Source organism: Ceratotherium simum, chromosome 26 (assembly GCF_057802395.1).
Source record: "Ceratotherium simum simum isolate JZ-2026a chromosome 26, ASM5780239v1, whole genome shotgun sequence".
Taxonomy (NCBI): Eukaryota; Metazoa; Chordata; class Mammalia; order Perissodactyla; family Rhinocerotidae; genus Ceratotherium; species Ceratotherium simum.
The window spans coordinates 26,791,666-26,908,140 of record NC_141925.1 but is presented as its reverse complement, the minus strand read 5'-3'; the positions used below and the strand labels follow the sequence as shown (position 1 = coordinate 26,908,140).

The following is a 116,475-nucleotide window of genomic DNA, read 5'->3' as shown; positions in this document are numbered from 1 at the left end:
CACATCTGCACAAGTAGACCTAATAATGTGTATTGCACCACTCTTTGTACTCGCTAAGAATTGATGACAAAAACAAATGCCCATACAGTCAAATGTAAAAATAGATTTTGGTGTATTCATATGTAATCAAATACAAAAAAGCAGTGAAAATTATTGAAAACAGCAGACACAACAATGAGGATCAACCTCAGGATATAATGTGCTGGGGAAGCAAATCACAAAATGATACATTGCAGCATAATTCCGTTACATAAAATTCTAAAGCATGCTAATCTAATCAACATATTGTTTAGAGATGCATACATAATTGGCAGAACTCTGAGAAAAAGCATGAGAGTGTTAAGAGGATGGAATAGGGAAGGAGCACACAGGGTACTTCAAAGGTAATGGAAATGTTCTGTATCTTGAAAAGAGTGATGGTTACAGTTATTTATTGAATTGTTATTGTTTATATTTTATACATAACTTACAAATATTATTTTGTATCTACTAAATAGTTAATAAAAACGAAAAATACACTATGATTTACCGTTGAACTAGACAGTTGCTGAGTGTGCAGAAGATGACAAAAGCAGTAGAAGTTGCTAAGTATCTTAAAATAGGTCAAGCCTAGGGGCCCGGACTGGTGGCGCAAGCGCACTGCGGTTCAGTGCGCGCGCTCCGCTGCGGCGGCCCGGGGTTCGCTGGTTCGGATCCGGGCGCGCACCCACTCACCGCTTGGCAAGCCATGCTGTGGCGGCGTCCAGTATAAAGATTGGCAGGTATTAGCGCAGGGCTGATCTCCTCACACGCACGCACACACACACACATACAAAATCTAATAGGATGCATCAATAAACTAAAAAAAAAGAAAAAAGATTTATAATAGGTCAAACCTAGAAGATGTTGATGTGAGTCATTCATGAGTCATGATGGAGAATGACCCGGAACATATATTTAACAAAGGTATCAACAGCTTTCAGCTGGATTTCGAAAGAAGCTGCTTAATTTCTGTAGAAAGTACTTACACTGACACTAAAACTTCTATCCTCAAGATCATACACCCTCAATCTTAAAGTTGTTAAAGGAATCCAAATTATAAGTGGAGGCTTTGACAAGCTTGCCAATGCAAGCAGTGAACACTGTCAATGACCAAGGGTAATTTAAATGCATATTTATAGTTTGGTGAATATGGATTAAACTTAAACTTGGATTGAGAAGGTGAGGAGCAACATGGTGGGTCATTGTGTCGGGATAAATATATTCTATCATAAGTTAAAAATAAATTTTGTCAGTTCTGTGCATCAAAGTCCAAATAGGAAAAAAATTAACTCCACTGTTTTCATATACACAATGTAATATTTTTCTGAAAAGCTGTTATTGAATCAATGACCATCTTACACTCAATGAAATATTAGAATCAATAAATCCTTGTTGAGCGGGCCGGCCCCGTGGCGTAGTGGTTAAGTGCGCGCACTCCACTGCTGGAGGCCCAGGTTCGGATCCCTGGTGCACACTGGCGCACCACTTGTCAGGCTATGCGGTGGCGTCGTCCTACATAAAGTGGAGGAAGATGGGTACGGATGTGCTCAGGGCCAGTCTTCCTCAGCAAAAAGAGGAGGATTAGCATGGATGTTAGCTCAGGGCTGATCTTCCTCTAAGTAAGTAAGTAAATAAATACATAAATTGGGCCGGCCCCGTGGCTTAGCGGTTAAGTGCGTGTGCTCCCATGCTGGCGGCCCGGGTTCGGATCCCGGGCGCGCACCGACGCACTGCTTCTCTGGCCATGCTGAGGCCGCGTCCCACATACAGCAACTAGAAGAATGTGCAACTATGACATACAACTATCTACTGGGGCTTTGGGGGAAAAAAATAAATAAAAAATAAATAAATAAATAAATACATAAATAAATAAAACTTGTTGAATAAGTGAAAGAACAATGAACATTTCTTAAAAGAAGAAATGTGAATTCCGACAGAAAAAGGTGTCATTGGTAGTAATGATGAGGGAGTCACTGAGGATAAGATGGCAGTTTGCTGGGAGGGAGGGTATGCCACAGCAGGAAGGAGAGTGGGAGGCCCTGGTTGGTTGGAAGTGGGATTTGGGGTCCAGTCCTGGCTCTGCTGCTCACTGTCTGGTTCACCTTGGGCAAATCACAAACACTGTGAACCTCATGTTCTTCCTTCTTAAGGTGGAGATGATAATACCAGCTTATTCAAGATGGTGAAACCCTCCAAACACTCTCTAAACTGTAAAGCACAATCCCAAGATAAGTTATGTGCTGTGAGAGTTAGACTGTGATAGGACCAGAGCTAACCTGAGCGGTTTTGTTAAAAGTTCCTGCAGGGTACTGACACTTGTCAGGATGTGACACACACTGATTAAGAGTGTTGCTTTGTAATTCATGGGTTCAGGGAGCTTCAGAGTAGTTTAGGTCAGCTTCTCAGCATTATTATTGATAATAATCAGACTGGTCTCAGTGAGCCTTCCTCACCCCCAAAGGGCTCTGCAATTGAGGCTAGTTATATAGCAGGAATATGCCTATGTGACCAGCACAATATTAAAAAAAAACAATACAGATTCCCATTTTGGGCTCCCTGTTCCAAATGTTGCATGCACATCTTAATGGTTCCTGATCCAAGAGAGAAAATGGGTTCCGTCTGGGCTGTCACAAAAGAAGGGGAATAGGACCTTGCACCTGGCCTTTCCAGACATCTTGCTCTGAGCCAGCCTTTGGCTGTGATGCATATCTTTACCTTAATGTTGTGCTATATTGTATTTTTCTTCCTGTAATAAACTGTAGATTTGTTAGCATTGTCACTTGGGGTCCTGTGTGTCTTCTTTAGCCCCCGAACCCTGTTACACCCTATTTAATTGCCACCATTCATGCAGTTGGTGTCAGAAGTAGGATTTACTGAAAAACCCCTAACTCATTCTTAACTCAAAATATGGCTAAGGCATTATTTAGAAAGAAAATGGATGATTCTGATAAAGAGAATGAAAATGAACAAGTTACTCTTGGTTTGAAGTAGTACAGACTTTGAAATTAGATATTAATAATAAAAGTTTCCAGTGAAATCTGGAAATGAAAGAATCTGCACCTCAGGAGCTAGAAAAACGGGTCAGAGGGAACTGCAAACTGATGTCGAGTCAGCTAAAAATTCAGTTCTGTGGTTGCTGCTTTGAATTAGCGAAATGAAAGTAAGTTCAGAATCTCCTTGGGTGGAGCTGTGCCCTCTCTGGCTGGCACTATAATTTGTGATGAATCGGCTAAGCCTGTGAGACACATGACAACTCAGAAGATAATTCAAGTGGGGCAAGATGACAATGGAGGGCAAGAAACCATGGGAATAAGGAGTTATTCAGTGAAGAAATTGAGTCATTTTGTAGATCATTACAGACATCATCATGATAAACCTTTGTTAAAATGAGTCCTGAGAATTTTAGAACAAGGGGCAATGACTCTGCCTTGAACACTACTGACTAGAGGGGAATATTGGGGCCCACTCCACATCCTCTGTTGGCTAATACCTTGTGGGATGGTTCATGGGGAAGCCCCTCTATATAATGACTGAACCAAGCTCCCTAATGGGATGCCCCTCATCCAGGCTATGACCAATACTATAATTAAAGGAGTCCCACCAGCATTGGCACAATATATGACTTTGCTATTGAGACCATAGGAGAATGTAAAAGACGCAGCCTCGAACCTTTTATCCCAGCTACCACATATGGGATTTCAAAATTAAAAAAAAGAAAAAGTTAGTGGTACAGCCACTTTGGAAAACAAACTGGCAGTTCCTCAAAAAGTTAAGCATAGAGTTAACATTGGACCCAGCAATTCCAGTCCTAGAGACCCAAGAGAATTGAAAACATGTTAACACAAAAATTTGTACACAAATGTTCATTATAGCCAAAAAGTGGAAACAGCCCAAATGTTCATCAAATGATGACTAGATAAACAAAATGTGGTATATCCATAAAATGGAACATTATTCACCCATAAAGAGGAAGGAAGTACTGATGCATGCTATAACATGGATGAACCTTGACAATATGCTAAATGAAAGAAGCCAGTCACAAAAGGCCACATATTATATGATTCCATTGATATGAAATGTCCAGAATTGGCAAATCTATAGAGACAGAAAGTAAATTAGTGGTTGCCAAAGGTGGAAGGCAATTGGAGGTGATAACTAAAGGGAGCAGGATTTCTTTTGGGGGCAATGAAAATGTTTGAAAATTTATTGTGGTGATGGTTGCACAACTCTGTGAATATACTGCAAACCATTGAATTATAGACTTTAATTGGGTGAATTGTATGGTATGCAAATTATGTCTTACTAAAGCTGTTTAAAAATAGGTTAGGACTTTACAAAAGAAAGAAGATCAATACAAGAAAGGGAGTAACAATTCAGGCTTTAATTATGTGAAAATCTTTAGACAGTTAATTTTAAAACATCACGAGAAAAGAGGAAATTGACAGAGTGTCACCAAAACCTTGATAGAATTTTATGGGAATCTGGGATTCCCACAACTAAATCTCCTCAAAGTGCCTAGGATGTAAAATCCCAAGACTTAGAGAAATTTCAGAAAAGCAAAGGTTCCAATGAGCCTATGGCATCAGATTCCAAAATACCCATGTTTAATATAAAGGCAGTAGTTCTTTGTCCCATACTTGCAAATTTTCTTAAGATTGAAATTATTTCAAAATTTAAAAATAATTGATATTCCTTATTTTAGAAAAAAATCAAGGCCATAATGGAGGAAGAAGGTTGGCATACAGGCTGGGGTCTTTGAGGGGGGAACCCAGTGGGGTTCCCAAGGCCTTTTGCCAATGTGTGGGTGAAATGGCCAGGGGTGGAGAAGTAACTCTTCTGCGTCTACTGGATACAGGAGCACAGTTAGAGCATTGCCCAGGCCTGCTAATGAGCCCCTAGGGGCAGTAGAATTAATCCAGGGGGCTATGGGGAAGCTACTGTGAAAGGGACCAAAATTAAAGTCTAGTTAAAAGTTGGAATACGTGATTTTTTTAAAATGTGTACTGTGGTGGGGTCTCCCTCACCTGCTATGCTTTTGTGGTAGAATTGGGGTAGAGAAGAGGGGTGATAATGGAGGAAGTTACATAGAGTCTTCCCTGCTTCCCTGCTATACTCCTTTTCTTTTTCAATACTGGACAGTCTCTGCAGTCTCTGCACTGGAACTACAGTTAAGGGCCAGAGGCTAGAAATATTCCACCACAAGATACCATGTCCATTAATTTGGACCTAACTGCAAGAATTCCAAAGGGATTGGTGGGACCGATAGTCCCCTCCCCACACCCTCCCATGTTGGAGCTGACTCTTGAAAATATTTTGTTCCTAGTGGATGGGATAGTTGTATTTCTCTGCATTTACCCAGTAAGACTCTCAAGATGAACTGAAGGGGAGGCCCTTCTGTGTCTCAGTTGCTACCAGCAATACAACTTGCCCAGTGGGAACCGGAGGCTCCTGCTTCAGAGGGAAAGGATTGGATTAGAATTAACAATATATGGAAGAAGATGAGATTGCTACTGTGGGGGAGGGAGCCAATAAATTGTTGTTAAAGGGAAAAATAACCTAAGCTGGATGCCTTGTGAGAAGCTTTGAGCAAGAGAATAAATAAGGTCTCTCAGCTTTGACTCAGAAGGTCCTTGGGGCAAGGGACTCTGTTTGCCAAAAACTCCCTCTTTTTTGAAGAGCCAGCAAGTGATCTAACTGCTGTGAAAACGGTTTGGCAGATCCTCAGAAAGTTGAACATAGAATCACCATATGATCCAACAATTCTAGGTATACACCCAAAAGAATTGAAAGCAGGAACTAAAACAGATACTTGTATACCAAGTTCATGGCACTGTTATTTGCAATAGCCAAAAGGTGGAAACAACCCAAATGTCCACCAACAGATGAATAGACAAACAAAATGGTATATACATACAATGGAATATAACCTTAAAAAGGATTGAAATTCTGATACATGCTACAACATAGATGAAACTTGAAAATGTTATGATAAATGAAATAAGCCAGACACGAAAGAACAAATATTATATGATTTCACTTACATGAAGCAGATAGAATAGGCAAATTCATTAAGACAGAAAGTAGAATAGAGGTTACCAGGGGCTGTGGGGAGGGGGGAATGGGGAGTTATTGTTTAATGGTACAGAGTTTCTGTTTGAAATGACAAAAAAGTTCTGGAAATGGATAGTGGTGATGGTTGCACAACATTATGAATGTTCTTAACGTCACTGAATTTTACACTTAAAAATGGTCAATTTTATGTTATGTATATTTCACCACAATAAAAAAACAAATGAGCTGACAACATCCACCCTAGTGAACTTCTGGGCATGGTCTATGTTCTCACAGGTGGGAAGTCTGACTGTATAACCACATGAAATAACACTAATGCAGCTACACCTTTGGATTCACGTTTCATAGGATATGTCTAATGTAGAGGGTCCGTGTTGAGAAGCAACCTGCAGGAACATTTACCTGGTTGAATTTGGAGTATACCAATTAAGAACAATCTGAATGAACGTTATGTGGCCACTCTGTAGGCCTAAAACTGTTCTAGAGAAAAGTTTATTTAAAAAAATTGTGTTGGTATTAATTGTGATGATGAAGGTTTAAGAAAGCTCCCAAAATATAAAGGTAGAAGGTTATGCACTGCAGGTCCCATCTGTAATAATATTATGTGTAAAAATAGCTATTTTCTCTCTTGTTGTGGGTGGAAAGCCATAAGGAAGTGGACAGGCAATTGGGACGCTTGAATCAGAAAAAAAAAAAAAAAAGAATTAGGTATAATTTGGTGGGCCTACATTCCTGAGAATGAAAATCCAGAAGTTCAACACAAATACTTATGAGAAGCACCATGGCATACCCTAACTGAAGTCTATTTCGGAGGGCCTACTACTCAATTGACCTTACCCTGGGGGACTCAACATTTTTGGTTCCATATTTGTTTCCTGAATGTACCAAAGCAGTTAGGACTCAATGGCAAAAACATGTCTGGAGGATCAAAGAGCAGTGACCCACTAGAAATGAAAGAGCCCTAGGAGAATAAGGAACTAGGCTAGGCATAGGTGGCTAAGTAGAAATCACTTTTAATGAGGAAAGATGTACTGATGAAGAAGACATCCTAGTGCACATGAAGTTGCCTTAAAGGCATCCTATTCCAGAAGGAATTTGATAAAAAGGTACGAGCTGCCTAATGGTAACAGGACACTGTCAAATGGGCCTTGCAATTAGAGCAGACGCTAAGATAACACGGCCACACCCACAATGGGAACAGCTGGCATGTCAACACAACTGGGTTAGGTGTCTGGGCGTCCCAGGGGCAATGGCCAGGAATTCTCATAGCAGAAACCCAGGATCTGCACTTACGGGGGACATATCTCAGTGTGTGGGATTTTTACTGGAAAATGCAACCTATCAAAGTGCTTTTAGCACTTTGGTGCCATGACTGAGTCCAACTCGCAGGTATTGGACAGATTTTAAACAGTACCAGAGTGCTTCCCACGGGGGACACGTGGGCCCTATTAAGGGATCCCTCTTACTGGGAACCAATATCTGTCAAACCACATGACCTGAGAAAAGCCGTTTGGCTATGTCCTTAAGATGTTTTGAACCTGAAATAACAGAGACAAGGCTTCTAACCTATACCCCTATGAGAAATAATATATGGTATATGAGAAAAAGTAGATTTTGTTGGGAGGGACATTACATTACATTAATTATGGTTTAATCAGTCAACAGAAGTATGCCATAAAGTACAGATAGTCATGGATCAGAGAGGAAAATAATTATAAAGTACGAAAAAGTTTGTGCTGGTATTATTGGATGGATTGGCTGTCTATTTAAATGAATACCAACCCCTCAAATGACTGCCAACATTTGGAATCTGTGTGTACATTTGGATTCTCTCTATAAACATGGTCCTTGTTCCAAGGTGTTCTGTGCACACGTACGTGGTTTCTGATCCAAGAGTGAAGAATAGGAGCTTGCACCTGGCCTTTCCAGACCCTTGCTGTAAGACAGCCTTTGGCTATGATACTTTTCCTTACTTTTATGCTGTTCCTATTGTGAAATGTGTAAAAAATGGAGTCACTTAGGTCAAAGGGTTTTAAAATGGAGCCAGGAGGCCATTAAAGAAATGAGCCTAAGAGGCAAATGAAAAGATGTTCAACATCACTAATTATTAGGGAAATGCAAATCAAAACTACTAGGGGCTGGCCCTGTGGCCTAGTGGTTAAGTTCAGAGAGCTCCACTTCAGCAGCCTGGGTTCATTTCCTGGGTGCTCACCGGCAGCCATGCTTGGCAGCAACCCGCATACAAAATAGAGGAAGATTGGGGGGCCGGCCCAGTGGCGCAAGCAGTTAAGTGCACACGTTCCGCTTCGGCGGCCCAGGGTTAGCAGGTTTGGATCCCGGGCACGCACGGATGCACCGCTTGTCAAGCCATGCTGTGGCGGCGTCCCATATAAAGTAGAGGAAGATGGCCACGGATGTTAGCTCAGGGCCAATCTTCCTCAAGAAAAAAGGGGAGGATTGGCATCGGATGTTAGCTCAGGGCTAGTCCTCCTCAAAAAAAAAAAATAGAGGAAGATTGGCAATAATGTTAGCTCAGGGCAAATCTTCCTCAAGCAAAAAGAGGAAGATTGGCAATGATGTTAGCTCAGGGGAAATCTTCCTCAGCAAAAAAAAAGAAAAAAAAAAGCTTCTCAAATCAATTTACAAAAGAACTACAATGAGATATTACCTTACACCTGTCAGAATGATTATAATTAACAAGAAAAAAGATAACAAATGTTGGAGAGGATGTGCAGAAAAGGGAACCCTCATATACTGCTGGTGGGAATGCAAACTGGTGTAGCCATTATGCAAAACAGTATGGAGATTTCTCAAAAAATTGAAAATAGAAATGCCATACGATCCTACTACCAGGTATTTATCCAAAGAACTTGAAATCAACAATTCAAAGAGATTTATGCATCTCTATGTTCATTGCAGCATTATTCACAATAGCCAAGACATGGAAGCAACCCAAGTGCCCTTCAACTGATAAATGGATAAAGAAGATGTGGTATATATATACAATGGAACACTACTCGGCCATAAAAAAAGAAAAAATCATCCCATTTGCAACAACACATATGGACCTTGATGGTATGATGTTAAGTGAAATAAGCTAGACAGAGAAAGACAGACACTGCACGATTTCACTCATATGTGAAAGATAAACAAACACACAGAGAAAGAGAACAGCTCAGTGGTTACCAGAGGGGAAGGGGGTTGGGGAAGGGCGAAAGGGGTAAAGAGGCACATATGTATGGTGACGGATAAACAGCAGACTATTGGTGGTGAGTATGATGCAGTCTATACAGAAACTGATATATAATAATGTACACCTGAAATTACGCAGTGTTATAAACCATTATGACCTCAATAAAATAATTGAAAAAAGAAAACGAAATGGGCCTTATGCACATCCTCACTGAATGGAACTGTGAACTTTTGAACTGGACCAAACTGCAAATATTCCAAACATGCTGCAAGTACACCTGCAACTTGTTACAATGGTGGACTTGTGGCTTAGCGATAGTCTCATCAATCAATCATGCTTAGCCATGGTGGCTTTCTGCCACCAGCCCCAATTAAAATTCTTTGTGAGTGACTCAAGCAAGCCTCTCCTCTTTACCTTTAAAAAACTCCTGTCGGGCCGGCCCCGTGGCTTAGCGGTTAAGTGCGCGCGCTCTGCTGCTGGCGGCCCGGGTCGCATCCTGGGCACTGCACCGACGCACCGCTTCTCCGGCCATGCTGAGGCGCGTCCCACATACAGCAACTAGAAGGATGCGCAGCTATGACATACAACTATCTACTGGGGCTTTGGGGGAAAAAATAAATAAATAAAAAACCCCTGTCACTTCTTAGTGGGATATTATTTGGGTTTCTACCTGAACCTGTGCTCCCCGAATTGGAATTCGTTGATCCCAAATAAAAGCTCTCTTGCCTCTCATTTTGACTCTATTTTTACGTTAACACGTCTGGTGTCAGAAGCGGGACCTGAAGTGATCTCACCACCACAAGATCAGTGTCTCCTGGAACCGAGTGCGTACCCACACTAGCCCTTTGGGGCTCACTGCTTCCACAAACCGCCATCTCCTTCAACTGTGAGTACTCTCAGGCTCTGACCTTCCTTCTTTCGGTTGAGGTCGAAGTTGCTGCCTTTCTTTGGGATCAGGTGGGCAGTTGCCCTGGGAGACAATTGTCTCACGGTGCTGGCTTGTGGCTACATGGCTGGAGGTGTTTCCCTACTCTGATTTTATTGCATGCTTCCTTAGTTATGGGATTGTCTTCCTCTAAGTTTCCCCTAGAGGACTATCCTCCCTCAGGAACACCAGCTGGTGTGTGTTGAAAAACTATGGTCCTTCATTTTGTAAATTTCCATCTCGATGGACTGATGACACCAAAGATGATTTAAAATTACAGTGGCCATACTGTATGGGGCTCCTTTGAAGTCCCTAAACTTATTTTTCTGTGCAATAAACTTGAAAACCACAGAACTAAACAGATCGAATGGGATGCTTATTTTAATTGGTATTTAGAAACTTCTACACAAGTCCAGGACTCCAAAATGGCTTCCCTCCACGACACAAATTCTAAACTTTCTGAAAAGTTTTCTTGATTACAAAAGACTCATAACTCTCCTCTATCACCCTCTCCTGCTCCTCAGGCCTGTTCTCCACCCTCCACCTCTCCCTCTTCCCCTAACTCTTCTCTTGCTGAACTCCTTTTCTATCCCCAGGATCCTGAGCCTCCCCTTAACCCCCCCAAATCCTCTGCCCCTCCTGTCTCTTCCTTTCCCTTCCAGTATCAACCTAATCACGATGCCACCCAACTCATCCCTATCTGTACTCCTTGGACCAAAACAGAATTAAGAAACATAGCTAAAGAATTTCCTAAGGTGGCTGGGACCTCCGTAGGTTTGCCAAAGACTCTTATATTCTCATCCAGACTTACTAGCCTGTGTTCTCTGACCTCTGTCAGTTAATTCACCTCCTTGTTGGAGAAGGGCAGGCCCAACATTGGATGTTAAAAGCTGGATGGATCTATCCTCTGGATGATCTCTCAAGGCTCCTACCAACAGCTTTTGAAGTCACTGGGTAAATGGCTGGCGCCCTTCATGAGGCCATCCCTAGGGCTTTTCCCAAAGCCATTGACTGGAATAAGATTTAGGCCTGTACCCAAAAACCCAATGAACTTGTTCATGACTATTACAATTGGCTCCAAACTGTCTTTAAAGAAAATTCAGGTCTTCCTCCAAGTGAAGATTCTACTAAAGTTGCCTTTAATTCAATGCTTGTAAATGGATTAAACCAAGATCTTTTCCTCTTTGTTAAAAGAAGATAAAATGGGAAACATTTTCTACCCCCGACCTAGTTAATTTAGCTAAAAGTTGGCCAGAACTCTTGATGATGCCACAAAGAAAAAGACAACTAAAATTATGAATTTACAGTTTCAACAATGACTGCTTCCTCATAAGCCATGGCAACCTAAATCTAGATCATTGACTTCTCCTAAAAATGTTGGCCATTTTTGCAAAAATCCTGGACATTGGAAAAAGGATTGCCTTAAGCTAAAACACCTTAAACAATCCCCCAGTGTTGAGCCTTCAGCTCCCTCCATGGATTGAGGCTGCTCCAAGGACAAAAAGGGGTTTTTCTGATCCTTCCCCCTACTCACCTGGGCAAAACTTCCCCTGTGATCAGAAATGAGATCCTTACTGTCTTAATTGATACTGGAGCCACACTTTCCATGCTCAACCCCACTAACCTCAAAGAACCCCTTCCTCAGAGTACTTAAAAATTCAAATGGTGGGATTATCTAATAAACTCTTTATAGGTTCTAAATCTCTCCTCTTACCTTCCCGGTTAGCCCTTCTTCAGGATAATCATTCCTTCCTATTGGTCAGTTCTGCTCCTGTTACTTACTGGGAGGAGATCTTCTAGAAAAATATGCTGCCGTCTCTTTTTCTTAAAAGGGGGATATTATCCTTGAAATTGATTCAAACTCACCAACAACTGATGGCATTCTGGACTCTGCTACCCCATTAGCAGTTTTTGCCCTTAAAACAAGCTTAAAAAATAACATAAAAACCTAAAACTCCTCAAAGAAGTCCCTGAGAAACTTTTGGCAAAGTCCACAACTGATATTGGGTGTATTCACTCAGCTCCCCCAGTTAAAATCCAAATTGACACTAGCACGCCTCTTCCTAACATTGAACAATATCCTTTAAATCCTGAGGCTTTAGCAGGAATTAAACCAATTACAGAGGAGTATAAGGCACAAGGCCACATAGTCTCTTGCACTCGCCCTTGTAACACGCCCACTCTTCTTGTTAAGAAACACCATGGATGAGGCTGGAGATTTGTGATTTGAGGGCTATTAATAATGTTGTTATTCCTTCTTATCCAGTTGTGCCTAACTCTCACACCCTTTTAATGGCATTACCCACAGAAAGTAAATTGTTCACCATAATAGATCCCTATGGATCCTGAAAGTCAATTTCCATTCACTTTTATGTGGGAGAGATGACAAAATACCTGGACTGTTATGCTACAAGGCTATACTGAAAGCCTTTCCTACTTTTCACAGATCCTAAAAGCAGATTTAACACGTCATCTTTCCACAAGCGTCCACCCTCTTAGAATATGTTGACCTTCTTCTCTGCTCCTCGTCTAAGGAAGCAAGTGAACAAGACAGCATTCACCTCCTCAAGCTGCTAGCAACTAAAGGTCACAGAGTCTCTAAAGAAAAATTACAATTTGTTCAGACACAGGTCAGATACCTAGGGCACTTGATCTCAAATCGAGGGCTCCTTTTAGACTGTGATAGGATTCAAAGCATGTGTTTTATTTTTTGAGGAAGATTGGCCCTGAGCTAACATCTGTTGCCAATCTGCCTCCTTTTTTATTTTTTTCTCCCCAAAGCCCCAGTAGATAGTTGTATGTCATAGTTGTACATCCTACTAGTTGCTGTATATGGGATGCTACCTCAGCATGGCTTGATGAGCGGTGAGTAGGTCCGTGCCCAGGATCCAGATGGGAGAACCCTGGGCCACTGAAGCAGAGCACATGAACTTAACTGCTACGCCACTGGGCTGGCCCCGGATTCAAAGTATTTTAAGCTTCCCACAGCCACAGGCCAAAAGGCAGCTTTGAGGATTTGGGGATCTAGCTGGATACGGTAGAAGTTGGATAACTAACTTTCCCCGAATTGCCCTACCTCTTTATATATTTCTCAAAACCGAAAGACCAGACCTCTTAAATTGGGAAGAAAACAACTTCACGGCTTCCCAGGACCACCTAAAAAGTGGAGCTTTCAGTCCCTCTCCTTTAGGACATCCTAATTACCAGCTTCCACTTTTTCCTTTTCGCATATAAAAGAAGAGGGTAGGGGCCGGCCCCGTGGCTTAGGGGTTAAGAGCGTGCGCTCCGCTGCTGGCGGTCCGGGTTCGGATCCCGGGCGCGCACCGAGGCGCCACTTCTCTGGCCATGCTGAGGCCGAGTCCCACATACACCAACTAGAAGGATGTGCAGCTATGACATACAACTATCTACTGGGGCTTTGGGGGGAAAAAAATAAATAAAAATCTTAAAAAAAAAAAAGAGGGTAATGCCTTAGGATTGCTTACTCAAAAGCACGAAGGTCAACACCCACCCCTTGGCTATTACAGTCAACAAGTAGACCCTGTAGCCAAGGGTCTCCCTCCAGGTATGAGAGCTATTTCAGCAGCAGCAACCCTTACGAAATCAACTGAGGAAATAGTTATGGGCTCTCACTATCTACGTTCCCCAAGTGGTAGAAGCCTTGCTCAATTCTCACCACACTCAACACCTTTCTGCAAGACGTCTTAGTTCATATGAAATATTGTTGCTAACTTCTCCTCACGTAACCCTTTCCTGCTGCAACAATCTCAACCCTGCAACCCTTCTTTTTCTGGCCAGCTGATGAAACTTCTCATGACTGTCTGACCCTGACTGATCAATTGTTAACCTCCACGGCTAACTAATAGGAAACCCCTATTGCTAATGCAGAGATTTCATGGTTTACTGATGGTTCTTATTTAAGCAATGACGAAGGAAAATGTTGCGCAGTGTATCTGGTCACCTCTTCCCTTGAAGTAATTGAGGAAGCTCTGCTGCTGCCCACTACTTCAGCTCAGCAGGCAGAACTCTGTGCCTAACTAGGGCTTGCACTCCAGCGGAAATATCTATACAGACAGCTGCTATTCTTTTGGGGTAGTTCATGACTTTGGCATGCTTTGGAGGCAGAAAGGATTCTTGACCTCAGGAGGAAACCAGATCAAGAATGGAAATTGGGTGGACAAGTTACTAACGTTGATTCAACTTCCATCTGCCTTAGCCACCATTAAAGTGCCCAGGCATTCAAGGTTAAGTTCAGATGAAACCAAAGGAAATAATTTGGCTGATTGGGCCACAAGGACAGCTGCCTTACAAGCCCCCAAACCTGAAACTGCTTTAGCAAATTCTGACTATGTTTCAAAAGAAGATTTAATGAAAATGATCAAAAACACCCAGTCTAAGTCACCTCATAAAGAAAGACGTTATTGGGCCTAGAGCGGTTGTATTTTTAGCTCAGTAACTAATCTGTGGTAGGGCCCAAACAGAAAACCTGTCTTGCCAGCGTCCATAAAAAGACTCCTGATGGAACTGACTCACCAGATGACTCACTAGGCAACAGATAAACTTGTAAGTTTTATGAAACAATACTGGTGGGGAAATATTTCTAAGGCTGCCAAGGAGGCACAGTTGACCTGTGCCGTGTGTCCTAAATTCAATCCAGGGAAAACTATCCAAACAGCCACAGGGTATTTTGACTCACCTAAAGGTCTTTTCGAGGTATGGCAAATGGATTTTATCCCATTGCCTCCTTCCCACGGCCATAAGTTTGTTCTTGTTATGGTTTGCATATTTTCTCATTGGATTGAAACATTCTGTTGCCCGAGGGCCACCCCTTTGGCAGTTGCAAAAATATTATTAGAAAAAATCATACCTACCTGGGGTGCACCCTCAGAACTGCATAGGGACCAAGGAATGCATTTTACTGGCCATGTTATAAAACAGTGAAGTTTGGCCTATTCTACAGTATTTTTATTGTGCTTATCACCCTCAGTCCTCTGGACTGGTAGAAGGAACAAATGCCATTATTAAAACTCAACTGGCAGGGGCCGGCCCGGTGGCGCAAGCAGTTAAGTGCATGCGCTCCTCTGTGGCAGCCTGGGATCCACCGGTTCAGATCCTGGGCACACACCGACGCACCGCTTGTCAAGCCATGCTGTAGCGGCATCCCATATAAAGTGGAGGAAGATGGGCATGGATGTTAGCCCAGGGCCAGTCTTCCTTGGCAAAAGGAGGAGGATTGGCAGATGTTAGCTCAGGGCCGATCTTCCTCACAAAAATAAATAAATAAATAAAAATAAAACTCGTGGCAGAATTTATGGAGACCTTAAAATTGACTTGGGCTACAGCACTTCCTCTTGTCCTTCTAAATCTGAAAGCTACCCCCTTTAGGAAACAAGCTGTCACCATTTGAAATAATTGCTGGCCCGACCTATGCACTTGGCTCTCTCTGCTCTTGATATTCAGTTAATTAACCGAGACATGCTCCAATACTGTGAAGGAATGATTAGAGCTTTAGGTAAAAACCATACCCTGGTAGAGCAATCTTTCCATTGTGTGCTCCTGGGAGACAAAGACAACAAACATTACGATCTGCAACCAGCTGACTTTGTCTACTGGAAACGACATCTTCAAAAAGATTCATTAGAACCTAGACGGAAGGGACCATATCAGGTACTTTTAACTAATCCTTGTGCTGCAAAACTTAAGGGTGTCGATTCTTGGATTCATGTTTCGCATTGAAAGAAGGCCCTATCGTCCAACTGGACTTGTGAACCGAGTGGAGAACTAAGATTAAAATTAACCAAGAAGTGAGGCCGATGACATGTGATTCTGACAGCTTTCCCAAGATTTGAGACCAGGCCAATACATACACACACACCTCTCTAACCTTATTGCTGACCCTCTCTGTAACAGACTTACTCTGTCACTGATAAGTTTATTGAGCTTCTCAATAATAGTTCAACATTTTTGCTAAGGAAAATACACTTAATTAGCTGGTGATTTTAGAATATCACTTAACAACTTCCCTTATTAGGTCCAAGATGGTGACTTGTCACTGCCTTATAGAAATTTATCTAATCTTAACTGGAGTTTTTACCTCCCTTGAGGGCATTTTTGTTAGCAAATGGAAATACAATATCCTAGTGAATCATTCTCAAACTATAGTGACTGGGGAAACCTCTCTAAATGCTGGATATGCATCCAAAGGCCACAATCATCCAGATCTAGAGACTCCCTAGTTACACCTGTCACCAGTTTCTCCTTGGTTCCCAATGCTATGGTAGATTTTAAGTGTCCAGCCCTTAAAACTGCCTACAGGGGCTGGCCCGGTGGCATAGTGATTAAGTTTGTGTGGTCTGCTTCAGCGGCCCAGGGTTTGCGGGTTCAGATCCCAGGCACAGACCTACACATTGCTCATCAAGCCATGCTGTGGCAGGCGTCCCACATATAAAGTAGAGGAAGATGGGCACAGATGTTAGCCCAGGATCAATCCTCAGCAAAAGAGGAGGATTGGCAACAGACGTTAGCTCAGGGCCAATCTTCCTCACCCAAAAAAAAAAAAAAAAAAGCCCAATTCCCACAACAGTCCAACTGCCTGGACCCTGACACTTTCTCTTTCACCTACAGCATCAAGCAGATGACTGGCTAAAATTGTAAAAAATGTAATCTCACCCATCTGTGTGAAGTTTCTTGTCGCACTGGGGCCAAATGTTTGTCAGCCAGCCCCTTAATAGGCTGTAATGGCCGCACTGATCCTTGGTTGGAATGTCTTCCTAAGCTCATACCTGTCAATGAAAACATAAATAACTGCACTCTTGGCAGTGTGCTATGTGCCCTTCCGGACACACCTTTATATGTGATTACAGCAGGGAACGGTATGGCTTATGAATGTCTAGAGAGTTGGCATATGGCAGGACTATGCCTTTTGGACTACCATAGCCTTCCATTTCAAGTCCTCATTAAAGAAAAAACCCACCTGCAATATCTTAAAATTAGGCAAGACTTGGCAGCCCCTTTCTACATCCTGTCTACTCTCCATTGCTCACCATTGCCAAGGGATTTATTCCTTGGCTTGGGGCAATCCATAATGATCTGTTAATAAAAAATTTATCACTAACCATAGTTAAATTAGCAAATTCAACTGCTCATGCCTTGGCCCAACGACAATGATCCTTGGATTCCCTAGCAAGGGTAATAATTAGATAATCAAATAGCACTCGATTATCTAGCATCTGTGCCATAGCCAACACCTCCTGCTGCTGGTGAATTAGAACTCAAAAAAATTAGAAAAATGGCACAAGGCCTCTCTGGTCCAATGTCTTTTATTAGCATCCTCTCGTTCCCTATTGACATTTTAGCTGGCTCCCTTCAGGAATAGGTGCCTGGTTAAGATCAAGGCATCAAATATTGTTAACGATTATTATTGGAATATTGCTATGTGTATTTGTGTTTAAAATTCTTATGCTACTAGTCACTCAGATATGCTCCAGAACCTCTACAAACACCAAGATTATGGTCATTCAATGGAAAAGAATGATAAAGAAAGTCTTACTCATCTAAGACTTCAAGTACCTTGATGAAATCCCCAGAGGAGGAAATTGCCTAAGAGTCATTTACTGACTGCCTCTTTGTTGCTCAAATGTGGCCTAACCCGTATGACACTGACTCCTTGGAATACCCATCGGAGATTAAAAATTCCCACAGAAGTGGAACATGACTCTCTGGGACAGGTCCATTGCAGCAACGCAGGACAAAGCAAGTGTATGATTGATCAATGACGATTTCAGAGAAAGATCTTGATCAAAAGGGGAAAATGTGAAACAAAATGGAGTCACTTAAGTTAGGGGGTTTTTAAATGGAACCATGAGGCCATTAAGGAAATGGGCCTTATGCATATCCTCACCGAGTGAAACCATGAACTTTTGAACGGAGCCAAACTGCAAATATTCCAAGGGTGCTGCAAAAACACCTGCAAGATGTTACAGTGATGGGCCTTTTGCTTAGTGACAGTCTTATCAATTGATCATGTTTTGCCAATATTAGCTTTCTGCCGCCAGCCCCAATTAAAATTCTTTGTAAGTGACTTAAGCAAAGTTCATCTCTTTACCTTTAAAAACCCCTGACTTTTGCTCCTTAGTGAGACACTATTTGGGCTTCTACCTCAATCTGTGCTCCCTGAATTGCAATTCTTTGATCCCAAATAAATGCTCTTTTGCCTCTTTTTGGTTCTTTATTTTTAGGTTAACACTATCTTGTACCCTCGTCCTGAAATAAACTACAGTCATGTGTCGCTTAATGATAGGGAAATGTTCTGAGAAATGCGTCATTAGGTGATTTCATCATTGTGCGAACATCATAGAGTGTCCTTACACAAACTTAGATAGTATAGCCTACTATACACCTGGGTTATATGGTATAGCCTATTGCTCCTAGGCTACACACCAGTACAACATGTGACTGTACTGAATACTGTAGGGAATTGTAACACAATGGTATTTGTGTATCTAAACATATGTAAACATAGGAAAAGTACAGTAAAAATATGATAAAAGATAAAAACAGTACATCTGTGTAGGGCACTTACCTTGAAGAGTTTGCAGGACTGGGAGTTGCTCTGGGTGAGTCAGTGAGTGAGTGGTGAGTGAATGTGAAGGCCTAGGACGTTACTGTCCACTACTGTAGACTCTGTAAATACTGCACACTTAGGCTATGCTAAATTTATTTAAAAATATTTTTCTTTCTTCAATAATGAATTAACCTTAGCTTACTGTAACTTTTTTATTTGTAAACTTGTTAATTTTTTTTAACTTTTTGACTTGTGTATTAACACTTAGCTTAAAACACAAACACATTGTATAGCTATACAAAAGTATTTTCTTTATATCCTTATTCTATAAGCTTTTTTCTATTTTTAAAATTTTTACTTTTTTTTTACTTTTTAAACTTTTTTGTTAAAAACTAAGACACAAACACATACATTAGCCTAGGTCTACACGGGGTGAGGGTCATCAACATCACTGTCTTCCACCTCCACGTCTTGTCCCACTGCAAGGTCTTCAGGGGCAATAACACGCATGGAGCTGTCATCTCCTATGATAACAATGCCTTCTTCTGGAATACCACCTGATGGACCTGCCTGAGGCTCTTCTTGAGGAGGTGTCACCCTTTTCAGAAATATGTCCATGGTGGTTTGCTTGGTTTGTCTCTTTTTTTCATTAGAGATTTGCTTGTAAGCAGGTAATGCACCGTGATCATTCCTCTCTATTAATGAAAACCTTTTGGTGGTGGGGTCCATGTTTTCAAACTTTTTAAGGAGCTTGTTGGGATCTGCAAAAGGCTCTGCTAAACTGTTCACTGTGAATTTTCTTAGAGGTTCTTCTTCTTTTTCTTCTCCTGCAGTTTCCTTTTCTCGTGCCTCTTCTTCAGCTATGTGTTCCTGTTCCAGTTCCCACAACTCCTCATCAGTCAATTCCTCAGGAACCACCTCTAGGAGCTCCTCAATGTCATCCTCATCCACACCCAGGTTACAGTTGTTTGCCATCTCAACCACAGCCTAGTTGATTTTTGCAACCTCCTCATCCTTGGCAAATCCTCTGAAGTCATGGACAAACCTCTGGAGTGTCTTCTTCCAGATGCCATTCATACACTTCAGGTGACATCACCTGAAGCCCAAGCAAGGTTCTTGATGCAGTCACAGGTGTTGTAATCCTTCCACAATTACGTCAGTGTCTTCTCAGTGTCTTCCTCAGTTGCAGCAATAGCCTGGGCAAAGGTCCTTCTCAGGTAGTAGGTCTTAAAAGCTGCTATAACTCTTTGATCCATTGGTTCAATCAAAGAGGTGGTTTTTGGAGGCAGAAATACTGCTTTGATATTGGGATGAAGACCACCAATAAAAGCAGGATGTCCAAGAGCATTATCAACAATAAGCAAAATCTTGAAAGTTATGTTATTCTCCGAACAGTACTTCTCCATTTTGCTGACATAGCAATTCAGGAGGGCATCTTGGAAGAGAAACTGAGTCATCTATGCCTTCTTATTGGTTCTGTAGTACACTGGCAGTGTGTGCTTATAGATACGCTTGGAGGCCCTGGGTTCTTGCTGTGCCAGATCACAAAGGGTTTCAGTTTGTAGCCTGCAACATTGCTCCCAAGCAAGACTGTTATCCTCTCCTTAAAAGCCTTGAAATCTGGCACTGACTTAGCCTCCTTATGGATTAAAGTCCTTTCAGGCATCCATTTCCAGAATAGGGAAGTTTCATCCATATTGAATATTTGCTTTGGCAAGTAATTTTCCTCCACAATCAGCTTATCTAAAGTTTCTAAACGTTCTTCAGCTGCCTTCACATCAGCACTCACAGACTCACCACTCACATTCACATTATGTAATGAATAACAATTAGCAGTAAATTCAACATCATAGTCAGCATATTCAACATGGTAAACAAACCTTCTGCTTTGGTCATGATTGTCGTGGTGCTGAGAGGGATACACCTCTGTGCCTGGTCTTCAATCCAGATCATTAGACGTTTCCCCAGGTCTGATGTAGGCCCTTCTCAAATTTTCCTTAGTCTCATTGCCTTCAATGAAGCAGATCCTTGAACAGCTTCCATCACTTTGTTCTTCTTCAAGATCATAGCTATGGTGGAAGGGGACATGCCTGACCAGCGAGTGATAACCATCCTGATTTTCCATCTTGTAGTCCTTAATCACTTCAGTTTTGTTTCTGGGTCAATCATTTGATGTGGCCTCTTATTGGCAACATTATCAGTGGATTTTGTATGCTTTGGGGCCATGATGAACAAAACAACATGAGATTAAATCAAGCACAAGAGAAAATGATGCAATCAAGAGACACAGTAGACATGAGATGTGTGAGGCTGCTGCCGGCATTAACATGGCATACTGTTTTACAGTAAACTTTATTTTTCATAAGTAGAAAAGAGTACACTCTAAAATAACAATAAAAATTCTAGTATAGAAAATACATAAATCAGTAGAATAGTCATTTATTATCATTAGCGAGTATTATGCACTGCACATAATTGTATGTGCTGTAGTTTTATACAACTGGCAGTGCAGTAGGTTTGTTTACACCAGCATCACCACCAACACATGAGTAATGTGTTGTGCTACAATGTTACAACAGCTCCGACGTCACTAGGCAACAGGAATTTTTCAGCTCCGTTATCATCTTATGGGACTACCGTCATATATCCAGTCCATCGTTGACCAAAACATTATGTGGTGCATGACTGTATGGACTTATAAGCATTGTCAAAGTATCGTCTTTAGCAATTCAACTGTTTACCACCATTGGCGCAGTTTTCATGTATTAACAATCACCAAATCTTCTGATGAGGAGGACACATTACCTCTTTGGTAATGCTCCAAAAACGTTAAAACCTGAATCTAATCAGCAGGAAACGATCAAACAAATCCAGGATGAGGGATGTTCTGTAAAACATCTAGCCTACACTCTTGAAATATATCAATGTCATGAAAAACAAGAAACAAACACTTTTCACAGTGTATGTGTCCATCAAATTATCATGATGTACGCTTTGAATATCTTACAGTTTTGTCAGTTACAAACAAATAAGGCTGGGCCGTTGTTCTAGATTAAAGGAGACTAAAGAGACATGACCATAAAATGCAATAATTAATCCTGCACAGAACCTGGATTTTTAAAAAATCTATAAAAGACATTATTTGGAAAATTTGGATATGATGTGTTGACTGCATCAATGTTAAATTCTGGTGGTTATGTAAAAGCCTGTCCTTATTCTTAGGAGATACATACTCACGTATTTAGGGGTGTTGAGTTATGATATCTGCACCTAACTCTCAAATACTGCAGCCAGAGAATGATTATGTGTGTGTGTGTGTGTGTGTGTGTGTGTGTGTGTGTGTGTGCATGTGAAGAGAGGGAGAGAGAGGAAGCAAACAAAATGTTAAGTATTGAATCAAGGATAAGGGCATATGGGTGTTCATTATAGTATTCTTGCAATATTTCTGGATTTAACATTTTTCAAAATAAAAATTTAGGAGAAAAAAATACCAATCACTGTAATACATTATGCCAGAGGTCAGCAAACTTTCTGCAAAAAATATTTTAGGCACTATGGGCCACAATGGTCTCTGTTGCAACCATTCATCTCTGCTATGTATTGTGAAAGCAATAAAATGAATGGGCATGGCTGTGTTCTAGGAAAATTTTATTTGGAAAAGCAGGTGGTGGGCCGGATTTGGCTGCAGGCCATATTTCTGAGCCCTTCTTTAGGCTTTGGGAAACTCAGGGCTATCCTGCTGGAACCTACAGTCGACTGGAAATTCAAGGCTGCTCAGGAATTGACAAATTTTGTTAAAACATGAATCAAATACTGTAGCTTGAAATATTATAGTCCTAATCTCCTAATAACTGAGGACCTAAGAGCCACATCTCACTTAAAAGGTCATCTCCCCTTTTTCATTTTTTCTCTAATAAAAACTCTACAAATCTCATTATATCCCTGAAGCCCAAGGTCTAAAATTCCAAAAACAACACCACCAAACCAACACATAGATACAGAGAATAGATTGGTGGTTACTAGATGGGGAGGCGGAGAGGGGAAAGGGATAAAGGGGCACATGTGTACGGTGATGGATGGCAACTAGACTTTTGGTGGTGAACACTACGTAGTCTGTATAGAAGTCAAAATATATTTACATCTAATTTTACACCTAAAATTTGTATGATGTTATAAACCAATGTTACCTCAATTAAAAAAATAAAGAAATAATAAAAAATAAAGCCCAATGGCTACCATTATCTCCTTTCTCAGTTCTCTGAGGTCTTGGGGGGAGTCACTGTAAAATGATACTTAGAAGTGGGGACTCTGTGGAAATGAACAATGGTGCAGCTGCTTTGGAAAACAGTATGGTGGTTCCTCAAAAAATTAAAAATAGAACTACCATATGATCCAGCAATTCCATTTCTGGGTATATATTCAAAAGAATTGAAATCAAAATCAGGATCTTGAAGAGATCTTCACTCTCATGTTCATTGCAACACTATTCACAGTAGCTAAGACGTGGAAATAACCTAAACGTCCATCAACAGATGAATGGATAAAGAAAATGTGTATACATACAATGGAATGCTACTCGGCCTTAAAAAAATAAGGAAATTCTGCAATATGGGAAAACATGGGTGGACCTTAAGGACATTATGCTAAGTGAAATAAGCCAGACGCAGAAAGACAAGTACTTCACGATTTCACTTACATGAGGTATCTAAAATAGCCAAATTCATAAAATCAAAGATAGGAATGGTGGTTACCAGGGGCTGGGGGGAATCAGAAATGGGAATTTAATTAATCAACAGGCATAAAGTTTCAGTTAATGAAGATAAATAAACTCTAGGATCTGTTGTAAAACATTGTACCTAGAGTCAACAATAATCTATTGCACACTTAAAAGTTTGGTAAGAGAATAGATCTTGTTGTGTTCTTATCAAAATAAAAGGTAAAAAAATAAATAAATAAAAAGAATGGGGGTTCTGGAACTAGACTGTCTGGGTTTGCATCCTGGCTAGCCCACTTCAGCTCTGTGATCTTGGGCAAGACACTCGAATCTCTGTGCTCTAGCTTCCTCTTTATGCTTGTGAGGATGATCCTAATTCTTGCCTGCTGGGTACTTGAGAGGATTAAATGTGTGGTTCCACGTGACGCACTTAGCACAACACCTGCCATGTATGAAGCACTTATTAATTAATGCTACCTCTTATTATTCCTGCTAGACTACTTTTGTTAGACATATTAAAGAGGCAATATATTTTAAAGGCTTGCTTAGCATGGTACCTGGTACATAAAGGCTAAATACATGTAAGATACTGTAATTTATTCCACTGGGCAGTTAAGCACGCATTTGGTGCCTTGTCACTTCTGTTGTATCTTACACTCAGTCAAGTCTTGAGCTGTGTAACTTTTTATATTTTTATACCTTCCTGTTGCAACTGGATGGTAAATAAGCTGAAGGCAAAGTCTAGGACATGAGCCTTTTTGCAGCTCATGAATGGTCCCTCCAGCACCATTCTTTATGTGTGGTCCAGGCTGGACATATATTTAGGGCATATAATTAATATGATTTGAAAGGAAGAGCCTTCAGCAGACCACCTAGTCCAGCCCCCCACAGATTGGTTCATCTAAACACACAAAAAGACAGCGCTTTCAGAATGAGTAACTATCATTTACAAAGTGGTGAGACAACGACTCAGCTTGAACTAGCCATCATGTCCATCCACCCCTCTGACTTTTCAAATCAGGAGAAAATGATCAGACGCCACCCACAGCTCGTCTGTGGACCACCCCATAGCAGGAGCTACCAGAATTTCAGATTAATTCTGATAAACTCCCAGTGCTTAGGTGAGATTTCTTCATATTTAAGAATGCTTACCAGTCTTCTGGCTGCCACCCCAAATCCAAGAAACTAGATTTCTTTCAGCTTCATTGACTTTTTATTAAGGGAGTGAGCAATTTTCCTCTGGCAGTGAAACCATTCAGCGGGTGTGCACTTCTGTAGATGGAATTTAAACCAGACACCTACCAGGGCAGGCAACTCATTATTCTTTTACAGAGGGGCAGGCCTCAGAACCTTCCTAGAGGGTGATTCTACCCCTAAAGGTGGCATTCTGTATTGGCAACCAGAGAGAGGTTGCCTGGGAAACGCTGTTCAGAGGCAGCTGTGTCACTTTTAAAACAAACTTCTCCCTTTAAGAGCTAATTCCACTTCTGTTTTGTGTGGTGGTTTGGATAGCTTTTGTTTTCATACTCTCAGAATAATTTTTTCCAGTTTTCTGCTTAGAAAACAACCATGGAATTGTATAAAGTTAGGAAAATTTAGAAAATATTAAAAAGGAAAATTAAAATCCCCTGGAATCCCCAAACCCAGTTGTAACAACTGATAAGATTTTACTGTATTTCTTTTTTTTTCTCTCTAGCGTTGCATGGGATTTTAAAACAAACTTGGAACTATGCTTAACATTATGCTAAGATAGTTTTCTGCATAATTATTCTTTAATTTAAGCACTCTCCTCTATGCAATTGAAACACTAAAAAATTTTAACTTCTGTATTCAATATTTTTATATGAAATTTTTATTGTTTGTAATTATTTTCTCAGCATAGCTTTCTAGAAATCAGATTACTGTGCCAAGAAATAAAAAGATTTTTCAGGCTCTTGACACACTGATTTATTCTCTGGAAATGTTATAATTTGTGCTCCCATCAATGAGATACATTTCTCTGTACATTCATGGCCATAAAATGTTATCACAAACTTTCACCTTTACCAATTTTCATGTATCTTTTGGCCATTTGTATGTCTTCTTTGGAAAAATGTTTATTTGTTTTTTAAAATTGAATTGTTTGAGGTTTTTTCTATTGACTTATATAAGTTCTTTATATATTTTGGATATTAACCACCTTATCAGATATATGATTCGCAAGTATTTTCTCCCATTCTGTAGGGTGCTTTTTCATTTTGTTGATGGTTTCCTTTGCTGTGCAGAAGCTTTTTAGTTTGATGTAGTCCCACTTGTTTATTTTTCTTTTGTTGTGTTGGCTGTTGGTGTCAAATCCAAAAAAATCATCGCAAAGACTGATGTCAAAACATTTACCCCCTTATGTTTTCTCTTAGGAGTTTTGTGGTCTCAGATCTTACATTCAAGTCCTTAATACATTTTTAGTTAATTTTCGTGTATGATGTAAGATAATGGTCTACTTTCATTCTTTTGTATGTGGCTGTCTAGTTTTCCCAGCACCATTTATTGAAGAGACTTTCCTTTTCCCATTGTATAGTCTTGGCTCCTTTGTTGTAAATTAGATTGACCATATGTATTTGGGGTTATTTCTGGGTTTTCTATTCTGCTCCCTTGTTCTATGTGTCTGTTTTTGTGCCAATATCATACTGTTTCGATTACTATAGCTTTGTAATATAGTTTGATATCAGCAATTGTGACGCCTCCAGCTTTTTCTTCTTTTTCAAGATCACTTTGGCTATTCTGAGTCTTTTGTGGTTCCATACAAATTTTAGGATTCCTTGTTCTAATTTTGTGAAAAATGCCATTGGAATTTTGATAGGGATTGCAGTGAATCTGTAGATTGCTTTGGGTAGTACGGACATTTTAACAATATTAATTCTTCCAGTCCACAAGCATGGAATATCTTTTCATTTATTTGTGTCTTCTTCAATTTCTTTCATCAGTGTCTTATAATTTTCAGTGTATAGGTCTTTCATCTTCTTGGCTAAATTTATTCCTAGGTACTTTATTGTCTTTTTTTTCTTGTTTTTTTTTTTTTTTTGGTGAGGAAGATTGTCTCTAAGCTAACATCTGTGCCAACCTTCCTCTATTTTGTATGTGGGTCACCACCACAGCATGGCTTGACGAGTGGTGTAGGTCCGCGCCCGGGATCCGAACCCTCGAACCCCTGCTGCTGAAGTGGAGTGCATGAACTTAACCACTATGCCACCAGGCCAGCCCCAGCACTTTATTGTTTTGGATGCTATTGTAAATGGGACTGCTTTCTCAATTTCTCTTTCCAATAGTTCGTTATTACTGTATAACAATGCAACTGATTTTTGCATATTGATTTGGTATCCTGCAATATTACTGATTTTGTTTATTACTTCTAACAGGTTGTTTCTGTGTGTGGAATCAATAGAGTTTTCTACATATAAGATTATGTCATCTGCAAATAGAGACAGTTTTACTTATTCCTTTCAGATTTGGATGCCTTTTATTTCTTTTTCTTGCCTAATTGCTCTGGCTAGGATTTCCAGTACTATGTTGAATAGGAGTGGTGAGTGTGGACACTGTCGTATTCCCGATCTTAGAGAAAAAGTTTTCAGTTTTTGACCATTGAGTATGATGTTAGCTGTGGGTGTGTCATATGTGGCTTCTTTTATCCTGAAGTGCGTTCTCTCTATATCTACTTTGTTGAGGGTTTTATCAGGAATGGATGTTGAATTTTGTCAGTTACTTTTTCTGCATCTATTGAGATGATCATATGATTTTTATCATTCACTTTGTTAATATGGTGTATCACATTGATTGGTTTGCATGTGGTGAATCATCCTTGCATCCCAGAGTTAAGTCCCACTTGATCACGGTGTATGATCCTTCTAATGTATTGTTGAATTCCATTTGCTAATATTTTGATAAGGATTTTTGCATGTATGTTCACTGGGGAGATTGGCCTGTAATTTTCTTTTCTTGTAGTGTCCTTGTCTGGGTTTGGTATCAGGGTAAGGCTGGCATCATAAAATGGATTTAGAAGTATTATCTTCTCTTCTAATTTTTGGATGTTTGAGGATTAGTATTAATTCTTCTTTAAGTGTTTGATAGAATTCACCAGTGAAGCCATTTTGTCATGGACTTTTGTTTATTGGGAAGTTTTTGATTACTGATTTGATCTTCTTACTAGTAATTTGTCTATTCAGATTTTCTATTTCTTCATGATTTAGTCTTAATAGGCTGTATGTTTCTAGGAATTTATCCATTTCTTCTAGGTTGTCCAATTTGTTGGCATATAATTGTTCATAATAGTCTCTTATGATCCTTTGTATTTCTGTGGTATCAGTTTTACTGTCTCTTCTTTCATTTCTGATTTTATTTATTTGAGTCTTCTCTTTTTGTTGGTGAGTCTAGCTAAAGGTTTTTTTATTTTATTTATCTTTTTAAAAACCTGCTCTTAGTTTCATTGGTCTTTTCTATTGTCTTTTTAGTCTCTATTTCATTTATTTCTGCTTTGGTCTTTGTTATTTCCTTCCTTCTACTAACTTTGGGCTTAGTTTGTTCTTCTTTTTCTAGTTCCTTGAGGTGTAAAGATAGGTTGTTTTATTTGAGAACTTTCTTGTTTCTTGATGTATTTCTTAAGGTTTGTTTCTTAAGGTGTTTATTGGGGGCCAGCCCAGTGGTGTAGTGGTTAAGTTCACACACTGTACTTTGGTAGCCCAGGGTTCATGGGTTCAGATTCCAGGCGTGGACCTATACACCACTCAGCAAGCCATGCTGTGGTGGCGTCCCACATACAAAATGGAGGAAGGTTGGCACAGATGTTAGCTCAGGGACAATCATCCTCACCGGAAAAAAAAAAAAGAGTGTTTATTGGTATGATTTTTCCTCTAAGAACTGCTCTTGCCATCCCATAAGTTTTGGTATGTTGTATGTCCATTTTCATTTGTCTCAAGAAATTTTTTATTTCTCTTTTGATTTCTTTTTTTCCCATTGGTTTTTCAGTAGGTGTTGTTTAATCTCCATGTATTTATGAATTTTTCAGTTTTCTTCTTGTAATTGATATCTAGTTTCATAGTATTGTGTTTAGAAAAGATGCTTGATATGATTTCAATATTCTTAAATTAATAAGACTTGTTTTGTGGCCTAACATTTGATCTATCTGGGACAATTTTCCATGTGCACTTGAGAAGAATATGTATTCTGCTGCTCTTTGATGGAATGATCAATAAATGTCTTTAAGTCTGTCTGGTCTAACATTTCATTTAAGACGAATGTTTCCTTATTGATTCTGTCTGGATGATCTATCCATTTAAGAAAGGGGGATATTGAAGTCCCCTAGTATTATTGTATTACTCTCTATTTCTCCCTTTAGGTCTGTTAATATTTGCTTTACATAGTTAGGTGCTCCTGTGTTGGATGCATAAATATTTACAAATGTTATATCCTCTTGTTGGGTTGACCCCTTTATCATTATATAATCACCTTCTTTGTTGCATATTAGAGTCTTTGTCTTAAAGTCTATTTTGACTGATATAAGTATAGCTAACCCAGCTTCTTTTGGTTTCCATTTTCATGGAATATTTTTTTCCATCTTTTAACTTTCACTCTGTGTGTGTCCTTGAAGCTGAAGTAAGTCTCTTGTAGACAGCATACAGTTGGGTCTTGTTTTTTAATCCGTTCAGCCACTCTGTGTCTTTTGATTGGAGAATTTAGTCCATTTACATTTAAAGTAATTATTGATAGGTATGGTCTTATTGCTGTTTTGTTAATTTTTTTCTGGCTATTTTGTAATTCCTTTGTGCTTTTCATGTTTTGCTCTCTTCCTTTGTGATTTGATGAGTTTCTGTAGTGGTATGCTTAGATTCCTTTCTCTTTATCTTTTGTGTATCTACTATAGGTTTTTGCTTTGTTGTTACCATAAGGCTTACATAAAACATCTTATAACACTCTATTTTAAGTTGATAACAACTTAAGTTCAAACACATTTTAATGCTCTACATTTTTATCTCCCCCCATCAAGTTTTGTTTTTGATGTCAAAATTTACATGTTTTAATCTTGTGTATCCATTAACAAATTATTGTAGTTATAGTTATTTTTTACTACTTTTGTCTTTTAATCTTCATACTAGATTTATGAGTGATTAACCCACCACCACAACAACATCAGATTATTCTGAATTTAGCTATATATTCATCTATACCAGTGATATTTATGCTTTAATATGTTTTCCAGTTACTAATTAGTGCCCTTTAATTTCAGCTTAAAGAAGTCCCTTTAACATTTCTTGTAAGTCCAATAGTGGTACTGAAGTCTGTCAGCTTTTGCTTGTCTGGAAAACTCTTTATCTCTTCTTCAATTCTGAAGGTTAATTTTGCTGGGTAGAGTATTCTTGATTGGCTGCTTTTTCTTTCAGCATTTTGAATATATGGTGCCACTCCCATCTGGCCTGCAAAGTTTCTGCTAAAAAAATCTGCTGATAGTCTTATGGGGGTTCCCTTGTATGTAACAAGGTGTGTTTCTCTTGCTGCTTTTAAGACTCTGTCTTTGTCATTAACTTTTGACAATTTAAATATGATGTGTCTTGGTGTGGGTCTCTTTGGATTCAGCTTATTTGGTACTCTCCAAGCTTTCTGTATCTGAATGTCTGTCTTTCCCCAGTTTAGGGAAGTTTTCAGCTATTATTTCTTCAAATAAGTTTTCTTCCCCCTTTCTCTCTCTCTTCTCCTTCTGAGACCCTTATAATGCAAATGTTGGTCCACCTGATATTGTCCCATAAGTCCCTTAAGCTGTCTTCACTCTTTTCATTCTTTTTTCTTTTTGATGCTCTGATTGAATGAATTCTACTGTCCTGTTTTCAAGTTCACTGATCCTGTCTTCCATTTCATCTAGTCTGCTGTTGAATCCCTTTATTGTATTTTTCACATCAGTTATTGTATTCTTCAGCTCTTTGATTTCTGTTTGGTACTTTCTTATATTTTCTATCTCCTTGTTGAAATTCTAACTGTGTTCATGCATTGTTCTCCTGACCTCAGTGAGCATCTTTATGACCATTATTTTGAATCTTTATCAGGTAAGTCACTTATTCCTGTTTCATTAAGGTCTTTTTCTAAGGTTTTATCTTGTTCTTTCTTTTGGAACATATTCCTGTGTTTCTTCATTTTCCTTGACTCGCTGTGTTGGTTTCTATGCATTAGATGAAACAGCTGCCTCTCCCAGTCTTGAGGGAGTGGAGTTGTATAGGAGATGAAACTTATCATTCAATCCTGCCCTAGCTCTTGGTTGTCTCTCAACCTTTGTGATTGTCCAAGCAGCCTTCTTTGTTCTTAGTGGATCCCAGTAGTTGGGGGTGTTCCAAGACCTGCCGGCGTCCAAAGGGGAGGATCTCAGTCAGCTCCTAGATGCTGGCTGAATGGACACCAGACTCTCAGACAGCAGCTTTTAAAGTATGCAAATAGACCTCTTTCAGGGGAAGACTTAGAGATGGATGTTTCTGTCTGCTCCCTCTGCACTGAGCCCCGGGGTGATAGCCAGTTAAGGACTATTTCTTTGTTTGCTACTGTCCTGTTGAACTTATGCACATAAGCCCTACTGGTCACAAGAGGCAGGCTATCAAAGTATGTGTCCTCTGGGAAGCTGTCACAAAATCCAGGGAGCCAGATGTTTGCACAAGCTCTTTTCTCAGAGGCACTGGCAAACTGGGGTGGGACAGAAGGAGAGTGCAAAGATGGTGCCTGCCAGCCTCTGTCTCTGGAGACAGGCCTTTTGATGTGTGTTAAGTGAGAATCTTACTCCTCAAGGCCAAGCTATTAAGATAAGCAAATAGGCCTCTTTCATGGAAAGACTGGTTTTAATCTGTTGCCTCTGCTGAGCTTAGACAATGGGGTAGTTATCCATGGTGAGTCCATGCAAGCCCTTTAAGAACTGTGTCTTAATTTTCTATAGCCTTGTGAGTTTCATGGATGCAAGCCTCATTGGCTTTTTTGTGTGTGTGTGAGGAAGATCAACCCTGAGCTAACATCCATGCTAATCCTCCTCTTTTTGCTGAGGAAGACCAGCTCTGAGCTAACATCTATTGCCAATCCTCCTCCTTTTTATTTTATTTTTTCCCCCAAAGCCCCAGTAGATAGTTGTATGTCATAGTTGCACATCCTCCTAGTTGCTGTATGTGGTACGCGGCCTCAGCATGGCCAGAGAAGCGGTACATCGGTGCGCACCCGGGATCTGAACCCGGGCCGCCAGTAGCGGAGCCCACGCACTTAATCGCTAAGCCACGAGGCTGGCCCCTCACTGGCTTTTAAAGCTAGATGTTTTGGGAGCCCATTTCTCAGGTGGAAGTCTTAAAAGTTAGTGTGCCAGGTGTGAGGTCCAAACTCTTCACTTCTCAGGGAGAAGCTGAGAGTTTTGAGTTTCCACCTGGTTATGTGTCGCCGTTCCAGGGTTGGGGTTTATGGCAAGATTGTGTCTCAGCCTCTCCTACCCTTTTCAGTGTAGGTTTTTTCCTTGTTCATCCAAAGTATAGGAGTTGCTTAGTTAGCTTCTGGATTTCTTTCAGAGGAAATTGTTCCATATGTAGCTGTAGATTCAGTATTTCCATGGGAGGAAGTGAGTTCAGAAGTCTACTATGTTGCCATCTTGAGCTGGGTTTTTTTCACAGAAATTTTTCAGTTTGATGCAGTCCCATTTGTTTATTTTTGCTTTTGTTGCTTGTGCTTTTGGTATCATGTCCAAAAAATCATTGCCAAGACCAATGTCAAGAAGCTTTTTCCCTCTGTTTCCTTCTATAAGTTTTACAGTTTATGGCCTTAGATTTATGTCTTTAATCCATTTTGAGTTAATTTTTTTGAGTAGTGTAAGAAAGGGGTCCAATTTCATTCTTTTGCATGTGAATATCCAGTTTTCCCAACACCATTTTATTGAAGAAACTATCTTTTCCTCATTGAGTATTCTTGGCTCCCTTGTCAAATATTAGTTGACCAGTATCTGTGGGTTTATTTCTGGGTTTTCAATTATACTCTATTGGTCTGTGTGTTTTTATGCCAGCACCATACTGTTTTGATAATATACACCATACTGTTTTGACTATAGCTTTGTAATATATTTTGAAATCAAGAAGTATTATGCCTCCAGCTTCGCTCTTTCTCAGGATTGCTTTGCCTGTTCAGTTCTTTTGTGGTTCCATACAAATTTTAAGAATTTTTTTTTCTACTTCTGTGGAAAATACCATTGGGATTTTGATAGGGATTGCACTGAATCTTAGATGGCTTTGAGTAGTATGGACATGTTAACAATATTAATTCTTCCAATCCATGAACACAGGATATCTTTCCATTTATTTGTGTTTTCTTCTGTTTCTTTCATCAAAGTCTTATAATTTTCAGTGTACAGATGTTTTACCTCCCTGGTCAAACTTATTACTATTTTATTGTTTTTAATGCTATTGTAAATGGTATTGTTTTCTTCATTTCTTTTCAGATAGTTTGCTGTTAGTGTATATAAATGCAACTGATTTTTGCATGTTGATTTTGTATCCTGTAACTTTACTGAATTCATTTTTTTGTGTGTGTGTGAGGAAGATCAGCCCTGAGCTAACATCCTGCTAATCCTCTTCTTTTTGCTGAGGAAGACGGCTCTGAGCTAACATCTACTGCCAATCCTCCTCCTTTTTATTTTTCCCCAAAGCCCCGGTAGATAGTTATATGTCATAGTTGTGCATCCTTCTAGTTGCTGTATGTGGGACGCGACCTTAGCATGGCTGGAGAAGTGGTGCGTCGGTGTGCGCCCGGGATCTGAACCCGGGCCGCCAGTAGCAGAGCGCGTGCACTTAACCGCTAAGCCACGGGGCCGGCCCCTGAATTCATTTTTTAGTCTACAGTTTTTTAGTAGAGTCTTTAGAATTTTCTCTTTATAAAATCATATCATTAGCAAAGACAATTTTATTTATTCCTTTCCAAATTGGATGCATTTTATTTCCATTTCTTGCCTAATTGCCCTGGCTAGGACCCCAGTACTATATTGAATAGGAGTGGTGAGAATGAGTATCCTTGTCTTGTTCCTGATCTTAGAGAAAAAGCTTTCAACCTTTCATTGAGAATGAAGTTAGCTGGGAGCATGCCATATATGGCCTACATTATGTTAAGTTCCTTCTCCAGCCTTTTTATTGAGAGTTTTTACTATGAAAGGATGTTGAATTTTGTCAAATGTTTTTTCTTTATCTATTGAGATCATATGATTTTTATCTTCATTCTATTATTGTGTTGTGTCACATTTATTGATTTGCACATATTGAACCATTCTTGCATCTCGAGGTTAAATCCCACTTGATCGTGCTGTGTGGTCCTTCTAAAGTGCTGCTGAATTCAGTTTGCTAGTATTTTGTTGAGAATTTTTGCATCTATATTCATCAGGGATATTGGCCTGTAATTTTCTTTTCTTGTAGTGTCCTTATCTGGCTTTGGTACCAGGAAATGCTGGCCTCATAAAATGAGTTTGGGAGTGTTCCCTCCTCTTTCGTTTTCTGGAAGAGTTTGAGAAGAATTGGCACTAATTCTTCCCTAAATCTTTGGTAAAATTCACTACTGAAACCATCTGGTCCTGGACTTTTGTTTTCTGGAAGGTTTTTGATTGCTGATTCAATCTCCTCACTCATTACTGATTGGTTCAGATTTTCTATTTTTTCATCATTCAGTCTTAGTAGGTTTTGTATTTCTAGGAATTTATCTATTCCTTCTAGGTTATCCAACTTGTTGTCGTATAATTGTTCATAGTAGTCTCTTATAATCCTTCGTATTTCTGTAGTATCAATTGTAATGTTTCTTCCATTTCTGATTTTATATATTTGACTCATCTCTCCTTTTTTGTTAGATAGTCTAGCTAAAGATTTGTCAATTTTGTTTATATTTTCAAAAAAACTTCTTTGTTTCACTGATCTTTTCTATTGTTTTTCTGGTCTTTATTTTGTTTATGTCTGCTCTGATCTTTGTTTCTTTCCTTCTGCCAACTTGCTTACTTAGTTCTTTTTCTAGTTCCTTGAGGTGTAAAGATATGTTCTTTATTTGAGATCTTTCTTTTTTAAAAATGTAAGCGTTTATCACTATAAACTTCCCTTTTAGAACTATTTTTTGCTGCATCCCGTAAGTTTTGGTATGTTGTGTTTCCATTTTTATTTGTTTCAAGAAATATTTTGATTTCTCTTTTGACCTGTTGGTTGTTCAGGAATGTGTTGTTTAATTTTCACATATTTGTGAATTTTCCAGATTTCCTTCTGTTACTGATTTCTACTTTCATACCATTATTGTCAGCAAAGTTATTGGTATGATTTCAATCTTCTTAAGTTTGCTAAGGTTTGTTTTGTGGTCTAACACATGATCTCCCCCTGACAATGTTCCATGTACACTTGAGAAGAATGTGTATTCTGCTGCTGTTGGATGAAATGTATTGTATATGTATTGTATATGTCTATTTGGCCTAAAGTGTAGTTCGGGTCCAATGTTTCCTTATTGATGTTCTATCTGGATGATCTATCCCTTGTTGAAAGTGTGGAATTGAAGTTCCCTACTATTGCATTGTTGTCAATTTCTCCCTTCAGATCTGTTGGTATTTGCTTAATATAGTTAGGTGCTCCAATAGTTGGGTGCATATATACTTACAATTATTAACATTCTCTTGAAGAATTGACCCCTTTATCATTATATGATAACCTTCTTTATCCTGTTACAGTTTTTGACTTAAGTCTGATATAAGTATAGCTACCCCTGGTCTCTTTTGGTTGCCATTTGCATGGCGTATCTTTTTCTGTCCTTTCGCTTTGAGCCTGTGTGTGTTCTTGAAACTGAAGTGAGTCTTTTGTGGCAGCAAATATCTGAGTCTTCTTTTTTTAAATATTTTTTGATTGAGGTAACATTGATTTATATATTTGAGTCTTCTTTTTATCCATTAAGCCATTCTATGCCTTAGGTTGGAGAATTTAATCCATTTACAAATAATAGCATTATATTTAATTGGTGTTATACATAGAATGAACTTCCACCAACTTAATCACCTTTATGGAATATGCATTCTACCAATGTAAAAGAAACATTTTAAGTCCAACAAAAGGTAAAAGGAATATTTACATATATTTTACACTAGTTCTTTTACCATATTATGTTTTTACATTTGTCTCTTTAATCCACCTGGAATTGAATTCATGATAGTGTGAGATGAAGTTCTACTTTTGTTATTTACCAAAAATTGGTGCTTTGGTGGTATACAGCTGGGGAATGGGGAGCAATCATTTGTGGTAAGGAGTAGAGTGCAAACAAGCTGGCTGGGAATTGTACATATACCCCTCTCCCAGTCTTTTCTTATCTTGACTTCACTCTACCATGAAAGCATCTTACAGTTGAAGCTGACTCTATCCAAATGTGTCACCCCTGGGAACTTGTCACATTCAAAAGAAGCTTGTAAGCCATTGAAATAATGATATTTAACATGATTTTTTTAAACTTTTAATTTTTAAATCCTGACAGAAAGTTACTAAAAATAGTAGAGTGGTCTCTTGGACATTCCTACCTCCAATGGTAATTGTAGCACAATATCATAACCAGAAAATAGACATTAGTACAATCTACAAACTTTATTCAGATGTCATCATTTTTATACGCACTTATTTGTGTATGCACACATGTGTATATTTCTATGCAATTTTATCACATGTATAGATTTGTGTAACCATCACCAACCTCAAGATACAGAACAAAATCAAGGTTTACCACCACAAAGCAACTCTCTCACGCTAACTTTTACTCTTGTACCTAACCCCCAGCAACCACTAATCTTTCCTTCATTTCTTAATTTTGTCATTTCAACATTATTTGTCATTTCAATGTTATATAAATGGCATTGTACAATATGTAACTTTTTGAGCTTGGGTTTTTTCATTCAGCATAATGTCTTTGAGATCCATCCAAGCTGTTGCATGTATTAAGAGTTCTTCCTTTTTATTACTGAGTAGTGTTCCATTGTATGGATGCACCACGGTTAGTTTAACCCATGAAAGGACATGTGGAATTTTGGCACTTTGGGGCTATTCAAAATAAACACGCTTTTAACATTTGTGTACAGGTTTTTGCATGAACATGTGTTTTCATTTCTCTGGGATAAATGCAGAGGAATACTGGGTTGGAGGGTAAGTATGTTTTCTAAGAAACTACCAAACTGCTTTCCAGAGTGTCTGTAGCATTCTGCATTTCCACCAGCAATGTTTGAGTTATCTAGTTTCTTTGCATCACCAGCAGCAGTTGATATTGTTTGTTTGTTTGTCTTAGCCATTCTAGTTGGTGTATTGGTAGCTCATCATGGTTTTAATTTATTTCTCTAATGGCTAACGATATTGAACACTTTTCCACGTGCTTATTTGACTTCCTTATATCTTCTTTTGCAGAAAATTAGTGTTTTTTATTTTGTACCTATCGTACATTTCCACAGTTATCACAATTGGTTATTACATGTTGATCTTTGGAAAAGCAATTTATTCTCGTAACATTTTTTTCTTTTCTGATTCCCTATTCCTATTTATTTCTTGGATTCGTTTTCCTTTGTGTTTATCAAGACTAATTCCTTTCACTTCTTTATTTTTATTTAAATTTTTCAAAATTGTGGTAAAATATACACAACAACATTTACCATTTTATCCATTTGAAAGTGTACAGTTCAGTGGCATTAATAATATTCATAATGTTATGCCACCATCACCACTACTCAAATCTAGAACTCTTCCATCATCCCAAACAGAAACTCTATACCATTAAACAATAACTCTGCATTCCCCTCTGTCCCCTGCCCTTGGTAAACTCTATTCTACTTTCTGTCTCTCTGAATTTGCCTATACTGGTTATCTCATAAATGGAATCGTACAATATTTGCCCTTTCATCTCTAGTTTATTCCACTTACCATAATGTTTTCAAAGTTTATCTATGTTGTATTACATATCAGAATTTCATTCCTTTTTAAGGCTGAATAGTATTCCATGGTATGGATATACCACATTTTGTTTATCCATTCATCTGTTGTTGGCCATTGAACATTCATCTGTTGTTCATTTGGGTTGTATCTACCTTTTGACTACTGTGAATAATGCTCCTAGGAACATTGGTGTATAAGTGTTATGAGCTGAATTGTGTCCCCACAAAAATTTATACTTTGAAGTCTTAACCCCTAGTACCTCAGAATGTGACTATATTTGAAGATCGAACATTTACAGGTATAATTAAGTTAAAATGAGGTCATTATGGTGGGCCCTAATTCAATATTACTGGTGTGTTTATAAGAGGGAATTTGGACATAGACATATACAGAAGGCAGATGATGTGAAGACAAAGGGAGAAGATGGCTATCTATAAACCAAGGAAAGAGACCTCAAAAGGAACCAACCCTGCTGACACCTTAATCTCACACTGATAGCCTCCAGAACTGTAAAATAAATTTCTATTGTTTAAGCTACCCAGCCTGTGGTACTTTGTTATGGCTGCCCTAGCAAACTAATACAGCAAGTATCTTTTTGAATCCCTACTTTCGATTCTTCTAGGTATTAAATCTAGAAGTGGAATTGCTGGATCATACAGTAATTCGATGTTTAAGTTTTTGAGGAGCCATCAAAATGTTTTGCACAGTGACTGCACCATTTTACATTCTCAGCAGCAATATGCCAGGATTCCAATTTCTCCGTGTCATTGTCAACACTTGTTATTTTCTGCTTTTCTGACAGTAGCCATCCTGATTGGTGTGAAGTGTTATCTCACTGTGGTTTTGATTTGCATTTTTCTAATGATTAGTGATCTTGATCATCTTTTCATGTGCTTGTGGGCATTTGTATATTTTCTTTGGTGAAAAGTCTATTCAAGCTGTTTGTCCATTTTTGAACAGGGTTTTTAAAAATTGTTGTTCAGGTGCAATTGGTTAAGTGCACACGCTCCGCTTCAGCGGCCCAGGGTTCGCAGGTTTGGATCCCGGGCACGCACCGACACGCCGCTTGTCAAGCCATGCTGTTGTGTCATCCCATATAAAGTAGGGGAAGATGGGCATGGATGTTAGCCCAAGAACAATCTTCCTCAGCAAAAAGAGGAGTATTGGCATTGGATGTTAGCTCAGGGCTGGTCTTCCTCACACAAAAAAAAAAAATCTAAAAAAAAAATTGTTGTTCAGTTGTAGGAGTGCTTTATATATTCTGGATATTAAACCCTATCAGATATACGATTTGCAAATATATTCTCCTGTAGAATGGTGATTGCCAGGGCCTGGGGAGGAGGAGGAAATGCGTAGGTGATTGTCAAAGGGTGCAAAGTTTCAGTGATTTATACTGAACTAACAATATTGTATTATATACTTAAATTTTTCTGAGAGGGTAGATCTTATGTTGAGTGTTCTTGATACACACACACACACACACATAATATTAATTTAAGAGGATGGGAGGAAACTTTGGGAGGTTATGGATATGTCTATGGCCTGGGTGGTTTCACAGATGTATACTTATCCTCAAACTCTTAAGAGTTGTATACGCTAAATATGTACAGCTGAAAAAAATTTTCCCTGGGACTGGCCCCGTGGCGGAGTGGTTAAGTGCATACACTCCACTGCTGGCAGCCCGGGTTCGGATCCTGGGTGCACACCGATGCACTACTTGTCAGGCCATGCTGTGGCGGCGTCCCATGTAAAGTGGAGGAAGGTGGACACAGATGTTAGCCCAGGGCCAGTCTTCCTCAGCAAAAAGAGGAGGATTGGCATGGATGTTAGCTCAGGGCTGATCTTCCTCACACACAAAAAAATTTCCCTCCCATTCTGCATGTTGTCTTTTCACTCTCTTGTTACTATCCTTTGATGCACAAGTTTTAAATTTTGATGAAGTCCAATTGATCTATTTTTTCTTTTGTTGTCTGTGTTTTAGGTGTCACATCCAAGATATCACTGCCAAATCCAATGTCATAAAGATTTTCCCCTCTATTTTCTTCTAAGTTTTATAGTTTTAGTTTATGTTTAGGTCTTTAACCCATTGAGTTAATTTTTACTTATGGTGAGAGGTAAGGGTTCAACTTCATTCTTTTGCATGAGGATATCTAGTTTTCCTAACACCATTTATTGAAAAGGCTGTCCTTTCCCCATTGAATGGTCTTGAATACATCTTCTTTGGGTAAGTTTTTTTCAAGTCTTTTGCTCATTTCCTTTATTTATTTATTTATTTTGTTTTTTTTAAGATTTTATTTATTTATTTATTTTTCCCCCCAAAGCCCCAGCAGATTGTTGTATGTTATAGCTGCACATCCTTCTAGTTGCTGTATGTGGGACGCGGCCTCAGCATGGCCGGAGAAGTGGTGCGTCGGTGCACGCCCGGGATCCGAACCCGGGCCGCCAGCAGCGGAGCATGCGCACTTAACCGCTAAGCCACGGGGCCGGCCCTTTTGCTCATTTTCTAATTGAATTCTTTTTTAACTGTTGAGTTCAGAGCATTCTTTATATATTGTGGATGTTTGTTGTATATGTAACTTGCAAACATTTCTTGCAGTCTCTAGCTTGTCCTTTCATTCTTTTAACAGGGTCTTTCATAAAGCAAAAGTTTTAAATTTTGTTAAGTCCAATTTATCAATCTTTTTTCTTTTATGGATCATGCTTCTGGTGTCAAGTCTAAGGACTCTTGACCTAGACCTAAGGTTCCAAAGATTTTCTTCTCTGTTTTCTTCTATAAATATTATAGAAGTTGTGACACATATAGTTAGGTGAAATTTTGGGGGTTTTTTTGCCTATTGATGTCCAGTTGCTACAGCACTACTTGTTGAAAGTCTATCCTTCTTCCATTTAATTGCTTTTACACCTTTATCCAAAATCAGTTGGAAAAAACAACAATTAGTCATACTTGTATGTGTCCACTTAGTATTCTCTATTCTGTTCCGCTGATTTATGTGTCTATCCCTCCACTCATACTGCACTGTCTTGATTACTGAAACTATATAGCAAATCTAAAATTGGATAGAGTGATTCCTTCCACTTTATTCTTCTTTTTCAAATTCGTTTTAGCTGTTCTAATTCCTTTACCTTTTCATATGAATTTTAGAATAAGCTCATCTATGTTTACAAAAAACTTGCTGGGATATTGATAGGAATTGCATTAAACCTATACATCAGTTTGTAGAGAATTGATATCTTTACTATGTTGAGTATTCCAATCTATAAACATAGTATGTCTCCATTTGTTTAGCTCTTTCTTGATTCTCCATTAGCATTTTGCAGTTTTCAGCACAGATGTCCAGAACATGTATTATTATATTTATAGCTTAATATATTGGTTTTTGAGAATTTGTAAGTAATATTGTGTTTTATATTTGGCTTCCACCTGTCATTATTTATGTACAATATATTTTTTGTATATACATAACTTTATTTTTATTTAAGCAAAAGAGGATCAAATGTTTAGCATCATTCACTGCAAAGTGCCTCGTTACTTTCCATTTATATTTGTACTCTTTGATAACATATTTCCTTTTTTGCAAATATTTATTCCTATAACCATCTTAGCAAAATCACCAGGAGAACTTTAAGAAAACAAGAGGAAAGCTGCTAAAATTATGTACAATGCATTGTCTTTAAAGCACTTCAACGTTAAGTAATGGTATCCTGAACTAAAGATGAAAACCTTAAAGTAAATGCCACAATTCAGCCTGGAGGATATGTCTGAAAAATTTTAGACACTAACAATGAGCTCCACAGCTGCTATTCTGATATTTTAAAGCTTTATTGAAATGTAACTCACCATAAAATTCACGCTTTTAAAGTATACGATTTATGGGCCGGCGCCATGGCTTAGCAGTTAAGTGCGCGCGCTCCGCTGCCGGCAGCCCCGGTTCGGATCCCGGGCGCGCACCGACGCACCACTTCTCCGGCCATGCTGAGGCCGCGTCCCACATACAGCAACTAGAAGGATGTGCAGCTACGATGTACAACTATCTACTGGGGCTTTGGGGGAAAAAATAAATAAATAAATAAAATTATAAAGTATACGATTTAGTGTTTTGAGCATATTCACAAAGTTGTGAAATCATCATCACTATCTAATTTCAGAATATATTTATAACCCCAAAAAGAAACCCTGTATCCATTAGCAGTCACTCCCCATTCTCCCCTCCATCCAGCCCCTGGCACTCACTAATCTACTTTCTCTCTCTTGTGGATTTGCCTATTCTAGACATCTCATATAAATGAAATCATACAATATGTGGTATTTTGTGTCTGGCTTCTTTCACTTTGTGTAATGTTGTCAAAGTTTATCCATGTTGTAGCATGTATCAACATTTCATTCCTTTTTATGGCCAAATAATATTCCATTGTATGGATATACCATTTTTGTTTATCTATTCATCACTTGATAGGTATTTGGATTGTTTCCACACGATTTAATAGATTTTAAAAATCAACCTTTTTATTTTGAGATGATTGTCAATTCACATGCAGGCATAAGAAATAATAGATAGAGATCCCACGTACTCTTCACCTGGTTTTCCCCAATGGTAACATCTTACATAACTATGGTACAACACCATAACCAGGAATTTACACTGAAACAATAAACTGATTTTATACAGATTTCACCAGTTTCACATAATATCATTTGCGGTTTAGTTCTATGCAATTTTATCTCGTGTAGATTTGTGTAATCACAACCACAGTCAAGATACAGAACAATTTCACACCAAAAGATTGTGCTGCCCTTTTATAACAACACTCAGCCCCTTCCTCATCCCATTCTGAACCCCTGTAAACCACTACTCTATTCTCCTTCTGTATAATTATAATTTTAAGAATATTTAAATATATAAATTATATATTCATAAAATTATGTATATATATATAAGTGGAGTCGTACAGTATGCAACCTTTTGGGACTGGATTTTTTCACTCAGAATGTGTCCCTTGAGATCCCTCCAAGCTGTTGTATTAGTAGTTCATTCCTTATTATTGAGTGGTATTCCATTTTATAAATGTACCACAGTTTGTTTAACCATTGACCTGTTGAAGGATATTTCGATTGTTTCCAGTTTGGGGCTATCATGAATAAAGGTGCTATGAACACTTGTGCACATATTTTTGTGTGAACATACGTTTCATTTCTCTAGACTAAATGCGCAACAATGCAATTAGTGGGTTGTATGATAGTTACATGTTCAGTTTTATAAGTAGTCGCCAAACTATTTTCCAAGTAGCTATACTGTATTAATTCTCATCGGATTGTATGAGTGAGCCACTTTCTGCACTTTCCTGTCAGTATTTCCTTCTGACCTCCATAGTTTCTGATGAGAAATCCAATGTCATTCGAATCATTACTCCACTATAAGTAATGCATCCTTGCTAACTACTTTCAAGATTTTTTTGTTTGTCTTTAATTTTGAGAAGTTTGTGATGTATCTTTGCATGGATTTCTTGGGGTTTATCCTGTTTGGGATTCACTCAGCTTCTTGAATCTATAGATACATGCCTCTGGCCAAATTTGGTAAACTTTCAGCTGCTATTTAATTTAATTTTTTTTTTTTTTTTTGTGAGGGGAACTAGCCCTGAGCTAACATCCGATGCCAATCCTCCCTTTTGTTCTTGAGGAAGATTGGCCCTGGGCTAACACCCGTGCCCATCCTCCTCTACTTTATATGGGATGCTGCGACAGCATGGCTCGACAAGCAGTGCGTCAGCGTGCGCCCTGATCTGAACCGGCGAACCCTGGGCAGCCGCGGTGGAGCGTGAGCACCTAACTGCTGCGCCATCCGGCCGGCCCCTAATTTAATATTTTTTTAGCCATAAACTTTTTCTCTTCTCCTCCTGGGACTCCAATGACAAAGATGCTAGATCTTTTGTTACTGTCCCAGAGGTCCCTGAAGCTACATTCATTTTTTTCAGTCTATTTTCTCTCTGTTGATCAGATTGGGTAATTTCTATTGATCTATCTTCAGTTCATAGATTCATTACTCTGTCATCTCCATTCTGATGTGGTACCTATCAGTGAGGTTTTGTTTTGTTGTTGTTTTTTATAATTTCAGTTCTTGTAGTTTTCAGTTCTAACATTTTCATTTGTTTCTTCTTTATATCTTTGATTGTTTTGCTGGGACTTTCTACTTTTTGTTTCAAGCATGCTCCTCTTTGCTCATTGATGCATTTTTATGATGGTGTCTCTAAAATTCTTGTCAAATAATTCCAACATGTGTCATCTTGACTAGCAGTGGTAAAAGTGGGCGCCCTTGTCTTGTTCCTGGTCTTAGAGGAAAAGCTTTCAGTCTTTCACCATTGAGTATGATGTTATCTTTGGGTTTTTCATACATGCCTTTTATTGTGTTGTGGTAGTTTCCTTCCATTGCTGGTTTATTGAATGTTTTTATCATGACGGGTGTTCAATTTTGTTTATGCTTTTTCTGCATCAAGTGAGATGATCATATCATGTTTTCCCTTCACTCTGTGAATGTGTTGTATTGCATTGATTTTTGCATATTGAACCATTCTTGCATTCCAGGAATAAGTCCTACTTGGTTGTGGTGTATGATCCTTTTCACATGCTGTTAAATTCGGTTTGCTATTTTTGAGAATTTTTGTATCTATAGTCATCAGGGAAATTGGCCTACAGTTTTATTTTCTTGTAGTGTCCTTATCTGGCTTTAGTATGCTGGCCTCATAAGAATGAGTTAGGAAGTGTTCCTTCTTCAGTTTTCTGGAAGAGTTTGAGAAGGATTGATGTTAATTCTTCTTTAAATGGTAGAATTCACTGGTGAAACCATCCAGTCCTGGGCTAAAACAATGATTTTTAAAATTCTATTATTTTTTCTACATTTACTAGCTATCATTTTTCTGTCAAGAAAGCTTTCCTTCAGTCACTTGGGTGTCAACTATAGTTCTTCCTCAAAATGGGTTGGTATAACGGTAACCTCCAATATGTGAGGTATTTTTTTAAAAAACAAAATTTATTCAATGTTATTCACAACTAAGTTCTCTCAGTTTTTTGTTCAAATTGTTCCAAATTTGGGAACAACAAAAAAACAAACAACCCAATCAAAAAATGGGCAGAGGGGGCTGGCCCAGTGGCATAGTGGTTAAATTTGCGCGCTCTGCTTTGGCAGCCCAGGGTTCGCAGGTTTGGATCCTGGGCGTGGACATACACACCGCTCATCAAGCCATGCTGAGGTGGCGTCCCACATATAAAGTAGAGGAAGATGGGCACAAATGTTAGCCCAAGGCCAATCTTCCTCGGCAAAAAGAGGAGGATTGGCAACAGATATTAGCTCAGGGCTAATCTTCCTAACCAAAAAAAAAGGCAGAGGCTATGAACAGACATTTTTCCAAAGAAGATATACAGATGGCCAATAGGCACATGAAAAGATGTTCAACATCACCAATCATCACGGAAATGCAAATCAAAACTACACTAAGATATCACCTTACACCCGTTAGAATGGCTATAATCACCGAGACAAAAAATAGCAAATGTTGGAGAAGATGTGGTGAAAAGGGAACCCTCATACACTGCTGGATGGAACGCAAACTGGTGCAGCTACTATAGAAAACAGTATAGAGATTTCTCAAAAAATTAAAAATAGAAATACCATATGACCCAGCTATCCCACTACTGGGTATTTATCCAAAGAACTTCAAATCAACAATTCAAAGAGACTTATGCACCCCTATGTTCATTGCAGCGTTATTCACTATAGCCAAGAAGTGGAAGCAACCCATGTGCCCATTGACTGATGAATGGATAAATAAGATGTGATATATATATATTCAATGGAATACTACTCAGCCATAAAAAAACACAAAATTGTCCCATTTGCAACAACATGGCTGGACCTTGAGGGTATTATGTTAAGCAAAATAAGCCAGCCAGAGAAAGACAAACACCATATGCTTTCACTCATATGTGGAAGGTAAACTAACATACAGAGAGAACAGTTTAGTGGGTTACCAAGGGGAAGAGAGGTGGGGGGTGGGCACAAGGGGTGAAGGGGTACATCTAGATGGTGACTGACAAAGAATAATGTACAACTGAAATTTCACAATGTTATAAACTATTATGACCCTCAATTAAAAAAAAAACACCAAAATTTATTCAATGTTATTTGCAATTAAATTCTCTCAGTAGTTTTTCATTCAAATTGTTCCAAATTTGGCCAGTTGGAAACCTTCAGCTGACTCCTGTGTCCTACCGAGATATGTCCATTAGTCTTAAAGTACTTTCTTCCATTCTTGCTTTTGGACCAAAAGGATTTTTCTCACTCCTTGAGTTTTTCCTTCCCCAGCCCTGGATTCAGTCTTTTCTCCAAGGAGCATGCAGGGTCAGGGGTAGGCAAGAGGCTTGTGCCCGCCCACCCCGCTGGCCAAGATGCAGCTCCTAGCCAGCTGCCCACCAGATGCGCCATCACGCCGTGCCCCAAGACACCACAGGAATGCACACCCAGTCCCAACCATTCCTGAGAGCCCAGGCCCTGGCTCCAGTGGTCACAGCGTGAGGGGGAGACCAAGAACCCGTCCTGGTGGATAGTAGGACACACAATTGTGTGAGCTGAGGGGCCCCAAGCCCCCCACTGCATGCTCTAGTGTCCCATCGGACCTCACTTGAAAACACAAATTCAAAGATAAAATTATTAAGAATTCCAAGATGGCAAAGACAGAACATTAAAGCCCAAGTGCAGGGTGAGCACAGGCCTCTATGTCACCACACAGGCCCTGTGTATGTCTATTCTTTTGTGTTTCTCACTCAATTTTGTAGTTTTTTTCATATAAATCTCAAAAGCTCTTGTTACTTCTAGATGATTTATATTTCTATTGTGAATAAATTTTTCCCATTATGTTTGCTAACCAGCTAGTAATGAGATTCAGAAAAGTCATTTTATACAGTTATTTCTAACGGCTATTTTAGCATTTCATCTCTCACCATTTTAGGGATAATAGTTTCAATATCAATTTTCTTGGGTTTTCTACATAGAAAGATCATCTACAAATAATAACTATCACTTGAGCACTTAGCATTGCTAGGTGCTGTTCTAAGTCCTTTAACCCTCACAACCAACCCTTGAAGCAAGTACTGTTACTATGCCCATTTCATGGATGAGGTATGTGAAACATGAGACTTGCCTAAGGCCAAAGAGCTAATAAGTAAGTGGCAGAGTCACAACTCAAAACCAAATCGAAGTCTTCTAGCTCAAGTTCACGTCCTCAACCACCAGGCTGTGATAGCTACAGTGAGCAGATTGACCCCTTTCTCCTTCTACCTTTAGTTCTGTTTGAAGACTGAGTATCTTGGGTAAAACTTTCAGAACAATGCTAATTGGAGTGATGGCTAACATCCCTCTTTTGTTCTTAACTGGAATGTCTCTAATATTTCATTTTTAAGTATGATAATGATAGCTGTGGCTGAAAAGGAAAACTCTGTAACAAGAGAATATTAATAATGTATATTTTCTTAAGATGAAGAACCAAAAATCAATCTATTTGGAAGAGGGATGGATCATGAAACTTTATTGATAAGGACTGCTGTTTCAAAGGTTTATTCCAATCAGTTTTAGTACATAAAATATCAATACTTCCCTGTTGAGAAAACAGAAATTCTGGCCATAGTATTGATGCTGACTTAAGAAATATATGCCTCTACCTAAGGCAAGAGTCCATATCTGAAGAATTCAACCAACTTGAGATATATACCAAAAAAATCAATTCGACAATTTAAAGATACGTAAGAAACCAAAAGACAGCTTTTGTGCAAGGCTGATCTGCACACTTTATTTAACAAACATAATGTACAATGACTGAAAGAACTGTATATTTCCAGGAGAGTTAGGAGTGTGTATACCTGGATTAGCACCTAGAAAGTACATAGAAAATAATAAAGAAAAAAGGAGAAAGCTTTCTACGAAAATCACTTGGGCCCAGGTTTCTAAGAGCAGATTCTCACTAGCATTTGATAATAACTCATAGATTCCGTGTAAGCTTGGCGATCAGCTGTCTCAGTTAACTGCTTCATGTTTTCAGTGCTTTATGACAATACATGTGTCAACTTGACGGATTTTATAAGTAAATTTAAATAAAAAAGTTTTATACTCGCTCTCGTTTTATTCCAAAATTATTGCACTACAAATCTGTGGTACACTACTAGGAAGATATCAGGAAAACAAAGGAACCTGTTTTAACTGCTGTGTGATGTGACCTTCTTCAAGAATGGTGCCCTGGGAATTACTCACCATTTCACAGGTACACTGATAATCTGTAGAAATCACTGATTGGAAGGAGGATCATAAACGGCATATTTAGGTTATGAAAGGTTCTATTAGGATTAGAAAAGGTTCCATATTGCGGTAAAGCCTCACTGAATGATTTATCAGTTAACACTATACTGTGCATTGAATGCAATATTCTTTGGTTACATCCTATTAACCACCACGAGGATAACTCCCTTGCTTACAAAATAGATCAGTGGTTCTTAACTTGGGGCAGTTTCCCAGTTTGGCAATGTCTGCAGACGATTTTTCACAACTGTTGGGGGTGCTACGAGAAACTAGCGGGTACAGAGGCCAGGGATGCTGCTAACATCCCACATGCACAGGGCAGCCCCCACAAAGAAAACTCCTCAGGCATCAAATGTCAAAGTACTGAGGCTGAGAAACCCTGAAACAGGTCTACATGACACATGTCTGGGTTGTCCCTACAAGCAGAGGTACACTATGGAGGCAGAAGGGCACTCCCTGCACTCTACAGCTCTGAGGGATGTCCCCATCAGCTCTCACCAGCAGACACCTGTTCATTCTCCTGTCTTTTGACCCAGACCCAAGGCCAGCTCCTTTACAAAGAGCGCAACATTGGGGCCAGCCCCGTGGCTTAAGGGTTAAGTGCGCACGCTCCACTGCTGGCAGCCCGGGTTTGGATCCAGGCGTGCACTGACGCACCGATTCTCCAGCCATGCTGAGGCCGTGTCCCACATACAGCAACTAGAAGGATGTGCAACTATGACATACAACTATTTACTGGGGCTTCGGGGAAAAAAAGAAAAAAGGAGGAGGATTGGCAATGGATGTTAGCTCAGAGTCGGTCTTCCTCAGCAAAAAGAGGAGGATTAGCATGGATGTTAGCTCAGGGCTGATCTTCCTCAAAAAGAAAAAAAAAAAGAGCTCAACATTTGCTGAGTGAATGGAGGAAAGAGGTGTAAGAAGCATGGTTCAAAGTCTTCGATTGACTATACTGAACAGTAACTTTATATGACCTAAAAATTATTCTGAACCTCAGTGGTGTCATAGTCTCTGACTATACAGCCCTCACAGTTAGGGCTAACATATTGCTAAAGATGGAGTTAATGTTTTAAAGGGAGGATGTCTAAACACTTCTAGATTCATTTTAGTGGGGCAAACCAAATAAAATGGTTTTAAAGGCAAACATTCAATATACTTCATTTTAAACTAAAAAAGAATTAACACATGAAATGCCATGAACAGCAGATGCCATTCTTTTTTATATATATTTACAATTTTACATATTTACTTATCAATATATCTTCCATCTTTACAATTATAAAATTATTTCAAACTGCAGAATAGTGGTACCATTGAATTTTCTTAAACATACATTTTGTAGCATTCATTTGTTTTATCCTTTAAAAGGCAATTATTTACCCAAATCCAAACCACAGTCAATGTCACGGAGGAACCACATAGGAAAATCAAGGAGAAAAAATAGACTGAGACAAAATTTTCACACAAGTTGTGAATGAATCTATTTCAGTAACTCAAATAAATAGTACTTTATTATTTACTAAGCTTCCCTTGCCAGGAAAAACAAAACAAAACAAATAAAACAATCCCCACAAACTGTACCTTTATAAAAACACTCTAACATTTATAAGCAATTAACTTATATTCTAGATCCCAATCAGTGGACGGTAGTAAGGGCTAGCTACAACTTAGGCTCAAATAAATACTATCCACGTAAATTTTTATCATCCTGCGTAAACTTGAGGTTGTAATGGCGGAGGAAGTTTATCATTTTCAACATTTTCAGAGTCAATAGCTGCTAAAGACTGATTTGGGGGCTTAATTTCAAGTGGATATTTCTCAACAATGTCTTGAACCTCTTTTGCAATTCCATCCGTCCAATCTATTAGATCTTTTTCAAGTTTCTTGGCTTCATTCATAATCCTTTCCTGTCGTTCGTTCAATTGAGACAGGAGATCCAAGTTCTTATACATTTGCTTAACACCTAAGCAAGCATCAGGAGACCAATTCTCAGACTCTTGCTTCCTGGGAGAAGTCTGGCCAGACATGTATCGGTCAAAATCTTCCTGACTTAAATTCAGAGATTGAGCATCCAATTTCTCAATGAAAGCCACAGCACAGCACTACAAAGAGAAGAGCATGTTATTTATTATGGTCATATGAGGAATGTTACATAAAAATATTCAAATAGATTTTTAAAAATCCTTTTATTATGGATAATTTGTAACAGAATGAAAAGTAGACAAAATAGACTAATGAACCTCCATGGACTTCAGCTTCAAAAATTACCAACTCAGAACCAATCATGTTTCCTTTACACTCCCATCGGAAATAATACATTTCTTCCTTTAAAAAAAAAAAATTAAATCTAATTGCCAACTCCCATGAGTCTGACTGTCAGAAATTCAGTCCTCTCCTTGGGTTATTCGAAGGTCCTAGGGTCTTGTACAGAGTGAAATAACTAGGAGCACCTTCAGTGTTTGTTCCACACTGGCTACTACAGAGCTTCCCATGGATAAAAACCAAATAATTCCTTGAAGTTGAAGGCTCTCTGCTTCCCTGCCATGTTGCAGGGCAGAGGAATCACTGTTGTGTCCTGGAGCTCCAGGGCCAAGTGTCTGGGGGACATGCCCAAGAAAGTCATTCCCTTTTGAGGTCTTGCCAGACTCACAACGCACACCCAGGGCAAGGCCAGCCACTGGGCGTGTACTGGTACTGGTATGGCACACAGACCTCTGGTCCTCAAAGAGATATTTTAACACCAAATAGTTAAAAGAACAACCTTTGAAATCAGACAACGCTGAGTCAGGCAAGAAGAGTTAAATGTCACTTCTGTCACTTGACAGCCAAGAGTTGTGTGACTCTAGGAAAGTAACCTAAGCTCTCTGAGGTTTCCACATCTGTAAAATGGGGGAAATATCACCCAGATTTATTGTGATAATTAAACAACATAACACACGTAACATGCTTAGCTCATAGGTCTGTAGTAAACAATGAATAATGGTAGCAATTATTAGTAAAGAAATGCTAGGGCAAATGCTCAGTGATAGGCAGCTCTCAGAATTTCTTCTGAGAAACTTATTCACAGGATCCTACATTCTTAGTCATAAAAAAGAGAATAATCTCTTTAAGGAATACTTAGCAAATCTATTACAACCGACTCATCTGGTGAGAAGGTGCCTATCTGACCCTTCCACACAGGCTCACGCTGTGTGTGTGGAATCACTGCAGCCCTGTTACCTGGAGAATGGAGGAATCTAAGACGATTCTATCATTTCCGGCTTAGGTGAAGGGATATACAGTATTGCCACTAATGGAAATCGTGTATATTGGAAAAGAAAAAAACATTTGATAGGGAAGCAGTTTCAGTTTTGAACAAATTAAATTTGAGGCACAATGAATAGCTGGAAGTGGAGCTCAGTGTCAGGTCGAAAGAGGTGACACAAACCTGTGGGTCATTGCTGTAGAGGTGACCAGCAGAGCTGTGACCAGAGGAGACAGTCTAGGGAGAGAGATGCATTGAGGACAGAGCCCTGGGGAGTAACACAACTCAAGAGGAAGTAGGGGACACAAAGCCTACAAAAAGACAAGGAAGAAGGAGTGGATTGTGGAAGCCAAGGGACTTAAGAAGTTCCTGAACAAAGGAGTCCTCAAAAGAGTGTTAAAGAAGTGAAGTACGATGAAGACTGAGAGTTCCCATGGGATTTGGCAACTGGCAGATTTTTTACTTTTGCCAGAGCAGTTTCGTTGGAGCAGGGGGAGGAGAAGCCAGACGCTGAGTCAGGCAAGAAGAGGATGAAGAAAGAAGACGCGAACATAGTTAAGGCTGCAAGTCAAGGTGCTGGGAAGCTGCAGAGCACAGAGGACCCAGCAGCCTTCACTGTTGACAACGAGGGCTACCCTCCAACACCTCCTGCTCCTGCGCCACTTCTCCTCTACCGGCCATGTCTCCACCTCCACACTTCTCAGCGATTTCCAGACTGTCTGATACTCTCTGGATAAAGAACTTCATCCAAAAGGCTCTTTTCTAGCAGTCAAGTGCATGTTTCACTTATGTTAAGGAATATGAGTACTTCGGCCACTTCAACTTTTTTGTGGAATATAGGTTAAACAACCATGTGTCTGGAAGGATGAAAAACACTGCAAATGATGGAGGAAGCACCATTTTGAAAAAGAGCATTCCCAAGTCCCTCAACCTGCAAACGACACTCCCCAGATGCTGGCAACTACAGTCACGAGCAGCTGAACACAATGGCTGAGGGTGAAGAGTAACAGGGGCAGGTCCAGGTTTTGAGGGACCCGAAGCTTATACACTTTTGTGAACCCACTTAAAAGAAAAAAAAGATAAATACAAATTTAGGTACGAAAGTGAATACATATTTAGGATGTAAAAATACATCACAACAAATTCCTGGAGACTTGGAGATTCAAGTACTTTTTAGACAATTTACCAGAAATGCTTCCTTATGTAACCTGGCTTCCTCTCCCTACCTATTACCCTGTACAATTTCCAGGACAGGAAACAAAGCACATAAGGTGTCTTGAGGCTCAGATTCATTAGCTTGACAGTAAATCTAGTCTAAAGCAAACAAGCAGAAGTTTAGCAGTCAGTAAAAGACGTATTCAGCCATATAACTTAGATGTACATACTTGAATACTGTCTTGCCTAGAAACAATTTGCACTGTAACAAAACAATAGTTGAAAATCATTTCACATTCTCTAAACTGACCCCTTCTTAAAATACTGAGTATTAGTTCTAAGAGGTAACTTGTAGAAATAAACAAAAAATGAATCTTAAGTCTTCTAACAAAGGAATCAAAATCCAAGATCTGACTTATTCATGACTGAAACAACCCAACTAAGTGAAGGCTCTTATACCGGGACCCCAGGGAGTAATGGCCAACAGCAGCAGAGACCCCTCAACGTGGCTGTCATGTTTCCTATAAGGGCACCATAGTGTCTGGTCAAGTATTGGGAGGTAGGGTGCCTGCACAGCCTGGTCACATGTGCTCTGTGACACCAAGCAAGCATCCTCAGCTATGCTGACTCCTCAACTCAGGAGCATTAATCTGTCACAGGCCTGTGAGTGACTGGTCACATCCCTAAAATAAAGAACTTCATGGTTCTTCTCCATAACACCAAGAAATCAAATACTTACCAGATTTGTGAAATAGTAGCCATCCTCCCCAGTCATCAAGCGGCTTGGGTTGCAGAAGCGGGTGATATACTGGATATTGGACTGAAGGCGTGGGGGGTTGCCCTTCAAGACAATGTAGATGAGAGTGGGTAAGAAGTCGTCAGCTGAAGCTGGCTCATTCTTGGTGATCTTGATGGCATTGAAGATGTGCTTGCTGCACTTGGTGATGCAGGCCAACTTATCTCGAGGCACACGCTTTGAATCCATTTCAATGATATCTATAAGGCAGAAAAGACACTGCTTCCAGTGAGAAAACAGTTACATAAAAGAAACATTAGGATAATCATTTTTTATCTATTAAGTTACAGAGGTTCACCTGCTAACCCTTTCTCCACCAGTTAACTTAGGGTATGCAAAACTTAGACTGCAAAAAGAGTACATACTAGCCTACATTTATAGAACACATGACCATGAGCCAGGCACTACACAGTATGCTTTCCAAGTATATATTTTTTTCATCCTTAGATTATGCAGTGGACACTAATTATTAAGAGAACTGAGGTTCAGAGAAGTTTGATATTTGCCCAAGACTATACAGACAGCAAGTGACAGACAGGGGATTTGAAACCAAGTCTATCTGACTCTAAAGCCCTTTCTCTTAATCATGATGGTAAACTGCTACTGAGCTCAATGGAGAAATAAGAAGAGTCGTTTTACTGCTTCTGTTCCTCTTTTTTTTTAAAGATGTTAGATTATTTTATTTATTTATTTATTTATTTATTTATTTATTTTTTCCCCCAAAGCCCCAGTAGATAGTTGTATGTCATAGCTGCACAACCTTCTAGTTGCTGTATGTGGGACACGGCCTCAGCACGGCCTGACAAGCGGTGCGTCAGTGCGCGCCCGGGATCTGAACCCGGGCTGCCAGCAGCGGAGTGCACGCACTTAACCTCTAAGCCATGGGGCCTGCCCTGTTCCTCTTAATACATTGTAAAACTCAGTTTAGAAAGCCTCAATTTGCATACTGCTTTTTAGAAATGTGGCTACTATACAAAGCATCTTTGTATTGGGTATCAAAATACAGCTGCTGAAATCCATCACATGGAGCTCCAGAGTGGCCAATCCTCACGGCATGTAAATCTCCACGAGCTGTGAACATCTACAGCACCTTTATGACTCTTATAACCTGCTGGTGAGCATAGGGAATAAAGCAAGGGTATAAATTTAATCTGACAAACAATATTGTATTTCTTGAGAAAAAAATTATTTCACTGCCTTTAACAAACATTAAGTCCAATTGGTGGGCTCTTATAAACGCCCCCTTGTCACAAAGACGAGGAGGTGGTGAGGAATAGTTAGGCACAAACTGTCGGCACAGCTAGAACCACACAAGAGGAGGGAGGGAGTGTGCCTTTGGATGTATGTATCTGCTGGTACCCTGGAACACTGTGAAAGAGAATAGCTGAGACAGCTTAATTTGACAGCAATTTCCTGCCACTAGCAGGAATAAAAGTTTCAGATTTAGGCAGGATGGTGGTACATGCCACAGAACATTTATAGAACACATGACCATGGTTCTTTTTCATGGTTCTTCTCCATAACACCAAGAAATCAAATACTCACCAGATTTGTGAAATAGTAGCCATCTTTAAAACTTAAAGAATAAAACCCCCTACCCTGGTGTGCTGTTCCATGACTTGTGCTACCCTGAAGTCCACACGAGGAGATATGGGAGGAAAAAGCAAACAAAATAGAAACTCCCCATTCTTCTAGTAATGATCCCCACCCCGCCCCCAATCTGCCTGCTATTATTTACTTTTCAGTCCTCAGATAATTGCTTTGTGTCTTCTGTCCAGGGCTTTTCCTTGTAATCAGTAGGAAAGATAGGGTTGAGTGTGGGCACTCTCAGCTGATGTCTAGACTTATCTTTAACGGGCAACAAAGTAGGCCGTACTTCTAGGTCGTGGTTTCTCCACCTGGGCACTACTGACATTTTGGGCTGGATAACTCTTTGTTATAGGGGACTGTCCTGCGCACCACAGGATGTTTGGTAGCATGCCTGGCCTCTACTCACTAGACGACAGGTGTCAATTGAAAAGGAAAATGCCTCATTCAGTGTATTAACAAAACCGATAGTGCTGTTCAGTAGCACATGGGATGATTTGGAGAAATTTAACCGATCTCTCCATATTTAAGACCATTGTTATAGACTGTCCTCTCTTAGGCTGACAATTTTAGATTAGGAAGAAAGTGGTCATATAATCTTTGGTCCTCTCAGAGGCAGAATGTGTCTGCACTTGGATTGGCAAGACATGGGAGCTAAGATGAGAAAGAGTAAGAAGGTTTTTAAAATCTTGTGGCTGAATTATTATTATCAAAAGATCTCTTGATACTCCATCTTGGATGCCTTGAGAGAAAAGTTTCACCTCTCAAATTCTATTAACAAACTGTTGATGTATTGAAATCCACTTTCTTAGTTCTATTTTTAAGTAAACAATGGTCTGGCACTTGTACTTTCTGGTTTTACAAGGTCTGTCCTGTGGCTTTTCAGAAAAGAGACCTCAACATAAATTCCTATGGAGTACTTTCAACATAAACCAGTTGGTTTTGAACTTTCTAGTAAGAGTCTTTGGAAAAAATGCAAGTACAGGGTCCATATCCAGGCTTTGAGAGGCTCTCACCTTCAATCTCTTACAATGTTCTCTGAGCAAAAGTTAGGAGCAGAGGTGGTCCTTGACCCAAAGGAATCAATTCTTGGGACTACTGACATGGCCTAGCAGAAAGTTTGAACAACAAAGAGGACAGTATTTAGCTGGGCCAATCAGTCTCTACACAGGGAATTACAGAGAATAATTCATTTAATAACAGGAGTTGAAACGCAAAGATATACAAGGAGAAGCAGAACCTGAGAAAGAGCCATGTTAACAGCAGATGACCCAGTCCCTAAAGGCGGCTTGAAGTTAAGTTTCTCTGCGAGTCCTGACTCCCTTCCAACCCTGATAACATCTTAAGCAAACTTCCATTTCTTCCTACAACTTGAGCAAGTCTGTGGTTCTTATAACCAAAGGAGCCTACTTACTGGCCTGCCTCCAACAATGCTAACATCAGCTGACCCACTTTGCTTCCCAGGAGAATTTCATTAACAATTTCTAAATGAGCAAGTCTTTCCAACTCCTCTCCTTAATTAAGGAGAAGTTGGCCAAGGTTGGATGTCTTCTCCATTAGGAGGTTGTTTTGTTTTTTGTTTTTTTTTTTAACTTTTGTGTTGCACTTCTGCTGATATTCCTATGAATAAGAAACAGAAACCTCATTAGGTCCCTGGACCTGTCCAGAATGGCAGAGCCACATCAATCTAGAGCACTTTATTTACTTCTTGAACAAACCAGAAAAATAATTCAAAGCACATCTCTGATTAACAACCAATTAGAGGCATCATTTTAATATGTAACTTTAGCCTGGGGATTACCTTGCCTCACCAATTCCCTCCCTCCCTCTAAAATTATTTTGAATACATAAATGCAACTGAGTTTTAAGAAATTTGCCCTAGCTGTATCTGACCTTAGTTTAGTTCAATGACCAAGAAATAAGAGACCCTGGTCATGGAAAGTGAAGGAGAAAATTAGCTGACCTGCTAATCTGAATGCTTCAAATTCATAAAACTAACACTCTTGCAAATCACTTTTATCACATTCCAATATATCTTTGGCAGTCTGCATTTTAGAAATACTTTACCATCTTTTTGCTCACTGAAATAAGTATGGATTTATAAAGCAAAATGTGAACTTCAAGGGAAAAAGATCCAAATATAAAAACTCTCCATTTCACCAACCTGTAATTGCTTTCACCACCATATCAGACACTTCTGGAATTTCTTCATTAACAGGGACACAAAGCATCTGAGGTGTAACCCAGTGCAGGGCTCTACAAAGAGAGAAAGACAGTAAAAAAGAGTTCCAAGAATGGACTGTAGTCATTTACCTTGTCATTTCCTTCAGTTAAGGGAAAATATGGGGCACCACTGACTAATCAGGCAATCCTAGGCCCAAGCACATCACCCCTGCACACATTAGGAGCTCAGCTGATGTGCCGAAGTAACCAGAATCCTAAAATGAGGCTTCTCTTCTACATTTATTAAAAGAAAAGCAGAAGACAATTTTACCAGTTGAAATGAGATTATACTAAGACTGAACACTTGATATTTGAGAATGAAGATTTGAGAAGAATCTGTTGCTCCCTGTCCTCGCTGTTCACCACCATTAATGTCCTTTTAGGCTGACCTCAACTTCCAAGGCACACCAGAGCCTGTGTAAGAGGCCAACGAGCACGTGTCACCTCAGCCAGTATCATTGAGTTTCCTGGTCACATCATAACTTCACTCCAGAGACTCTGCTGCTGAGCTTCCCCACTTGCCTGACTAATGCTCTCACCTTGCTTCTCAGTCCAAAGCCTATTTTCCATCTTCCCAACATCCACTCCTCACTTCTGGGGTAACACCATCAAGTACAGGTCTACCAATCACCAGCCCTGTTGTCTGGGAACCCCATTTGGGATTCCTAGGAACACTTCATTCCAGAAACAGCTCATCACACTCAGTCTTGGCCCTGTTCCCACATTTAGATGGCCTGTTTCGAAAGCGTTTTGCTGCCACTGAAATGCAGAGCACTGGGGCTCACTCTACTGGCTATGGAAGACTGGGTGCTTTGCAAAGTGTTATCAAGCCAGTGCTAGTGGAAAGATGCGATTGAAGGAATGGTTGAATAATGAGCACCCCTGGTAGTAATGAGGAAAAATGATACCCATTGCCTTGATATGGATAGTCACAGCCTCCTGTCTGACAAGATAGTATAATGAAACGAGAAAAATAATGCAATTTCCTCCTGCTCCTTGGAAATTTTGGAGATCCGAAACAATCTCAAATACCAAACATGGTTCTTATCTAAAGCTACTTGGAGTCAGCTAGATAAGCAAGATAGTGACTTGAGCCCTTTCTTTCTGTCAATTTACCATATTCCTTTTCTTTCTGACACCACAAAGAAGCTTATCTGCTAAGGGTGGCAGGTACCTTACCACCACTACTTCCTCTCAAGGTTTGAAACTCAAGTGCCCTTGTTTTCCCACAATGTGTTCTTCCAATAGTAGTAGTAAATACAACAAGACAAAGCAAAACAATCAACTACCTGATCCTCTTTTGAATAGCAAGATCTTTCTTCTCATCATCAGTAGTTTCTGGACAGAACACATATTTATAGAGACGAGTCATGATGTACTTTTCAATCTGATCCATTATCTTCTCAACTCTTTCTGGAGGCACTGAAATATCCAAATAGATACAAAAGCTCAAGAGAAGGATGGACATTTAAAATTAAGAGTATGTTTTTCATAGTACTTTCTACATGGCAGAAGACTAATTTACTAGAAAGACATTTAACACACCCAGAACCAAAAGTATAAGATGTTACATTAAAAAAATACTCTTTTGGGGGCCGGCCCGGTGGCACAAGTGGTTAAGTGCGCGCGCTCCGCTGTGGCGGCCCGGGATTCGCTGGTTCGGATCCCAGGCGCGCACTGACGCACTGCTTGGCAAGCCATGCTGTGGCGGTGTCCCATATAAAGTGGAGGAAGATGGGCACGGATGTTAGCCCAGGGCCAGTCTTCCTCAGCCGAAAAAAAAAAAAAAAGAGGATTGGCAGATGTTAGCACAGGGCTGATCTTCCTCACAAAAAAATAAATAAATAAAAAATAAAAAAATATTCTTTTAAAAAGTACCTCAACTTTTGGGACTGCCTTTTACAGAATCCCCACTTCTAACTTAAGCTGTTTTGGCAGGACCTAACAGGTATATACAGCTGGCCAAGTGGAAAGACCTCAGCATGGGTCGCTCCCTATTGCTACAATTAGAAAAGGACTTGAAATTCCCAAGACTGATGAATGCTGGCAAAACTCGCCCTTTCATTTTTCTGTGGTTTATTATAAAACCTTAGAGATCTCTCTGAGGTATATATATATGGGGCAGATTTCTCAGATATACATGTATGCTAAGTACATACTAAAATCCAACATCAATGGAAATCAATTTCAAGAATCCCTAAAAACCTAAAGCGCTAAGGCAGTGGTTCTCAATTTTTTTTCCGGCACCAACCCATGTGAGGAATATATAATCACGAACAATGACTCACTAAGATGGTAATTTCAAGATGGGGGTTTCATTTAGAACCCTCCCAAGGGATTTTAATTGACTCTGCCCCTCCCCCAATGAAGTTATTAAACATTGCTCAATAAATTATCCAACTGCTCTGATGATCTTGGAACGATATACATGGTGGTATTCAAAGGCACTGTTAAGTATCAGACTAGCTACCAGCATGTCAGTGTAGTAGTTACAGGACAGAGTGGGCAAACCAGCCAGGCCTCAGGGAAGGAGAGGAACTACTAAGAGACTCAGCAGTCAGGCCTGTGCAACCACCAGCAATCCCTCAATGGCTGGCTAACAAAGTATTACCTTTTCCACGAGTCTGCATTTTTTCAGCCACATTCTGATAAAAATCCTGAGTACACTCTGACTGCTCCTCAATGCTTAAATCCTGAAACAAAGAGACAAAGAGGCTGCTTGGTAGCTGAAGAAAGACCATGAGTAAAGCTCTAAATTTCACAAAGTTTCCAAAACCCACTCCTTAAATTGGTACTAATCTCGAAAGTACTTATAAACTATATTTACTCTGCAGGGGAGAAAAACCTATCCATTAATATTATTTACAACATCCCATGACCTCTTATTTTCTTTTTCTGTATATACATATTCCTACATGGGTATAATGCATATTTTCATAATTTACACATTTATGTACATTTCTATTTATCTAATCTACTTAACTATTTTTGATGGCTTTCTAACATTCCATTATATTAACTGGTTTATTTAACCATCCTCCTCCACTGTGCATTTGAGTTCCTTCCCTTGTCTCACTATTATGTATTGCAGCTAGAAACAGTTGTGTGAAGACTGTTTCTTTTGGGTTCTTTGTGATATATTTTCAAAAGTAACATTAACAGTAATAAGTATGAACCACTTAGACCGTAGCTCTAAGTACCTCTAAGAATCTATTGCTAGGTACGATCCTCAGAAACCCCACTGTACAGTCATTAGCCATGCATACGTGCTTATTTCTCCACGGCCCCTACAAGGCTGGGCTTTATAATTTTTATTTGGTTTTACTGATTTTATAGGTGTAATTACATATATTTATTTCCTACTTTCTTCCAAAGAATATTTGAAGTCTATATAAAAGAAAAACACAGTTCAGCACAATAAACTAGAAGGTGATAAAAAAGAAAAACAAAACATGGAGAGAAAAAGAAAGTAGAGGCAGGAATGAGAACACAAAAATGTACTCCTTGAAGATATGGAAGTTAGTCAAGAGTCAGCCCATAAATTTGTCTCTAACCAAACTTTCTAGCAATCATCACTAAGATGAAAAGAGTTGCATAACTGAGTGTCCAAAATATAAAAGCAAATTAATTCTTCAGGTGAAATTCTGACACCAAAATCAGAAATTTCTCCCAAGCATTCTCGTAAAGCTGTCACTGTAGAAGGGCATGAATATAGTCCAGGACAAATTCCATAGGACTGTTTCTCATAGACTGCCTCTGCACAGGCCAATGACAACAAACACCACTGGCTCACAGAACCCCAGTGAAGCATACAGACCCTGACGTTCTGGCTTAGTTCAGAAAAGATGCCTTGGGGTCAGGGGCAGTGACCACACCTTGCCTCTCTGCCTTTACAATGTCTCTCCTGTTGATCCTTTCTTGGTTTGGGCCCTTGTTACCTCTCACCTGGAGTTTAGCTGCTCCCCCCACCTTTGATCTTCCTCACTTTTCCATCCATCTTACACACCACAGTCCAACTGATCATCTTAGATTATGATCTGATCACACTGGGCCTCAAACCTCCAATGACTGTCCATCAGATGGATACTGAAGAGCACACTCAGCCCAAATAGTCCATCCTGCTTCCCACTTACTCTGTCAGGTTACCTATTGTTCTAAGTATCTGCTTTTAGTTTTCCCATCTCTCTAACACTGAAATTATTGTCTCTAGCCAGATTAGCTTTACTCCTCTCCAACCCTCCAACAGCTGTCCAAGGAAGTCCCCATAGCATCTCCTTTAAGACTCAGTTCACATCTTACCTCCTTTAACAAGTTGTTCTTCATTCCCTTAGTCAAAATAATCTTGTAGTCACCTCACAGCACTTACAACACTCTGTGACCACACAGACTGCAACTCATTACTGTCTTAATTAGTTATTTACATAAGAGCCATTTGGTTGAATTGAAATTGATTCCTCGTCTAGTAAGAACTAGGTACTACCCTTAGTAAACTTTATACATTTTGTAATGTTAAGCTTTTATTTATATTCACCACAATTGCCCACCGTTTCCTTCCATTTTACCTGACTTTAATTTTTCATTGCACAGATGTTTAAAAAGTTAATACCATTAAACCTTTTACCAGATCATTAAGAACAATTCTTCAACAGTTCAATGTTAGCTCCTCTCCACAGGTGAAATAAATATCCTAATCTACTTTCTTCTAAGTTTTTTCATGTTTAGCTGTTTATTTGGCTGGAATATCAGGTGCACAGTATGAAACACAGACCTTAAATAATCTGTTACACAAACTTCCCCGTCTTTTTCAGCAGCAATTAGTAAAAAGAAGCCCGGTTTCCCTTTGTTTTCCAGTTATCATATAATTTGCTCCTGAGAAACTAAATCTATGTCTAGAATCCCTTGTTTATTTCACTGTTATATATATATATTTTTATCAAAATCACATCCACTTGTGAAAACTTTCGTTTTAGAGTATATTTTGAAGTCCGCTAGATTTAGAAACCTCTCCTCCCAAATCCTTATTTCTCCCACCACTCAAAAAGATTATGTGGTATACCTGCCTCCTTGTTTTTCTAGAATAAACAATGTATCTAAATGATATTTTAAGTGTTCATGTGGATCTGCAAAGTATTTGTAAATTTATCTTTTTATTTTCCTCAGCTAGATCCAAGATATAATCCTCAAAAGTCTTTTAATTCTTTGAATGAATCTCTAACTTTCTATATTAGACTGCGATTAATATTTAACGTTATTTACTCTATTGTTTTTAAAAAATGCTATGTTTAAAAAATGTGCTAGGCTTTTTAGCTTTTTACCACTGGTATGTCATTTTGTAACTGAATTTTGTGGATTTATCTCACCATGTTGCTCAATTTATACCTCTATTAGTATTCTGTTTTCCTTTGGATTTTCCTGATAAGATTATTTTTCCCAAATTTCCTGAAAATTATATTTCTATCCATTCTAAAAACACTTCACATGATTAGTAGAATTGTCAGCTACTCTACCAGACAATAATATAAAAAGATTAATAAATGCTCAGAGGGCATTCAGCTTAAATGGGAAGACTACATGCAAATAAATATTTATAATATTCTATGATAATTATAAGCCAGAAGGACAAAGTGTTATGGGGTATATAGTAAATCTCTCACTTCTCTCTTATTCCATCTATCTTTAACGATCATCTCTAAACAGGTAAGGCAGTAGCAGCAGCAAGTATTGCTGTTTCATATGAAATATCTGCATGAGATGGTAGTCATGAGAGATTTCTAGTGATGCTCATGAGAAAGGCTGTCTCCTTCACGCTCTGTGGTGTGAACACAAGTAGATTCATAGCTAATCTATGACAAGAGTCCTGATCCTACTCACCATACTCTTGTTGCTCCTCTATGAGGAGGTAGGGTGGGTCTCTATATGACCAGGCTCAGTAAGTCAAATACAAGGCTTTCCTTTCTTGAGCGCCAATTCCTAATAAGACTTTGATCTTGTGTTTCCTATCTAGTCCTAATCTCTGAATTGATCAAAAAAATTTATACTGTAAATTCTCTAAGCTTCATCTTTGTACTAAATTAGATCACCAGACAAACATATCCATGGACAATTTTCAGGTCTGGTCTTAATATTATGCTTGGATTTTCATGTGGGTAGTCATAAGCAGCAGCTACATGCAGAACATGTCCATAAGGACATGTTTATAAATTCTAAATATCATCAAATTATCCCTTTGTCCTCTTATTCTTATTTTAAATCATTTTGTAAATCTCAAATTCTTCCAATAAGCAGAATGGGTTTAAATAAACAAAAGATGAACTATCAGTATGAAATTTATGACAGGAGTTTTTTTTTTTACTATTAAACCTATAAATCTAATTTTATTTTTAATATGGAGGACCTTACTTAACATTTTAATGGTAATATTTTAATTTTCCTTTATGAAGCTATAATTTTACTTGTTATTCTTTTAATTATAGACTTTCTGCAATGGATTATCTATTCTTTTTATTTTCTTAGGTAGCTTAGACATGGTTACCAAGATTCGCACCAAATCTTAACTCTTAACTTAGAACAAACTACATTCATTCTTATGATTATTATTAATACTCACTTCTAACTAGAAACACTGAACCTCCTTTTAAAAACCTAAATGGACTGTTTTACTGGTGGCAATGGATCACCTATTCCTTCCCCAGCTCCACAAAATCACTGTAATTTATGTTACAATTCAGAAAATTCTTTGTATTTCTATTTATACTGCACAGATTTACACATCATCAGTGTTTATTTCATAATGTAAAATACAACTCCCCTGCCACTCTGTCCTCTTATCTTGCTTTAGATTCTTTGTAGGACTTACCACTATGTTCAATTATAAATTGGTTTGTTGTCTATTTCCTCCACTAAAATGTCAGCTCCATGAGGGCACTGTTCTCCACCATATCCTCAGTGCCTACAACAGAGCTAGGCATAGGACTAGTGCTCCATAGTAGTGGAACGGAAGAAGGAATGACTGTGGACATTTATTATTTTTCCTCCCTTTGTAATACTGTAAAGATGCTGGGAGACAATTCTACATGGATCTCTTATATTTCTACAAATCTTGTGAGAAGAGGCACTGACTGCCTTTGTTCTGCACTCTTTTCAAGGATAGCTGTATAGCAAACAGACTTGGAAGACAGACAGCGCCTCCCTCAAGTGTAAAGGGTAAATTCTTTACTGTCCAATATAATAGGGTATCCCTCTGGGGCAAAGGTCAGGCAAGCTCAGGGCGCATTATAAAAGATCCTCTCCTCTAATGTAACTCATTGCATGCACAGGTATTACCTAGTCTTTTCTGCATTGCTCTGTGGGAATTGATACTCAGGAAACTGGCGCAAATGCTGATAACACTCTGGCTACTGCTACTGCTGTTAAGAAACTGGCCTTTTTTTCTGACCCAGAAGATTCATGTCTTCTGCCAGTATCCATGAAACTATGGCAGGCTAACTTATTAACCTGAAAATAGGGTAAATCTCAGATCCTTCACAGTTCTTGCCAAAGGAGCTAAATGATAGCAGGTTTGTGTTGGTAAGTTCTTTTAGGTTCTACAAAATTCCAAAAGTTTTTTCATAGTTTTCTAAGAAAAAACAGAGTCTAGCAGTGTAAATGAACTCTTTTCCTTAAGTATTCTCTAACCATTGCCTGGAATCATGTTTCCTATGTCTGTGTAAAGTTATTTTTTTCTTAAAAAATTTTTCTTTGTAGTTTAAAAGTTTGACAAGTGGGTGTATTCCTTTGAATATTAATACTGAGAGGTTCTCTGTATACTTTCTTCATTGTCTGGCTAAAGTCTTTTTTTTTTCCACCCCCCGTTTTAAAAATCTTTATTCGACTATTTTTTAAATTATGTTTTCTGTGTATTTCATGTGGAACTCCTATCTTTAGAAACCGGACCTCCATGATCTATTTTCCAGGTTCATTAAGTTTCCTTTGTACTATAGTTAACTGTTTGATTCATTAAGGTTTTAGCTTTTATGTCCATATTTTCTGTATTGCCAGTTTCTGCTGCCTTCAATAATTTTTTTAGGAAAATAAACATATTAGGGTTTTAATCTTCTTCAATAAAATTAAAAAAGTAAACACTAATATTTAAAGTATAGCAAGCATGCAGTCCTCATATTTTGAGATAGTCCATCTCACCAGGGAAGATACCAGGAAGTCATTAGTAGCTATTTGAATATAGATTTAAACATTTCTACATTTAGAGGAACAAAACAGGGCAAAAGTAATTGATTTTTGTCAAATTCAATTACTGGCAAAATAAACGTGGTGAGAACTGTTAAGGTACTTATGTTCATTTCACATCTCTAAGGAAAAGCCAGTAGTTGATCATTTTTAGCAGCTGGATAGTTACTAATTACAAATAAACTCACTTATGTTCTTCACAAAGGTCATCATAAAATTTTTTTAGCAAGAAAAATGTTTAAACTCTTGCCTTCCCTTCACTGAAGGAAGTGTGTAGTGGGCTAAGTATTCTAGTAACTTGCATGCTACAGTGAGATGCAGAAAAAAATACAGTGCAGTGGGGTGCAGCCAGGTAGTCAAACAGCAGAATTCCCGAAGACATCATATTCATTTAAAATACTTTGATGTCATCAGAGTTTGAGCAGATATAGTGTTATGCATGATAGAGGTCCAGTGGTGTCCTGTTGGCTTCTTCTGTAAGTATGTGAAACTACTAAACATGTAGTTCTAAAAATCAATGAACAGACTCCCAAATTAGATTTCATTAATGCAACTGTGTAGTTGTGTGTTTAGCCACTGGTTACTTGAGCTTTCCAACAATGTTTGGGAAAAGGTCAAGAGTATTCACAGATGAGAAGAGTGAACCAGCCTTCCAAGAGTTATAGCAGCTAGTTACAAAAAGAAAGCTCTTCAAGAGGCAGCTAAATTTCTCTCACGACACCCACCAGGGTGGGTCTTGGGGTGTGCCTGTGCAGTCTATACCCCAACTTGTTAACTAGCACCACTGTGCCTGGCTCTTTCCCTTCAACCAGCATGTGGAACAACGTCTCACACCTATAAGAATTAAATTTGGCTCAGTTTGAACCATAACTGGCTCAACTTGGGTAGGCTGTGTTTCACGAACACCTTCTGAATGTGGACTTCAGTCATTATGATGCCCTCATAGAGGTTCTTCAGGTAGGGTTATCGTCTTTAATTTCCTCTTTTGGAACATGTTGGAAACTTTTGGAACTTTTTGGAACATCGTGTTGCCTTCTTCAAAATGTCTGCAACCTCTAACAAGTCTTTGCAAAAGCCCTAAATACCTAAAATATAATTTTGCCACCTCCACCATTTTTGGCTCCTCTGCCACAAGTTCTCAGTATCCGCCAAACCTCGCTTTTATTTTTCCAGTCTCTTTTAGTTGCTCTTCTAACTTGACGTTCTCGTCCCTGAGTTTCTTCTCTGTCGTGGGAGTCTCTCTCTTCTGCTCCATTTTGACTCGTGTCCTCTTCCATTCTGGCCACTGTTCATTTGTTCGTAGCAGTGCACAACAGGAGAGGTCCTGAGAGAAAATGCCAAAGCTGGGAGACTGCACTGTGCCGGCCTCGCTCACTGAGCCACCATGGCTGCCCGTCAATAATGTTTTAAGTTTTCCCTCACGTATCACTGTATTCTTCTAGGACACGTTCTTGATTATTCTTATTCATTCATCACTTTCAACATAGTTATCAACTCAATCTTTCATCTACTTTTGTTTCTTATGATGTGTAGATTCCATCAGCTCAGATGTTTTCTTATTGTCTTGTTGCCTCACTTCTCATCTTTGCTGCTTCTAATTTTAAAATTGGGTCCTGGGTTACTTCCTCTCCACCCCCAAATTTTCTTACCATAATTAAAGTCTATTTTGTTGATTAAAGTTTCTTTGTTTTGGATATGTATTTCTGCTCTCCTAGCAGTAATTACATAGCAGGGCAACTACTCCTTGTATACACACATGTTTTAGAATAGTGAAGTCATTTTAAGGTATAGGAGGGACACCTATCTTTCTATTTATTCTGGGGAAGAGAAGGTAAATGAAGATATAGTTTTGTTTTAAACTATATAGCATATATAATATTTTTTTCTCTTCGTTCAGGTTTAGAAAAACAGTTTTTCAGGAAAATTATTATCAGGAAAATTTTAAGTTTACATAATATAATCAATAACAGATTTTAACAGAATGAATGGCTGGGAAAAGAACAATGAAAGTAGCAAAGGTCTTATGTTGTCCTTGACTGCTTCCTTAGTAAGGAAAAAGAGTATATTTGAACAGCTGCTAATAAAGGAATCTTGTTTTAAAAACTGCATTGAGGGGGCCAGCCCCGGGGTATAGTGGTTAAGTTCACGCGCTCTGCTCCCGCAGTCTGGGGTTAATAGGTCAGATCCCTGACGTGGACCTATGCACCACTTATCAAGCCATGCTGTGGTGGCATCCCATATACAAAATAGAGGAAGATGGGCACAGATGTTAGCCCAGGGCCAACCTTCTTCAGCAAAAAAGAGGAGGATCAGCAACAGATGTTAGCTCAGGGCTAATCGTCCTCACCAAAAAAAAAACAACTGCATTGAGAAACTCAGAAAATTCATTTATTAAAAAGCTTTAATGCAATATCTAATAAATTAAAGGTTCTGTATTTTGAGGAAGTAGAGGGTTACAGAGGCTACACTTTTTTTTTTTTTTTTTTGTGAGGAGATCAGCCCTGTGCTAACAACTGCCAATCCTTCTCTTTTTTTGCTGAGGAAGACTGGCCCTGGGCTAACATCTGTGCCATCTTCCTCCACTTTATATGGGACGCCGCCACAGCATGGCTTGCCAAGCAGTGCGTTGGTGCGCACCCGGGATCCAAACTGGTGAACCCCGGGCCGCCGCAGCAGAGCACGCGCACTTAACTGCTTGCACCACCGGCAGGCTACACTTTTAAAAATAGGGCAGGTTACACTTTCAGAATAGAAGGAAATATATCTAAGGGATTTCTCAATACTAGCAAGGGCAGATTTAAATAGTTTGGGCAGCAAAAGAGTTTCTCTAGGAGTCTTATTTACTTTGATTTAACTGCAGTCTGTCTGTTTTGAAAATGTTTTCACATTAATAAATTTGTGGAAAAAAATTCTTCACCAAGTCAGGAATCTCATTAAGTTAGAAAATATGGTTTTCTAGTTATGATGGGAAAGGTTAACATCTAGTTGGGTCTATATGATGCTTTAAAATTACCCTGGGCACATAAAGCTCTGTCCAAATGACAAAAGAAATCTATACATCCTTCATTTCATTGGTGACCATATAAATCCCTGAATCTGTGGCCACTCTTAGACCTATTTGAAGTTTGGTTCTTACAGAGAGATTCGTTTATTTTTTTGGTTTTTTTTTTTTGCTGAGGAAGATTCGCCCTGAGCTAACATCTGTTGCCAATCTTTCTCTTTTTGCTTGAGGAAGATTCGCCCTGAGCTAACATTGTGCCAATCTTCCCTCTATTTTGTATGTGGGTCGCCGCCACAGCATGGCTAACGAGTGGTGTAGGTCCACGCCCAGGAACCAAACCTCGGCAGCCAATGTGGAGTGTGCCGAACTTAACCACTAGGCCACAGGGCCAGCCCTCACTGTGGGATTCTTAAATTCTAGTTATTTTGTAATGACAAGCAGTTTAAAAAACTAAACCTTGTAAATTCTTCTTAGCTTCTTCTACGTATACTGCCCCCCTTCTACCCCCAGCCATTTTCTCAATAAAATTTAAATTCTTGCTATAGTGATTTCTAAGAAGAGAAAAGTAGCTGATAACAATTGTATGTTCAATATAAATGGATTTTGTATTAATGATTTGGCTGCCTGTCTTGTTTGTAAAATATCTCTTAAAGAATATGAAAAGGGGGCTGGCCCTGTGGCTTAGCAGTTAAGTGTGCGCGCTCTGCTACTGGTGGCCCGGGTTCGGATCCCGGGCACGCACCGATGCACTGCTTCTCCAGCCATGCTGAGGCTGTGTCCCACATACAGCAACTAGAAGGATGTGCAGCTATGACATACAACTATCTACTGGGGCTTTGGGGGAAAATAAATAAATAAAATTATAAAAAAAAAAGAATATGAAAAGGGACCATAAGACATTACATATTTTAATATTAAGTAGCTAATAAGATTAATTTCTAAAAAACGGCAAAATAATCCAGCTTCAGAAGAGTCTTAGCAAACAATACTTGTTGCACAGTAAAGCATTACATTGCAATACTGCAGTGTGTGTGAATTATGTAGGTGCTGAATGAAATTTTAGCCAAAAGAAATACCCTTTTGGGATGAGGAAATTAAAAAAAAAGAGTCTCAGTGCAGATAAAGTCTTTCCTGATAAAGATAAAATGGTTGAAAAATTTTTAATGCAATTCTGAAAATATTTAATTTTCTAGACTTGACCTACATGTGGAAAAGGTTGCTCACAACTGGCATACACTAAGACTGAAGAAAAAAGGAATGAAGTGGAAAAAGATGTGGGCAAGAATGGCACATTGTTCTAGACCTAGAACTCTTCCCAATTCGGGAAGAATAATACTGTGGGACGCAGAGGGAAGAATTATGAGTTAATGGCAATGTCAACGGGGCAGTTTCAAAAAGATAAGAATTAATGTTCATATTCAGTAGGTCATTAGAATAAGATAACTAGAAAGTTTAGTTGGTTATTCTCACTATGACACACTTCATTACCTCACAGGAGCTATCCCAAGTTGTACTCAAATTCTCTCAAGAAAGTTATATGATTAAGTGATCTGAAGCTAGTTAGGTAAGGTTGGTTTGTTCAGGTATGAAAACTGTTTTATTTATTTGGAAGGACTCTAATTTGCAGCCTAAGGCAAGAAGGGCTTCCCCAGGCAAGAGCTTCAATAAGTGTGGCCACAGATTCAGGGATGTTTATAGTCACCAATGAAATGAAGGTATGTGCCAGGCATCATGCTAGATGCTGAACATACGTACATGGGACTTGGCCACTTAACCATGAAACACTTAGTGCTAGTGTAGAAAAGGAAAATAGGTTGCACAATGGCTCTTAAAACGGGAGGAATCTGAGGCCATATCCAGATCTCTGATATCAGTTAGTAATGCATAGAAAACAGGTGTTAGGCATGGTGTTATCTGCACCAGTTAATTACCTCTTTACTTTAGTGTATTGATTTAAAATCTACTAAATTAATACAGAACAATGGCACATTTAAACTTCTGAGCAAAAGAAAAACGAACAAATCTGAGTTGAGCAGTTTTCTAAAATATAGTATTATACAGGTGTATTTGCCATATGTATTATAGTATATATGCCAATATAGTATAGATATCCTGTAAACATTTCATATGGGCTAAAGAATACATAACTACTACACTTTAGTTTTTATTTCTGATAAAAAATAAAAGTTGTATATCACACAAACTCCGAATTTTTCCATATTGAAAAAGTCTGTCATTGCTTCTAACTCAAAACTTCAATGATATTTTTCTTGCTTTAACTCTAAATGTCACTATTTGCTTACAAATACTTTGAGGAAAAAAAAGAGGGCTACTTACTTATTCTCAGTGTAATTGCACATCAAAAAAAACAAGAAAGCAAGCTTCTTTTCTCCTTTACTAACTGAATTCAATATTAACAAAATATTTTGGCAGAAGTCAATTGCTTATTAGCCTAGTGATCTCTGACCACAGCTGGAATATAGCTAGGCAGTTAATCACCTTGATGTTTTTCTAATTCCCTTTTCCTTTCTCTCTAAGACTTCCTCACTTCATAGAAAGGACTTTTAGAGCCAATTCTGAGTTCAATGAGTGAAGAATGTTACAAACAAATTAATCACTATTTATAAAATGAGCCCCTTTATGGGTAGACTTATGAATTATTGCAATTGAAATTATGGGTTGGAAATTACAGGTTAAAAACACATACGTGGAAGTCACAAATTATAGCTCTGACACTGGCAGAATCTAGCTGTGTAATCTTGGAAAAGTTACATATCCTCTCTGGCTCTCAACTTCCCCATCTATAAAATAAAGGGACCCAAACCAGAGAGTTGCTAAGGTCTCTTTCAATGTCTAAATTCTAGCTTTCCCTTCTCTATCTGAGCAAAGATAGGAATTTTAAAAATCAAAATATAGAACAAAACCCTAAAATGATTGTTACTGGTCTAACAATTATTAGTTAGAGTTGAAGGTATACTACGGCTCTCTTGGCAGTTTATACTATTTACAAGGTGACAAGTTAGGAAGGTTTGTTACTAAAGTACACAACACAAGTGGCTTCGATGTCAGACTTTCCACGCAAAGATGATCTGAACACATTGAGTTGCAGTGGAAAAGTACTAGCCTGGAAGTCGGGTTTTAACGTGGATCAGTGACATTCTCAGGTAAGTAACTTAACATCTCTGGGTCTTGATTTTCTCAGGTGTAAAATAACAACGTTGCACTAGATTATCTCTAAGACCCTTCCTAAAACCAAAACTCTATTTTCTAAGTGATTATTCTCAACCTACCCTTTTGTAATGCATTGCTTCCAAAAACAGCTTGGTCTGCTTATAGATTTCTTGGCCTGTCTTGTGGAAGGTCTTGAGAAATTCTATGAACTCTTTAGACACTCTATCCGTTTCAATGCTGGTTTGCCGGTTTATGGAAGGACTGGGAGCTTTTGCTTCCTGAATTTCTGCTGGGAAAATTAAACATAATAAGTTTCATTACATAGAAGATCCATGCATGGAATTACTTTAAGTATCTAACTTAAGATTACTTAAATTATGCTTAATCAAAGTTAAACTTGAATTTATTTTATGTTTAAATATTTGGACAACTTTCCTTAAAGTAAGCTAGATCTACTTTATGAGTAGGAAGTACAAGTAGATAAAACTATATGATCTAAAAGATACTCCTATTCAAATAAAAATCACTCTACTAGTATTTTCTTAGCCAAAATATATCATGTTTTGATCTATATAGTTAATTGTTAATACTGAAATGGCACCACTATCTTGAACAACTTTCTCAAAGATTGTATGAGTTTACAAAACCAGTCAATAAGTAAGCAACAATCAGTAGAAGCAGAAAAATGCTAGAGACAAACGTTAGACAACCTTTTCAAATCCTTTTTACTTGCCAAAAAGGCAAAGGCTACTTTATTTATGTGGAGTCTAACAATTCTTTACCCACCATTCAGTTTTCAAGTCATACTGCTCAAAGTGAAAGAACACATTCAAAGTAGCAAATGACCATGACAGAGCATACCAGCAAAGAGGCAAGGGAAGCAAATAAAACACTGTCCAATCAGTTGGCCACACAGCTCTTTCCTCTCTTCAAATAAATACACTGAAAGGAAAATAGGACCTTTACAGAACAGAGATAAGGTTGCTATAGTAGAGTAGGTGCTCTCAGAAAGCATGAAGTAGCACTTGGACTCTGATCACGTTCTGTCTCCTGATTTTGAACTCTGCTCTCTAATTCCACACCTGTAAGGAATTCAAGTACCTCATACCCCCATGATTCCCTTTCATATACAAAAAGGAAGATAATTAAGAAGAAAATGTATCTTTTGAAGGTATCAAAGTCAACCTATTACATGCTTTCTCAGAATAATTTCTTATAATCTTATTTTTTGAACGTTAGTACCTGAGATATACATTTTAATGATGAAGTTGCAATAAAGTTTTAAGATAATAAAAGCATTATTCCTATTAGAGTGACGAGTTTATTCAAGTGAGACAAACATATAGATTACCTAAAAGAATATACTATTAACTATGGCAAACTAAAGATTCCAGCTTTCACTTATTATTACATAACTGGTTATGAAACTAACGTGGTACTTAGTTGCTTGACTTATGTTCAAATTAAAGCAAAAACATCCCCACCGACCAAACTGCACTATTAATATTAAGTAGTTAGCAGAACAAAATTGCACTTTATAGTTATCTTTCCAAATCAAGTATTTGCCTATCTTTTAAATTATCAGGTGCTTCCTAACTATGATTCAAAATGTAGAAGCCCTAAAAGAATTCAATCACATTAAAAGGAAAAATAAGGAAAAGAAAAAAAACACTTACATGTATGACTAAAAATACTGTTAGTCAGAAGTCAGACAACAAACTGGAAAAAAACGTTTGTAAGCTACATCACAAAGGGCTACTCTCCCTCATGTATAAGAACTCCTATTAATATAAAAAAAAAAAAAACCAAAAGTTCAATAGCAAAATGGGTAAAGAATACTAACAGTGCACAGAAAGGAAACATAGATGGATTTTAAACATAGGAAATAAGCTCAATCTCACTCATGATAACAAATACGCAAATTAAAACTATGAGATGCCATTTTAAACATTAGACAAAAATCTGAAGTTTGATGTTGATGAGAATATGGGGGAAAAGGCAGTATGACACTATGGAGGTAGGAATGTAAAATTATATAACTGCAATGGAATGCAATTTGGTGTTAATAATCATCAAAATTAAAAATAATTTATCCTATGACCCAACGATTCCATTTATCAGACATTTTCTATGATATAAATGCACATGTACAAAATGAAATATGTATAAGGCTACTCATTTTAGCACTACTTGTGAGAGCAAAAGACTAGAAATGGCATAAATAACCACTACCAAGGGACTAATAAATTACGATTTAATTCATAAAATGGAATATTATGTACTTTTAAAGTAAAAAAAGTATGCTTTTTATGTATTGATAAGAAAAGAGTTCTTAAATGTACTGCTAAATTTAAAAAAAGCAGGGTATCTGTAGTGTGTTCTCTTTTATGTAAAATAGTGGGAGTGGGATGAGGATATATGTGTTTACAAATGAAAACAAAAACACAGAATGATACACAAGAAACTAATAACAAAGGTTGTCTGAATATGAGGGAAGGATAGTGGGAGTGGCTGGGAACTAGATGGGTAAGGGATATATACCTTTTATTTTTGAGCCATTTGGATGGACCATCTATTTTTTTAAGCAAATAAATCAGGTACAATTTATCTCAAAACAAAAACTGGCAGTATCTTTTCTGAAACATTTTTTACCAATATGGAAAACCAAAAATTGTATTTGACATCCTGTACGATTATAAAAATTTCTGTAATACTTGGGATTTAGTCCTTCACTCAATCTGATAATTCCACTCCTGGTCATGATGGAATAACAGGGATTGGATTTACCCTACTGCCTTCACAACTAGAAAAATCAGACAAAACGTATGAAACAATGGCCTTCAAATACTGGACAACAGGCAGACAGAAGAGCAACCCATGAAAGAAGGGGATAAACACGGTACGTCCTACAAGTACCCCAACTCACCGTAAGGAGAGTTTTTACACACTAGCACAGGGAGAGGCACCTCAACAGAGCCTAGCAGACTTGTCGAATTGGAGAAACAGCATTTAGAGCTCAGGGAGGCCAAAGTCACTAGAATTTGCATGGCAAAATACAGAGAGGATGGGGCTGCACAGGAAGAACTCCAGATGACTGCAGAGGGGTTCCCTTGAGTCTCTGACTGAATACTGCACATGTATGTGAGGAAACTACCCAAGATCAGGTAAAGGAGTAGGCAGAACAATCCCCAGAGCACACTTGGCTTGGAATAATTCATTTTCCCACCAGCCAGGAACAAAGAGCATCAGCAGTGGCAAACATGGGCAAATATACAAGACATTTTCCCATTTAAAAATCTCTTTAAAAGATAATTAACTATTTAAAGCTGAAGTAATAATAATGTACTGTGGGATTTATATCATGTAGAAGTAAAATGCAGGACAACAATAGTACAAAGGGTGGGAGGAAGAAATGTAAGAATACTGTTGGTGAGGTTCTTATATATAAAGTGGTATAATATTATTTGAAGGTAGAGTAGTTAAACACGTATTTTGTAAACCCCAGAACAACCATTAAAAAAAAAAATACAACAGGGGCTGGCCTGGTGGCATCATGGTTAAGTTCAGGCACTCTGCTTCGGTGGCCCGGGGTTCGCGGGTTCGGATCCCGGCCGCGGACCTATATACTGCTCATTGAGCCATGCTGTGGCAGTGTTCCACATAGAAAAAGTGGAGGAAGATTGGCACAGATGTTAGCTCAGTGACAATCAAGAAAGAAAGAAGAAAGAAAAGAAAGAAAGAAAAAGAAGGAAGAAGGGAGAGAGAGAGAGAGAGAGAAAGAGAGAGAGAAAGAGAGAAAGAAAGAAAGAAAGAATATACAAATTTAAAAAAGAGAGAGAGAGAGGAATGTTGATGGTGCATTATCTACTCACAAAGAAATCTATGATGGAAAAGAAAAAAAAAATACAACAAAAGCAAGAGGTATAGCTAACAAGCCAACAGTGGAGATAAAGATGTAAACATAAAAAATAATCTATCAAAAAGAAGGCAGGAAAAGAGGAGAAAAAGAACTAAATCCAGATGGCATAAATAGAAAACAAAGAGCAAGATGGTGGGTTTAAGCCCCATTTAATCAAATATTTCATTAAATATAAGTAGTCTAAACAGTCCACTTAAAAGTCAGAGATTGTCATCTTAGATAAAAACAAGATCCCTCTATATGCTGTCTATAAGAAATCCACTTTAAATATAAAGATACAGATATGTTAAAAACTAAAAGAAACAAAAAGGATATATTGTTCAAACAATCAAAAAGAGCTGAAGTGGCTATATCAATATCAGAAAAAGTAAATATCAGAACATGGAATATTACCAAGGATAAAGAGGGGAATCTCATAACGGAAAGGGAGGTTAATTCTCTAAGATGACATAGCAATCTTAAATGTGTAGACACCTAATAACACAGCTTGAAAACACATGAAGCATAAACTGATAGAACTCAAAAGAGAAATAAAAGATCCATAATTTTAGTCGGAGATTTCAACATTCCTCTCCTGGTAGTCGATACTACAGGTAACAAAAAAAAAAGAAAAATCAGTTAAGGACAGAGTACTTGAACAATGCTATCAACCAACTTGACCTAACTGATACATAACACTCCAACCAACGAAAACAGAATACACATTCAATCTGATAAAATAATGATGATGACAGTTTACATACAGTGAACATTTACTACGTGCTCATTGCTTTTACAATGCTTTCTTGTATAATCCTCACAACTCTATGTGGTAGTACTTTTATGATGTTTACAAATGAGGAAGCTGAGGCTTGAAGATATTAAGTAACGCATAATGTTGCAGTGATTTAAGTGGTAAAGGCTGGAATTTGAACCCAGGTCTCCGTGCCTTAACTCCAAAGTCTCAGCTCTTTACTATGCTGTAATTGCCTCTGTGTGCCAAAGAGAGGACTGAAGACTCTTCAAAGGAGTACCAATCCCTGAGACTGGAGGTCTGTGAGCCACTCAAGGGTAGGGAAACTCTAACCATTCCCCTTACAACAAATTCTTTTCTCCAAAGACAGGTAATGTTGATTTAAAAAATCCTCTTTCAGAATGTAAATGAAAATAAAATGTAAGTGAAGATACTCTGTATGATACTATAATGGTGTATATGTCATTATATATTTGTTCAAATCCACAGAATATAGAACAGCAAGAGTCAACCCTAATGTAAACTATGGACTTTGGATAATGATGTGTTAATGTAGGTTCATCAATTTTAACACAAAATGTACCATTCTGGTAGGGGATGTTGATAATGAGGGAGGCTGTGAATGTGTGGAGGCAAGGGGTATGTGGGAAATCTCTGTATCTTCCTCTCAATTTTACTATGAACCCAAAACTTCTTTAAAAAAAAAAAAGTAAATCAAAATTAATTCTATTCACTAGTTATGAATTGGTACAAATTACTAAAATCAACACTTGGTTGTTTCTCTCAGACCTTCCTAAAATCAACCCCTAATAAGAGAACAGATAAGTGGAAGAGAGAGTGGAAAGTGAGAGAGACACAGTTCAGGCATTTGGTTCACAGAAAGAAGGTGAGAGGTAGTTTTGAACGGCCAATGGATATTCAGAAGGGAAAATGGAAAGGAACATTACATTTTGGCTAGGACCCAAATGGCAACTGCTTGCTCTTCAACTTAAAATCTTGTGTTTTTAATATAGAAACAAGCTTTATTTCAAATATAGCCAGTTTGCCATGATTATCAAGCTTTCCATTCCACAATCTAAATACTCAGTTTAAAATGTCTTCCCAGCAGAACAACATAGGCTTTTGAATTATTATGATAATGTCTATAGCTATCATTCAATGAAATTTTCTACATGGCAGACATTGTGTTTTACTATACATTCTCATTAATCCTTAAAAATTGTTAGATTCTTGAAAACATATGAAATAATACATGTTTACCATTTTAAACCACTAAAAATTGTTCTTGTTAGGTAGGTGGTATTATCCTTTTACACATGAATACAGTGAGGTTACAGGATAAGTCACTTAAGTGCTGAAAGTCACACAGGCAGTTAAGAAGAAAAGCTGGGATTTGAATCCAGATCTGTTTGATTCCCCAGCCCAAGAATCAAGGTGTATTTGATTCCCCAATAATACACCATAATGTCCCTTCTATTATTACAGCATCTATTTATTCCTATTTAAATCAATCAGTGAGTACCAACTGAGCAGCTACTATGTAAGGCTGTCTGCAAGGCAGATCACACATTAAATCTTGTTAAATGTTTAATATACAAAGTAAACCTGTAAAAGCAAAATCTTCACTAATAAGAGTATTTGAGGAACACTTGTGAAAGAGTAAAGACAACCTGAAAACGTCAGTATCAAAAAAGAACATGACCATGTAGTAAAGATGACTAACACCACTTCCAGTACTAAAAGCACATTTTATATCTCAATATTAACAAATTTACCGAAAACCTTCCACATTTCTCAGATTATCCAAACAAAATAAGGCAGTTCAGTAGAATATTATAGTTCTTCTGACGTTTTCAGTCGTTCTGACTATAGTTATATAATACAGACTAAAAGGCAGATAGTCCGTAGTACAATAAGAAATATATATTTGGTCTTTGCCCCTGGGTTCCTGGGACAGAGCTCCTAAAACCTTTGGAATTTCCAGAGTTATAGGGGTGAGAGAAGCGTCTTTTTTAATTCACAACAAGCCACTTTCTTCCAAATCTGAGTTTATGCTAATGAGGTGACTCTTGTGGGCCCCTAGACAGCTTCAGGGATATCTAGATAGGAGCTAATCACCAGAGGAACCAACCACAGGATTAGAGGGTTGGAAATTTCAGATTAGAGGGTTGAAACTTTCAGTCCCACCCCACCCTTGACTTCTGACTTCCAGGGTGGAAAGAGGGGACAGAGATTTTTGATCACCAGTGGCCAATGATTTAATCACTCGTGCCTATGAAATGAAATTTCCATAAAAACCCCTATATGAGGAGGTTCAGGGAGCTTCTACATTGATGAACACATTGAGGGGCTGGGAGCACACACCCAGAGAGGGCATGGAAGCTTGGCGCCCCCTCGCCTACGTTGCCCTATGCATCTCTTCCATTTGGCTGTTCCTGAGTTGTATCCTTTATAATAAACCGGCGAGCGTAAATAAAGTGTTTTTCTGAGTTCTGTGAGTTGTTCCAAGAAAATATCAAACCTGAGGGTTGTGGGAACCCCCAATTTATAGCTGGTTGGTCAGAAGTATGGGGACCCCCACTCCTGGAGGTTGGCACGGGCAACTGAAGTGGGGGCAGTTTTGTGGGACTGAGCCCTTAACCTGTGGGGTCTGTCGCTGACTCAGGGTAGTTAGTGTCAGAACAGGACTGAATTGTCACACACCCAATTGGTGTTGGAGAATAAAAGACACCATATATTTGGTGTCAGGGAAAATATTTCTCATAGTCCTTATCAATGAAAGTCAGAAACTGATCATGTTCCAAATACATTCTATTCAATACATTATAAAAGATGATTTTACCAGATAACAATCTTTGGAATAAACAAGAGGAGGAAACCAACCAGAGTGTACTTGAGAAATGACTGTAAAAACAGGCATGATTATAAAATCAGCTCCAGATTCAACTTGGGGAATTATTAGCTCAGTTTCACCTAAGTGCCAAAGAGGCTCTATGATTAAAGTAGCAATTCACTAGTGATCCTTCAAACAATGTGATTAACACTATGCTTCTACTCAATTAACATCTGAAATTTAGGTCTTGGGATAGCACTGAATGCTGGAAGATTATAGTTTTATAGTTTTTATAGTTTTTTTAAGTCTTATTTTAAAATAACTTTGGGGGCCGGCCCAGTGGTGTAGTGGTTAAGGTCACACACTCTGCTTCGGTGGCCCGGGGTTCGTGAGTTCGGATCCCGGGCCCAGACCAACGCACCGCTGGTCAAGCCATGCTGTGGTGGCATCCCATATAAAGTAGAGGAAGATGGGCATGGATGTTAGCCTGGGGCCAATCTTCCTCACATAAAAATAAAAAATAACTTCAAATTTACATAAAAGTTGCAAGATTACTACAATCTTTATACCCTTTAACCAGGTTCACAAAATTTTAACATTCTGCTACATGTCTGTGTGTATTATTTTTTGTAAATCTTTTCACAGTAGACTATATATCACGCTCTTTATCCCTTAATACCAGTAGTTCCTAATAACAAAGATATTCTTTTGCATAACTACAGTATAGTTATTGAAAAAAAGTGGGGTTTTTTCCCTTACATAGGATCCAACTGAGGGTCACACACTCACTAGTGGTCATGTAGACTTAGCCTCTTTTAATCTAGAAACGTTCTCCAGCCTTCCTTTGTTTTTCATGACACTGACAATTTTGAAGAACATAGGTCAGTTACTTTAATGAATGCCCCTGAATTTGAGTTTCTCTGCTGTTTCCTCATGACTAGATTCAGGGTAAATTTTCAGCTTAAATATTACATAATTCATGTTGTGTTCTTCTCAAAGTACCATATCTGGGGGCACATAATGTCTATTTCCCCCCATCGTTATAGAATTACTATTTCTCTATTTTAATTAATAAATAAGTTGTGGGAGTTAATTTGAGATCAGGTTCATAACTTGTTCCTCAGGAAACTTCCTCCCCTCACCCCAGATTTAGCATCCACTGTGAAATCTGCCTGAATCAATTCTTACTATGATGATTGCAAAATGGTGATTTTCTACCTCCATCACTTCTTCTATATTTATTAGTCAACATTCTATGGTAAAGAGGAGCTTTCTCTTCTCCCTTTCTACTTATACATTTTATTAGTTGGATGGACTACTAGATTATTATTTTATTCAATCAGTTATACACCATTTATTCTCCTTATTTATTTTGATACTCAAACTTGGCCAGTGGGAACTCATCCAAGCTGGCTTCTGGGTCTTTGACATGTTCCCAACATCTTTGGGGGGCCCTTCTTTCCTTGCTCCAATCCCAGAATCAGTCATTTCTCCAAGGAACCCTAGTTCACTTTAGTGAAGAACAGTGTTTAAAATCTGAGGTCTGGGTGGGAAGATTGGTATTTTAATTCTAAAACATATATATTCCTCCTAGGAGCATTGCCTCTAGATTAATTTGTAAAAGATGTACCCAAGATTCTACTCTGGGTGACAACATCTATTTGAACTCTAAAAGAAAAGGGCATTTTTGAATGTATGAGCAAGTATAACAACTTGGCCGATCCACTATGCTTTACTCTGTAAACTATAGCTCACTCAACCTTACTTTGGAGATTAAACAGCTGTAAGCAAACTCTCTCAGTCTGTACAGTCCAGCTACTCCATTTACCTTCTCTGAGTGGCAGCCAACTCTTGTTAACATATTCTTCAAATCCCTTAGAAGATTATTTGTGTTCTGTTTACTACCAAGCTGCCCTGGCTTAAGAGCTTTTTTTTTGCGCTACCAGCAGAAGCAAGTAAAACGTCAAGAGCAAGGGCTTCATGTATTAATGAAGGAAAATAAAGAAGACAGAACACAAAAGGTCTGTTTTAGTCTAGACCCAATAAATTAAAACTGCATTTAGTAAAGACTAACCTTATCCACACACAAAGGCCAAACAAATAATTAGTTTGAAATGCAAAGTTCATCTGGCAAAGTTGTATAAGCAATCTGTGAAACAAAGATCCAACAGCATCCTCTTTTCTAATACACATGCATCAGTTTTTTTTCAATACTTTGAGGTCTTTATCCCCATATGCTTTCTATAGACAAAAAAACAACCAAAGATCAAAAATCTAAAGTACAAATCTATCATTCTAAAAGAAAAAGGAAAACGGTTAAGAATCACTCCATATAAAAGTTTTTAAAATAACAATTTGGAATTGTTTCTTTTAAAGTACAAATGTTCTTTCTATAATATAACGCACGTCAGAAGCTCTTAGGACATGATTTTTCTAAAACTGCCAAGGACAGCCAGCAAATGTGCATGACTATTACACACTTCAGTAATAGAAACCTCATTATACATCTATAAAGATATAGATAACAAGGGATATAATGGGAAAAAACTGAACCAGGAATTAGGAGACCTGAGTTCTAATACATCAACTCATTATATGACCTTGGGTAAATTAGTTAACCTTTATGGGCTTTCATATTGTCATTTGTAAAATGAGGCAGTTAGAGCTGATGGTTTTATAATTTCTTTACTATTTTATCTGTTGTCATATACCACTTCACCATATATCATAAATTCATAAGGTTAGTGAGACTTTCCCAAAGCAGGCAACAGAAATTAAGCTAAACAGGAATGAATGGCTTTGATCAATACCCTGGAGCTCCTTACCAGCAGAGATTATTCTATCAGAAAAACAACATATTTTTAAAGAGCTAACACTTATTGAAGACATTATATGTGTCAAGTACTATCCTAAACTCTTTACACACATCAACTCATTTAATCCTCAAGTCATGCTTATAAGTATTACTGTCCCTCAGAACAGACAGGGCTTAAAGAGATTAGCTTAGTTAAAGTCACACAGATAGTAAACTGCAAAGCTGTGACTCAAACCAGGGTGACTCCAATACGCTCTTAACCAGCCTACCACACTACCTTCTGATAAATAAATCATGAGCCAAATACATTCTTAATTTAATTGCTAGCAGGTACTGATTATTCCCCTTCTTATTGCAGTAGAGAAAACTGCTATGAGTGACAGCCAACCAAGAAACAATTCCAAATTAATCATGTGAACAAAAAGATTATTTAAAGGTTTGCATTTATTAAAGAGAAGTGTTGGGGCCGGCCCCGTGGCGTAGTGGTTAAGTGCGGGCACTCCGCTGCTGGTGACCTGGGTTCGGATCCTGGGCGCGCACCGATGCACCACTTGTCAGGCCATGCTGTGGTGGTGTCTCATATAAAGTGGAGGAAGATAGGTACAGATGTTAGCCCAGGGCCAGTCTTCCTCAGCAAAAAGAGGAGGATTGGCATGGATGTTAGCTCAGGGCTGATCTTCCTCACCAAAAAAAAAAAAAGAAAGAAAGAGAAGTGTTTTTGGTTGTAAGCAACTTTTCCTTTCAATAAAAACAAAACAACAATAGTCATGAAATCCTGAAGACCAGCAAAGATCTTAAGGTGCGATATTACTATTCATTCCCCTGCCTTTACACAGACCAAAAACCTCATGACAATCATCCCAGGTTGGAGAGTGCCGGGGCTAGACGGGGGTCCAAAAGAACAGCTCTTCTGATAGCACTAGCGTTGCTTCCCAGTCTCCCTCACCATTTCAAATTTCCTGTATAACTCCGATTACCAACATAAAGGTTCAGAGACTGAGCCCTGACAACATTCTTTCTTGTTTCCTGCTAGGCCACTTCCACAAGCTTGTCTGCTCATTGGTAGAACAAGTGTGACTTCAATGACAATCCTCTTGCTGATTATATGGCGTTTTAAGAAGGAGGATGAATAAGGTCAAGTACATACAAATCCATGCACTAGAAAATACCTACTATGGGTTACTTTCACTCCTCTAAAAGCCCAGAGTGAGCCTTTTCCTATATGTTCTCTATGTATTTCCTCAAGACACAGCTCTCTCGCACAAGCTCTCAGAAAACCTCTTTTTTAGATGACTTCAGGCCTAGAAACAATCATTTCTGATTAAGTTACGGAGAATGAAGATACTATACAAAGAAGAATAAACCAGAATCCAAAAATTAAAGGCACAAAAACCAAAACATCCAAAAAGACAGCCATTTGGATAAGAATGAATTTTATAAAGAAAACTACTATTTCAATTATGTTTATTCCTCCTATAGAGTAAACAAGCTTCTCTAATACACAATGTCCTCCAACCAAAGAGATTTTTGGTTTCATATATCATCTGACCCTCAAACCCAATTTCAGTCTCAAATCTGGGTTGATATTCTCCGAAAGCTTACAGAAATTAAAAAGCTGAGCCCATATGCACTGTGGATCTACTCTGTATCTCATTTGGGCATAGAAGGAAAAAAAGAGAATCAGAAAATTACCCTTCTTTGATCCAACCCTGGATGAAGCAGTGAAGAATTTCTTCACTGTGGTAACCTTGCGGGTCTTCTCATTGGTTTTCTTTTCTTCAAACTTGGAAAATGTAAGGGATTGGGCCCCTTGGCTGCTCTGACTGCTGGCAAAGGCCTCTTCCTCCTCCCGCTGAAGTCTGTAATTCAAGAAAGGATTAAGAATGACCCAGATATTCTCCAAGTTTTCCTTGTATCTAGAGGTTAGTACTCAACTAATTGAAGAGGATCTAAAATTTTTAGAACTAGAGGATAAATACATCCAATAGGTCTGAGGTCTCTGATATGAAACTACCCTATATGCTACTACGGACTTCAAAAGGGACCTTCTCCATGGATCATGGTCATTCAGTAATTGTACTAGGGTTACATAAAAGAAATAAAGTCTAGTCCTTTTCCCTAACAAGCTCAAGGTAGGAAGGGAGAAAGAGGCGAGTAAATAATTACCATATAATGTGACTGTTCCTATAGTAGAGAGTAAAATCCAAGTGCTATGAGAACATAGGAAGGAACAACTAAATCTGCTAGAGGAGTCCAAGAAGGTTTTACAATGGTGAGTGACATTTAGGCTGGTCTTAAAGGATGAATAGGATTCCGCCAAGTGAAACGGCATTCTAGGAAAAGGGAACTACAAATGTGAAGGCATGTGGTTTTTGTCGTGGACCAAGTTCAATGTGGTCAGAGCACTGACAGTATGATGAACTATGATGCCTACAAGCAGGTACCAAGTGGAAAGAAACTTTGACTGCCAAGCCCAGTCTATAATCCTGGATTTCATGGTAGGGAACCAAAAAAGACTGTAAATCCAATAAGTTACCATTATCAGATCTGTACTTTAGAAAGATAATGCAGTTAGCTGTGTGACAACTTGAGGGGCAGACAGACTAGAGATAGGGACAATGATTAAGAATATATTACATAGACAAGTAAGAGAAAATAAGGACCTGGAAAATAGAAGAGGAGGAAATTCAAAAGACTTCTCTGAGCTAGAATAAGTAGAACTTGCTCAATTAGTTGTAGACAGTGTGAGAGGTGAAGGAGAAATTAAGATGACTCCAGTGTTTTTTAGCCAACTGAATAAAGAGTGATGTCATTAACTGATACAGGAGGAAGGTTAGGAGGAAATGTTGGAAGTGGGGATTAGAATAAATAAAAGAAATGAACTTGGGCTTGCACCAGCTGAATTTGAGGTATTTATATTAAATCTCAAAGGCCATCTATAGAACAATTATTCTCAAAGTACGATTCCCTAGACAGCAGCATCAGTACCACCTAGGAATTTGTTAGAAATGTAAATTCTCAGGCCTCACTTCCAACCTACTCAAGTCAGAGACTCTGAGGGTGAGGTCCAGCGATCACTGGTTTTTTTTGTTTTGTTTGGGTTTTTTGTGAGGAAGATTCGCTCTGAGCTAACATCTGTTGCCAATCTTCCTCTTTTTAGCTTGAGGAAGATTAGCCCTGAGCTAACATCTGTGCCAGTCTTCCTCTATTTTGTATGTGGGTCGCTGCCACAACATGGTTTGACGAGTGGTGTAGTTCCATGCCCACAAACCTGGGCCACCAAAGTGGAGCGCGCTGGACCTAACCACTATGCTACGAGGCCGGCCCCCAGCAATCACTGTTTTACAAGCTTTCCAGGTGATTCTCATGCCTTGTTCAAATTTGAGAAATAGTGCTGTAGGAAATTTTAAGTGAGGACACAACTGGAAGCAGTAAGAAAGAGCAACAAAATCACAGGTAGAGGTGTTAGTCTGAGAATGGAATAGGGAGACATCATTCTCTGAGACAAAACATAAGTTAACATACATAAAGATATTAGTACATTCTGATGTGGAAAGAGGAGAAAGCTAACAGAATTCATGCCTAGTGGCCTCTCCTTTCTTTGTGAAATAGGATCAGCTACTGGGAATATCAGGATTGCAGTGGGAAACCTGGGGAAACAGTTAATGTTCTACATCTACATTTTCTCTCTGATTGACCATGGAGTCACTGAAAGCAGTGAGTGTACTTTACGATTCTCTGAGTTGATCACAGATGCTAGCAAAGTAATCACTCAGCAAATATAGATATAATTTAGATATAAAAAACTAGCAAAAGCTGTCACAGTTCAGTTTGACTTTCTTTTATTGAGAAGTTTTACAGTTTCTAGGATGCTTTGGCAAAGAATTAACATTATTTGTGGCACTTTATTAGTCCCTATGCTCACCAGCTATTCCATCTTTTAATTTTTATCATAATCATATTTCTGGATAATACAAACTACTTTTGACTAACAAACCCCATTTTTAAGGAAAAGTTAAATTTCCATAAAGCAAGGACTATGTATACTAATCAACAGGTTTCTATTATGTTTTTATCACTGTGCCAGATGCCATGCTGCATATATTAAAAGAATGAGGAAAACAATGCTTGATGAGAGCCATGTGCCCAGTACATCATATATATTACCTCATTTAATCTTCACCTCATTTCATCTCCCTTCTTCTACTCCAAGGAGCTTATTGCCTCTATTAGACAAGTAAGACTAACACACCTCAAACACAAAATAGTTAAAAGTTAAGACAAAGACAAAATGCAGAAATCACTGAAAACTAGTCATTAAATGTTGACTGAGAAGAAGAGGAAAAAAATTCATTCTCTTAATATTAAGCTGACTCGCTGATAGCTTAAAACAGAAGAGAAAAACGTAGTCTGACAGTGACAGAACCATGTATCCAGTTATATCTCTGTTAAACCACCCCCAGGTAAGTCCTTTTACCGCTCTGCCAGTTCCCAATCCTCCTGAATCTGCTTCTGCCTGGCTTTGTGGTACTCCTCCCTCCAGCATTTGGAGCAGAAACCCTGCCAAGCAGGGTTGCCATAGTAACCACATCCTTTCTTGCACAGGAGCTCCGACTGATCCACATGAATTCCTCGGCGTTCAGACTTAAGGCTCATCTTCTTCCTGCTAATCAAATAACAAACAAGAAAGTGTTGTTGAAAATGAATTCACTATCATTCTTCTATCAGCACAGCAATTAAGAACAAAAATATGAATGAGCTCATAATCTTCAAGCTATACAGGAGAGAAGGAGGTAAGGAAGGAAGAAAAGGTGTGAAAGAGGGAGGGAGGGAAAAAGAAAAGTTTAAATACAGCAAATTCCTGACGTAGTCGTAAAACAAGACTTCTTATTCCCCACACAATAATATAAAGAACGCTTTAAAAAAGGACATATTGGATTAAAGACCTAAATGTAAGATGTCAAACTATACAACTCCTAGAAGAAAACATAGGGGAAAAACTTCATGACCTTGGATTTGGCAACGATCTCCTTGATATGACACCAAAAGCACAAGCAACAAAAGCAAAAATAGACAAATGAGACTATGTCAAACTTAAAAACTTCTGCACAGAAAAGGAAACAATCAACAGAGTGAGAAGGCAACCTATGGAATGACAGAAAATATCTGCAAGCCATATATCTAATAAAGGATTAATATCCAGAATATATAAAGAACTCCTACAAATCAACAACAACAAAACAAATAATCCAATTAAAAATTAGCGAAGGATCTGTACAGACAATTCTCCAAAGAAGATACACAAATAGCCAACTAATATGTGAAAAGATGTTCAACATTACTAATCATCAGGGAAATGCAAATCAAAACCACAATGAGATATCACGTCACATCCGTTAGGATAGCCACTATCAAAAAAACAGAAAATAACAAGTGTGAGTGAGGATGTAGAGAAATTGGAACCCTCATGCCCAGTTGGTGGGAATGTAAAATGGCATAGCTACTGTGGAAAACGGCATGGAGCTCCTCAAAAAATTAAAAATAGAATTACCATATGACCCAGCAATTCCACTGCTGGGTATATATCCAAAAGAATTAAAAACAGGGTCTTGAAGAGATATTTGCATACCTATGTTCATTGCAGCATTATTCACAGTAGCCAAAAGTTGGAAGCAACCTAAATGTCCATCGAAGAATGAATGCATAAAGACAATGTGGTATGTACAATGGAATATTATTCTGCCTGAAAAAAGAAAGAAATCTTGTCATATGCTACAACATGGATGAACCTTGAGGACATTGTGCCACCTAGAATAAGCCAGTCACAAAAAGATAAATACTGCATGATTCCACTTACATGAGGTATCTGAAGTAGTCAAGCTTTTAGAACCAGAAGTAGAATAATGGTTGCCAGGGGCTGGGGGGAGGGAACAAAGAGGAGGTGTTGTTCAGTGCGTAGAGAGTTTCAGTTTTGCCAGACAAAAAAGTTTTAGAGATCTGTTGCACAACAAGGTTCATCCAGTTAACACTACTGGTTCACTTTAAAAATGGTTAAGATGGTAAACTTTATGTTTTTTTACTACAATAACAAAATAGATTTTAACATTAAAAAAAAGAAAGGGCTAATACATCTTTCTTAGTTGCTACCAAAAAAAGTTTTACATTTTTAACCTGAGGGAGAAAGTGAAATACTCTGTTCTTAGTACAGTATGTTATTTCGCTCAAAAAGACAACTTTATTTCAATGATATGAAAATGAGTACTTTGTCTCACATGAAATAATTTAACATATACCAAGAACGTGAGGGGCCGACCCAGTGGCATAGCCAGTAAGTTTGCACGTTCCGCTCCGGCGGCCCGGGGTTCACCAGTTTGGATCCTGGGCGCGGACCTATTCACCACTCATCAAGCCATGCTGAGGTGGCACCCCATATAGAAGAACCAGAAGGACCTACAACTAGGATATACAACTATGTACTGGGGCTTTGGGGAGAAAAAAGCAAAAGAGATAATAGACAGCTAACAAAAACTGTAAGATGGGACTCAGGAGAGGGAAAAGTGTAACTGTGCTAATTTCCTCTTCTTGTAATTTTTCAATTGGCCCAGTCTAAAATTTAAATATGTAGTAAAAAATACATAATAATTCCAAAAAGAAAAGAAAAGAAAAAGAGGAAGACTGGCAACAGATGTTAGCTCAGGGCCACTCTTCCTCAAAAAAAAAAAAAAAATTCAAGCCATCCAAAGATTAAAAAAAAAAAAAAAAAAGAACGCGAGCACAATTTAAGCATCAGAATAGAGTCTAAACTCGTTGAGATGGCATTCAAGGCCCTCAGTAATCTAGGACAAATTAACATAAGCCTACTATTTGCCAACACTCACTACATGCCCAATATTGTGACAGATACTTAACATAATTATTTCTCACAAGAATCAAGGTAGATATTATCTCCATTCTATTAGATGTCAAAACTGAGGCTCAGAGAAATTTTCAAAAGTATGTAAACGCTACTAAAAACAAGCAACAGAGAAAGGATTCAAAACCAGGCAGGATTCCAAAATCCTCGTACCACATTATTCCCAATCTACTTGTCTAAACTCACATCCCTGAACACAGTAAAGTTCAATCATATCACCACTTCCCAAACACATCAAGCATGTCCATGCCTCAGCCTGGAATTCTTGCCTATACTTTTCTTCCGCTTTTTCAAAGATGATTCTCTTTGAAGATGAAGCTCATTTTAAGGGCCATCTCTTCAGTGAAGTTTCCCATAAGCTCCCTCCCACCCAGTATTAACTTTGAACTTACATTCTCCTAACATTGCTTCTTTAGGAAACAATTATATCATTCTACTTTGTTATAGAGAATGGTCTTTCTGTTTGTCTTCCCCCCTAGACTAGAAGCACCTTGAGGAGCTGCTTTACATTCCCAAGAGAACACAGTGCCGCCCTAAGGTGCTCAATATGTGTTTTCGATTACATGTGGAGACAGGGCTGTTTTGTACTTAGCCTTCCTTTGCACAATGAAGAAGCTTCCTTTTAAGATTTGATACAAATCTGAGGACTTATGTAACATTTAAAGTCAGAAAGCTGTTTCAATAATAAGGAGAAACCAATAAAAAACATGTATTGAATTGATTATGAAACCAGGGAAACTTTTAGCTACAACTTTCCTTTTTAGACTATCAGCAAAATAATTTGGATTTTCTGCAACTGTATTTCCTAACAAGATTCCTTAGTGGCAGGTTAAATGTGTTATGGCAGGGCCGGCCCCATGGCTTAGCAGTTAAGTGCGTGCGCTCCGCTGCTGGCGGCCCGGGTTCGGATCCCGGGGTTCAGATCCCGGGCGCGCACGGACGCACCGATTGTCTGGCCATGCTGAGGCCGCGTCCCACATACAGCAACTAGAAGGATGTGCAACTATGACATACAACTATCTACTGGGGCGTTGGGGGAAAAATAAATAAATAAATAAAATAAATGTGTTATGGCAGTTATTTATCTTGGGCAATCAACTCGATCTCACCACTCTCGTTAGGTTGACTCATTTTACCAATCCCTATTTTCTTACTGCTGCTACCATGTTACAGCTATTAAGGGAGTGAGGAAAAACCACCTAAAAGCTCCTAAAAGGAGGAACTCCTTCCTGCTAGTATACAGGAAGAGATAACACTGGTTTAGATAGAGATAAACAGTTGTAGAAAACCTACTTGTGTCAAGTACAAAATATAAAATAATTTATTTACCAAAATTAAAGAATTGGTATCCACATTTCAAAGTTAAATAAACGAAGCTCGAAGAAGTCAGTACTTGTGCAAGGTCACACATGTTAAAGTTAAAATTTGAAATATCTTAAGTTTCAAAGTCTAGTTTTTAGTCTACTATATTATATCTTATTTGTTCATAGCATCAGGATTGTATTATAAATTGCTACCCAGCAATTTCCCTTCAAATTCAAATCACATAGTCCTCATTCTTTTTCACATAAACAAATAAACTGCCAAACAAGCACAGAAAAGAGTGGCACTTCACAGTATGTATTCAAGAAATTCAAAAGTCTAGACAAAAATTAAGTCCCACATCTTGAAGATACTACCATTAACTTAACTCAAACATTCACCGAGTGCCAACTGTGTGCCCAGAATTGAGCTAGATGCTATTGGTAATACCATTGATAGAACATGTCCTCGCCCTCAAGAAACTCATAACCAAAAACACAGACAGACTGAACAATGCAGAAGAGAAAGTGCAATGAAACTGTCGGGGAGGAGAAGGCCAGGTAATTCTGACTTAGGGAGTACAGAGAGACAACTTAGGCTGGGGGTGGAGGAGTCAAGGTGTAGACTTTCAAGAGCCTTGAGTTGAACCTTAGAGGATCCTGGAGAGATGACACAAAAGAGGCAGGACATTCCAGAGAGCAAGAACATCTTTCACAAAAAGCTCAGAGACAGAAAAGTAAATGTAGAACATGAATGATGTGGTATAAACAGGAGGTAAACTGAAGAAGTTGGGTGTGAAGTCAAATTATGATGGCTTTTTAAAACTCCAGGCTAGAGAGTCTGGATTGAAGCATCACTGAAAGCTCCTGAAAAGGGGAAATCATGATAAGATCTCTTATTTTAAGACATAAAACTTTAGATGGAGTTCTGTCTTCTAGCACGATGAAGTAAGAAGGACAATAAATCCTTTGTCTTAAAATCAACCATAAAGATGGACAAAACTTCCTCTCTGCTGATGGATCTAAGTGTGAGGCAAGGAATGCATTTAAACCTCAGGACCCCAGCTCTTTCTGCTGGGGTCTCCAATGTCTCCTCTGTGTATGCACAGGCTCTGTTGGCCAGAGAGTGGAAGCCTTACTGGCTAGAGATGTTTGCACACAAATTCAATCTTTGTCTGAATAAACAACAATTTGTGGCTGAACACTAAGGTACGCAGGGCACAGGGGTGACCCCTAGAAGGAATAAAACTAAAAAAATAAAAATAAAAAAACTGAGCACAGACATCAGAGGCCACACGTTGTGGAGGGCAGAGACCTCACAGATTTAATCCAGCTATAAAACCTGGATGGTTTGCATTGAGAACTACTTTTGAGAATTCTCAAAGGCAAAGGGGAGAAGGAAAATTGGGGAAGAAGACCAGAATGCAATAAATCACCGAACCCTCAGTGAGTTTACCATTTTTTCCCCTCTGCTCCTCCGGTTCTGGTTCAAGGAAAGAGAAAGTGAACTCCTAACACTGAGAAAATATGGAAATCTCTCCATTTTATTGTCTTTCTTTCCCTCTTCTCTTGAGCCACAGAACCTAAGCAATCATGTTGTGTCCGCAGCAATGGCAGGAGTGAGAGACTGCAGGAGCCCAACTCTGAGGAAGGGGAACTATCAATTTTTCCCATGTTCTATCCTCCCATTTCTTGGCCCCAAATGCACAGACTGTTATGGAAGTATATAACAAGAGTGGGATAAAGAACTCCACAGTTTTCTGGCCAGAGGAAAGAAAAGATGAGTCCCTACGGAACAAAAAAAAGTACAGGAGAAGTCATTGAGAAAGAGAACTCAAGAAAGCAACCTGAAAATGTTTGTGAACTCCTGGGCTCCCCCTAGGCTGTGCATGCATGGATCTGATGCTAGTCAGGACCAAAGACTAAAATTCAAACTAACAGAGACCACCACACAGGTTTCAGACTGGCACACATGAAACAGACCGAAACAGCACTGCAAAGGCTTTGATAAAGGAACTGACATTCGAACCACAGCCCACAGAAGGTGGGTTGGAACTTGCAGCCCAAACTTGGCAGCAAAACTAAAAATTTTTGCTTTGTGAATGACACTATTAAGAAAATGAAAAGGCAAACTACAGACTGGAAGAAAATACTTGCAAATCATATTTGACAAACGACTTGTATCCAGAATATATAAAGAATTCTCAAAACTCAATAGTAAGTAATTCTCAAAACTCAATTTAAAAAATGGGCAAAAGAGGGCCAGCCCCGTGGCTTAGCGGTTAAGTGCGCGCGCTCGGCTACTGGCGGCCCGAGTTCGGATCCCGGGCATGCACCGACGCACCGCTTCTCCAGCCATGCTGAGGTCGTGTCCCACATACAGCAACTAGAAGGCTGTGCAACTATGACATACAACTATCTACTGTGGCTTTGGAGGAAAAAAATAAATAAATAAGTAAAAAAAAAATTAAAAAAAAAAAATGGGCAAAAGACTTTTAAAGACCCTTATCCAAAGAAGATAGACACACTGGGAGACAATTCTCGATGCCCTGCCTCACATTTCTGTACAACAGGACTTTGTAACAGACTATCTCTTTAAGCATGTTTGCTTATCTAACATTCTTAGAAGAAATAGATGATTATCTCCCTCCAGAGCAGAGAGCAAGTTTGTCTACTGTCCAGTACAATAGATATAATGTTTCACTGCAGGTCAAAGGTCAGGCAGGTTTGTCTGCTGCCATTACAAAAGATTTGGGTTCTCTAAGCTTGGGTTCCTCAGCTGTGACACCAATCCCATGGGACTTGGGGGCAAGGATAGCCCACATGAAGATGAAGCTTGTTTTGTTGATGTCCTGTGAATAATAAAGTCTTTTGCATCTGACTCAGGAGTCTCATGTCTTCTACCAGGATCCATGAAACTGTGGCAGGCTGACTTGTTGCTTATAAGGAGTGTAAAAACTCAGGTCCTTCACAGTTCTTAACATGGCATATAAGCACACAAAACGTTGTTCAACATTATCACCCACTAGAGAAATGCCAATTAATCAGGAAATACCACTACATACCTATTAGAATGGCTGAAATTTTAAATACCAAGTGGTACCAAGGATGCAGAGCAACTGAACCCTCATTCATTCCTAGTGGAATGCAAATAGTCCAGCTACCATGGAAAAGTCTGATAGTTTCATAAAAAGTTAAACATATACTTACCATACAACCCAGCAATCTCATTCCTGGTTATTTCCTCTAGAAAAATAAAACTGATGTTCACTCAAAAATCTACACACAAATGTTTTTAGTAGCAATACTCATGATCATTAAAAAATGGAAACAACCAAAATATCCTTCAATGTGTAAATGGTTAAACAAACTGTGTGGTACATCCACAAGGGAATGCTACTCGGCAAAAAAAAAAAACAGGGGGGATGGGAGGTATTCATATACTCCACAACCCAGATGAATCTCTGCTTTATGCTGAGTAAACGAAACCAGGTTTAAAAGTTTACATACTATATGATCAGTGTTTGTTAGGAATTAGGGTTGAGGGGAGGGTGTCTATAAAGGAATAGCACTAGAGTTTTTTGGAGGTGATGTAACTGTTCTGTTATTATGGAGGTGTTTACATAAATCTATACATGTTTTAAAATTCATAGAATTGTACATTCCCCCCAAATTCAATTTTTAAAAAAAATTTGAGAGTCAATTTCTAGGTTGGATTGGGGAAAAGTGTAGGAGAGAGGGATAGTGATCAAGACATAACCACAATAAGAAGTTATAACAATAGAGGTAACACAGTGGGAACGGAAAGGGGAGGGATGGTCAAACACTTTGGAGGTTGGATCTGTAACAGTTAACTAACAACACATGGCAGGGAAACTTGCAAGTTTACAAATACTCTTACTGCCTCCACAAGATTCAAGCCCTCCAAGGACAGGATTTAGATTTAACACACTTATCATTTAGTAAATGAGGCTAAGGTAAAAAGGAAGAATAAGTCAATCCAGCCAGAGTCTAGAATGTTAAGTTGAAAACAGTTTAAAAATCACCTACTTTCTCCTATTATAATACAGATGAAGACACTGAGATGGAGAAATTATGATTTGTCCAATCAAAAAAATAGTAAGTGGCAGGGACATCACTAGAGCCTACACTTATATTAAGTCCTGAGTTCCAGCAAACTATTTTGAGAGTCTGAGTTAATCTTCTCACCATTATCATCCTGTGGTCCCTTTCTTCAATTCCAAGAGGAATGAGCAAAAAGAAATATCTATTTTTTCCTCATAAGAATTCAGTGAGCTTTAAAATTTTCATACTATAAATACTATAGCACAGAGGTAAAACTATATAATCTTGGATTTGGCAAAAGATTCTTAGATATGACACCAAAAGCATAAGAACACAAAAAAAGATAGATAAATTGTACTTCATCAGAATTAAAAACTTCTGTGCTTCCAAAGACCTCATCAAGAAAGTGAAAAGACAACCTACACAATGGGAGAAAATACTTGTAAATCATATATCTGATAAAGAACTTGTATCCAGAATATATAAAGAACTGTTACACCTCAATATTAAAAAAGATAAATAACCCAATTTTTTTAATGGGTAAAAGATCTGAATAGACACTTCTCCAAGGAAGATATACAAATTGTCAATAAGCGGATGAAAAGATGTTCAAGATCATCAGTTATCAGAAAAATGCAAATCAAAACCACATGGAGATACCACTTCACATCCAGTAGGATGGCTAGAATTAAAAAGTCAGATAATAACAAATGTCAGTAAGGATGTGGAAAAATTGGAACCCTCATACACTGCTGATGGGAATGTAAAATGGTGCAGCTGCAAACCATCTGACAGTTCCTCAAACAATTAAATACAGAGTTACCATATGACGCAGCAATTCCACTCCAACCATAAACCCAGGAAAAATGAAAACACATGTCCACACAGAAACCTGTACGTGAATGTTCATAGCAGCATTATCCATAATAGCCGAAAGGTGGAAACAACCCAAACGTCCATCAGCTGACAGATAAACAAAATGTAACATATCCATACAGTGAAGTATTATTTAGTGATAAAGAGGAATTAAGTACTGATATATGCCACAACACAATCAATTTTGAAAACATTATGCTAAGTGAAAGAAGCCAGTCATAAAAGACCACATATTATATGATCCCATTCATATGAATGTCCAGAACAAGGAACTCTATAAAGACAGAAAGTAGATTAGTGGTTGCTTAGGACTGAGAGGGAGAGGATGGGAATAAAGGAGACAGGCAAAGGGTATGGAGTTTCTTTTTGAGGTGATGAAAATGTTCTGAAGTTGGCCATGGTGATGGTTGCCATTGAACTGTACCTTTTAAATGGGTAAATTTTATGGTATGTAAATTATACCTCAAGAAGGCTGTTTTTAAAATAAAAAGCAGAAGAAGAGGGCAGAATGGGAAGTGAGAGAGATTCAAAGCACTACCGTTGGTTTTGAATGTGGCAAGACTATAAGCCAAGGAATGTGAGTGGCTTCTAGAAGCTGAGAATGACCCTGAGCTGACAGCTAGCAAAGAAATGAAGACCTCAGTCCTATAACCACATGGAACTCAATTCTGCCAACATGAATATGTCTGGAAGCAGATTCTCCCCAAAGCCTCCAGATAAGAAGAGCCCAGGCTGGCTGACACCTTAATTTTGACCTCTTGAGATCCTTAACAGAGCCCCAGCTGACCTGGCCAGGAGTTCTGACACAGAACTGTGAGATAACAATGGGTGTTGTTTTAAGCTGCTAATAAGTTTGTGGTAATTTGTTATGGCAACAACAGAAAACTAATATAGGCCTCCTTTCTATTTCTCTCTTTCTGGGGGCCTTTGCACATGTGTGCTAACGTCTAGAATGCTGTGCTCCTTGCTGTTCACACGGTGACTTCTCTCTCATCATTTAGGTCTCAGCTTTCATGTCACACTTTCAGAAAGGTCTTCCCTGGCCACTCTACCTAAAGTAGTACCTACCCCAACCTCTCCGACCCTCACCTCCACCCTGGGGGCAGCATTGTTTCCCCATATCCTATCTATTTCTAACAAGGGAGAGCACAGAAAGGCGTGCAGGAAAGAGTTAACCAAGCAGGCTTGAGTTGCTCCAACCATGCACATTCTCAGAAGGGCCTGCTTGTATGACTGGCTCTTGGCCAGCTCCTGGGAACTGAAGTCTTGGAGTGTCCTTATATATCAGTAATAACTGATAGGGGTGTTTTGTATGCTTGGAGCCTTGAACCACACTGTACCAGCTTGTCTGGACAGTTTGTGCAAACAGTGTGATGTATGGTGAACACCTGCTCTCCTTCTGGGTAGTCGCTGGAGTTACAGTAACTGTGGTCAATCATGAAGAAACTTGTGCCTGTGTGACTAGCCTTCCATAAAAACCCTGGAATCCTAGGCTTAAGTGAGCTTCTCTAACAGAAAACACTTCACGTGTATGGCTACAGTTTGTTGCTGGGGGAGTAAATGCATCCACTAGAAGACTCTTGGAAGCTCATGCCTAGTATCCTGCAAACTCTGCTCAATGCACCAATAAATTTCCTTTATTGATCTTGCTTTGTATCCTTTCACTGTAATAAAATATAGCCAGGAGTACATGAGTCCTGTGAGTCCTTCTAGTGAATTACCAAACCCGGGGGCAGTCTTGGGGACTACCCACACAGAGTGCGATTATAAAGCGGCAGCATGAGGGAGATCTTAGTGGTAATCGAATAGCTCTGTATCTTGACTATGGTGGTGGTTACAGGAATCTACACACATGATGAAATGACACAGAACTATACACACACATTGTACAGATGTTGATTTCTTGGTTTTGATATTATACCATAGTTATGTAAGATGTAACCACTGGGGCAAACTGGCTGAAGAGTACATAGGACCTCTCTGTATTATCTTTGCAACTTCCTGTTAATCTGTAACTTCAAATTTAAAAGTTTCCTAAAATTCCACTTAAAAAATTTTAAATGAAAACACCTATGATTGAACCAATGTGTATCAGACAGTTAAACATAGCACTCAAATAATTTCTATTTCTAAGTATGGAAAACAAAGCAAGCAAATGAACCACCAAAAGTATATGCCAAGATTTGAAAAGCTATGTAGCGGTGATGACAGCTGTTTCAGTGGGGCGAGGCAGGTACAGTCTGCACCCCCAGATTAGACATCAGAGCTACATGGACAGTGTATCCTCCTCAGTTAGGGAGTAACACAGGGGATCAACTGCCTGAGATTCAATTCTGTCTTTCCTGGGCAGAAACACCTATCCCTAGTCAGTGGAGCCACAATCCAGAGGCAAGCTACCATCACCACTGCACCCGTGAGGGAGGTCACAGGGGCTACACCCAGTTCTTGTTTGAGTACCGCAGCTCAGTAAGCAGGCTTTTATTGAGCAACCTGGGCATACATAATTCAATTGGCCCACTCACATTAGGGAAGACAGAGTAAAAATGATCTCTACTGCTGAGACAGTCGAGATTCCTGTGAATTCTGCCCCAGGGCTAGGTTTTAATCCAGGCTGAGGTACCCTAAAAAAGGCCAGAGGAGTACAAAGCCCACAGAGTTGTGTATGTTTTTCCGTAAGGCTCTACATGCAAACCAGATTCATCTCACTAAAGAAAAAAAAAAACCACTTTGTGGATTTGAGTAGCTTCCCACTTTCTTCCTTGCATGAGGCCTGCTTCCTATTCTTGGGTTCAATGTCATGTCCTCACAGATCATTCCTGTACGCAACTCACCTGGTATTTATAGGAAAAATCCAATCAACTCTACCAAAATGATAAGCTATCCTTTGACCTCAGTTAAGAAATAAAACTTATAGGTAAGCTTTTTTCCTTAAATTTGCTTTTTCCAGTAGTAGAGGTAAAAGATGCTTACTCTAAAAAGCCTGAGATACATAGATAAGCAGAAAGAAAATAAAGAAAAACATCACCTAGAGACAGTCACTATATTGTTATAGTGCTTTCTCTACTCACCACTCACTCAATTATTCAACAAATATTTATACATTGATTTACACTGTATGACAGGCACTTAGGATACAAATCTAAGTAAAAATAAAGTTTCAGTCCTTGTGGCGCTTACTGTATAGTATGGGAGATATGACTATATATCTAGAAGGTCTGAAAACAAGTTAAAATAGTGTGAACTCAGCAACAGGACTGGCAAATCACTACAGAGTAAACTGACCCAAAAATGAATGCTAATATAATACATAATATATTAGTAGAGGAAGGAGGAAAAGGGAAGAATTTTCAATAAACAACATTGGAATAACTGGTCAGCAATCTGATACCCCCAAAATTAATTACAGGTATCTTAAAGAGTTAAAGTTTTTTCAAAGACAAATGGAAAAAGAGAAAGAACTAAAAAGAAGTATTTATGAAACTTCTAAAGAGGTGAGGGCTATCTAAGCTTAAAAGCTGCAGAAGAAATCAAAAAGGAAACAAATTTGAATACATAAATTGAGACTTCTATCTAGTTTTTAAAAGGACTCACTTAGAACCAAAAAAGAAAGGCAAATAAGACCAGAAAAAATATTTTAAATAAATAACACAATAAAGTATTTTATCACATTTAGAAATTATACTAATAAAAATAACTTGTAAATCTCTGATATGCAGGATAAGGATATGAGGAGACCATTTGCAAAACGGGAACAGCTTCCTAGAAACAGAAATGGAATGTCAAAGGGTTTGTGCATTTCAAATTTTGATACTATACTACCAAACTGGCCTCACAAAAAAGTGTGCACCCACTTACAATCCCACATAGAATATATTAAAGAACCTACTTTCCCACAAACTCATAAACATCGCATTATTAATCTTTAATTTTTGTCAACCTGAAAGGCAAAAAAAAAAATCGTTTCATTTTAAATCCATTTCCTTAAGGAGAGTAGCCATTTTTATAGATATTTATTGGCCATTAGTATATTTTATTCGAAGAATTTAACTGTTCATGTTCTTTGCTCACTTTTCTGTCATCTTTTTTCTTTTTCATAGGTGCTCTTTTTTATGTTATCTTTTAGTCCTTGACTTTATAAGTTATGAAGACACCATAGTTTTAATCAAGGACTTAGTGTTTCAAATCTGAATCCAAGTTTCACCAACTTTCATATCATTAAATACATTGTTTCCAAAATGAAAGTGAATGTCACACAGAGAATCAGTGGCTGAGTTCCAGTGTTAAATATAACAAAACAAAGTATCCAAACACTAGCCTGCCCAAATAATTCCAAATAAAAATCAAACCCCTGGAACATAATGTAGAGTTTATGCTGCTGGAATGAGCGGAGCCAGCAGAGCAGCATTCTTGAGGAATGAGTTCTAAACAACAATCTTCTATTGTACTAAGTCGCACCCTCTTCAGTTAAATGAAATTATAACTCCAATGAGAGCATGCTATTTCCCAGGCTAATAACTCAAAATTACATGCAAAATAACCTGGCTGCTCTAGTTTACTCCCTACCATGCTCTACCCTCTCTTCCACAGAAGCAGCCAATTCCCCAACTGGTCAATTTATTCAATAAGTAACAGACCAAAAATGATGCCTCAACTCCACTTAAAGTAATAACAAGCTGCAATATATAAGGTGGTTTCAACCATTAAAGGTTTTTTTTCCCCCAAGTTATATCTTAGTTTTAGCTTTGCAGCAGCCATTTCACCCTTAGCCATTTGCTGTGGCTGTGCAAAGTGATACATATACACATATCTATGAAATGAGAGAAATACAAAAACACTGTCTAGATTAAAAATGTATTTATTCAGATTTGTTAGATGGCTCATCAAATAAATATTTGTATTATGTTTTAAGCTTTTGAGAAGTGCCTTGTGAGTAACGAAAATTTAATCCAATTAAACTGTAGAAACTTTCAAAAGCTGCTAAAACCATCCCATCTGTTGTGGGTTGAACTGTGTCCTCTATAAAGACAGGTTGAACTCCAATATTGTGAATGTGAACTGATTTGGAAATAAGGTCTTTGCAGATGTAATTAGTTAAAATAGGGTCACATTGGAGTAGGGTGGGCCCTAAATCCAATGACTGGTGTCCTTATAAGAAGGCCCTGAGAGAGACACAGGCACACAGACACTGAGGCCATGTGGCCAAGAAGGCAAAGATTGGAGTGATGCAGCTACAAGCCAAGGAACTCCAAGGACTGCCAACAATTATCTTCCCTACAGCCTTCAGGAGAGCATGACCCTGCTGACACCTTGATTTCAGACTGAGACCCTCCAGAACCGTGAAAGAATAAATTTCTGTTGTTTTAAGCCACCCAGTTTGTGGTTTGTTACAGCAGCCCTAGGAAACTAATAAACCATCCAATAAGAATTGTTGTAAACTCTATAAAGAATGGAAAGAAATGAGTTTTCCACAAGTTGACATAGAACTGTGGGTCCACAGCATCACTTGCTCTTTACAAAAAGGGTAATCATATGTCTCAGTTAGTAAAAACAGTCCTGGCTTATGCTTGCTGTCCTGGCATAAAAGCACCACTTTGATTCTCAAAAGTGACCTGCTTTGGAAAATAAATTACATGGTTGTCTTATTTATGAACAAGCCTAGAAATGCTCTCTGTTTGCCCACCTTCAAATCCCACCCTATTCAAATAATATCTGACTCCCCCTTCTCCACTGACCGAATAATTCCCTCTCTCCGGTTCTTACGGCATTTTATAAATACAGCTATTATAGTACTCACATTCTATTACAATTACTTGCTTACGTGTCACTCCACGTTCGTAGACTCATAGCACAGTGCCAGGAACAGAGTGAGTACTCAACAGACATTTTCTAAATTTATCAAATGATTTATTCAAAAGATTGACAAAGTACCTGTATAGAGAGTTTTCTTTCACTTTTGTCCCTTATACACTCTCCAGGTCCCAAAGAAAGTAAGAGTATAAAATTAAATAGCAAAACAACTAAGTTACAAAGCAATGGTTCTCAAATTTTAGTATGCATCAGTATCACTTGGAGGACTTGTTAAAACACAGAGTACTAGTACACAGAGTACTGGGCCCCAACCAAGAGTGTCTGGGGTAGGGCCTGAGAATTTGCCGTTTTTTCTTTTTCTTTTTTTTTTTTGCTGTGGAAGATTGGCCCTGGACTAACATCCGCGCCCATCTTCCTCTACTTTATATGTGGGACGCCTGCCACAGCATGGCTTGATAAGCAACGCATAGGTCCACGACCAGGATCCGAACCTGCGAACACTGGGCTGCCGAAGCGGAGCGCTCAAACTTAACCACTATGCCACCAGGCCAGCCCCTAGAATTTGCATTTCTAACAAATTCCCAGGTGATGTAGCTAGGAATTACTCTTGGAGAACCACTGCTATAAAGTAAGCACCACAATTATTAAAAGATTAATTTCTTCTCATGACTTCATTCCTAGTGGCAGACTCTCTTTCCTGAATACAATGGCATAGCTTGTGGCAGACTAACTCCTGCTGAGAACTAGGAAAGCTAGATACATTTTTTAAAGATTTTATTTACTTATTTATTTTCCCCCCCAAAGCCCCAGCAGATTGTTGGATGTCATAGCTGCACATCCTTCTAGTTGCTGTATGTGGGACGCGGCCTCAGCATGGCCAGAGAAGCGGTGCGTCAGTGCGCGCCCGGGATCCGAACCCGGGCCGCCAGCAGCGGAGCGCGCGCACTTAACCGCTAAGCCACGGGGCCGGCCCTAGATACATTTTTTAAATCAATGTTTAAATCAATCAGAAAGCAGCTAACACAACCAAGACTAGAAGGATTCTGGAAAAAAGAGAGGAACTGCAGAGAAACAAGACGACATTGCAGCCACTTTTTCCCAAAGTGCATCTGCTGATTCTGGGGCAAAAGGCTGAGCAGCCAGACTTTCCTTAGGCAGAGGAACCAAGAGATCTTTTGGAAGAGATGAAAAGCAAGACTAAAGGAGCCAAGATCCTGGTGAAAGAGGAGAGTCGAGAACCAAGCCTAACACAAGGCTGGTTTTCCCCTGAAGACATTTACCAAATTCTGCAGCAGCACAGAGAGGGCTTCAAAACAAAACTGAAACCCTCTGAAAATCAAGAGTAGAATTTTCAGCGATCTCACTGTTCTCAGGAGACAAAGATTATAGTATAGAAGCCATCAGAGGGAGGGACCTCTCTGAATTCACTAGACAATTAGTTGGAAGCCCTGGATGGCTACTTGCTAGCAGTAAAGGCAAACTAGAGGGAAACATAGCCTTATCAAAACTGCAGCACAACCTCAACCATCAACTCAGTCTCTAATAGGATTAGATGATAGGCCCCCACTCTACCTGGCTAGCAAAAGTGAGGGGAGATTTCCTCTCTGAAAAAAGAATAGCATCATCTGGTGCTTCATTTTATTCACAGTACCCAGCATTCATATAACTGAAAACCAAAAGGGAAAAACAGACAATAGAAACAGATGCTCAGATGATCCAGACATCGGATCAGAAAGACTTTTCAATAACGATGGTTATTTAAATTTCCTATTTAAAAAAGGGAAAAGAACATATAAAAAGATGAAGAATTCCAACTGAGAATTGGAATCTATAAGAATCAAACTAGATCTGAAAAGTACGATAACTAAAACTAAGAATTCAAAGAGTAGATTTAACAGCAGACCACATAACAGCAGAAAAGAGAATTAGTAACTGGAACCCAAATCAATAAAACATACCCATACTGAAACAGAGAGAAATACTAATAGAAAATATGGGGGTAAAAAGTGTAAAGAGAATGAGGGACACTGTGAAAAAGTCTACCAGTGTGTAATTGGAGTCCCAAAAGGAGAGGAGAGAGTTATTAGGGCAGAAGCAATATTAAGAAGAATGAAATTTTCAAAATTGATGAAAAGACAACCCACAAATTAAAGAAACTCTGTGACCCCCAAGCAGAATAAACACAAAGAAAACCACACAGAGATATAGAATAATTAAGTTGTTGATAATTAAAAACAAAGAGAAATGCCTAAAAGTAACCAGTGGAAAAACGACACATTACTTTCTTAGGAGCAACAATAAAATTAACAAAATAAATTCTCAAAAGAAATAATAAAAACCAGAAGACAATGGAATGATATCTTGAAAGTGCTGAAAGAAAATAAATGCCCATCTAGAATGTGGTACTCAGTGATCATTTCCTTTAAAAATAAATGCAAAATACAGATATTTTCAGACAAACAAAAAAACGAAAGAATTTATTATGGACAGACTTGCATTAGAAGAAATACCAGAGGGAACTCTTCAGAAGGAAAAGAAAATTATCCTATCCCAAACAGAAAGACAGAAATACAGGAAGAGATGAAGAGCAATGGAAAGAGTAAATATGTAAGTAAATGTACATGAATATCAATTATACAAAACAAAAACTTCTTATAGGTCTTAAAATATATGTAGAATTAAAATGGGTGAAACAGTAATACAACGAGGCAGAAAAAAGACAAATGGAGTTAGTATCTAAAGTTCTAGCATTATTGGAGAAGTGGTAAAAGTTATAATTTGTATTAGACTGTAATAAATCAAGGGTGTATGTATCTCTAGTGTAACCACAGAAAGAACAGTAAAAGAATTATAACTAAAAATTACTAAAGGGGAAAAATTAAATAACAATTGGATAATAAACAATCCAAAAGAAGGCAAGAAAAAAGGAAACAGGAACAAAAGAGGCGAGTCAAAAAGAAAATTTACGGGCCAGCCCCGTGGCTTAGCGGTTAAGTGCGCGCACTCCGCTGCTGGCGGCCGGGGTTCGGATCCCGGGCGCGCACCGAGGCACCGCTTCTCCGGCCATGCTGAGGCCGCCTCCCACATACAGCAACTAGAAGGACGTGCAACTATGACGGAGAACTATCTACGCGGGCTTTGGGGGGCGAGGGGGAGGAGGATTGGCAATAGATGTTAGCTCAGAGCTGGTCTTCCTCAGCAAAAAGAGGAGGATTAGCACGGATGTTAGCTCAGCGCTGATCTTCCTCACAAAAAAAAAAAAAAGAAAGAAAGAAAATTTATCAAAAGATGACAGATGTAACACCAAATACAGTGAAAACTACATTAAATAGAAATGGACTAAATATTCTAATTTAAAGACTACAATTGTCAGACTAAAGAAAAAATACTAAATCTAACTTCACAATGCTTTCTAGCACAAAGAAAGTTTGAAAGTGTAAGGATGGAAAAAGATATAGTATCCAACATTTACCAAGAGAAAGCTAGTAAAGCTGTATTGATATCATACAAAGTCGACTTTAAGGCAAAAAGCACTACTAATGATTAAAAGATAACAGTGTTAATCCACCAAGAAAATTCTAATGTCAGCCAAATGGTTAGAAATTAGTCATCACTGGGAGCTAAGAATACTTTTACCAATTGCAGTGAAGGTCAATGCAAAGCACTAGCTGTGATCAATTCTGTTTAGAAAATTTATGGCAGCTCAAAGAAGAGTAGAACTACACAATAACACAGAGCATAAATATCAGACTTGGCAATACTATAAAACTTACACATACACCTTATGGTGAGTTCTGAAATGTTGATACAAAATACTAAATTTTTTACAATCGCAAAATAAAAGGTAGACGGTTTTAGGGGCCAGCCCAGTGGTGAAGTGATTAAGTTCACACGCTCTCCTTTGGTGGCCTGGGGTTCGCGGGTTTGGATCCCAAGTGCAGGCCTATGCACCACTTATCAAGCCATGTTGTGGCAGGTGACCTACATATAAAGTAGAGGAAGATGGGCACAGATGTTAGCTCAGGGCCAATCTTCCTCAGGAAAAAGAGGATTGGCAACAGGTATTAGCTCAGGGCTAATCTTCCTCGCCAAAAAAAAAAAGAAAAAGGTAGACAGTTTTAGACGACAAAAACATATACAGTTACGAGTCGCTTAACAATGGGGATGCGTTCTGAGAAATGCATCGTTAGACAATTTTGTTGTTGTGTGAACATCACAGAGTGTTCTTACACAAACCTAGATGGTATAGCCTACTACACACCACTGCTATATGGTATAGCCTATTGCCCCTAGGCTACAAACCTGTACAGCATGTACATGTACTGTCACATGTTACTGTAGGCAATTATAACACAATGGTAAGGATTTGTGTAGTTAAACATATCTAAACATAGAAAAGGTATAGTAAAAATACAGTATAAAAGATAAAAAATAGTACACCTTTATAAGGCATTTACCATGAAGGGAGCTTACAGGACTGGAAGTTGCTCTGAGTGAGTCAGTGAGTGAACGCAAACACCTAGGACATTACTATATACTACTGTAGATGTTATAAACGCTGTACACCTAGGCTAAATTTACAAAAAAATATTTTTCTTTCTTCAATAAAAAATTAACCTTAGCCTATAATCACCAAGACAAAAAACAACAAATGTTGGAGAGGATGTGGAGAAACAGGAACCCTCATACACAGCTGGTGGGAATGCAAACTGGTGCAGCCTCTATGGAAAATGGTATGGAGATTCCTCAAAGAATTAAAAATAGAGATGCCCTATGATCCAGCCATCCCACTACTGGGAATCTATCCAATGAACCTGAAATCAACAATCCAAAGAGGCTTATGCACCCCTATGTTCACTGCAGCATTATTCACCATAGCCAAGAAGTGGAAGCAACTTAAGTGTCCCTCAACTGACGACTGGATCAAGAAAATGTGGTGTATATATATACCATGGAATACTACTCAGCCATAAAAAAAGACAAAATCGTCCCATTTGCAACAACATGGATGGGCCTGGAGGGTATTATGTTAAGTGAAGTAAGCCAGAGGAGAAAGACAAACACTGTATGATCTCACTCATATGTGGAATATAAACCAACACATGGACAGAGAAAACTGTATTGTGGTTACCAGGGGCAATGGGGGTGGGGGGTGAGGGGTGGGGGGTGGGCACAAGGGGTGAAGGGAGTCATATATATGGTGACGGACAAACAAAAATGTACAACCCAAAATTTCACAATGTTAAAAACTATTAAAACATCAATAAAAAAAATTAACCTTAGCTTACTATAACTTAACTTTATAAACTTAACAAATTTTTCTTAACTTTTTTGACTCTTTTGTAATAATACAGCTTAAAACAAACACATTGTACAGCTGTATAAAAATATTTTCTTTCTTTATAGCCTTATTCTACAAGCTTTTTTCTATTTTTTAAATTTTTTATTTATTTTTTTTTACTTTTTAATCTTTTTTTGTTAAAAACTAAGACACAAACACACACATCAGCTTAGGCCTACACAGGGTGAGGGTCATCAACATCACCGTCTTCCAGCTCCATGTCTTGTTCCACTGGAAGGTCCTTAGGGGCAATAACATGCATGGAGCTGTCATCTCCTATGATAACAATGCCTTCCTCTGGAATACCTCCTGAAGGACCTGCCTGAGGTTCTTCTTGAGGAGGTGTCACCCTTTTCAGAAATATGTCCATGGTGGTTTGCTTGCTTTTTTTTTTTCACCATGGATTTGCTTGTAAACAGATAATGCACCACACTGCTTGTAACTAGAACATTCCTCTCTATTAATGAAAACCTTTTGGTGTTGGGTTCCATGTTTTCAAACTCTTTAAGAATCTTGTTGAAGTCTGCAAAAGCTTCTGCTAAACTGTTCACTGTGAATTTTCTTAGAGGTTCTTCTTCTTTTTCTTCTCCTGCAGTTTCCTTTTCTCGTGCCTCTTCTTCAGCTATGCGTTCCTGTTCCAGTTCCCACAACTCCTCATCAGTCAATTCCTCAGGAACCACCTCTAGGAGCTCCTCAATGTCATCCTCATCCACACCCAGGTTACAGTTGTTTGCCATCTCAACCACAGCCTAGTTGATTTTTGCAACCTCCTCATCCTTGGCAAATCCTCTGAAGTCATGGACAAACCTCTGGAGTGTCTTCTTCCAGATGCCATTCATACACTTACGGGTGACATCACCTGAGGCCCAAGCAAGGGTCTTGATGCAGTCACAGGTGTTGTAATCCTTCCACAATTACATCAGTGTCTTCTCAGTGTCTTCCTCAGTTGCAGCAATAGCCTGGGCAAAGGTCCTTCTCAGGCAGTAGGTCTTAAAAGCTGCTGTAACTCCTTGATCCATTGGTTGAATCAAAGAGGTGGTGTTTTCAGGGAGAAACACTGCTTTGATATTGGGATGAAGATCACCAATAAAAAAGCAGGATGTCCAGGAGCATTATCAACAATAAGCAAAACCTTGAAAGGTATGTTATTCTCCAAACAGTACTTCTCTGTTTCGCTGGCATAGTAATTCAGGAGGGCATCCTGGAAGGGGAGCTGGGTCATCCATGACTTCTTACTGGTCCTGCAGTACACTGGCAGTATGTGCTTATTAATATGCCTGAAAGCCCTGGAGTTCTCACTGTGCCAGATCACAAAGGGTTTCAATTTGTAGCCTGCACCAGTGTCCCAAGCAAGAATATTATCCTGTCCTCAAAAGCCTTGAAACCTGGCATTGATTTGGCTTCCTTATGCATGAAAGCCCTTTCAGGCATCCATTTCCAAAATAGGGAGGTTTCATCCATACTGAATATTTGCTCTGGGCAGTAATCTTCCTCCATAACCAGTTTATCTCGAGTTTCTTTTTTTTTTTTTTTTTTGGTGTTGGCAGATTTTTTATTATATTCATATTGGTAGATCTTGAAGTGGTATTGTATTTTTTTTAATTTTTTGTTTATTGCAGTAACATTGGTTTATGACATTGTAAAAATTTCAGGTGTACATCATTGTACTTCTATTTCTGCATAGATTACATCATGTTCACCACCAAAATACTAATTACAACCCATCACCACACACATGTACCGAATTATCCCTTTCACCCTCCTCCCTCCCCCCTTCCCCTCTGGTAACCACCAATCCAATCTCTGTCCTTATGTGTTTGTTTATTGTTGTCATTATCTACTACTTAATGAAGGAAATCATACGGTATTTGACTTTCTCCCTCTGACTTATTTCACTTTGCATTATACCCTCAATGTCCATCCATTATCTCGAGTTTCTAAACATTCTTCAGCTGCCTTCACATCAGCATTCACAGACTCACCACTCACTTTCACATTATGTAATGAACAACAATTAGCAGTAAATTGAACATTGTAGTCGGATCCAGCCTTTTCTTTCAACATCACAAACTTTTTGCTTTGGCCATGATTGTCATGATGCTGAGAGGGATACACTTCTGTGCGTGGTCTTCAATCCAGGTCATTAGAAGTTTCCCCAGGTCTGAAATAGGCCCTTTTCAAATTTTCGTTAGTCTTGTTGCCTTCAATGAAGCAGATCCTTGAACAGCTTTCGTCACTTTGTTGTTGTTCTTCAGGATCGTAGCTATGGTGGAATGGGACATGCCTGACTGGGAGCAATAACCATCATGGACTTTGTAACTTCATAGACTTTAATCACTTTAATTTCGTTTTCAGGTCAATCACTCAATGTGGCCTCTTACTGGCAACATTACAGTGGATTTTGTTTACTTAGGGGCAATAATGAAAAAAACAACATGAGATTAAATCAAGCACAAGAGAAAACAATGCAATCAAGGGACACAGTAAACGCGAGATGTATGAGGCTGCTGCCAGCATAACACAGCATACTGTTTTACAGTAAACTTTATCTTTTACAAGTAGAAAGAGTATACTCTAAAATAACGATAAAAAGTATGGTAAGTACATAGAACAGTAGCATAGTCGTTTATAATCATTAGCAAGTATTATGCACTGCATATAATTGTTATGTGCTATACTTTTATACAACTGACAGCTCAGTAGGTTTGCACCTGCCTTGCCACAAACACGTGAGTAACGCACTGTGCTACATACGCTAGCTACGACATCACTAGGCAATAGGAATTTTTCAGCTCCATTATAAACTTATGGGGCGACCATCATATATGCAGTCTGTCATTGACCGGAACGTCCTTATGCGGTGCATGACTGTACATTAACAAGGATCAGAAGACATTCTGCAGTGATATAGTGTCTATAGACTGGGTAGTTTGATAAAGTCACTAAAATTCATAACTATAAAAACTATACCTCCTGAAATTAAACCCTCAGAAAGGAGGAAAAAAACACCTTTTAAAAGTATTTTCTAGTACTCAGATTCTTCTTCCCCAAATACAGTGAAAGCATTCAATGAAGAACGAAATTGAAATCTTTGCACTACACTTAACCTAAATGGCAGAATCACCATCACAAACATTATTTGTTGTGTTTGGGGCAGGAATTGGTTGGGCCTAAAATCCAACCTCCTGATCGGTTTTTCTGTCAGAAACTAAGAATTTTAAACCTCAAAAGAACCTCAACTTATTTCTCAAGCACTATTTTATTTATACACAAAGAAATAAGCTGAGAATCTTATTATATATAATATATATATAATTTATTTATTCACTTATTAGACCAACCTTCTGAAAAGGCAAAAATTCCTCTTTAAGGAATTAGCCTACAACCTCTTATGGGTAACAAAAAAGAAAATCTGTCTGCAATTTGCTCCCAAAAAACGTCCAAGAACAAAAATAGGCTCTTGGGAAAAAGTGGTATCTACTCAACACAGCTGACATTCAAAGAACTTAAATACTGAATTTCAATATTGTCTCTGTTATCAGACATTCTATTTCCTGGGGCAGGTAATATCATAACAATGTTTTGTAGAAGAAGCAGCAGTTAGCATACGGGTACGAAAACACTTTGCCATCTGATTATTTCTCATAAATGATATTTAAGATGTGTCCAGGGGCTGGCCCCGTGGCTTAGCGGTTAAGTGCACACGCTCCGCTGCTGGCGGCCCGGGTTCGGACCCTGGGCGCGCACTGATGTACCGCTTCTCTGGCCATGCTGAGGCCGCGTCCCACATACAGCAACTAGAAGGATGTGCAGCTATGACATACAACTATCTACTGGGGCTTTGGGGGAAAAATAAATAAATAAAATTATTTAAAAAAAAAAAAAAAAGATGTGTCCATTCATGACTATTCAACATTTGAAACCCTAAACAAATAAAATCTACACACTTATCACACTACAACCCCAACTGCAATGGCCAATTAATTTATACAAATAAAAATACAATCCAGTTTGCTAAGTAGAAGCCAAGCATTTTACTTCCTGAGACACTAATTATAACGGATTTTAGACATTCTATTTCATCAGCCTACAGTTTTGTTTTTTGTTTTCACATTTTTTATTTGCTTTCTTCTATAATATCCTATTCAAAACTTTGGTCGATAGCCCAACTCATTTTTCAGAACATATTTAAAAAACAATGTCAAAAGCTCTACGGAAATGCAATTAAGGAAGCACTACGTTACATAATTATATTTAGACAAGCACAATTCCACCCACTGTTTACTGATTAAGGATGAATAAGGATGTTCTCTGTTCTCCAGTTTCACAGGCTAAGTCACAATTCACAATATACTGTAGGAATTATATTATAGTACTTCAAAATAAAATGATCTGGAATTACCTGGAATCATCTCGTATGAAAACTCAAAATAAATAATGGTTTACTTATCTGTACAACTCCAATGCAATAAAATTCCTAATAAAACACAGAATTAGATTTAAGAACACATATACCTGGGCCGGCCCCGTGGCTTAGCGGTTAAGCGCAGGCACTCCGCCACTGGTGGCCCGGGTTCGGATCCCGGGCGTGCACCAACGCACTGCTTCTCCAGCCATGCTGAGGCCTCGACCCACATACAGCAACTAAAAGGATGTGCAACTATGACATAACAACTACCTACTGAGGCTTTGGGGGGGGGGGGGGAAAGGAGGAGAACTGGCAACAGATGTTAGCTCAGAGCCGGTCTTCCTTAGCAAAAAGAGGAGGATTAGCATGGATGTTAGCTCAGGGCTGATCTTCCTCACCACAAAAAAAAAAAAAAAAAAGAACAAACATACCTAAGCAATGTCACTACAAAAGTATAACCTAAATTCACCCCAAATCATAGCAGTGACATCACCAGCTAAAGTTTTACTCTAAAATATAAACATAAACCTCTTTTTCCAGAATGGCACACTATCTTTAAAAATACCACTGTGGCTTTCCTGATCTCATGAGACAAATTTATAGCAAACAGAAAGAAAAAAATACGCATTTAAGATGCAAACAGGGACCAGCCCCATGGCTTAGCGGTTAAGTGCGTGCACTCCGCTACAGGCGGCCCCGGTTCGGATCCCAGGCACACACTGACGCATGGCTTGTCGGGCCATGCTGAGGTGGCGTCCCACATACAGCAACTAGAAGGATGTGCAACTATGACATACAACTATCTACTGGGGTTTTGGGGAGAGAAAAGGGAAAAAAAAAAGGAGGAAGATTGGCAATAGGTGTTAGCTCAGGGCCAGTCTTCCTCAGCAAAAAGAGGAGGATTGGCATGGATGTTAGCTCAGGGCTGATCTTCCTCACAAAAAAAAAAAAAAAAAAGCAAGATGCAAACAAACACATAAAATAATATTCCCATTTCCCCAGTCCTGATGGATGCCTAAAAGATGTATTTTTCCCCAGCTTTACAAACTATGGCTAAATGCCCTGAACTTGTAGCTCCCAGCCCATTTTCTGGACGGGAAGATCCAGAACTGTTCAAGGCGCTTCTGTAATGGTGGGTTCTGATACTTGCCAAATGTGTTTACTTCTATTAACTGTGTAGGTCCAGCCCCATCTTGTGGGCTCACAGTCTATTTCGCCTCATGTAGTATAAAGTCATGGTCAGGTGCAGATCACTGAGTTGGTCAGACTACCTGAGTTCAAATCTCCATCATCTCTTGCATGGCTTGGAACAAGTTACTGCTCTGAACCACATTTCTTCATATTTTCCTTTTAAGAAGCAGGGTGAGGAGAGAAGACCACACCGAGATAATGCAAGTAAAGAGCTTATTACTAGCACAGTGTCTGGCCCACCTTAGCCCTTGATAAATCTGCATTATTATACTTACTTAAAAGGGCAACTTTTTAGCTTGAGCAAAATATAGATATATTAATTTACTGGTCACTCCAAGATGAGTGGATCTGTTCTCTTCTTAAAAATAAATGATATTCCTGGACTTTTCAAGCCAAGGCTCTCTGTGCTGGGGTTAATACTCCAAATCTACTTCCAGCAAGGAATCTTAGGTATGTTGTCTGGTATTCCCTTAGCCCATCTCTGTGTGGAGGTGAGGGGACTTTTCATATAAATATTTGTTCTTGTCAGACTCCTCCATTTTTATACCCCCCATGATAAAGCATCTCTGCTAAAAACACGGCTCTGTGATTAATCAACAACATAAAAAATAGTACTGGAGGAACTTGTCAGGAAGCACAAACTCAAACCCCACTGCTGATAAATTCATAAAAGCTCCACTGAGAAACAGAGTATTTATGGAAGGAAACCCGAAGAATGTGAAATCCATCTCCTTATCCAGATAATCTAAAACAGATCCTTAAATTAAATCAGTCTAGAGATCTAAGTACTTAGACCACAGTATTTTGCCAGCACCAGAACTGCTTTTACTGAATTATGTTTTTGTCATCAACCTACACAATGAGGCAATGAGGAATTTTACTGAAAAACAAAGTAAAACATAACATAGCCCTTTGAAATACACACTGTATTGACTTCAGGATGTAGTTGAGTTTCTCAATCCAAGGAGTCTTTGGGAATCCAAAGGAGAAGTTGGTCTTTTATCTTATGGTCACCAAACCATGTAACTGATTACATTTCTCTCTGAACTGGCTACTAAAAAAGCAGTCGAATTTGTGGCACCCTAACAAATACTTAAGACTTCAGTCCAAGTACTTTTGTGTACAGATCTCATTCCTGCTTCCATCTGAACTTTTCTCCCTCAGTCCTGAATTCATCAGCCCCTTATTTCTGTAAGTCAACAACAGTATGTTATATGTATCTTTGTAAGTTATTACAAATTCTTTCTGGAACAAGATGTGATATAAGTAAATGATATGCTCTACTTAAAAAACATTATAGCACAATAAGAAGACTTTTTCTTCCATTAATAAACATTTTATGAGTTCAATTCCTAAAGGCATTATCTTTTTTGTGCGCCAAAAAAAAAAGTGCTTTAGTAAATATTATGTCTAAAATTAGAAAATTCTAACAAGAGAGGAACTACAAAAATAAAACACTTTCATGATGTATTTTTCGTGTGTGTGAGGAAGATTAGCCCTGAGCTAACATCTGCTGCCAATCCTCCTCTTTTTGCTGAGGAAGACTGGCCCTGAGCTAACATCCGTGCCCATCTTCCTCCACTTCATATGGGACGCCGCCACAGCATGGCTTGACAAGCGGTGCATCGGTGCGCGCCTGGGATCTGAACCTGCGAACCCCGGGCCACTGAAGCAGAGCACAGGCACTTAACCGCTACGCCACCGGGCCAGCCCCTCATTATGTATTTTGAACTTTGGAACTCACAGAAAACTGTAAATATATCCCTAAGTAAAACTCCCCAAAAAGTCATTTTTAGTTTTAAAATACAGACCAAATCACCATAAATGCAATTACAATTGAGTATTTATTCCCAATGGGAACTAAAAAGACTAGCTTCAAAAATGATTTAGAAGATTTTTGTACAACTCCTTCTGAGTTGCCCTGTGCCTGGCACAGAGGATGCTGCCAACCATTCCTTAAGGTGAGACAGCACAGAATTTAAAGCCCCAAAGGCTCTTGCTACATTCCTACTTCAGGGATTTCACCAATCTCCTTGCTGTGATTTGAGGAAAACAAAAAACTTAAGATTCTCTTAGTGCATAAAATTTTACCCATTCATAAGTTCATACTTATCATTCTGATAATAACTTCTGACTTTTAACTACATATTTATCAAATTAATTGATTATAATTACAGTGCTTCACCCTCTTAGTGACCATAAACAAGTGAGCTATGCTATGAGAAACATGAAAAAATGTTCTACTATACAATAAAAATTATACTTCCTAACCCACCAACAGTAACTTCATCAACAACAGGAATATCACAGGGTAACTTGAAAGCAGCACCACAGAAGTAGAGCCTTTCTTAAAGCATTTTAGGAGCTTTATCCAAATATCAAACAGATAAAATATGAGTTACATAATATTAAGTGGGATAAAGATAAGTCTACTGTTGTTTCTCCTAAGTGTTTATTCAACAATAGTCTAGATTATTTTAAGACATTTCAGTCATATCAAACAACATACATAATGTTTCTACAACGCTTTATGATAGAAATGAGCATTTAATAAGATTTTCAAAATGTTTGGCCTCTACTGTGAAACTCTTGTTATTAGTGTTATAACTTTATTGATGGGTTAAGAAGCCACTTAACAGCATCTCTATTCTGAGTCACAGAATAGACAGGTGTTATGTTACACAGGTTTCCCCTACATTTTAGGGATGGGTCATCTCTGTTAGAGATGTTAACTTTGCAACCAGCATAAACACCCGTGCCAAAAATTAAACCCATTCTGTCAGGATTGCAATTCTGTGTCTCTAGCCAAAGACTGACACAAATACATGAAATAGGATCTTAGTCCTTCTATATGTTGATATTAAAATATGTTAAATTTTAATTTAATCAATTATATGTTGATATTAAAATATGTTAAATTTTAATTTAATCAATATCAATTTAAAATTGATATTAAAATATCAATTTTTTTTCACTGAAAACCAATATCAGAAATCAATGAATTCTCAATAAGTCAACAAGTACTCATGGAACATTTGTGAATGCCCAACTTGGACTGAGAATGCAGAGATAAAAGCAGAATTCCTGTTTATAGACGCTTACAAATTAGCAGGGTCAGACACTCACACACAAAGAAACAATTAGCAAATGAGTATACAATTCAATTCCAACATTTAATGAGCAGAAAAGATTAAAATACAAGATAGCACATAATCAAGCACTATATTGGGCACAATCCTCATCAGTCACATAGCAGCCTGTGTGTAAGATCTACATAAAATTCCACTTTAACTACAATTCCATTTGAACTACACAACGACCCTCCTTAAAACCCCTCCCTAGTTCTGTCATCATCAGATAAAAGTCCAAGCTCCTGCCTCTCTGCCCCTATCTGCCACTGGCCTCTGCACTGTACTCTTTCACTTTTCAAAAACCATCTCCTGGTAGTTACTGGCCTCGTCTCCTTCAGTAGCCCCACTCCTACATTCCCACCTACTGCTAAAATTCCCACCACCTTGTTAATCTGAATGTCACTCATCCTTCAAGACACTTCCAGAAAGTATTCTTTGAGAGGGACACCCTAAGTGACCTCCCTCAGTGCTCTACCCTTGCTCACACTACTTAACCACATTGTATTGAAAGTATCTTTGCTGTCCCTCTCTCTCTCCTAAAGTGGCTAACTTCTAGAGAGAAGAAACATGATTGCTTCAAAGGTCAGTAAAAATTCAAATCCTGAACACTTCTTCATCTCCGAATAAGAACCAGTAACTCTTTAAAAGTTAACATTATCATTAAATACACTAATAATATAATCAAATCTTCTTGCACTCTCAGCAAGCTTTCTTGGTGCAACTATTTTAACTAATACTTTTTTTTTTTTTTTTTTTTTTTAGCAGTTTTAGGTTTACAGAAAACACCCAACTCTTGAAATCCAAAAGCCTACTCCCCAGGTGATGCTCTAAACTCGTCCTGGCCAATTTTCACATCTTATCTCAAGGGCAACACAGCCCACCAGCGCCAACTGACACGCTTCCCAGCCACAGGGCTTGGTCACCAGCGCTGAGACACCACCAGCTGTCTATGACCTACTCTCCAAAACAGCTGAGTCCTTCCTCCCTCTCTACTAAACTTCCGTGACGGACATCATCTCTGTTCTCCTCCAAGACGGCTAGGAAGCAAGGAACTCTGCTCCTAACCCTAGGCCCACAACTTCGCCCTAAGCCACGGGCGAAAGTTAGGACGAGTCTTCAAGTCCCCGCGCCACGAAAGACAGCACCCTTCCCAAGACCGACGCGGGTTCGTGAAGTCACGGCGCCCCTGCCAAGGCCGGGCTGCGATCTGGGTCCGAGCCTCCAATCCAGAACGATCCCCGAGGGGCCCAGGGCACGACCCGACCGGCCGCCACCACAGGTGTCCCTTCGGACTCCGCAGACTGGACAGTGAGGGAGCCGGCCAGAAGGAGGCCATCCCGCGGGGGGTGGACAGGTGACAGGAGGCGGCCAGGAAATGATAAGCGTCTGTCCGTCGGTGTTGGGCCGGGCCGTGGAGAACTCGGCGACGAGCGCCCGAAACCCGGAGGCTGAGCACTAAGAGACTTAAGGGAGCGGGCGACGGCCTGAGCCGGCCAGGGCCGCGCTGGGGGCGCGGGGTTGGGACGGAGGGCGGCAGGAGGCACTGAAGCGAAACGGCCCCGGCCGGCTGGACGGCACGGACGGATGACCCAGCAACCCCCGCCGGGACGGCGCCGCCTCCCGCTGCCCGGAGCCGAGAACCGCGCTGCCCTCGACCCCTGTCCGTCTGCTCCATACCTCGTCCGCGGCTCCAACGGCGTCGGCACCGCCGCTCTCCCCTCGGCGCTAGAGTAGGTCCGGGCTCTGGGAGTCCACAACCCGCCCTCACGCCGGCCCTCCCCCTCTCACGCCCCGCCCCTGGCGCCGCGAGCGCACGTCACGCACGCACAGACGTCACTTCCGAGGCCCGCGGCTGTCCGTGGGAGATTACCGTTGCGGGCTCCAGGGGAAATCTGCGCTGGGTGGGGAGAGGCCGAGGCTGACGTGAATGACAGCACTGACGATGCCGGGGGCAAGGGAAAGGAGGCGGCCTCCAGGCCAGC

The 116,475-nt window shown here is 38.8% G+C and overlaps 1 protein-coding gene and 1 pseudogene across 3 annotated transcripts; both read right to left on the bottom strand.

Annotated features, from left to right (window-relative positions):
* Window positions 1–49,252: 49,252 nt before the first annotated feature.
* Window positions 49,253–116,261, bottom strand: RABGEF1 (RAB guanine nucleotide exchange factor 1). Of its 3 annotated transcripts, none has more exons than XM_014794598.2 (9): window positions 116,171–116,261; window positions 85,937–86,125; window positions 83,152–83,318; window positions 71,279–71,448; window positions 59,376–59,457; window positions 58,054–58,186; window positions 56,706–56,797; window positions 52,898–53,154; window positions 49,253–49,861 (listed from the first exon to the last, which is right to left on the bottom strand). In XM_014794598.2, exons 2-9 carry the CDS (start codon window positions 86,113–86,115, stop codon window positions 49,463–49,465), a joined length of 1,479 nt encoding a protein of 492 aa, XP_014650084.1. In that variant the 5' UTR covers window positions 86,116–86,125; window positions 116,171–116,261; the 3' UTR covers window positions 49,253–49,462. The 3 variants fall into 3 exon arrangements, with proteins under 3 accessions (XP_014650084.1, XP_004439559.1, XP_087273528.1); XM_004439502.3 differs by having other exon boundaries at window positions 71,279–71,445; XM_087417402.1 differs by having other exon boundaries at window positions 85,937–86,122; window positions 116,171–116,244.
* On the bottom strand, window positions 63,161–70,225 carry LOC147913642 (grpE protein homolog 1, mitochondrial pseudogene; annotated as a pseudogene).
* Window positions 116,262–116,475: the final 214 nt, after the last annotated feature.

What these genes read in the sequence shown, in the direction of transcription:
- RABGEF1 (XM_014794598.2), bottom strand. Translation starts at nt 86,115, where the DNA reads ATGAGCCTTAAGTCTGAACGCCGAGGAATTCATGTGGATCAGTCGGAG. An exon ending in GCTATTCAAAAGAGGATCAG is followed by an intron (nt 56,798 to 58,053) that starts GTAGTTGATTGT and finishes CTCTCTTTGTAG; the next exon opens with AGCCCTGCACTGGGTTACAC. An exon ending in GCTACTATTTCACAAATCTG is followed by an intron (nt 49,862 to 52,897) that starts GTAAGTATTTGA and finishes TTCTCTTTGTAG; the next exon opens with TGCTGTGCTGTGGCTTTCAT.